Here is a 117,499-nt window from a genome sequence, read left to right as displayed (position 1 = left end):
CAATAGTTGTGGAAATCAAATCTAACGACTAATTGTTATTAACGTAGGGCCATTTTCGACTCCCAAAATACTACAAGTTGAGAGAAAAAGACCGAGAAAGGCCCGATAAAATTCAAGGCTTAGTGGAATTGGAGAGGGGCATTTCCGAGCACTGCAACCGACCGCTCATTAGTTTGGTTTGAGTAAGCAACATAAACATAAGTACTTTTGTACCTTCAAGGACACGTGGGAAGACTGCAACTTTATGACACAAGGCTTTAGGGGGTAGGCTTACTCATATACCAATCAGGCCGCGTGTCGATCACCAATCAAAAGCAGAAGTCTAGGACATGATATAAAGGTAGTCGGGCGACTACTCGAAAGAGATATCATTGACTAGTCAAGGCCACGTGGGAAGACTGCAACTTAAACATAAGTACTTTTTGACCTTCATTTTAGTCTAGTTTGAGTAAGCAACATAAACATAAGTACTTTTCGACCTTCAAGGACATGTGGGAAAACTGCAACTTTATGGCACAAGCTTTAGGAGTAGGTCTACTCAGATGCCAATCAGGTCGTGTATCAGTCACCAATCAAGAAGTCTAGGACATGATGTAAAGGTAGTCAGGCGACTACTCGGAAGAGATATCATTGACTAGTCAAGGCCGAGCAGGTCGCTCAGCACATATCGACCTAGAAGAATGCGCAATTCTGACAGATTGATTGTTGCTTCACCGTCGAATAACGGCTTATGGGCGAAAAGGTTGTCAGCACACCAGTCTACAAGTAGCTGGCACATAAAATTCCAGAAAAGAGAAAGTATGTGAGCACAAGGCTTTCTAGGTTCATTGAGGCCTATAGAAAGGGGTGGGAACTTCTTGTAAAGGGATCAGACAATTGAGAAGAAAGAGAATACTACTCTTTAGCCGAGCGCTACTTGTAACTTTCAAACTAATATATTACGAGCAACACTGTAAATCTAGTCCAATTTTGAGAGGTAAACCAATTAAATCTTGGATCTATTTATTTCATAGCTTTGATCCCATCCACCAAGGGCTTATTGTTCTTGTTTGTTAACCTGTAAATTTGAGCGTTACCAATTATATATGTAGCATTGAAGTCACACCCGATTACAACATGAAACTTCTTTCTTTTCTGATTTCTAGGTGTTAACGTGAAAAATGAAATGTCCTCGTTTTTTTTTTATTTCCTTCATCTTTTTTTTCATTTTTGTCAAGGGAAGTAGGCTAGCCATGTTTGACTGAAGCAACCTAATTGACATGAATTAAGCAGATTTAGTATGTGTTTTTTCCTTGAACATCAAGTAAGCACCTCTTCTTCTTCCTTTTTTTTTTTGTTTTTTTTTTCTGTCTTGAACATTAAGCAAATTGTTGACTTGTAGGATCAACGTCGCTTTCTATATTAATCTTCTTTATTTCAGACAGAAAAAAAAATCAAATTTTGAATTAATGTATTAACATATTGTTGGCCCTAAAAACTACAAAGCCTACGTGGCGCACAGGCCGAGTAACTAATGAGCTAACTACGTCATTCGGTTGTATGAGGGGCGTGCCAACTCGTCGGCTGAGGAGTCAAATGTGTTGATGTTGCGGGGGGTGTCAAATCCTAGGCTTATCACATCACCACATCATCACAAAAAACCTAGCTTTCCTAGGCTCTCATCATCTTTTACCAAAACTGCCGCATGCATCCTGAACTTCAAATTCATTTTTTATTATTACCATATTTTAAAGGGAACTTTAACGAAAAGCTTCCGGTATTGTTCACTTTAACGAAAAACCACATTTTTACACTAAAAAGTCAATCCTGGTACTATTCACTTTACCCTTTATTTTGTTCTTATCATTAAAACTCAAAGTTTTCAAGCCCTTTTCATTAGTTTTCCTTATTTTAAATGGATAATATCCCATCCTGGATGCTTTTTTATCTGATGTCGTGCATATCTGTCAACCAAAACTGATCCAAACCACACGTCCACATGCCAAATATCCACATCAATTTGAATTGCATCGCTTGTTTGGGGATATAATCTGCATCAAATTTATCTCATTTAAGAATATGTCAAGATAATTCATATTAAAAGATTATTATGATAAAATCATAATATTATTCTTTAACAAAAATATCTTCATTTTTTCATTTGACGGTTGAGAACTATGCTTATTCAACGACCTTGATTACACGGGCTGATGATGTAAATTTGGATCCAAACACATATATAGATAAATAATTTTCAAATTATTTTATTTATGCATGATTTCATGGTTGGTCAAGTACTTGTAAATCATCGATATATTCTTTAAAATCTTGTGCGTGTGTAGGAAGTTGCAAATTTTAAATTATGACTGGAACAAGTCGACTCAAACTTGACCTACTGCTAGGGCATATAATTATTAAATTATATACACTCAAAGTGAAATATCCAAAGCTGTTGAGTCGTTTACATAAAAGTCTATGAGGTTAGTCTAATCTAATGGGAAAGCGATCAAACGTTGCCGCCTCATATGGCTCGATTCTACCAAGAAACTTTAGACCTTAATTCAACAATTACATGGTTTTAAATTTTAGTGATTTTTTGTACATATAATCTTTGAAAGAAAACCTAAAAGATAGATAGTTTGAATTGTTGAAATACATTATGAAATGGGCTCCATAAAAACATGTCAAAAGTTTTGTAAAAAAATAGTGTCACGGATTAGTCCCTATATATATATATAAAGTATTATTGATACTCCAAAAATCTAATTGTGCACTTTTCATAAAAGTATTTTTCTTTCAAAATGTAGAAAATTTTGAATGTAAAATTATATGATAAACAGTTTTAACTGTTTATTTGTTTATTTGTATATAATATAAACAATTATATAAAACATGTTTGAATGAGAACAATTATGTAAAACATGTTTGAATGAGCAGCAAGTCACATATATACATCAAAGAAACCCTAGTATTAATCAAACAACATATTGTAGCACTTAACTAGCTCCTTAATTAACTAGAACTAATACTTGAAGTTAACTAGCCAGAGTTGTATCTGTGACAAGTCAAAATACTTAATGCATGTATGACATTTCAGGCACATATATATGGAGACGGATTTGCATGCTACTACTTTTTTTACACAATTTTGGACACACGTTTTTATGAAATCCACTTTGTAATGTATTTTAACGATCCGAATCGTCTATCTTTTAGGTTTTTTCTCAAATATCATGTCAACAAAAAATCACCAAAATCTAAAATCATATTGACCATTGGATTAAGGGTTTACGTTTTTTTTGTAGAATTGTATTCGTTCATTTTTTTCACTATAAATGAATATTTTAATAATTTTAGATATTTCTAATTTTTTTTGCAGGATGATTTGATATTCTAAATGATAGACGTTTTGGATCATTAAAATTGAAGCGAGCTCTATAGAAACTGGGTCAAAATTTGTGCAAAAAAAGTGATTGATATAGGGGCATGATGGCTAATAGAATATATTGGTCAAACCGAGAAAAACTTGGACGACTAGGTTACCGGGTACAAATATTCAAATTATACTATACCCATAGAGAAAGTCAGTCCTATTTTTCCATTTAATTTCCTCTTCAAAAGTTTGAATCTTTCTCCGTGGGTTTTGAATTTTTCTCCGTTGGTTTTCAGTTTCATCCATGTTTCCTCACATGAAACCAGTTCTCATACGCGTTTGAATGGGCACTAAAATTCAAACTAATATTTTCCTCCATTTTTTAGTCAAACAAAACAAGCTTACCATATTTCTCTTATAAATACCAAACCCTACTTCACAAATTTTTATAACTTCAAAACAAAATCATTCGACTCATTAGAACTAGTGACTCAAATATTCTCCAGAAATCATGGCCAGAGAAATCATTAGCCGCCACCGTTTCATTGTTGCCCTACTTGTGGTGAGCTTCATTTTGCTCTCTGCCGCAGTCGAAGCCCGCCCTCTTGACGTGCATGGTTCTCCCGTTCATCACCAGATTCATCATCACAGTCACAGCCACCCGGTGCACCACAATCCAAGGAAGGCCGCCGGTCAGAGCGGAGGCGGCGTTGGTAATTACTTTGCCGATGTTCTTTCCCTCTGGGGAATCAAGAATTCTGGTCCAAGCCCCGGCGAAGGCCATTAATATTCCATGCAAAACAAATGAAGGTGTGCTAGCTCCTAGTCCTAGCTAGCTACTCTAGTCTTTAGGGTTCAAATGCAGCAGAGCTAGCTGATAGTGTTATACGATATTGTGGTAGTGATAAGAAAATAAGAAATTGTTTGAAATTCCTAGTTCAGGTGCTCATGATCTAGGAGGAACAAGGAAGTCAACTATACTTGTGTAAAAAAGTTACATTCTTTAATTTATTCATCGTTCTAATAGAGAGTTACATGTGTTTGAATTTACATACTACGAGCATCTTCAATGAAAAATGTGAATTGTCTTGAAATAGTAAATTTAATACCTATGAACTAATTTTCAAGTCCAGTGGGCTGGAATTTGGGAATGATAAATATCCAACCCAACGGAAAATGGAAAGAAAAAAAAGCCGATATTTGCCTTATTTTTTTGGAAACTTTAACGAAAAGCTTATGGTACTATTCACTTTATCCTTTATTTTGTCCTTATCGTTAAAACTCAAAATTTTCAAGTCATTTTCATTAGTTTTCTTTTTCTTTTCAATCTCGTTAACTGAACCTAGCTTGACAAAAAAATTAAATGGTTATCGAATAGATGCTCCATATTTAAATTTTATTTTTGTTTTGATAAGTACGGTCTAGTGGTAGGTAAGTGAGAGATTTTAAGTTCGATTTTCTCTAAAGACGAATTTGAACCACATTATTGATCGTCTATTGTGAGACTAAGCCCATCCTCCTTCCTTTAAAATGTAGATAATATCAATTGTTCAAAAGAAAAAAAAATGTTGGGACACAAATTTATTATTTTTCATTTTAAAAAGAGAGCTTTGTTAAGAAATCTTAATACGAGATGGCCCATATGGTATAGCTAAGAATTATATTTTATGGGCCTGTTTGTCCAACAAGATTTCGTGATCCATGGCTGAAAACCACATCCGATCTAGCCACTGCGGCTTAGGTCTGCAAATCAAAACCACTTTGATTCTTTGGATCTCGACAGAGAGAAATACACACCTAATCTGAGCTATAAAACTTGCACATTTCCTTGAAGACAACTCTGGGAAAGCAAACATTTCCTTCAGAAAATAAGAAATACAACATAAAGGATGATACTCTTGTGTTTTTTGATGGGATAATCAGTAACCAGAGGAATTATAACCCACATAATTGAAACGCTGTCGAATGTTGTGGTGGTTATACCTAGAATCTCCATAGTCTACTGACTTTATCACCACTGCTTCACGGCGTCCATCATGTTCTTGAACCGCCCCAAACACAATCTCATTTGTCTCGCTGCTCTTCTCGTAGTATGTATTTGGGTTTGTTGAGTAATGCCTGTGATGCTGCTGCTGTTGCTGATGCTGCTGCATCTGCATTTGCATCTGCATATGGTGTCGTTGCTGCTGCTGCTGCTGTTGCTGATGCTGCTGCATCTGCATATGGTGTCGTTGCTGCTGCTGCAGCTGCATCTGAAGTTGTTGCTGTTGTTGTTGTTGTTGCTGATGTTCACCCTCCCATGAATTATAGTAGGCTTGACTTTGCTTCGAATGGTGAGACTTCTCTAGGTCTTTGGTCATGTAAGGATAGGTTTTATTCGGGGTTGGGGATCTGGTTTCTATTGATGGAGGCTCGTCTTCGTCTGGAATAACATAGCTGTCTTGCAAGGGCCAAGCATTTGAATGTTCATTAGCTTGATGATACTGCTGCTGTATGTGATATTGTCGGGGCTTACTTCTAAAGCCCGTAAATACTCCCCCAAAGATTTCAGCCACAGACGAGCCAGTGTTGAGAACAATCTTTCCTAGTGAACCAAAGAAGCTGTCATCTAGTTTCTCGGGTTCATCTTCATTGGGAATTAAAGGCGGCCTGGCGGATTTCGGAGTCATCTGATATGGTGCTACTGTTGCAGCCCTATGTATAGGAGTTCTTTGGTCATGTAAATAACTTGCATCATTTGACGAAAACATTGATTGCACCCTACGCTGCAGCAATGCCAACATGTAACCGAAGAATGCAGCTGCAATCAGCATTGCTATTCCTGCAATGATGGAGAACAGATTTTAAAGATCAGCATCACCTAAAAGCAAATTACAGTGTTGAAAGTCCAAACTGTTTTAGTTATATACCTAAACCGAAAGTTCCATCGTAGCGGTCATTACAGTCATCATAATGGAGTTGGATCTCCCGAATCGCCTGGTTTCCTCTGTCTATAACCAAAAGAGAGCAGCTGCTGCCTACGTATACCACATCAAAATCAGTAGAAAACTTTGCGTCTTCACTTGGACCATCAACATGACCACCTCCTCTGCTCCATTGTCCACCAGCAATAGTCGTAACCCCTATACAAAGGTGAAATAAGTGTTTTGTGCCACTACATTTGACACAACAATTACAGAAGAAAGTGGTGATTCCTTAACCTCTATGATGCCTTAAACATCCAAAGACTTACCGGCATCACTTATCTTCCTGATAGCCATATTCATTGTGTCTGCGATATAAATATTTCCTCTATCATCCACAGTCAGCCCTTTCGGGTGGTTCATTCTTGCTTCTCTTGGCCTCCCGTCCACATGCCCAGAGTACCCCTCAGGTGATCCAGAAATCAGCTTGGGTCGGCTATCTGCAAACCATCATTCATTCAGCATATGAAAGATTCTACCAAAATAAATAAAACAGATAGCAAGCAAGCATTAAACTAGGAACTGTACTGAAATTACTTCTATAACGAAAGTGATAGTTTGAAGACTATATTTGCATATTTCATTGATAATAAATAAAGTAAATCTCAAAGTTTATCGTCTCTTTCTTTAGATGGTTTTGATGATTGATTATACTCGAATGCAAATAAAGCTGAAATTACGAAAGAAAAAAGTGAAATCGCGAATCATTAACCAATAAATGACAAAGATTTTATTTTGAAGGAGCTTAAAGGTATAACATGAAGTATAACAAACCCAAGTTTCCCACGTTAAAGTACACAAAGTAGTTAAATCTGGCTTAGGTTAAAAAAAGAAGTTTAAGATGAGTAAACAAGAAGTTAAACTGGTCATTAGAGAATCCTGGTCACAAACCAAAAGAAAAAGAAAGTAAATCTCCAAAAAGATAGCACTTGATTATCCAGAAAGTAGAGTCTTCCACTAAACAAAAGCACATAAAAGCAGCAACAGTACTTTTATAAATGAATGGAATTTGGCAAGAGTAGAAGAAAAGAAAGGAACCAGAGAAACAATGCTAATGTCTTGCGCATCAACCCGAATACAAAGTTTTAACTGTTAGGGCGAACTGACGTGGGCGAAGCCACATTGCCTAGTATGCACCCGAGTTTGAATCTCCCACCCGCAGTTTAGATTAGTTTAGGGTGAACTAGAATTGAGTCCCTGGATATATGTTAACAAAACAAGCAACAAGAGCAGTGATATGATGGTATAATTCGAGAAATAAGGCAGCGAAAGCGGCTTACATCGAGACAGTGGCATTGAGATCTTGTAGATGTTACTATTTTCGGAGTCCAAAACCAGAAGCTCTCCACTTGGGGACACTTCAACTGAGTGTGGTTCAATTCCGAGCTTGCTTCCATCAAACACCGTATCCACGGTGTATCCACCCTCAAATTTCATCATCGAACGGCTGGGAACAGCTGAAAAATTGAACCCCATCAACCTCATAAACCTCACCATTTCAAAGAACACTAGCTAATTACCAAACTAACAACCAGAGAAACACTCTCTAATTACCACATCAACAACCATAACAATACGAAAAATTGGTAAATCTGAGTTGGGAAAAATACCTGAACTGGTTTTTGTGGTGGATTTCAATGACCAGAGCCATTTGACAAGAGCAGAAACCACATTGGAGACAATCCCAGTTACAATTTCTGCATATACATACACATACATATATGTGAAATTACAAGATTACCAATTGAGGCAAAGCCAAATTTGAAGCAGAATGGGGGATAAAGATGGAAACTTCACTCACTTGCAGGAGGTGAGGCAGCTACTCCTGATGAGAAATCCCCAGAGAGAAGAAGAAAAATAAGAAGCAATGCAACCCAATTCCTCACCATTGATGTTGGTTTTGTTGATCAGAGCTCTAAGAGCAGAAGAATACTCACTCACTCACAAGCTCTGAGCTTGTAGTAACCCCGCTTAAGTAGGAGACCCCACAGACAGTGTTCTGCCACTTTTTCTACAAATTACTCAGTAAGAATGAATCTTTCTAGAGAGAGAGAGAGAGAGAGGAGAGAGAAAGGAGGTAAAAGAGACAAAGTGGGTATAGTGAATTTGGAAGGTTTGGTGATACTGAACATTGAACACAATGGAGTTCAGTGTTAAGGAAAGGAAAAGGTAAAGGCAAAGGGGAGAGAGAGAGAGAGAGAGAGAGTGTGTGAGAGAGAGAGAGGTCTCACTGCTAGTGCAATGAAAGAAGAGAGGGAATCATATCCTCTGTCTTCACCTTTTTCAGTCTTAAATTTGTGCTAACCAATCCGTTGTTAATTAATTACGGTGGGTGCTCACTTCTTTAAGAGAGAAACTTATTTCCTTTTAACGGCATCTCTAGTTAATAATGCACTATCATATTCTTGAGTTTTTTTACATGGCATTGCGTGATTAGATTAGAGTACCCCCGTGCTAGCGTCTAGGGGTAATAGTGTCATTTTGTTGTAAGGGTGTGGTTGTTCTTGGGATCATCAGCTGATATTGTGCAGTGTTGGAGCATCCACAGAAATTGGAGTGACGAAACTTGTACAAGACAACAACTTACAACTCTCCAACTTCAATTATTTGTTCTTCATTTGATGCTTCTGTTTAATGTTGTCTTTTTGTTTCTTCTTCCTCATCTCACATGTGCTCAGATCTCATGTGTCATATGCTAACAAACCAAAGTAGTCGTGGGAATGTTTTTTTAACCTTCTTTGAATCTTTGTGTTTCTTTCAATGGTCAACAAAATCATATTTTTTCTCTCTTCCGTCTCTTAAGTGAAACAAACTGTCATTGCAGCGGTAACTGAAACTCGATCACGTACTATTATGCTAGTAAGTTAAAACACATAATATAACTGACTTTAAATATCTTCCTGGCATATCGGTGTAGATAAACCTCTATCATGTCCTTCTGAGGTTTCTTCTAAATTAGCAAAGACTCCCATTCCATCAGTATCACATTTATTTTTGCAAGGATAGTGTTATTTACGCACTTATTTTTACCTCTTGCACACCCTTATCATTTTTTAGCATAGATCTTCAATTCATCCGACGTCTGAAAATTGAAAGGTGTTTGTAAAAATGAGTGTGAATAACATTACCTTGTCTGCAATTCGATCTTTCTAGTATCTAATGATGAAAGTGGTTTACCACTTTAGATGAAATGATGAATTGCGGATGTGGACATAAAAAAATTAGCTAGAACAGTGCACTCTCCTCTCTATGCTTGCGAATCCTCCATAGCTTTAAATTAGAATATCACTCGAAAAAAAAAATATTGAATTTGATCTAGTGCTAAAACCTTTGCAAACAGAACCTAACTAAAAAGCCGAAAACTTGGCCCAACTCTCTTATTGATGTTGGCATATATGTACTGCTGAGAAAAGCATGCTCAGAAGTCAGTACCACCAGAAGCACTTTGCATTATTGCCTAAGAGCTCTACAAGGTTTTACAGTGCAAAGGGCAGCATAAAATATGACCACAACAGCAAAAATATCAAGAAAAATAAAACAAACCCAAAGAAAAACATTTGATTACAAAGTTGAATCGTATACACAGAATTATACGTGGTAGACCATCCCAACCTCCAGAGTAGATACATGAGGAATGCTCAGAGCATAACTCGGCCCTCGAAAATTCCTCCTCAAGAAATCGTACCCGAAATTGATCACTATTTTCTTCATAAAACTTGATCCTCTCTTCGCCTTCACGTAAGAGTGGCCTAATATAAATGCCATTCCTGCCTCCCTTGCTTCCATCAGTTCCTGCAGCTCCCCTACTGCTTCCCTGTCGATTCGTGGGGTTTCTGGAACAACGAACTTCACTCTCTTCTTTGCCTTTTCGGTAGGCCCTATCTCCTGCAACTCTGAGGTGCTTGCTATTTCGGAGGAATCCGGTTCAGCTACAGACATTCTTATGCCGTCTAAATTTGATGATGAAGTCCCAACAACTGTCATTTTCTCATCATCTTCCAATTTTACTAGACTCAGATTGCATTCTGGTCTCTCTGACCGAATGAACTCTGCAATACTACAAATCAGATCTCTTTCGAATTCCATGTCATCCTTGTGAACATCACGGTAACCATAGCGTGCTATGCATCTATATAGCCGGTATTCCTTTGGACCAACTCTTCCCACTAAGAATCTTTCCTCGGGTCTGACATGTGGGACTGGGACGGATTTGATGCAGAGGAAAACTACAACCTGATGGAAAGCAGGGAGGTTGGTAACAAAGTGAGAGAAAATAGCCGGGATCCCAGAGACGAGCTCAGTGTGTATAAGGCCAATCCCCCGGACTCGAACAATCCCTAGAGTAGGACCTAAACTGAGGAGCCAGTTGATGGAGACTTTATTTTGGACGTCAAACTCGTATTTCTTGAAGGTGCCATAGTGCCAAACATACATAACCATTAAGAAGATGAATGAAAGAGCAATCGGGACCCAAGCCCCTTCACGAAACTTCATGAGCGATGCTGAGAAGTAGAGTGCCTCAAGGGAGCCGAAGAATAATATAAAGCAAATTGCCCAGAAGAGGCTTTTGTGCCAGCACAAGACTATGACTAGAGACATAAGGCAGGTAGTTACCAGCATGACAGTTATAACGGCCAAACCTATACGAAGGTAAGACATAAATACATTATACAAAAGCTAACACGCACACGCACGAGCCAAAATATTAGGTTGAAGTGGACGGTACCTGATGCATTTCCCATGGCTTTGGTGTCTCTAAAACCAATGGTAACAGCCAAGCATAGAAACATCAAAGTCCAGTTAATCTCGGGGATGTAAATTTGACCGTGTATTTTCGAAGACGTGTGGACAATCTTGACCCTCGGAAAGCAACCCAAAGCAGAACATTGTTTGATTATCGAGAAAGTTCCAGTTATGATTGCTTGACTTCCCACCACCGCAGCAAGTATGGCTATTGCCAAGACGGGCCATCTTAATTTCTCTGAGACAAGGAGAGAATCCTAATTAGCTTAATCTCAAATTTTACAGTTACAACTGCTACAAGTATGGCTAGACACCTACCGGGAACTGATTCATAGAATCCAATTCGATAATCACTTTCTATGATATGATGCTTAGAAAGGTATGCAGCTTGTCCCATGTATGCTAGAATCAAGGACGGGTAAACCACAAAGGTGAAAGCAATCTGCAAGGTGAATGTGACAGATTACTTAGTAGAGATGAAAATCTCCATTTGGCCAATATTATTCAGTTTGGATACCTTGATTGACGTCTGTGAAAAGTGTCCAAGATCAGCAAACATAGCTTCCGAGCCTTCAAAGATAAACAAGATAATGTCAGAGAAGGTAACAATAAGCATCCATGAAAAGATGATTCACTAACATACTCTTGTACCTGTCATGCACAACAGTATACCGCCCAAGGACATCCAACCTCCCTTCCGAGTCTTCTTAAAAAATTTGTACATGTAGTATGGAGAGAGTGCCTGATAAACATGGGGATTCCAGTAAATGATGTTGTATACACCAATGGAACTGATGCACAAAAGCCATGTGATCACAACCGGTGCAAACAAGAACCCTACTCGGTGAGTCCCGTAATGTTGAAGGGCAAACAGAAATACGAGGATGACACAAGCAACAGGGACTTCAACATCTGCAGAAGCAAGATACAATAAGGAAATACAATAAGCTGATAAATGATAACCAATATGTAGGTAAACCATCTGGTTGCTAATCGAGATAGTAGGAATGTGCATAAAGCAGCATGAAGATATGAAGCAGGAAAAAGAACGAGAATAGTAAATTCTTGTTGTATTATATCTTAACATGAATAAGCTAAAAGGGAGATACAACATCAGCTTTGAGCTTTGAATTGCTGTTTCAAGCATTCCAAGCTAAGGCTACACTATTTGATTAAATGGCTACTCAAAGTCCAATTGACAATTTTCTGTTAGCAAGCACCAGAGAATTAAAGTTGGCAGGATCACCGACAAGAGGTTAAACAATGCTAATTGTTAGAAAAACACACAAATGTACAGTGTGACTAGTATAAGGTGATAATTTAACTAGAACAGTAGAGGCACTTGAAAATATAATGATAAGATGGTGACTTCATTCTGGTTAATCAAATGTTTTAGCCAGCAGCAAGTGGGTCAAGGCTCGATAACAAAGTCATAGTTATGCATGCCTGATCAGAGGACTCAGTTCATAATTTATAATCTAATCGAAAAGCCATCCTAAATTAATCACCTTTCTTCTTCATCTTATATAGCTACATTACATCCTTTTAACTTTATAAAAGACAAGACTTTTTACTCACATCAAAATTAAACTTTGTTTCCTACAAACAAGTTCAATCAAATGTTGACTGAAAAAGGAACAGACCAAACTAACCGGGTGTTGCACTAAACATTCAAATTATTTTTTATTAGCTTGATGGTGATCTGACTTTACTTAACGCAGGCTAATTTGTCTTGATTTTTGTAGGGGTCCCCGCGATAATGTTTTCATTTTTCTAAAATTTGGTATTGCCTGCTTGTCACTAACTTCGCGTCTACGCAATAGAAACCAAGAGAAAGCTTCTGAAATCTAGAGCAACCACGATTTTGGATTAGTAATGCAAATAGTAAGATTTAGATTCCAAACCATGATTTGCACATGTTAAAAGTCTCTTTGCAGATATACTCAGTACAGATGCAAAGAAATTCTGTGAACCAATAAGCCAAAGCATCTTATCACTAAGCAGCTTCACTTTTTAGAATTCTCTTAGCCGTGTTAGCGGTCCTAATCCGGATTAACTACTCAACAACATCATTTTCTAAGTTATTCTGTATCGATCATGAAGTTATGTTTCCGCTGTGCATATTTTAATATCCAACATTTCTATTAGCTGCTCCTAAATTAGAATTGGAAAGTTATATTCTATCCAGATAAGGAAAATTGCAGAGAACGTCAACCACATAACCAAAATCCCTTAAACTCAATCTTCTCCTAAAACAATGTAAATGATTTGCAGGATCAAATTAAAAGCTCCAACGACGAATAACTTACAACGATGCTGCTCTTTCGACATGGAGAGCTCCAATCCCGAAACAGCGGAAAACACTGCACCCACAAGAAGCAAATTCTCATCATTCAAATCCCAATTTCCATAACTTTAAAACCCAAAAACTAATATCATCATGTATATAACCTCAAAAGTACCAGAAATTGCTGGTGTGAGCACCCCATCACCAATAACCATACAAGTTCCAATCAAAGCCAGAACAAGCAGCACCTTTTGCAGCGCCTTATGCTTCTCCAATGTCGATTTCAAACTCGACCCGAAAGCGCTGTTCGCTGTCGGAACAACCCCATCTTTTGTGTACTCCGACAGCTCCTCATCCGCCAGCTGGCAATTGGGCAAGGAGCTCACCCGGGCGTGCCGGGAAAGCAGAGAATACAGAGCAAAAGTCCCACCTTCGCCATTGTCGTCGGCTCTAAGCACAATAAACACATATTTCACTAATGGAATCAGCGTCAGCGTCCAGAACACAAACGAGAGAACCCCAAAAATCTCCTCATTGGTTTCTGAGTGGTGAATGTCTTCTGCAAAAGTGCTTTTGTAGACATAGAGAGGAGACGTGCTTAAGTCTCCATAGACTACTCCCAGGCTCTGGTAAGCCAGAGTTAACACCGTCATCCATGAATCTTTCTGCAACAGTTAAGCAAAAGCAGAAGCACAAGAAGCGATTATCAGAAAAGCTGAGAATTTGAAATGGGGTAGTGAAATACTCACACTGCTACACTCTGCCACACGTATTACCTTGATTGGATGGCTGCGGATCACACCCTCCAGATCCATGACTGCCACTCAACTCTAGAAATTATACAAAACCCATTCTTTCCAGGAAAATAAAGAAACCCCAGGTGGATTAACACCCTCCCCACTTCACCCAAGTAGAGAAAATCCAGAAATTTGACAGACAAAATAGTAAAGATTGGATTTTTATCTGTTTTCTTGTAGAACTAGTAGTAGTTTAAAACCAACCAATGCAAACAAATAAAGAAAAAACAAACACCAAAAAACCAGAAAAAAGAAGATAGAGAATGGTAGGGTGGTTGGGAACAAGGAATTGGAGCTGCAGAATAGAAAATGGAGGTGGGAGGTTTTAGAGAGAGAAAGAGAGGAGGAGAGAGAGAAAAGGGATCCTAATTTGTGAAAACAAATGGTAGGTTTGAGTTTGGTTTTCTCTTTCAGCTAAAAAGCTGTTTGTTCTAGAGAGGTGCAGAGGTGGAACTTTCTGAGGAGATCATCGTCTCCACTTGGCCGTATCTGAGAGAGAAGCAAATACTGGGAGAGGGGGAAAAGTAGTGATCTGTAAGCAAGCATGCACTCACTGAAAAATTCTTTAGCACTTGACACTCATCTCTGAACGTATTTATAGTCTGACACAGCAATTAAACTGCAACCCATCAACTGTGAGACTGCAAGCTCCTCACTTGTCAGTGAATCATTGGTGTTTGTCTGGAACCCAAATAAGACTAGGATTTCCTTTCTTCTTCTTTTTCCTTTTTCTTTCATTCTCTTTAATTTAAACGGTCAGAATTAAATTACGTTAATATCTTATATTAATCATTTTATATATATAAAAAAATAAAATAGAAAATTTAAGAAAAGATGATGGAAAGAGATGAAAAGATGAGAGAAGAGAATTCTACTTTGGGCAAATATCTAGAGTGGCATTTTTGCAGTTTCATGGTGTTTGATGGGGAAAAGTGTAATTTAAAGAATTGAATAAGTTAAGGACTAAAAGGGCAAAATCTTTTTATTTTGTTATTCTAGTGTCCACAGGATTTTACAGAAATATAATACAGTAAACGGGGTGTGTTTTGCGTGTGATATTATATTTTGGTGTTATTAGAGGCAAATGGTGGTCAATTGACAAACTAATTAAACAATAAATTGTTTTGTTTTTGGCAACTCATGTTTGCTAACTAATTAGACAAGTAGCCTACCACCACCTACTTGGAGGAGTCTAAACCCTAGCACACGAACAAAATACATCACCTATATTTCTTTAGGATAAAAATATAATGCAGACATATTTATTCACCTCGTCGCCTCCGTGACCATAACATATGCGCTGTGTTACCCAGCGTGTAACTTATCTCTTATACCCCTCTCTCGGTTATGTCATTACCAATCGCGAATAAATCATAGGTTGGCCGCCAAACCCTTTCTGTTTATAGAGAAATAAAGAGAAAGAATTGAGTCGCCAATAGCGCATTTGTATAGATGCCAAGGAATTTGCGTGATGAGAAATATAAGAATAAAATATACTGTTACATTATTATGAGAGATAGAAGAAGAATAAATATCCTTGAGATAGCCAAGAATCTCTCCACCTACTTTTTATAAATAAGTTTGATAAGCGTGTTTAAAGAAGGCTAGCTTTTATTTATGCCTCAATCCATAATCTTTGAAAGAATAAATTCAAACGGTGTGCAGTTGAAAGACAATGAAGTTCGACTCACCATTTGCATGGAGAAAATTTTGAATGCAACCCGATTATTTCAGGTTAGGTGCTGAAGATATTATCGGTTATGCGTAAGATCTACCTACCATACACAAATTTCTCTTCAAGGGCACGATTGCATAGGTCTTGGTTTTCCTAGCCAAAATTCTGATCTTTCACTATCTAAAGTGAAGTCGCTTTAAGATACCAGAGACGAGTGGTTAGACCAGAGAAAAATATGCTTAGCAGCCCTAAAAGATTAGCAGCATCTTGAACCTAAATATGTGCCTTTTATTACTATAAAGCAAGTTGCCTTTTGTCTAAGCAATCCCGCAAGAAGAAGATACTTCCTTTGCTGAGATTCTAATACAACTTCCTGTAATGCAAGGAAACAGACAGAGAGAAGACGAGAGAAAGGATTTAGAATTTGAGTCCTGCAAGTAAATTAAACTCCAAACAATTAAATCATATTTGAGTGAGCTACTCTTTCACACAAAAATTGTGACAAAGAAAAACGTCCTTAGAGTTCAAATTCGAGTTGAGATCTTTTCTAGATTTCTGTATTCGGAGCAGTTGAACTAAAAAATTTGGATTGCTCAATTTAAATCATGTAGTCCTGATTAGTCCATCATATTAGCCCACCTCACATAGAATGAAATCTTTGAACGATTCAGATCTCTCTCTTGAACAACCCAAATTTCTGAATCTAACTACTTTAACAATTCAGAGAGAATCTCAATTCTTCGAATCCTACCAGAAAATTTGGTGAAAATGCAGCACTTATATGCATGATGCATGGATGGACCCCATTCTCCCCAATGCCCTAAATGCGTTGTTCTTGCTTACATGAAACTGAAAGTGCTCAAATTAGGTCGAGGACCCCATGGAATCCTTTATAGTGCTTACATACATATACATGCAGACAAACCTTGACCTACCTATAATTTTAAACAAGTCATTAATCATCCACATCATATATGGTAAATGGCCAACTAACTCCCAGCGTGCGTGTATGGATGCAGCCAAATTAGTTAAGGCAGTGTGTCTATACCTCAACTTAACTTCGAATCTCTCTTATCATAGTTTAAAATAAAATAAATTATCGTTCGAATTAAAAAAAAAAAGGAAACTTGGCAAATGATCGAAAATTAAATATCAACTGTTGAATGAATTATAATCAATGACATACTAAAAATATAGATCATTTGAGTAATTGAGATTTGAAGAATATCATTTCAGTCAATTTTTCAAAACAAAAAACTAAACCGTAACTAGCTTAACCAGAGCTAATCAAATTATAAAAAAAAATAAAAAAAACTATTAATTGATTGTTCCAATATCCTGAGTTGGAACAACCGAATTTGACTCAATGGAAATGGTGACCGAATGAATCGTAGAAAAAGATTATAATAATTAAGAGAGGACGATCCAAGATTAATTAGATAAGAAGATGATATGAGATAAAGATGTATGATTGGGAAGGGAGGCATTCACATCAAGCTAGCTGAATGTGGAGAGGATGAAGACAACCGTGCACGTATGATTGAAGCAGTACGTAGTAGATGCCAAGGAGGAAGGAAGGGCTAGCGAAAGCAAAAGTGCAAATCCAATTTGGTGTCACGTTAATATTAACTTTCTTTTTCGAGTGGTCACCACAACTTTTTCTTTCCTGTTGCTTAAACTTTTGGATTTTCGAATCTAAATGGGGATATTTGACATCAATTGGTTGGATCCCATTACCTTGAGTGATCGATCAATTCATTCACTTATCACTTGAGCTGCCCCAAAATAATATCCAACTGTTGTTCTCCCATTTGCTATTAAACTGCAGACAAGAGACATTTATGCTTGTGAAAATAATACTCTCTTTAAGATAGTGCTAATCATGCGCCTATTTTTGAATAAAATGAATGGATGAAGATCAATGATAAAAAATTAATAAGAATGTATGAGAGATAAAAATAGATGGATGAATATCACTTTCCTTTCTTTATATGGAACAACTAACAGATCAATTATAAATGACATATGCATGAGTAAAGAAAAAAATGGTAGTGTTATCCACATACTCCTTTATACCTTCCACACACACCACTTAATTTTTAAGCTGATCGAATGAATTTAAAATAATCAAATGACAGAAATTAACAGACGGTGTGTGGAAGTAAAAATAGGTGTGTAAATCACCACTCAAAAAAATGAGGTTTTGAGGATTTTGAAGTTAGGGCCAAGTGTTGATGATAGAGGACAGAATTTGAGTTATTTCAGATGCGAGAAATTTAAAAGAAGGAAGCGCCATTTAATTTAGAAAAGTAATTGAAGAAGTAGTAATTCACGGGTTAAAAGATTATTTGATGCTATCATATCTAAAAGTAGATGTTTTGGACCTTTCAAGTTGTTTGGATTAACATTACTTAAATTTGACATATCAATTATGGACCCGTAATATATGGATTTGAAAAAGAAAAAAAGACGAGACTCGTAATTTAGGCGAATTCGGTCGTTTAATGTGTTTAATTCATGTTTACTATTTTACTGTCTTTTTGTTATTTGTTTAATATATTTCCTATTCGGAGATAGGGTTTGTTAAGACCACTTAAACAACATTTAGGATTGTACTTTATCATCTTAACATATTATTCAATTAAAAATTGAGAGTTTCTTTCAAATTTCTGGAGTTTCAAAATTCTTCAAGGTGACGGTTCATGATCCTTTAACCTAATTATTTCTACCGTGTCAAACTTAAATTCATATTGCACCTTTCGAAGAGAATGGCAAAACGACTAGGATTTTGCACAGATGCCTTTTGGCCAAATAGTTGCATGTCTATTTACACCAGAAGAGATTATACTCGTACCAAGATCTCATTTATAAAATAAAATTTGATACGTTTTTTTCATTGTTCTTGTTTTTAGAGCTTAAACGGTCTTACTATCTTTATTATTTTCGCTGCATTACTTTTCAACATAAATTCTCACATTTCGTCATTTTCTTATCCATATGCTATTAAAATTGAATATTTAAAAAAAATACTAAGAAGACTAAGTTTTTAAATCAAATTTACAAATAATTACCAAATTGAATTTAAAAATTTGACCTCCTAAGCATTACCATTACCCTTTTTAAAATTTTATGCACTCAGATGTATATACACATTAAGCACTAATAGATAATCTAGATCCTTTACTTAAAGCTGATAGAGAAAGCATCGAATTAGAAATGTCAAACAATAGTGCAGAAGTGCAGGTCATTGTTATAGCTAGTAAATTTTTTATTTATTTCTTTGTTTTATGAAAGATTCTTGCAATATATATATACAGGTACTTTAGAGGAAGCGATTTTCATTTTTTTTTAAATGGGGATTAGTGATGAGACTCTCTCCACATCTAATTTCAATGATTCAAACTATCTATTTTATAAGTCACGATTTGTAGATCATTCTTGTAAAAATTCAATTCAATCCAAAATCATTTGCCTATTTAATTGTCATGATGAAATTTCAATATTTTCTTAGAACATAGTGTTCATCAATTTCTTTCAACTAAATTAGATGCCTCAAATATTTTCGATTTGGCTATTATTTTGTAAGGATAATCTATTAGGTATAACTTTAAAAATAAACGGTTTGGATCGTTGAAGTTTGATATGGTGTGGGCCCCACAACTAATCCTCATTTTATAAGTAAATACAAACCACCACTTGAGGTCATAAAACTCAAATATAGATCTTCTACGGATCTCACCGTCTAGAGCCTAATGACAAGGCAACCCAGATCACTCGATTGAATCTGACAGTTCTCATTAACTCATTTCACTAGCCCATGTCGCACAAATAAGCCTTGGAGAGAAAATATATCTTTGGGATAGATTCCCCACAGAAATTAAGTCTAGTTTAAATTATTCTGGACCCATTAAACTGTCATATTTCAAACATTTTTTTATTCTTTTACTTATAATTCAACGGTTGTAATCAAATGAGATCAAATTTAACAATAAAAAACAATATTTGACGGCTCAAAATTAAATCTAACTTCTAAAATAATTTAAAAAAATTATTTAAATCAAATCACTTAAAACTTTATAAATACTTATGTATTTGTATGATTTTTAATTATTTAATTATTTATCGAAATTTAAATATTTTTGAGTTAAAATGTTTATAAAAATAAATTAAGATGATCTACATAAATTTTATTTTAAAAAATTACCACATAAAAAAATTAGACTAAAATTATTATTTAATAATATCGGGTTAAAATCTTAAACCATCATTATTACAAGAAAAAAACATTTTCTAAGTTATGACTTAATATTTTCAAGCTCAAATTATTAAACTTTATTTCCAATGATTGGAGGTAGTCTCGGAGAAGATCCAAATTCATAATTTACGAGTTTTATGCCGCTCCTACATCTTATTGGTCAGCTCTCAGCTAGCTCAAGATTGCATCACCAAATCCAAATTATTATTGTTTGACAACAACAAAAATCCAAATTATTACCTTGACCAAAAACAAAACCAAATTATACATGTATTATTTTCCTTCAATTTCCAACATTAGAAGGGATTTATAACTTTCGTGAGGTTGCTGCATAATTTATGGAACAACATGGATGCGATCCAATGATTCAATTAGATCTCTTCTTCTTTGATTTATTTTTCTTAATTTTTGTTTAATTTATACTATTCACAAACTAGGAAAAGGAGTATACAGATGTCCACAAATCAGAGGGGGGAAAATCCATTTAATAGATGTCCACAAATCAGAGGGGGGGAAAATCCATTTAATAGATTTCCACAAATCAGAGGGGGGGAAAATCCATTTAATAGTCTCCACACAATTATAGTTGATGAACATGACCGGAAATGTCTAGACAATATACATGTGCCCAGGTGTTCAAAATGTTATTGATCTAAGAGATGGCAAATCAACGCATTGAGTTGTTAACGGATACTTATTAAGACCTATTTAGTTTGATTTTTTTTTTGTCAAACTATTTAGCTTGATTTCAACTTATATAATTATCACCACTATTAGTCGCACCTCTATATTATGATATCAAATTAAATGGATCTTAACGGAGAGTCATTACAACCCAATGACTTGATTTCCCACATCTAATTGTTCCCCATGTCTAAGATTCATTTGCAAATGCTTATTGTTTTCTAGGAAATGTGCAAAAGAGTAAATTACATTTTACACCCTTAGGTTTGTGTGAAATTACAACTTCATACAACATCTTTAAAACATTTCAATCTCATACCGTAGTTATTATTTAACAGTTAAAAAATATATTAAGTTAACCGTTAAGTGATGATTTGGTAATAATAGATTCTACGATTTTATTGACGTGGTTGCTAGCTTATGCCACGTGGAAAAATAATTAAAAAAAAACATTTAATTAATAAAATATCAATTTTTTGTTAATTTTTTGTAAAAAAAAAATAATAAAAAAAGGGAAAAACTAATTCTGGAACTCCTTCCTCGATTACAACATCGCCTACTTCGCCATTCTCTCCGACCCCGACCGTATTTGGGGTCCACAACACCTAATTCCGGAACTCTGTCCTCGATAACCGCGTCGCTTACTTCCTCCACCGGTCTTCTACACTACCTCGTCTTCTTCTCCAGCGACATCTTCTTAATCCTCGCTGAGAACCACACCTCGCCACACTCTTTATCTTCCTCACCTGCCGCTACGTCGCCTTGCACGGCGCATTCACCACTCTCCCTCCTGATCCTCGCCAAGGTCGCTAGCCTTTGCCAGAACGTCACTGACGGATTTATTCTGTGGTGGGTTTGGATTTCTTGGATTGAGGTGGTGATGGTTGCCATTTATGTTAGCATTTTGTGGATTTCGAATCTCTGGGAGGAATTGGAAAAGAATACTAGATAGAAAAAGAAAATCAAGAAGGAGAGGAAGAACGGTGTGGGACTGGCGAATTGGAAAAGAAAACTGGTGGAAAAAACCAAAGGGGAGGAGAGAGGATGAATGGCGCTGGACTGGGGAGGGTTCAACTTTTTTTTATTATATACTAGCATATAGACGCACACAAATTGTGTGAGAAATTTTTTATTTTTGTTTTTGAAATAGAAGGAGATAGAGGAAGAAAGTGATAAAGAATGTGGAGTGAGAAGTTCTTTTTTTTTTTTTTTTTTGTAAATTAGAGATAGGTTTGGATTACATGTAAGTGAGACTTTGAAAAAACAGCAAAATTTAATTGTGTGAAATTACATTTCTGCTCTATATTTCTTATTCATGTTCTATTTTAATTAGAGGGTTAAACTGGTAATTTCATAAGATTTTGGTTGACAATGAGTGTTTTATTAAGAGAGCTGCTAGACCCACCCCGTTGTCTTATTTCCACACCCACGTTATATTTACGCCCACTATAAAAAGTTAAAAAATTAAAATGTTATTTCCCCACCCACTATTATTCCTAAAATAACCCTTTATATATATATATAATTTTTTTTTTCAACTCAGCTTTCTATGTTGCACTTTCGTTGTTTCTCAAGTCACGTTGTTTTATTTTTCTAATTGATTCACATTTTCGTTGTTTTATCGAACTGAGTTTAGTCAAGTTAATTACAATACCATGCTTCATGTTTCTAGTTCGATTGATCACAATACACTATCCATTATTGCCAAATTGTACGGCAACGTAATACGAAATCGTAGATACAACACATTCAAATAGGAATAAATTCGATGAAGCAGCACAAATGTCAGAGAGCCTCTGACCAAGTACTGCTTTTCCTCCTCTTTCCAATATGGTAGCCCCTTTGGAACCTCCCCCTTCCATTGAATTATCTCAGATAGCTCTACCACTTCTCCCGCCTGAGATTTCATAAAAAAAAAAAGCATACATTTGCATCAATTTATGAATAACATCCTTCTGGTTGTTTGAACAAAAAGTAAAAGCTAAAAGTTTCGGACAAGCGTTGCACCAACTTCAATTTTCATCAAGCTCCACAATCTCTTTAGTTATGACTGTAAACCCTAGAATAGATTTGAATTGTTGTATATGAGCAATGTACGGAGTAGCCCATTCTAAACACCATGGTTCATAGTATCTTTCCCAATTTGTTGCTATAGGAGGAATTGAATGACCTGATTTCAAGAACATTTGCATAAAAGTACAACTTAATTAAACTAGAGTTATTCTTTTACCTTTTCGATGAAAACATAATCATCTATTTCTTCCATAAAAACGTCATCTTCTAAGTTTATTTTTTTTGCTTTTTCTGAATGAAAAGAGATGAGAAGGATGAGAGATAGGAAGGATAAGTTAGGGTTTAAGGAAGACAAATAGGCTAAAGAGTTATCAAACTCCAACTTTTCTTTTTAATTTTTTATAAAAAAATCAATAATGCAAAAGAGGGTAACTAAAGTCCTTATTAGTCATTTTACAAATGGACAAATTTGTAATTAAAAAGTCATTAAAAGGTGAGTGGGAAGATAAGACATTGAGATGAGAATAACAGCTCTCTTTATTAATTAGTAGAGATATATATTTTTATTTTTTGTATTATACAAAAATTTAACCAAAAAATTGATATTTTATTAATGATATATATTTTTATTTGTTTTGTCACGTGGCACAAGCTGGCAGCTACGTCAACAAAATTGTAGAACCCACCACTACCACGTCATCGCTTAACAGCTAATTTAACATGTTTTTTAACAGTTGTTTGATGACACACCCTGCTCCGGAGGATCCAGGTGTGCTGGCCGTCACGTGGGCGTGACGTAACCATAAGCACGACACGGAAGCGTAATAACAATAGGAAATCAAACCAAACTCAAACATAACCACATACGGACATAACCGGACGAGTTTACAAGTAAACACATAAGTTCAGAGCATAGGTTATCTGCAGTCAAGTAGGACTAAAATAAGAATACATCACCCTCAGGTGAGTCCTACATGTCCCAAATCTGTCAGGAAGCCGGAAAGGACCTCGTGAGCCAACCACCGCTAAACTAGAACCTGGAGGGGCGCAAAACAAAATGAGTGGGTCAGTAAAACAAATTAGTTTTCCAAAACATTTCATTAAAACAGTTATATCCCCTCGCCGTAAAAACCTGTATACTTTCCCAGAAATATATAACCATATAAAATCTCAAAATTTAAATCTCAAATCTTTAACATTTTCAAGAAAACATGCCATGACATAAATCAAAATATAAATCAGGTGAAATAAGGAATCAATCGGAGATCCTGCAGTTGGTCCTATACGATTGATTCAATAGCTCAAATCCCACTAAGCCGGAGTCACCACAGTGACCTATACGGCCCTACTCTGCACATCACTCGGAACTACGTAAGGTAGTCTATACGATGAAAGGTGTAAAAATACGCTCTAGTGCTTCTCTCATCATATCATCAGCGCGCATAACTAAGGTCACCCACTAGTCGGAATCACGCCTAGTGATCTGTATGACTAGCATGTCGGAACCCTCACATGGTCTGTACGACATCCACCTACTTGGATCCAAGACGAGCGTGCGGTGTGGTGAATAATATAAGCACTAACACCTAGGGTGCAGATTATGAGCTCAAATTATATCAACATCAACCAATTCAATGCATAAATGAACTCACCTGACCTACCTGTGCCTCCACAGCACCATGCAACATGTATGCATCATATATCAATCATATAACTCATATGAAATTCACATTTTCCAAATAATTCTATGCATGGCATGTTCAAAACATATTTTCATATAAAACATTTTTCTGGGAAAAACAGTAGTATATAGGTAATACGAAAACAAAACTGCCCACTCACTGATAAGTCGACGGGTCGTAACCCCCGTGGCGTCCCTGGATGCGGTCGTCCTCGTGATACGTCTCACCTATATGCGAAACAACTATAAAAACGTTAATTTTTAAACACATCACCAATTTTTCGAAATAACTTCTCATACGATGCTCAATTTTGGTATATGAATATACCACATCGACCTACTCGACGTCACGAGCGTCGGGATATTTTTAGAAAAATTTTTGGAAGCCCCACGCGCCCCCACGCGCCACACGTGGCACGGGTCCACGCGCTGGCCACGTGCAGCACGTGCAGCGCACGTGTCATCTTCCTCGCAGGGCCTCGCCGGACTGGTTCTCCGGTGGCCGGACTCCGGCCGAACTCCGGCCGATTTTCAAACTCACTATTCTCCTTCGTTTTTCACCCATTTTCTTCGTATTTTATACCAAATTGAAGCCCTAAGAGTGTACTATCACGTTGGACTAGTTTTAGGGCCTAAAAACTACGAAATCTCACCTTGCAAAACCAAGGATTTCGGCCAAACTTGAAACCTACGATCCCGACGTCCAAAACTCTCCAACGAACTTCCCCGAGCTTCCTTAGGACCTCCTAAAGCTCACCACAAGCTTGAAATCTCCTGAAACACAACATTTTACGTTCGCATGAACAGTACCTCAAAAATGGAGGTTCGGGATCTACGTGAAATCGAAGGTTTCACTTCCTAAAACTAGTACCAATGAACTCAGGACGTCAAAACGATGAAGATACATACCTTATTTGCCTCGATCCGTTGAGTTTTGAAGGGTTTTGGGTGAAGGCCGTACGTGGAGGGTGAGGGAAAGAGAGAGATCGCGAGGGAGAGGGACAGAGAGTGCTACGGGAGGGAGAGAAGACAGGGAGTGCGTGTGTGTGTGATTGTGTGGTCCAACACAATCCTCACCATCCATCCAATTCCCTAACCACAAAAATTTCCAATTCCAATATTTAAATCCCAAAACTTACAAAATTAATTCAATAATGTCACACACACACGTACCCGAATGTCCGTCAAGGGTAGTTACGTCAATTCACGCCCCCGATATAGAAATCCCAGGACGGGCTGTGACATTTGAAATTAAAATAAAATAATAATTAATGTATGAGATTGAAATGTTTTAAATATTTTGTATAAGGTTATAATTACATTTAAACCTGAGAGGATAAAATATTATATTAGTATATATTATGATTACGGTAGGCCCATGACTGTATATCCAGTCGGCCAATATATCTCGAGAAAGTTTTATTCTAAGGCACAGTTCTTGTCCTAACTTCCTATTAAATTTTTTATTTATGAAAGGGTGTTGTGCTCCATGAATAAATTTTTGTTTCTGAAAGCTTGTATTTACTCTTTGAATCTTTTTTGCTTGTTTGGACTGTTGGGATGTGTCCTTGTCACTCATTTTCATATGATAGCAACCAATCCAAATATTTTTATGCATTAGTGGATTTAGGAAAAATTATTTGGAGGATCACATGTAAAAGTTTACAAAAAAAATTCCTTAAATATATAGTAACTTTAAAAATTAAACTATAGTTCCATCATTCATAATTTTGTAGAACAAATAACAATATAAGTTATAATTGTCCAAAACGCGTTTCCATATTTTGAAAATGCTGCATTATAGCTTCATTATCAATAGAAGGAAAAACACTGCTCTTAGTATAAACCACCATGGTATCACTCAACCACTGCTCTCTATTCGATTATGCAATGGACTATCATAACAAAAAAGGCTCTTTTCATTGAAACAGTAACAACTGGTAAAATCATAACCAATATAATTAGCAAATACACATAATTAGATACTATGTTCCTCCCGTCTCCACCATTCTTTTTTTACAAGACTACCAATATCTTTCAAATAAGAACATTCACTACCTGAACACATAAGAAGAATATAATGCCCAAGTTGATAGTTAAAAATAATAATAATAATAACGACAACTCCTTTTTGAGACATTTTATCAAGCAGTTCGAGAACATATGTAAGAACAACTCCAACCTCCAAAAAGACGATATTCAAGTCATCTATGAAGATTTACTGAAATTCGGGATCAGTTGACCCTTTGCCCCTTAAATGGGTTTCGTGGCAGACAGTCCATTCCCTACTGTTTGAAGCTTATTATGTTATATTATTTATAAGTTTAGGGTGTGTTTGTTTGAGCTCCTTAGGTTTCACTGAACTAGATTGGCTTATTAGTCTGTGTTTGGTTTGATCCGGGACTATCTTTAATGGGACTAAGTCGGACTCGTTCCGACTAAAGGCTTCGCTACCTCGTTTTAGCCAGGACCCCCGAAAAGGTAGGGATTGCTAATCCCGACTCTCTAATATCTACATCGTTTGCGATTTGCAACCATGCGTTGCCAAATCTAGTCATCAAATCCTGCAGTCTTGTCGATCTCCATTATCCCCGCAAACTCATCACCAAATCTTGCTGTCTTGCCGATCTCCTTCGTCTCGTAAACCCAACCTTCTATTTGCTTCAAATTGATTTCTCTCCCTCTTATGAAACCCAACGAACCCACAACCCAGATTTCCCCTCTTTGGATTTAATCCAACACCAAGAACTGAAATTGTAATCTCAAAGAATTGAAATTTAAATATCAAAACAAATTCAGAGTTTCATATTTTGAAGAAGAGAAGAACAGAGCACAGTAATTTGAGTGAAAATGGCGAAAAAAAGAGAGTGGGGAGGGTGATAGTCGACAAAGAAAAAAGAGAGTAAAAATGGGAAAGGGCAGGAAGACCATGGGCAGAGAAAAAGAGAGGTTAAGAGAGAGGAAGAAATTATAAAAGATTAAATTAATATATTAATATATTAATATTAATAGATATTGGTTAAATAATATAATATTAAAGTTTATTAATTATCCTATTTTTTAGTATGACATTGCACCAAACGCTTCACCAAGTTAATCTAGCTTAGTCTAGTCTAAGCCAGTCCATCTTAGTTCCTAAAGCTAGTCCAGTCTGAGATAGTCCGGTACAACAAACGCACCCATACAAAATTAATTTGTTTGACGAGAAAGAAACAAAACATTGGAGAATACCCTAGAAAGTTGTGCGTCTCTTTCTCCGTCTACTATTGTTTACTCTGATAAACTCATCAAGTCCGCTAACTACTATTGTTAAGTTAATTGAACACTAATTCCCTTTGCTACTATAGATTGTTGGAGCTGTCTGGTATTTATCGTCCATAGGGCGGCAGTTCTCTTGCTGGAAATTGTAAAGAAGAGAACTCGAAAAAGATTGTTTCTTGCATCACAGGTTTTCTGGATTGTAGTAGTATAGAACTACCAGAACGGAAGTACTGGTCAACGTCATTTGCTTTCCTTGGAGGAATCTAAGCTGCATCTGTATTCCCTTCTGACCTTGTTCGATTACTGAGACGAGTTTTTTGAAATTTGTACTCTTGGAAATAGTTTGACAGCCGATTATCTCAACCAGTGCTCTATAATTGGCCTTAGAAATAAAGATACAGATCATTAGCTTATATATCGAGTTCCATTGATCTTGTTGATCATGATTAATTGCTTTACGAACACGTAGATAGAGATGTGCACACATACATGATGCATCTACACATAACTATCCACAACGCACACGCATTTGTGATCATTAGAGACATCGTTTCTCTCTTTTCGGTTTCTTGTCAAGAAAGAATCGATGAAGGTCTCATTTCTAGTGATTTATGATAGTATTGTAAGTACTCTACCATTGTTAGTTCTGATACGGTTCTTTCTCTTTGTGTTTCATACGGGCAGACTTTGAAGACGAGCACGTACCTTTGGGAAATACTGTTCTCTATTTCACTCTGTCTCAGTGGTTACATTCTGTTCTCACTATTGATTGGCAACATGCAGGTATTGTATGAGAGTTTTTTTTTTTTCACTACCATTACTATTTATGTAATTATATACAGATATTGTCAGGGTTGCAAGTATATAGTTTGAAAGGTGATTTTATTTCCGCTTTCTAGTATAACTTGTTTTGTAAGAATTTACATTGAATGCGGAGTCAAGTTCTTCGAATCTCCAACTTGTGCATTTTATACACTGTCAAAAGTGCACTGGCATAGTTTTCATAAAAAATGTTTGCAGATACTTTTGCTGTTTAACTTTTCTGACTTACCTGCAATTAATGTCGATAAAATTCGAAGAATGGAGGATTAAGCTTAAGAGATACAGAGGAGTGGACGAGGCATCGGCAGTTACCTGAGGATTTGTGCGAATGTGTTCATAGATTTATGCAATACAAACGGTTTGCCACATGAGGAGTTGATGAAGAATCACTATTGCGTTCATTGCCTTTAGATCTCTGCCATGAAATCCAGCGGCACTCATGCCTTTCCCTTGTTTGTCGTGTAAGTCTCTACATGAAACCCTAACCCTAATCAGTGGATCGTATGCTACAAAAACAGTTGAATTTTCGCCAATGGAGGTATTTCTACTTTGATAAATCCGGTTATGTTATTTTTCAGGTTCCTTTTTTTCTCACAAATGGATGACCAGCTTCTCGATGCCATTTGCGAACGTCTTGTCTCATCCTTGAGTATTGTTGATTATTGACTCAAACATGTAGTCAAAGTTCAATTCTTTGGGCTACTTTGTGGTAATGGGAGACAAACTATAATTGTGCCTAACTCTTTTGACTTGATGGTAGGCCTTTGGCCATTGATGTCTTTGAGAAGCTTTTCTTTGGCTATAAAAGAGGAGCAAGGTGCAGCTCATAAGCATTGAGAGGTGAACAACAAGGAAGAGAGAAAAATAGCAAGAAGCCATTCGGCATAGAGAAGAATTTTCTCAAATTGTTTTGCTTTGTATTTTTGGTTTTTTCTCTTCCTATTGTAAGTGTGAGAGCTTGGGTTATTCGGGTCTTTGGGAAATTGAGTGATAAACACTATTGTATGTTCTCATTGATTATAGTGGAATACTCCGTCGTCTCCAAACTGGATGTAGGCATTGCCGAACCAGTGTAAATCTTGGTGTTCTTGTTGATAGTGGTTTTATTCTGTTCTGTTTTACTTATTCACGTACAGTCGAATGTCGCTTCCGCACAACAAGTGGTACCAGAGCCCAGTTCCGTGAATAGTGTTGGCGCTACAGTTCCGTGAACAGTGAACTGCTACAGTATCGTACATGTGAACAGTGCCGTATTTGTGAATAGTGCCGAGTAGATGGCTGGAGATAAAGATGAATTTGTAAAGAGGGGGTCAGCATCGTCTTCATCTTCATCCAATAGACATCCAACCACTACTACAAGGTTAGAGGTTGATAAACTCAATGGCTCTAATAATTTTGGTATGTGGCAATGTGAAGTTATGGATGTGTTGTATCAACAAGAGTTGGATATGGTTCTGGAAGATAAACCAGAAGATATTGATGACAAGCAGTGGACGCGAATTAATCTTCATGCTTGTGCTGCTATTCGATCGTTCCTTGATAAGGAGTTGAAATACCCGTATATGAAGGAAACTTCTGCTAAGGAGTTATGGACGAAATTGGAGGAGAAGTATATGACCAAGAGCGCAGAAAATCGTCTCTTCTTGAAGAAGCGACTCTTCCGATTTCAGTATCGTCCAGGTATCTCTATGCACGAACACCTCAATGATTATAATAAAATACTTGCTGATTTAGCAAACCTTGATGTGAAAATTCCCGACGAGGACAAGGCACTATGTTTGTTAAATTCATTGCCTGATGATTATGATCATTTGACAACTACTCTGTTGTATGGAAAATCCGAGGTGAAACTTGATGAGGTGTCTGCAGCATTGGTGAATCATGTGTGTCATAAGAAGGAACTGAAGACTCATAATTCACAAACCGAGGCATTTGTTGCAAGGGGTCGAACAGAGGAAAGAAAATCTGGGAAGCGGGGAAAATCTCGTTCAAAGTCACGAGGGATGTTTCCTGCTAAAGATGAATGTGTTTTTTGTCGCCAAAAGGGTCATTGGAAGAAAGACTGCCCCAAATTGAAGAACAAAGAGAAGGAGAAAACGGGTTCTGAAGCAAATATTGCAAAATCTGGAGATGATGATGATTTCGAGTTTGCTTTGGCTAGTTCATATGCTGATGGTCACTCCAATGAGTGGATTTTGGATTCAGGTTGCACCTATCATATGTGTCCCATTCGGGAATGGTTTTCTAATTTCGAGGAGCTGGATGGTGGAGTTGTTTTGATGGGTAATAATAATGCCTGCAAAACACAAGGGATAGGCAAAATCTGTTTGAAGATGCATGATGGAACAGTCAGAGAATTAAGTGATGTTCGGTATGTACCGGATATGAAGAAAAATCTCATCTCACTGGGTGCATTGGAATCCAAGGGTCTCAAGATCACCATGGAGGGTGGAGTTCTTAAAGCTGTGTACGGGGCACTGGTGGTGATGAAAGGTACAAGACGAAATAACTTGTATTTCTTGCAGGGGAGTACAGTTATTGGTGGAGCAGCTGTCACCGAAGCTGCTGACGCAGATAGCCCAGACACCACGAGGTTATGGCATATGCGTCTTGGGTATGCTGGTGAAAAAGCGTTGCAAGGATTGGTGAAGCAAGGCTTATTGAAAGGTGCAAAGGCATGCAAAATGGAATTTTGTGAGCATTGTGTGTTGGGTAAGCAAACTAGAGTAAAATTTGGCACTGCTATTCACCACACTAAAGGCATTCTTGATTATGTTCACACTGATGTTTGGGGACCTTCCAAGAATGCATCTTGGGGAGGTAGCCATTATTTTGTCTCCTTTGTTGATGACTTCTCTAGAAGAATATGGGTGTACACCATGAAGCGTAAAGATGAAGTTTTGAAGATATTCCTGAAGTAGAAAAAGATGATTGAAACGCAAAGCGGTCGAAAGATCAAGACTCTCAGATCAGACAATGGGGGTGAATATAAGTCTGATCATTTCTTGAAAGTTTGTCAAGATGAGGGTATTGTGAGGCACTTCACGGTTAGGGAGACACCGCAACATAATGGGGTGGCGGAGCGCATGAACCGTACTTTGCTTGAGAAAGTTCGGTGTATGTTGTCTAATGCTGGATTAGGCAAGGCATTTTGGGCTGAGGCACTCACTTATGCAAGCCATCTTATTAATCGATTGCCAGCGGCTGCGAATAAGGGCAAAACGCCCATGGAGGTATGGTCTGGTAAACCTTGTACTGATTACAAGTTTTTACACATATTTGGTTGTTCTGCTTACTATTATGTCAGAGAAAGCAAGTTGGATCCAAGAGCAAAGAAAGCTCTATTTATAGGCTTTAGCACTGGCGTGAAGGGATACCGACTCTGGTGTCCAGATGAGCAGAAATTTGTTGTAAGCAGAGATGTGACTTTTGATGAGGCTGCTATGGTTAATCAGAACAAGCATGAAGGTGAAACTGAAGCGACCGAGACCATGAGTAGCTCAAAGCAGGTGGAGTTACTGAAGACTCCAGTTGTTCCAGTAAGGTCTGATGTTACAACCACTAGTCTTACAGTTAATTCTGATGATGAGGACGAGGATGATGAAGAGGAAGCATTTACCCAAGAGCCTTCACAGCAACAAGACTATATTGCAACCAGAAGATCGAGAAGGGAAATTCGAAAGCCTGCTCGATTTACTGATATTGTGGCATATGCACTTCCTGTTATTGAAGATGATATTCCATCCGCCTACAAAGAAGCTGTCATGAGTTCAGAGTGCGAGTTGTGGAAGAAATCTATGGATGAGGAGATGAAATCTCTTCATAAAAATGAGACTTGGAATCTGGTTCAGTTACCAAAGGGGAAGAAAACAATTGGTTGTAAATGGGTGTATGCCAAAAAGATGGAATCTTTGGGAAAAGACAATGTAAGATTCAAAGCCAGATTGGTAGCTAAAGGCTACGCTCAGAAGGAAGGCATTGACTACAATGAGGTATTTTCTCCTGTAGTAAAACATTATTCTATTCGTATTTTGTTGGCTTTGGTTGCAGTTTGACCTTGAGTTGGCCCAACTTGATGTCAAGACTGCGTTCTTACATGGTGATTTGGAGGAAGAGATTTATATGTCTCAACCAGAAGGTTTTAAGGTTGCTGGAAAGGAAAATTGGGTTTGCAAATTGAAAAAATCATTGTATGGCTTGAAGCAGTATCCAAGACAATGGTACAAACGATTTGATGGATTTATGATCGGGCAAAAGTACACAAGAAGTCACTATGACCATTGTGTATACTTTCGCAAACTACAAGATGGAACCTTCATTTATCTGCTTTTATATGTTGATATGCTTATAGCATGTAAGAGCAAAGTGGAGATTGAAAGGTTGAAGACTCAACTAAGTAATGAATTTGAGATGAAGGACTTGGGAGAAGCTCGGAAGATACTAGGTATGGAAATTGAAAGAGATAGAGCGAAAGGCAAGATTAGTCTGTGTCAGAAGCAGTATTTGAAGAAGGTACTACAACGTTTCAGGATGAATGAAAATTCAAAACCGGTTAGTACACCTCTTGCCTCTCATTTCAAACTTAGCGCTTCTATGTCTCCTAAAACTGTTGAAGAGAGTCAGTACATGGCTCAAATTCCTTATGCAAATGTTGTTGGTAGTTTGATGTATGCTATGGTGTGTACTAGACCTGATATTTCACAAGTTGTTAGTATTGTCAGTAGATATATGCATAATCCAGGAAAAGGGCATTGGCAAGCTGTGAAATGGATTCTACGGTATATTCTGGGTACTGTGGATGTTGGTTTATTGTTCCAGCAAGATAAAGTTACTGGTCAATGTGTTGTTGGATATGTGGATTCTGATTACGCAGGTGATTTGGACAAGAGTAGGTCCACTACTGGTTTTGTATTCACTATTGCTGGAGGTCCAGTAAGTTGGAGGTCGATTCTGCAATCTACAGTTACTTTGTCGACTATTGAGGCAGAATACATGGCTGTGACAGAAGCTATAAAGGAAGCCATCTGGCTTCAAGGGTTGCTTGATGACTTAGGAGTTCAACAAGACCATGTGGATGTTCATTGCGACAGTCAGAGTGCTATTCATTTAGCAAAGAATCAAGTTCATCATGCACGTACGAAACACATTGACGTGAGGTTCCATTTTGTTCGTGAGGTTATTGACGAGGGAGATATTCTTCTTCAGAAGATTGGGACCGCTGACAATCCTGCGGATATGTTAACAAAGCCAGTTTCATTGCACAAGTTTAAGCACTGCTTAGACTTGATTGACATTTGTAAAATTTGTTGATTGCCCCATGGGGGATTGGGAGACGACTATTAGGAGTTCTACTTAGAGGGTTTGAGCCAAGGTGGAGATTGTTGATTATTGACTCAAACATGTAGTCAAAGTTCAATTCTTTGGGCTACTTTGTGGTAATGTGAGACAAACTATAATTGTGCCTAACTCTTTTGACTTGATGGTAGGCCTTTGGCCATTGATGTCTTTGAGAAGCTTTTCTTTGACTATAAAAGGGGAGCAAGGTGCAACCCATAAGCATTGAGAGGTGAACAACAAGAAAGAGAGAAAAATAGCAAGAAGCCATTCGGCATAGAGAAGAATTTTCTCAAATTGTCTTGCTTTGTATTTTTGGTTTTTTCTCTTCCTATTGTAAGTGTGAGAGCTTGGGTTATTCGGGTCTTTGGGAAATTGAGTGATAAATGTTCTCATTGATTATAGTGGAATACTCCGTCGTCTCCAAACTGGATGTAGGCATTGCCGAACCAGTGTAAATCTTGGTGTTCTTGTTGATAGTGATTTTATTCTGTTATGTTTTACTTATTCACGTACAGTCGAATGCCGCTTCCGCACAACAAGTATTCCAGGCACATATATAGTTCAAGAGGGTGATCCAGTAAATGAGATGATGTTTATCATTCGAGGGAAACTCGAGAGTTCCACAACCAACGGAGGGAGGTCCGGGTTCTTTAACTCCATCGCTCTTGGACCTGGTGACTTCTGCAGCGAGGAACTGCTGACATGGGCCTTGATGCCAAGCTCTAGCCTCAATTTGCCTTCTTCCACTAGAACAGTGAGAGCCCTTACTGAAGTTGAAGCTTCTGCACTTCGAGCGGAGGACCTAAAATTCGTTGCTGGCCAATTCAAACGCTTTCACAGCAAGAAACTACAGCATGCCTTTAGGTACCATTCCCACCAATGGAGGACATGGGGTGGTTGCTTTATCCAAGCCGCTTGGAGAAGGTTTAGGAAACGAAAGATGGCAAGGAGCTTGGCTATGCAGGAGAGCTCCTACCATATGCAAAATCCAGGCCAAGAGGAAGATGGTTCCTACTACTATGACGAAGAACAAGCAGGTGGAAATTTTGAGGGTGATGCGAGTGGTGAGAGATCAGGGGAGAATGCAAGCAATTCGGGCCAAGGCCAACATCTTGGGGCCACATTTCTCGCTTCCAAGTTTGCTGCAAATACAAAACGAGGAATTGCACAGAAAGCTCAGGCGGTTGAAGCAGCTTCTCCCAGTTTGGACACGCCTCGGTTGTTAAAGCCAGATGAACCTGATTTCTCCGTAGATTGAGACAATATACGGTTAGTTCAAGATGAATAATCAGGGAACGGGAAAACGAACTACCGAAAGAATAGTTAGGAACAAATTTTTTGTGACAATGATGTAAATTTATACTGCAGGTAGATTTCTAGTTCTATTGTGTTAAATTATTCGCTCTTATATATCGGTATCATGACTTGTAACAGATGAATATATTAACTACTGTTCTCCAAGATTCTAGCCTTTGGTATTCGAATTTAGTAGCTAAGATTTCGTTTCCATCAAAAGCATGAAACAAGCGTGCTGTGACACTCTTGCCTTGTGGCCATTCATTCGGAAATCCATCAAGGTTGTAATACATTATGCAGAAGGTGCAAGTTAACCACAATGGGATCCTTCATGCTCGAAAGTGCAAAGCATTTGGATTTTACGAGCGCACAGGATGAGCGGCACAAGAGGACTGGGAATTTACAACTTCAGTAACTATTTGCAGGTGAAGGATGCTGCCTGCTACTCCTGAAAGAAACCGGTGAGTTCGATCGTAATTTTCTTAGTACCTCTGAATTTCCATGTCCACATTGCACACTTGAGCATGGAAATGCATGTATATCTGTAAGTTCTATGAGTTTTTACTATTTCATAATTTCAAATTGTGTCATTTTAGTTTACCAACCCCTGCATTTAGAAAGCTGGTTTAAAAAACTCACAGCACACGTCTGCACGCGAATTTGACTCAGATTCACAAATGCATTTGTATTCTGTGTGTTACCAAACGGTATTGACGTATTGTTACAAAAGTAAAATTGGACTTTGAACACTAAAAATAGTACTCATAATTTAAATAGTTAATGGTTTCTATTTCTGTTTTGTGGATTTAAACTTTCAATACGAGAAGCTGGCATCTGGTGAATCTTCAGGAGTAGAGGCCTTTGCCCGTGTTGATATGTCAAGCGCCTCTTGTAATCTCACAACAATTTGCTGCATTGATGGTCTTTGTTGTTTGAGTGCTGTGCACGACAATGCCAGCTGAAGAGTTAGATCAAACGCTTCTTCTGAGTATTCCCTGTCAAGTTTAGGATCAGCGAATTCATTGATGCTGCCACCTCGGTTGAGGACCTTTGCCTAGCAAGTAGAAAGAACAAATTGAATCAATGCCGGAAAATTTATGTAATCAATTTGAAGAAAGATTGTGGGAGGAAAGGGTTATTTTCTGACCTGTTTATTTAATGGCATTGGTGTGTTCAGATTCATGTTGATAACTTTCTTCCCCGATAGGATCTGCAGAAGTACAATTCCAAAGCTGCAGACATCTCCTGATGAATTTACGTGGTTGTTGATTCGATAGTCAGGGTCAACGTACCCGAAAGTTCCTCTCACTTCTGAACTGACATAGGTTTCTCCCAGCTCAATAATCTTGGAGAGTCCAAAGTCTGATAGCTTTGCTTCGAAATTCTCCCCAAGGAGAATGTTTGTTGGCTGCAATAGGAATAAAATCATAATCTTAAAGAGTCCAATTTTTTCATTCATTTATGGTGACATTTTTCAGTTAGTACCACAGACCTTGATATCGCGATGGACAATGCAGCCTTCTGGATACGTGTGGAGGAACGATAGACCTCGAGCGCTATCAATTGCAATCTCAAGCCTGTGGATCCAGGACAGGTTCCTATCTTTCCCTGTTGTTTATTTACCACATACATTTATTAACCTACACAAAACCTATAGTTTAAGGAGCTAAAATTTTCGTCAAGGCAAAAGAATACCAAAAATCCATTCTGAGAGGTTGCCGTTGGGACAAAGCTCATAGACAAGGAAGCACTCGTCTTCATTTACACAATAACCTATCAACATAACAAGGTTTGGGTGTCTGATGTGCGATAAGCTCATAACTTCTCTGGCAAATGTCTCCACATTTCCGTCATTGATAATGTGCTTAACCGCTACACGCTGATTGTTTGGTAGTATGCCCTTATACACCTTTCCTTTTATATTAAGAACAAAATATCAGATTATAGAATATCTAAACTCTTGTTGCATCTTCTTGTAATTAGATTCTCACCAGCAGTTCCTTCGCCGATGAAATTTGTTGGGTTTAGATTGTCTGTAGCAGAATACACTTCCTTGATATGAATTTTTGGACAGCCTGATTCCTTGAAAATCACATCCTTAAACGCTGCTGTTTACGTACAAATCAGGCTTAATTAGTATGCACCATATGCTAATTGCAGCTTAAATTTGGTGTTGCTGTATCTGTGAATGAATATTGGCAGGCATACCGTCTTTTTTTGGGGGTGGCGGAGTTGATTTGGTACGTTTCTTTGACAAAATGCAGGCGGCTAGTACTACAAAAACAAAGACACCCACGACTCCTCCTCCGATCATAATCCATAAACCTAGTTCCATCAAGTGTCGTAATTGTTAATGAAAGAACCGGATTTTCAGTTTTGAAAGTGCAAGTATTGATTCAGTGATGGAAGAAGCCTTACCTTTACTGAGTTTCCTATGACCCTTTGGTGGTTGATTATCTGCCAAGGAGAAAAACATCATTTACAAACAAATTTTAGTGAATCAATACACGCGCGCGCACACGCATCGTGAGAAGTTTCATCAGGCTACATACACTTGAAGCCTTCTTGTGATCCAAGGCAACTATAAACTGCACTAAGATGTGCTTTATCTTCAAGCTTTATGCTTGTATACGACACCAGCACCGCGAACCTGCAAACGTTAGTTTCAACCTCGAAAGATTCTGCATCCGTGGATGACGAATGCCATGGTCCTATGTCTTGCCAACTATTCACACAAGAATCGCACAGCTGCCCATCTTTTCCATCAGAAAACCGGAATCCGCAGTTCCCCTCTAAGCTTTTCAACTTGTCTCCCAATCTATTTGTAACGTCAGCAACAGTGAAGTCAGAGCAGCCACCGGCGCCACTTGTCAGCTTCTCAATCCCACAGTCTAAAACATCCTTCTGCGGATTCTTCAAGGAGGCCAAGCAAACCCCCTGCTCGGCAGAGTTGAGGTATATCGGTCCTCTTTGATTCGCATGCTGCCCCAACGCGTAAAGGTAGACATTGAACGCCGATGTGCAGCAGTCTTTGCGCAGAAACCCTCCCCAATCCCCTGCTTCGCAAGTTGAATTTGGAGACGGCGATGATCCCAAATCAAAATGAAGGCTGCAGTTGGACACAGAAAGCTGAGCAGCTGCAAAGCCGGCGGTGGTGATCAGGATGAGAATTGTGGTATAAGAAAAATCTTCCTTCGCCATTTCAAACTAGAGAGAAACGATGAGAGAGAGAGAGAGAGAGAGAGAGAGATGAGATTTAATGTGAAGACAGTTGAAAGGGTTTGGATGTATCGCTCATATGAATCAACAGGAGGAATATTTGGAACTTGTGCTGCCGGCCTAAATCCAATGCAAGCAAAGCTGAATCGAACTCGAGATGTTTGGCGGGTAGTTTAACGATCGAAAACGTTGCTGTTTGATTCATTCTATGTTTTTGGCTCTCTCTGTGTTGATGAAGTCTTCTGAAGCGTACAAGGCAGACGGAAACTGACGGCCGTTGTGACAGTGATAGTTACTGGTTGTGAAAAAAAAAAATGCTTCTCTTTGAAGACAAGGGAAAAAGCCTTTTTCGCACACCCTGTCAATGTGATTAGCAGCTTATGGTTGGATTTTAATTCCATCTTTCTCAAATCTAAAGTTTTCTCCTCTTCTATGGGGAACAGCCAACCCCGCCGACAAATAGCATTGTGGCGGATCTTAAAAGAGAATATACTAGTTGGAAGCACGTCGAGGGCACACACTGGCATACCCGATATAATCACCTTGTGAATTATGGTGCAGGTACTTGGAACTAGATTAGATGGATTGTGATGGAGGAGGAAAGGTTCCTAATACTACTCGTCTTTGTACTGAAATGAACACATTAGGTACCGTTTGGTACGCAGACGGGACGGGACGGGACGGAACATGACGGGACAGAAATGAGGTTTCGTGTTATGTTTGGTACGCGCAGGACGAAACGGGACGGTTGTTTCGTTCTGCGTTTGGTACGCGCTAGACGAAACAGAACCAAAAGATTGAATGACTAACTTACCCCCGTTCTGTCTGTTGTTTGGTACAATGTTTATGCGTGGGACGGGACGAGACAATTTTTATTTATTTTTTATTTTATTATTATTATTTTTTCCTGAACTTGTTCGTATTTGAACAAATATGCTTATCTATGATATATTTTTTTACAGTAGCACATGGTTAAAGATATGTTATGACATGATATATGTTATGCCATTTCTTGACTAAAGACATGACAGAAGTAGCAAAACGAAAAACAATAGCAGAGAATTTAGAGAAAGTGAATGACTAAAGATTGTATTCCTTGAACAATGAATGAATTACATAGAGAGGTGTTTGTTATTTATACAAGTATTCTTTGTTGTACTCATAAGCTACTAACCAACTTTTTTATATTCCTACGAATCCCAATGGACTAACAGCCTTCCTATAATCTGATGTGTAACCTTCATGCTGATGTGTCTGTAGAGCCATACTAATGTGTACATATCAATCAACAGACCCATGGCGTGAAGCAATAACTTCATGTTTCTTGAGTATTCATCTAATAAAAGGCTATTTGGGACAAGCCTGGATCTTTAAGATAATCTAATGTGCTGCAACAACATACATGGAGACCTATATGCCGACAAGCACACTTTGCCAAGCCTGCTCATTAAGAAAATTGATTTTCTAAATCATCTCTTGCAAAGATACAAAACTACTCTCTTTTCATAGTGGATTCAAGAGAATATATGTGGACTAATCCAACCAAAATGCGAACCATATAAATACTTATGGTTTTAGTTGATGAATCGACAAACTTGTCACATGTTTGTGCACACACATTGCTATTAAACCTCATGGCCGATTAAAGGTTCACCATCCTACTTATCCCATAAAGTCCGAGAGACTGGATAATGCCGGAGAGTTTATATCAACGGTTTTCGATAAAGTATTGGATGTCGTTTTGGGTTTATAATTGAACATCAAATTCCCATGTTCACCCCAAATAGTCTAGCCTAGCAATTATAAAGCGCAATTTAAATGATCGCTCGAATTTTAGTAAACGTACCAAGTTTTTGGTTTTTGCCTAGGGCTATGCAATCCTTGTACGCAGTTATGTTGGTCCGCCTTGAGGCCCATTGCCACCCAACCTATATGATGTTACAATTGGTTACTGGGTACAAACCTGACGATTTTCGTATTTACGCATTTGGGTGCGCATTCCATGTGCCGAGTTACGTCGTCGCAACGTACCACCATGGGTCCTCGAAGAAGGATGTGTATCTTTTGTCGATCATGATTCTCCTTCACACTAGCTCTATTTGAGCCATTGCACGCGATATTTTTACTGCTTATTTGCAGGTTGTCACTTTAATGAGACAGTCTTCCCGCCATTAGGGGGAGATAAAAACGTCAACGTTCCTGTAGAACGACGTAAATTTACGTAGAATTTGCCTATTATGTTTCATCTCGATCCCCATATCGCATAAGTATGATAAGCAAGTGTGATGAATTCTAGATTTCAGAATGTTGCGCCAGACGCATTCCTTTGATCTAGCTAAAGTGACGAGATCATATACCAGCTGCAAACATGTCTGCAAGGGTAGGCGTACTTAACGGACGTCGAGTCAACATCCCTGGAGGGTGTGCCGCCCCTGTTGGACGGTTTGGACACCCCTGTTAGACGGTCTGGTACACCGGCAGATAGCCAATCAATCTATCTTGGCCTAAAGCATGACATATCATTAGATTCGTAGGATTCACTTTCCTAAAAGAAGAAGACATGGCACAACAATGAATCTAAACTCGATCGCTGTCTCAAATCATTTCCATCTCATGAGATTAATCCGGATTACTCCCAAGACTTGAAGTTTTTGGTCGAGTATACTAGTTTGGATGAGCTAAATGAAACTGAAATGAGATTATCATCGATGATGTTTTCACTTATATGGTAGCTACTGACATAAATGAAAAGTGACGATATTGAACCATGTTCCTTTGATTAAGTGACAACGTAGAATTGATTGAACAATTGAAATTACAATCCAGGTCAAATTTCTTACCAAAATGTGTATTGGACCCCGTTGTTCCTACATTACCCAAGGTCGTTCCTACATTGCCCAAGGTAACCCCATTGTGTTACAAATGGGAAAGGAAACGTTATGAGATGAATGAAATAGTACGATATGATGCACGCCTTACGACGCAAGGTTTTTCTCAAACGTCATGTGATTGATAGCAACATTATGAAATGTGGTTAGTATTTTCTCCATGGGCATATAGATATGGAGATTTACATGTAAGTTCCCGAAGAATTACATGAACTGGTTTAAATAGTTCCAAAACCATGGAACACCCTCTTAACTCAGTTTGAGGTGTTCACTTATGGATTGAAAAATCTGACTGATGTGGTATACTCGTCTGCGTGATTATTTGATCAGTCAGGGATGAATTATGCCCTTGAGTGTTAAACTATGAAGTTTTATTCTGAATTGGTAGAGTTACAGTTTATGTCGTTAACACGAATCTCACTAAGACTCCGAAAGAGCTTGAGAAAACTGCCTCTCACCTAAAGATGGAATTTGAGATGAAGGATCTTAGGAAAACTCATTTATGCCTTGACCTGAAGTTCAAGCACTGTTCTGACACTACCTTGGCCTACCAGTCGAACTACATTCCGAATGTGTCACCTTTGAGTATACCTTTGATCGTCCATACGTTATATGCAAATGAGACCCTTGAAAAGGTTATGGAATCCGAAATTCCATATCTAAAGTTTAACTTTGCGCTTCATTGTACTTAGCTCATTGTATTTAGACAGGACATCTCTTTCTTTGTTGATCTTGGTAAAGATGCAGCACCGCACCTACACGCAACCACTGAATTGGTATTAAAGACGTACCCTGAAAGTACTACATGGGCAAATCCCAACGCATCTCGAGCGGATCCAACCCCTTGATCCTCGAAATGATGCTTGCCTTGTTTGTTATGCTGATGCAGGTTACTTATCAAACCCGCACAAGGCAAAGTCCCCGAATGGTTATGTCTTTACCGTTAGGGATATCGCAATATCTTGGAGGTCCACGATATGACCTTAGTTGCGAAATCATCGAATCGTTCCAAGAATCATCTCACTTCACTACGCCACAAGTGAGACATGGTTAGAAGTTCTTGTTGAGCATATTCAAAGTACTTGCTGTGTTTTCATCTATCGTTGAGTCCCAATGGCGATCCATAAAGATTATGCTGTAGCCATGATACATCAACGAAGTCAACACCAAGACATATTGCATCTACATCTATATCAGCAAAGCATCATGAGATTGAAGTCATGCAAGCCGATCCCCGACAACCTTGCTGACCTCTACACGACGTCCCTGCCGAAGTCAACCTTCCAGAAGCTTGTCCAAGGAAGTGGTATGCCTAACTATCATATGCAATGCTTGTAGTTCTCATTTGAAAGTTATGTCAAATTCAGGGGGAGTATCCAGAAGTATACTCACTTGATCTTAATGTACTATTTTTCCCTACGATTATGAGCATTTTTCCCATTGGATTTTTGCTACCTAACTAGGTTTTAACGAGGCACCCATTTTGGGTTGATCATACCCTTGTGAGATTTTCTACTTGCGTCCAAAAAGACGTATAGTTTTGACTTAATGCAACTTCTCACTTTTCTCCTTAGCCTATGGGTTTTTCTCTCATCTTGGGTTTTAGCATAGCGAGGTTTTGTGAGTTTTACTTTTCATGCATCATTCTGTTGATTTGAGACTCGCATTATCTCATTGTGCCGACGACTTCATCAACTGTACTTACTTCATCACTGAAGACCTAATGCGCCATTTACTTGAGTATTTACACACTCAAAAGGGAGTGTTGTAGTCCTATTAGATTAGGAATGTGATTGTGTAAATCCTAGTAGATATGAAAATATATCTTATATTCTTATTAAGAGTAGATTACCTATTAAATGTTGTAATCCTAAAGGGTAAAGAATTAACCTTCCATACTACTATAAATAAAGGCACAATGGGGGTGGAATAACATATACCCACAATTACACATCTCTTTCTTCCTCTCTACTATTACCGCACCCTCCCTCTCTCTCTCTGGCCTCCATAATTGTTCAGTAAATTATGCCTACAACACTTTCCACATTTTAATCACCAATTTTTCATTGGTTTAAGAAGGTTTTCTAAGGGTGGAGTTTGTTGTTTAATCCCATAAATGTTAAATTTCAAATCTTATGAAATTTTATATCAATAAAATTATTGTTTCATTTAAAAAAAAATCAAATTATCGTTTCATTTAAAAAAAAAATCTTATGGGATTTTATATCCCACAAATGTGGTAATTACTTTTATATAATTGCTTTAAATGTTCCCCAAAAAAATGCTTTAAAGGATGTCTATATTACAATATTTAATATAATGTTCAATTAAAATATAAAAGGCTTATTATATTAACACCCTGCAAATTGTTGAATAAACCTCACATACTTAATACATCCCACATTTGCTTTTTCACTTAAAAATTATCTTAATACACCTCACATACTTTTCCATAATACCCCCACACCCCACATTCTCAATATACATCTTATATTTTTTACATACACCCCACATCTTCTATACATCCCACATTTCTCAATATACACCTTATATTCCTCCACAGCAACACATCCGCAACTGCAAGATTAATGTGATTAATTACTAATCTATGATCTTTCATGTTCGATTCATCGCCATATGACTAAGGGTAATTAGCAGATCACCAATGATGAACTTAATTAGCTCTTTTCAGCGTTGCTCCCGAGCTCCGTCTTCAGCTGCATTGAGAAATCATCATTGACATCATCATCATCCCAATCATCCTTCCATTGTTGCTGTGTTGAATCTATCCCCTTGGACCTTCTCACCCACTCTGCTACCATAAACACAGCAACTAATATCAGTAACGAAGGGAGAAAACTCGTCATGTGTATCCTGTTCAGCTTAATTTTTTTTTTCCCGCAAAACACAAAGTTCATTAAATTGAAAAGGCAAAGCCTTAATACAAGAATGCATTCCATTTCCACCAAGTAACTGAAAGCATGAATTACACATCAATCTAGCTGCATATGTGTGAAGAAATTCTAAGAAAATTTCAAGACTGTCCCGTTTCCATTATATGGTCCTCAAGGGGCTCCGGCACTGGCTACATGTCTATATACAAGTATCGAGAAATTTCTTGGGTGTACCCGGAACATGTGCTCCACCCTTTGCGCCCATCTCAAAGTCACGATAGAGGCCTTAATTGTTGGTGAGTAATGCAAATATGATGTGCATACAGATACTTTAATTCAATCAGCAATGAAAACTTCAAAACCAGGCACGGGCAATGGCTCATGACTAGGAATCATATTCTTTTGTTCTTAACGTTATATCTCATAAAATAACATTAGTGAAACGAGTGTTGAAACTGAAAGCTAATGTTATTACACTCAACTGAACTGATTTGCAACTAGAGAGCAGATGGATGGATCAATGGATGAATCCATCAACACCATCACCAAATTAACATACAACACAACAGAATAACAGATGGATAGATAGATAGATTATATAACCAATCTAGATTATTAATTAGTGTAGCTTGAGCGAGCAAAGCTAGCTGTCAGTCGACTACAGCAAGAGTAGTTTGATACTTGTGTCCGGAGAGCGCAGCTTCCATGACATGTTCGGGGCCCATCTGGGCGTCATTGTCCAATAACAACTTGAGCATTCTGTCGGTGAAGTCGGTCACTAATGTCAACCCTTCAAGTCCACTTGCAATATGATTCCCCGGCTGATTATCCTCCGGGTTGATAATATTCCAAAACACTAGGTGTGGCACCACACCCCCGTACCCTTTCTCCTTGTACTTGCCCACTATTTCCTCGTGGTAGCCCCTCTTCCACAATCCGGTGAAGTGTTTGTAGTGGGTGACCACCAAAACATTCTTCACCATCTGCTCCGGCTTCAAGTTTTCCTTCACTGCCGCTTCCAGAATCACATCAAACACCTTCCTCAGATCGATCATCCATTCCTGGCAGTGCTCCATTCCCCTCATAAACGCGCACTTGGACTCGAGATCATCGCCTTGTATCAAATGCAGCTCCGGCTTCTGGCTGTAAAACATCACCTTCCCTTTCCAGGCCGGCTCTTGGTTCAGTTCAGAAGTCAAAATCCCCAGAGCCAAAGACACCCTTGCTGCGTTCATGATCATATTCTTTGGAGCGTCGCATACAGCCAAGCACTTGTTAAGCGCGCCTTGTTTTAGGGACAAATCCTCCACCATCCTCTTCCACTCACGCTCAGCCTCTGCCTTCGCCTCCGCCTCCGCCTCCGCATTTCCTCTGTAATCATGATACACAAAGTATCTTATGATGTCATGTGGAAGCATATAACCGCCGCTAGCATTCACGTCCACCACATCATCCTCGTACTTTTCAACCATGAAAGGGTGCGGATGATAGCCTCAACGGTTAGAAACAGCATCGGGTGTCGCCAAGACGTTTCTCAGAGGCGCCAAAACCTCCTTCGAGAGCCGCTCTTGGGCCTCAACACGTCCCTCACCTTCTTCCTGCTTGTTCGGCGGCAGATTGGAATCGGATGGGAAAACCTTGTTGGCAATACTTTCAAACAGTAGATCAGTGGGGCGGGCTACGGCGGAGTGGACGGTGGGGCAGTACTCAGCGGCACACGTTATCTCCATGCTGTAGTAAGCATCATCGTTCTCGTCAAGAGAATGGTGATGCTGCAATACTCCAATGTCATGCTTCAAGCAGTCGGCGAAAATATCCGAAACCAGGTCGTGCAACAACCGAAAATGGGGATCGCTCTCGTACCTCTCAGCAGCCTTGGTGGCCAGGGCGGCGCTCTTCTTTATTGTCAACAGCTTACTCGCTTTTTCTTTGGCTTCTAGCTTGGCTGCCATTTTCTTGGCTAATGCCGCCGCCACCGCCCCCTGGTGACGACGCAATAATTTTACGTTTCGCTGCGAAATCCGGCACTTGCTGTTGTACTTCTCCTCGTGATCAACTTCGTGGCGGCGGCCGTCGAGAAGCACTCGGGTGAGAAGGGGGACAAGGTCGCTAATAGAAGAAAAGTAGACCGTGATGGGGAGGAGGTTGTGGGCGAGAGTGTTGGGGTGGTTCTGGTGGAGCCAAACCATCGCCGTCAAGAAAGCTTCCTCGTCGGACTGGGCTTCTTGTAGGTTGCAGATGATCTTGAGCGTAGTCAGGGGATTGTGCGACCAGGCAGACGGGAGCAGTTGCAGCACATCTTTAGGGGAACCAAGGTCCCGGAAAAACAGACGAACACATGGGTCGACCTTTGGAGAACCAACAAGAAAAGGAGTTGTAGGCGGAGGAGGCGGAGGCGGCGTAGGATGAGCCATTCTTGTGAGTTGTGACATGCCGCCTCTGTTGATGAGGTTTTGGCACGGTTTCAAAACCGAGATGATATACACTTGCACTGCTTTCTTCATCATCTTTTCAAATTGGAACCAAAGATTTGATCGAGGAGAGGGAGGAGGAGGTGCCCTGCCTATAATATAGGGAGAGAGGAGGAGAAAATCTGCTTTTACTTGGGCACCATGTTTGGTATCGTTGTGCTTTGAAAAAAAAGTTGATGTGAGAATAAGCGGTTATGAAATAAAGCCAGTAGAGTGTTTGGTAAACTTTTTTGTGAAAGTGCTTTTGGAAAAAAAGCAGGATGATAGTGTGTCTTTTCATTAAATGAGCACTGTAGCTCCGTGTGCTTTGAAAAAACAGGTTTTTTTTCAAAGCAGCAAATAGCACCTTCAGCTTTTCCTTTGATTTTCAGCTTATTCTCACAGCTTCCAAAATAAGCTCTCTTTTTTTCAGTTTACCAAACATAAAAATAATCCTCAGCTTTTTTTCACAATGGCTTTTTTTAAAATCACCTCAATCCCAAACGGAGCCTTAAACATCTCATCACTTGACTTATTTCATACACTAGATTGCCTTTAGATTTCATTATCTCACTTTCCAGTGTCCAGAACTTTAGCATTTACTCTTCATTTATCATTTATTAATTATTTTATGGGGAAAAGTATTTGGTAGTAGATCACTTTGATTGAAAAAAAAAATTAATAATTAAAAAACCTTAAATCATGGAATTTTTTTTTTAACTTTAAAAAATATGTATAATGAATTATAGAGAAGTACGGATTACAAATGTATTTCAGAAGTACATAAAATATAAAAGTATATTGAAAAAAATATCAACGCCTGGGTTTGTAATGATTAATGAGTTTTGGAGTTGTTGTCGTTCTGCAATCCTGTGAACTCTATTTTGACAAAGTTATCAGTTGTCTCCTTTTAAAAAATAAGATTGTGATGTTTTATGTCTTGGCGTAAATTTAATTAATTTACCTAACTTAACTCTAAGTCGATTTTAGACTAAATCTTGACTTATTTTGGAATCTATTGAAAAATAGGTTTAAAATGGTTCTATATTTTCATTAATATAATCAGATATGATCAATAAAATTAAATATTATGACATGATCTTTCTACTAATCTGGCATGAACATTCTTTTATTAATATAGATATGATTGGTTGTATCCTGATCACTAATTTCTATAAGATCTTCTATGTACGTCCTTTGCGGTATCCAAAGTTTCTCTCTAGATCGATATGCCCTTCTTTAAGAGAAAAGATTCTTATTTTTCTAAGAAAAATGAGGATTAACTGTTGAATCATACTGTATCGAATTTCAATGATTTGAATCGTATATTTTATAAGTCTCGACTTATAGTCATCGTTATAAAAATTCAATCCGAAACAATTTGCCTATTTAATTATCACAATGAAATTTTATTTGTTTCTTATAGAACAAAGTGTTTGTAAATAGATTTGAACTCAACTAGATGTCTCAAATATTTATGATTTGACTAAAATTTTGCAAGGATAATTTAAGAGGTGCAACTTATAAAATAGACGTTGGATCATTAAATTTCGATGTAATGTAAGCCCCACATCTAATCCTTATTTTTTAAAATAATAAAAAATCTCTTCTTTTAAAGACTTCTTATAAAATTAGGGATGTACTATCCACACACCCCATTTTACTTCTCACACACCATTTGATAATTTCTATCCATTGATTTTCTTCAATTCATCCGATTTAACGGCCGAAAATTAAAAAGGTATGTGATAAGTAAAATGGGGTGTGTGGATATCACATCCCCAAAATTATTGCTTGAATTTTCCTTTATTTATTACTTTTGTTACCGACCAACAACTCTCTGTGATAATAAAAGTAAAATAGGGGAGGGGACTGGGGTAGTTAACTACAGCAACAAATACACATCTCTTCTTAAATAAGACCGGAATCGAGACGTGCTGGTCGTCACGTGAGAGTGACGTAGCCATGAGCGCAAAGCGGAAGCGATAAAGAGTAAGAGAAATACTAACAATTTAAAACCAAGCGACTAACAATCCCAACTAAGAAAGGATACTAGTGAGAGTTTAAGTGTATAAATACACTTTCAGAGCAATAAGAAAGTCCAGTTGCAGTCAAGTAGGACAATTATTAAGATACAACATCAGATGGTGAATCCTACTTTTTCAGGATTTGTCAGAACACCATTGAATTCCTCATGGCCACCAAACTCTACTAACTAAAACCTGGAGGGGCGAAAAACAAAGTTGAGTGGGTCAGTAAAACACATTTACATGAAAACCTTATTTTCCTTTGAATATACTAACATCTCGCTGTAAAACGAGTATAATTTTTCCCATAATTAATATATAAGAATATACATAAATATATATGTGTAATTATATCATTTCAATCATGCTTCACATAATCATAAACATATGTATGCCAATCCACGATATAATAGAGTAAGCAAATCAGGTAAAAATAATTTCATAGAAATATAACATGTTAGCCGGAACCCCTGAGGTAGTCTATACTGGCTGAATTTCATAGCTCAAAAGTCACTCTAGCCGTAGTCCCTACAATGACCTATACGGCAATATACTGCACAATAGTCGGAACCAAATGCAAAGGTCTGTACGACGATAATGGGTGTAATATAATTATGCTCAATACTCCTTACACATAATAGCCGAGCGATAAATCGCTAGTCACCTACAAGTTGGAACCATAAACAAGGTATGTACGACAAGACTGTGCACCTAAATTGGATCCAATGTGAGCATATGATGCAGGAGGTGACATAATAAACAGGCATGTACTTCATATCTCTGGCTAAATCACAATCACCATAGGTGCAGTTTTATGAGCTCAACATTATTCAATCACATATCACATCATTGACAATTCACATAATCAAAACATAACTCACTTGAGCTTACCTGGGCCTCCACAGCACCATGCGACAATATGCATAATTATGATAATGCATATACTAAAATAAAATATAGGCATTGGCATAGCATGGCATTTAAATCACATTTCCTTTAAATACGTTTTCTGGGAAAAACGTCAAGTGTGTATATATATATATATATATATACTGAAAATAACTGCCCACTCACAGATATGTCGATGGGTCGTAGCCCCCCGAGCCTCGATTGATTATGCACATCCTGAGAATAGGTCTTACCTATAGGCGTAATAACTGAATAAACGTTATTTAACGCACATAACCAACAATAGGTAATAACTTATCATATATTGCTCAATTTGGGTATATGAATATACCACAGTGGCTTACATAACCTTAGAATCATCCCCAAAATTTTAGAATATTTTTCCTAATTCCCACGCGCCGGCCAAGGCACTGCCAGACGCGCCCCCCACGCACGGCCATGTGCCAAGCACACTGACGGTGTCAACTGACACCGTCAGGTATATTTCGGAATATTCTGTTTATTCCTTAACAAAACTTAATGGCGTGACCTAACGCCGTTAGAATATTCCGTTAAACTTAACGGAATATCCTCTTGTCTTCTACCTTCAGCTCCGGCGACCGTCGCCAGAAACTGAGAAATTTTCATTTCTTTATATCTTCTTCGTTTTTAACCCAAAATTTATGAAACTTGAACCATTTTAAAGATCTCACAACAACGAACAAAACCATACCTGATTTGAGCTCTGAAACCACCGGAATCCCGCCGGAAAAAGCTTCAATAATCCGGCAAACCTTAAAACTTGTTGTTCTCATGATTCCAACGTCCAATTTCTTCAAACGAAGTACTCCGAGCTTCGTAAGGACCTCCTTAAGCTCCCTATGTCCTTTAAATTCCCTAAAAATCAACATTTTACGTGAGCATGAATAGTACCCCAAATCGGGTTTTGTGGTTCGACTTGAAATCGAAGGTAATCTTACCTGTAATTGGTACCTTTGAACTCCTGAGGACCTTAGGAACACAATGGTACCATTTTTCTTCTTCGATCTATCACATTTACAAAGAATTCTGGTTGTGTCCGTACATGAAAGGAAGAGAGGGAAAGTGTGAGTCTGAGAAAGAGAGGGCACGGGAGTGAGAGAGAGAAAGTGAGGTGTATTGTGTGGACCAAATCTCTCCAACCAATCTAAATTTAGTCTTTCTTAATTCCTAAGTGGTTCCAAAAACTTAGGAAATCATAATTAAATCCAACTTAAATACAAGTCATACACCACACAACTTAACATCCAAGGGTAAACTAGTAATTTCACGTCAACAAAAATTATTTTCCGGAACAGGCTGTCACATTTAATAAATAAGTATATTATTAATATAATATGGTGAACAAAATTTATTCCAATCTGCCGGTAAAATCCAAACTTGATTACAAGAGTTCATAATTTTAGTACATAACTATTAAAAAAAATCAAAAATTGAAATGTTTTTATATCAAAATAAATTCGGAAAAAATAAAATAAAAAATTCAGAATTCTCGGATCTAAAAATGCACTTAAATTTTCATTTTTTTTAAATTATTCGGATATGAATATTGTAATGGTAGAATCGAAAACTCCATTCTAATTTGTGTCCTTAAATTTTTCCCCTTGTAACATTATTTTTTATAAATGAAATTTTCTGAGAGTTAAGGGTGTAAATGGTACAATAATCCATGATTTATCAGCTCAAATATTTATGCAATTTTTTTTGTTTAATGCACGTAACTACCACATGTTTTTCTATAGGGTATACATTTATAGGCGTATATTTTTAACATTTTATTGGGAAAATACAAATAAAATAAATGTTACGACTGATTTAAACGTACCATTTTAAGAAATTTGTTGAATAACACGCATACATATTTTAGTGTATTATACATGTCTCGTATTTTACTATGTTAGCCAATAGCCATGCCTGAAAAAAAATTAATACTCATTACAGTACATGCACTCCTGCAACGGTGTTGGATTTATTTTACTAGTTCGTCCTTTTCTACTTTCAGAGTTTCTTTGCCCAGTTCCCATGGTAATCTTCTTTCCATCAATTGAATCCTCTAACTTTTTCCACAGTATCATGAAAACAAAATTAATTCGAACGAGATTTCCCATGGAAAAAGAGAGATGGGAATCAAAAATTAACTTCTGAGTAAAGAGTGAATGCAAAAGTTCTATGATTAGAAAGTGGACACCATAAGACAAACTAGAAGCCGCGGGAAAAGATTCAATTTTTTGGTTGCAACCAATATAGTCTCAATGTCTTTACCTCCCCCATAATTATTTTTTACATGGGAACATAATAATAGTATATTAGTCTGTAACATTTTATGGTCTCTACCATCATAAGTGCTGTTTGGGATAAAATCTGAACTTTGGGCCAAAGAGAAAGTCGGCCCAAACCCAAGGCCCAGAGGAAAACTTAGGAAGCAGGAAAGAGGCTTTCGGCTGGGCACAAGTTACAAAGGTCACCTGCTTACCTGCTCAAAGACCACAGGGGGTAGGTTATTCAGTCACTACACAGCCCAATAAAGTACTTTATTGGTGGCATTCATGTAAAAAAGCTAGTGAGTCATCACCAAACCGCATTCGGGCAACCGCTATTGCTACAGGAACCCAAGCTGAAGTCGTCTATAAAAGGAGGAAGAGAAGACAGAATTAAGGACACTCAAAACAAACAAACAAAAGCCAAAACTCTGCTCAAGCCAGATTTGCCTTCAACGAAGCTGTAGTCAGCACAAGCCTTCATCCCATTCGGGATAAACCTTCCCAAACCCCTGTAATAGCTTTGCTACCTTGTTCATGGTGGTATCGATTCATTTTGTATCCTCTTCTCCCCCGTCAACCCCTCTAAAAGCTTTCAGACCTCTGACAGGGCCACAAAGATAGATTTTGTAAGAAGTTCAGCCTTGGCCGATAAGGTTCAAACTTACCCGACTATCTTTACTCTGTCTTTGTCTTTTCTTTCTTTTAAAAGCACAATAACATGTTATATATTCCCAGTTATATACAAGTTATTTCTAGCAAAGTCATAATGAAAATGAGTCTTCAGCACTTGGATCCGATCTGAATCGTGTCAGAGTTCAAATCAGATCTAAGTCTTAAGCCCGGCGGGCGTGTAATTTAAAGATTAGTTTAAAAGTCCTTGGCCTCAAGGTATAAAAAAGAACTCTATGTGGACTCAACCCATCCACGACAATCCTTGATAAGCGAGAAGTCCGAAGTTACTTGGGGCGCAAGTAATCAACCTATTTCTCCGTTTTGTTGCTATTATATCTTGATTCATAGAAAAGGCTTAAGCAGGGAGTGAATTCTGATAGAAAGCCTCAAGGCCTACACCTAAGGCCCCACGAAGGCATCTATTTAGCTTCATTTCATGTTGTGGTCTAGTTGGTCCGAGTATAAGGATTAACTCTGATGGGAAGCCTCAAGGCCTATACCTAAGGCCCTACAAAGGCACTCATTTGGGTTCGTCCTACCTCTTGGATTCAGATAATCAAAAGTATAATAGTGATAAGACTCTGGCAACCATAAAAGACCAAATATGATACATCCAAGCGCTGGTTTAGTTTGACAGGAAGCCTCAAGGCCTATACCTAAGGTCTCACAAAGGCACCTGTTATATCTAACTTGGTTTCTCGGGCGTATACATATTCAATCAAAGCTTAACACCCATTCAACATCTGCCATACTGAAGATGGCAGTGGCACGCCTGAGCACGACAAAGTTAATCTTGATTGTGAGCCTTAAGGCCTACATCTAAGGCCCCACAAAGGCACACTTTCAAATTAACTCTGTCCTTCTCTTTTAGAACTGCCCGACGAGCCTTGCCCGAAGTGTGTCTTGCCCGACCAAGATCTGCCCGACAAAGGCTTGCCCGAGCGAGCCCGAGAAGAAAGCAGAAGTACGACAGATACCCTCAACCGACGCCATTCTCCCAGGGGAGCTGTGTGCTCGTCCGCCAGGAGATTCCTGTGACGAACATAGTTTTGGCACGCCCGGTGGGATCCACTGATCTGAAGATAAAGATAAACATGCCAGAAGATTTACAGAATACATTGTTTCAAATGCTACAGAGACTGAATGAAGCCTCCCTAGGCTCTAGAAATGAGACAGGTTTGGCTCCTCCCAAAGGAGAAAGACACAGGACTACCCAACCAGATGAGGTAGTCATAGTCAACCCTGTGTTGCCCTTTTCTGAAGCCCCGGTAAACATGCTCAACATGACCTGGGCAGAGAAAGGAAAAGGGAAAATTATAAGGGAAGAAGAAGAAGGGAAACTAGCCAAACGACCTACGGAAGGGATAGGCAAACCATCCGAGTACCCAAAAGCTGCCATAATCAAAGGGCTGGTTATGTGCAGTAAATGCCAGTGTGAATGTGAACTCGAGATTCCCCCAGCTGGAGTCCTTATTGATCACGAGTTAATTAAAAGAGAAGCCCGCGAAAGGCTTAAGCAGGCAACAAGAAAAAATACTTCCCGAAGCGTTTTTCAACGTTTAGGAGGTGATTCCCAACCCAAGGCGTTGTCAGAAGTATTTCGAAACTATGAAGTTTCTGACGAGTTTCGAAACTATGAAGTTTCTGACAAGGCAGAGGACATGGAAGCCAAACTCCAAAGAAGTACAGAGCAGCTTCAAAATGGCCAAAAGGGGAAGGAAGTCAGAAGAACTGATGGGATAGCTAATCCTGTTAAGAAAGCGACTCCTGCATATCGTGGGCGGAAATGGTATGTAGTTGGAAAAGATGGGCAGCCCACCAGACCAATGGGAGCATCCATGGTCAGAAGGGTTCAAAGGCAGCACAAAGACTACATGAATTCCCTGATGACCCCCATCACCTCTGAAGCCTCAAAAAATCAAAAGCCAGAGAGGGCAACATCTGGAAGTAGTAGTCAGCTTCGTTGGCGAAGTAAGAAGGAAGTAGAAAGGGCCAACGGCAAGACGGAGGGTATGGGGAATCATGTGCCACAAAGCCAACATCCTGGCAAGTATAGGATCTTAAGAAGGGCTCAGGAAGATCTGACTATGATGCCAACACCTGGTTGGAGGCCAGGGCCCACCCATGAGGAAACTGTTGCATCTGAGAGGAGACCAACCTTTTTGCCTTTGGATCCATTTGGTGAAGTTCCAAAGCAAGCGCTGTACGGAGACATGAATCAACCACAACATGAAGGGATACCAGAGCCCTTACTACCAGCCGATGCAATGGCCTGGTTAGACGAGTTTATGGATCACATTGGGAGCAAGAAGGAGGACTTGCTCGAACCTAGCAACTTCCACATCAACATGACGTATGTATTATCCGCCATGTTTGGCGCCAGGCCTGACCAGCCCGCTACCATGGAAGGTGATTATTTAACAACTGAGCCGATGATGGCTCACGTCAATGTGGAGGTAGTTACAGAGGAAGACTTAGGCAAGGTTGAATCCTCAAAAGTACCTAAAGGTGGTCCCCTACGGATTTACACAGATAAAATGGTGTTCAGCCGCCCAAGTATTTCGTTGGCCAACCACCTGAAGCCTATATACGTTTCAGCTCATCTGGAAGGTGTACCTTTCAAAAGAATTTTGATTGATGGAGGAGCGGCTGTTAACATATTGCCAGCCAAGCAGATGAAGAGGATGGGGAGAAGCACTGAAGATCTTATTCCCACAAACCTTACAGTCTCGAGCTTTTCAGGTGCCATCACCAGGACTCATGGGATATTACCTTTGGAGGTAGATCTGGGGTCCAAGAAAATAATGTTGGCGTTCTTTGTAGTAGACTGCACTTCCACTTACGGGGCCCTACTTGGAAGAGATTGGATTCATCAAAGTTTAGCCATACCTTCTACTCTTCATCAACAAGTGGCTGTATACCACGAGGCAAGTACTGAAGGATCAAGCTTTTGGGAGTTGGTAGAGGCCGAATCACGGCCGTTCCTCCCCTCAGCTAATGTTGCAGAAGCAAATTTCTACAATCCCAACGTGGGAATTTTGAAATGTTTAGGAGCTGATGAGAACGGCCGCCCTACCAAGGTGACGGCCCGAAAGCTTCTAGAACAAGGGATGCTCCTTACCAAGGAGGAGTGGGAGAGACCCTGTCTTATACCAAACTCTCTATACCATCAATGATCGAGCAAAAGAAGAAAGATCAGGTCATGGCAGTCAGATCCCTGATTAAAAGACTGTTGGTGTATGGAAAGGGAAGAAGACAGGAAGAAAAACTCTTGGATAAAGAAGAGCAGGAGTGGCAGGGGAAAGTTTCTACCAGCCAGCCGGAAAATGAGGAAGAATCTTGCACAGATGAGTTAGATAAGGCCATTCAAATGGCCGAATGCGTCTACGATATAGACGAGCCAGACGGTCTGCCCGAGAACCCGGAGTTAGTTGAATTTTTGTGTGCAGAACCTGATAAGCCACTTCCAGAAGTCCAGGATCCATTGGAAGTTATTGATCTAGGCACAGAAGAGGATCCGAGACCAATTCAAATCAGCGGTTTATTAAGGATTGAGGATCGGGCCAAGATTATCTCTCTTTTGCAAGAATTCAAAGATTGTTTTGCTTGGCATTACACCGAGATGCCAGGATTAGACCCAGCCTTGGTGGAACATAGAATGCCCATCAAGGAAGGATGTAAACCTGTCAAGCAGGCACCACGAAGGATGTCAAAGGAGATAGAAGAAAAAGTCAAAGAAGAAATTGAAAGGCTGGTGAAAGCTGGCTTTATTAGACCAGCCAAATATGTAGAGTGGCTAGCCAACATTGTACCCGTTTTAAAAGCTATAACAAAAGCAGTACGATGTTGTGTTGATTATAGGAATATTAATAGCGCCACACCAAAGGATGAATATCCCATGCCCATGGCTGACTTATCCATAGATGCTGTAGCAAAGCATAAAGTTTTATCGTTTATGGATGGAAATGCCGGTTACAATCAAATAAAGATGGCGCCAGAGGATATTCATAAGACAGCTTTTAGATGTCCTGGTCATGTGAGGGCATATGAATATCTGGTCATGCCATTCGGGCTCAAAAATGCAGGCGCCACGTATCAAAGGGCAATGAATGCCATTTTTCATGATTTAATTGGCCAAAGCATGGAGGTGTATATCGATGACATTGTGGTAAAATCTAAGACAGAAGAGCAGCATCTCGTGGACCTCAAGCAAGCATTGATGAGGATGCGGATCCATAAGTTGAAGATGAATCCAAAGAAATGCGCTTTTGGAGTAAGAACGGGCAATTTTTTGGGATTCTTGGTGCATCAGAGAGGTGTGGAGGTGGACAAAAATAAGTCTCGGGCAATATTAGAGTCACTTCCACCTACCAACAAAGTACAGCTTCAGAGATTGCTAGGTAAAATCAACTTCTTAAGGAGATTCATTGCCAATTTGGCGGGCAAAATCCAGCCACTAACTCCGCTACTGAGATTGAAGGATAGGGAGAATTTTGAGTGGGGGCCAACCCACCAGCAGGCATTTGATAGCATCAAGGCTTACTTAACTTCCCCACCAGTGCTGGTGCCACCTCAAAGGGGAAAGCCATTGAAACTATATATTTCTGCATCGGAAAGATCAATTGGGAGTCTACTAGCCCAGAATAATGAAGGAGGAAAAGAGCAGGCTGTGTATTACCTCAGCAGAATTCTGACCGAGGTAGAAACAAGATATTCTCCGGTGGAAAAACTGTGTTTGGCTCTATATTTTACTGCCAGCAAGCTAAGGCATTACATGCTACCTTGTCATGTGCACATTATCGCCAAAACAGATGTGATAAAGTATATGTTGTCAAGACCTATGCTAGCAGGGAGGATTGGGAAATGGATTCTAGCATTATCAGAATTCAGTTTGCAGTACATACCCCAGAGGGCAGTCAAAGGCCAGGCAATTGCTGACTTCCTGACCGAACATCAGGAGTCTCAAAGCGAGGAAATCAATATCCCGGGAAGTTTAGAAGTTGCTAATGTATGGATCCCACCAAGAAGTGATGTTTCGGGCAAAGAAGATTGGATCCAGCAAGAGATAAGGAGAGTAGCAGGTCTTTGGATTACACCTTGGAAGCTATATTTCGATGGATCCTACACTCAGAAGGCAGCAGGAGCTGGAATTGTGATTATAAACCCTCAAGGGGTTTATCATTACTATTCCTTCCTACTTGATTATCAAGAAAATACCAATAATCGGGCGGAGTATGAGGCATTGATTATCGGCCTGGAAATCCTGATGGACTTGGGGGCAACTGAAGTAGAAATCTTTGGTGATTCAGAGTTAGTGATAAATCAACTAAATGGCGAGTTCAAATGCAGACATATCACTATGGCAGGGTACTATATGGCAGCAACACAACTGCTAAGTTTGTGGGAGTCTGAGATATCAGTCAATCACATTCCTAGGGGATCTAACTTGGCAGCCAATGAAATGGCGCAACTAGCTTCAGGAGTGCCAATGCAAGAAAGGAGGTATGGTGTTGATGTTGAGATCCAAACAAGAAACCTTCCTTCTATCTTAGATCGGAGGTTCAGTCTGGATGTAATGGTTCTAGAGACCGAGGTGGAAGATTGGAGGACACCGATTACTCAGTATCTGAAAGATCCTTCTTCACCCACAAGTAAGAAGAACAGGCAGCAAGCAACCAAGTATGTCTTGTGGACAAAAGATCTGTTGAGAAAGACCCCAGATGGGTTGCTATTAAAATGTTTAGGCCTAGAGGAATCCATGAGAGTAATGGCCGAAGTACATGAGGGAATATGTGGAGCACATCAAGCGGGAACAAAGATGAGATGGCTACTCAGAAGGTATGGTTATTTCTGGCCCGACATGGAAAAAGATTGTAAGTCCTATGCCCGCGGATGTGAAGAATGTCAGAGACATGGACCTCTCCAGCACGTACCATCAGTACCTCTCAATCCAGTGGTCAAGCCTTGGCCGTTCCGAGGATGGGCAATGGACTTCATCGGGCAGATTTATCCGGCCTCTAGTAAGGGACATACTTTCATAATTGTGGCAACGGATTACTTCACCAAATGGGTAGAAGCATCGGCAGTAAAATCTATAACTTCAGCCGTGGTCAAGAATTTTATTGAGACCAAGATCCTGCACAGGTATGGGGTGCCTGAAACTATAGTAACGGATCGTGGGCCATCTTTTATTTCAAAGGAGGTTGAAGAGTTTGCAAGCAAGTACAAAATAAAGATGATCCAATCCAGTCCATACTACCCTCAGTCAAATGGGCAAGCAGAGGCTAGCAACAAGATCTTGGTCAACATTATTAAAAGGATGGTGATTGATAGTCCAGAAAGGTGGCATGAGATGCTAGGGAACACGTTGTGGGCATACCGGACTTCTAAAAGAGCGGGGACAGGCACGACTCCTTATGCCTTGACTTTCGGGCAAGATGCAGTGCTTCCTATGGAAATCAACGTCAGTTCCGTAAGAATTCAAAACCAATTTGGGTTGCATGGTGCAGAATATATCGAAGCCATGTGTCAAGGTATTGAAGATCTGGATGCAGCCCGAATTGATGCCTTGAACCAGATTCAAGAAGGAAAGATTGCTGTTGCCCGAGCTTATAACAAAAGGGTGAAGTTAAAGTATTTCAAGGAAGGAGATTTAGCGTGGAAAACGGTCATCCCGCTAGGCGCTCAGCTACGTGGCTTCGGGAAATGGAGCCCGACATGGGAATGTCCTTTTATTATTAGTCGGGTTTTGAACAAAGGAGGATATTATCTAGCAGACCTCGAAGGCAATGAGCAGAAACACCCTATTAATGCAAAATTCTTGAAGAAATATTGTCCTACATTATGGGATGTTAGGGATTGTTATATCGAAGAGGGAGCAGATTGGGACGGACCTTAGAAATTCACATACGGTATTTTGTTCATCCAAACATTTAAAGAAGGCAGAGATGCAGAAATAGATAAAAATACTTATTTCATGTCGACAAATTGATGAGATTACAAGATACCAAATCTTATGTATTACATTTGATCCTCTCTGAAAGTGTTGGTGTCTTCAACTGGTTTCCCGCTATCTTCTTGGTTGAACCCAATCAGGTGATCGGGTTGTGCGGCCAACATGAGCTTGGTAGAGGACCCTCCCACAAGATCTTCACCATGTATGATGATGAAGCCCGACTTATCACCACAAGTTGTGGGAAGATCAGTCATCAAGAGGAGACCTCCTGACCAAGGGTGTTGGAGGTAGAGGGGTGATCGACCAAAGGTGTTGGAGGTAGCAATCATCAGGTGAAAACTTTTTTTACGAAATGGGAGTTTCAGGAAACTCCACTCAAAACCTGAGGAACCCATATCTCAGTGGGGAGACGGAAGGATTCAAGGTGGATGAAGGGTGAAGACCAAAATGAAGAAGAGGTGATGATTTGAAAAGGGTTTCCAAAGCCAGAATTTATAGAGAACCAGAAGGCAGTTTAAAGGTCGCAAGAAGCTCAAAGGGCACGCATGCTGTTATTCATTTAATGTTGGCGCTTGGGATCCCAACCTTAACATCAATTGAAGGGGGCACTGTTTGGGATAAAATCTGAACTTTGGGCCAGAGAGAAAGTCGGCCCAAACCCAAGGCCCAGAGGAAAACTTAGGAAGCAGGAAAGAGGCTTTCGGCTGGGCACAAGTTACAAAGGCCACCTGCTTACCTGCTCAAAGACCACAGGGGGTAGGTTATTCAGTCACTACACAGCCCAATAAAGTACTTTATTGGTGGCATTCATGTAAAAAAGCTAGTGAGTCATCACCAAACCGCATTCGGGCAACCGCTATTGCTACAGGAACCCAAGCTGAAGTCGTCTATAAAAGGAGGAAGAGAAGACAGAATTAAGGACACTCAAAACAAACAAACAAAAGCCAAAACTCTGCTCAAGCCAGATTTGCCTTCAACGAAGCTGTAGTCAGCACAAGCCTTCATCCCATTCGGGATAAACCTTCCCAAACCCCTGTAATAGCTCTGCTACCTTGTTCATGGTGGTATCGATTCATTTTGTATCCTCTTCTCCCCCGTCAACCCCTCTAAAAGCTTTCAGACCTCTGACAGGGCCACAAAGATAGATTTTGTAAGAAGTTCAGCCTTGGCCGATAAGGTTCAAACTTACCCGACTATCTTTGCTCTGTCTTTGTCTTTTCTTTCTTTTAAAAGCACAATAACATGTTATATATTCCCAGTTATATACAAGTTATTTCTAGCAAAGTCATAATGAAAATGAGTCTTCAGCACTTGGATCCGATCTGAATCGTGTCAGAGTTCAAATCAGATCTAAGTCTTAAGCCCGGCGGGCGTGTAATTTAAAGATCAGTTTAAAAGTCCTTGGCCTCAAGGCATAAAAAAGAACTCTATGTGGACTCAACCCATCCACAACAATCCTTGATAAGCGAGAAGTCCGAAGTTACTTGGGGCGCAAGTAATCAACCTATTTCTCCGTTTTGTTGCTATTATATCTTGATTCATAGAAAAGGCTTAAGCAGGGAGTGAATTCTGATAGAAAGCCTCAAGGCCTACACCTAAGGCCCCACGAAGGCATCTATTTAGCTTCATTTCATGTTGTGGTCTAGTTGGTCCGAGTATAAGGATTAACTCTGATGGGAAGCCTCAAAGCCTATACCTAAGGCCCTACAAAGGCACTCATTTGGGTTCGTCCTACCTCTTGGATTCAGATAATCAAAAGTATAATAGTGATAAGACTCTGGCAACCATAAAAGACCAAATATGATTCATCCAAGCGCTGGTTTAGTTTGACAGGAAGCCTCAAGGCCTATACCTAAGGCCTCACAAAGGCACCTGTTATATCTAACTTGGTTTCTCGGGCGTATACATATTTAATCAAAGCTTAACACCCATTCAACATCTGCCATACTGAAGATGGCAGTGGCACGCCTGAGCACGACAAAGTTAATCTTGATTGTGAGCCTTAAGGCCTACATCTAAGGCCCCACAAAGGCACCCTTTCAAATTAACTCTGTCCTTCTCTTTCAGAACTGCCCGACGAGCCTTGCCCGAAGTGTGTCTTGCCCGACCAAGATCTGCCCGACAAAGGCTTGCCCGAGCGAGCCCGAGAAGAAAGCAGAAGTACGACAGATACCCTCAACCGACGCCATTCTCCCAGGGGAGCTGTGTGCTCGTCCGCCAGGAGATTCCTGCGACGAACAAGTGCGTTGCATCAACGAGTGGTAACAAGTGAGTCTCTATCAACTTGTAAAAGGAAAGTAAAATAAGCTAATGTGCATCATTTAAGTGGATGAAATTTGTTTCCCACTAAAAATTAATCTTGAACCCTACTATTTGAGTCCGTATATGGATGTGCTACTTCGATCGGCAGACCTTAAAATTTCTCTTACCATAGGGACTTCAACTCAGCCCTGTAGGAAGCCTGTTAGACTCTATACAGACGGACATTTGGAGATGCCTGTAGACCCTCTAGAAGCATGCCTTAAAAGGTTGGTCAGAAAATATGTAGTATGACGTCGACATAAGGGATTGCGCCGGTGTCAAATCTGTAGTAAATTGACAAACAGGGAAAAGGATTCCTGCCGAATTCTTTTCCTATGGATCATAGAGATCTTATGATCGTGAATGTTCATCATGTATTGTACGGTTAGAAATTATTTCAAAATTTAAATTTTAAAATTAAATATGAAAATACATAATAAAAACTGATCGCATGATAATCGATGAACGATTACGATTGTGAGATTCCTAGAATCCCTGAAAAAAAGATCCGGAGAGGATCCTTTTCCAACAAACACTACGCAAGCTGTCCCTAATCAGATGATGAAAGGTTCCCTAATTTTTGTGGTCGCTCTTTCTCTAAAAATTTGAAAATATCTTCCCCACGTCAGTGCAGGAGATAAGAGTAGTGGTGAAGTTTCTATCTATTGTTTCGAGAGATACAACGAAATAGGGAGGGTGAGGGCTTAAGCTACAATGAATAAGACTATGAATGCCCTAAAGGACTTAACCTGTTGGAAGAGTGACAACCTTCACCGAGTGGAGGAGCCAATGCACCCGCCGCCGAGACGCAAAGCAGCCATTTTTTTTTTTTTTCTATGTTCACAAATCTGAATCCATCATATATATATATATAGTGGTCCAATTTAAAGATGATGGCAGAAAATCCTTAGGCGCTTTGTTGCTCTCTTGGCAAACTATGACCAATTCCAGATCATAAGGGAAAATTCTCTCTAATATGAAAAATGTGCTTTGCATAAAGTCTAGTTCCTTGATCATTGGATTGGCAAAGAAAAATTTGGCTTCAAATTAAAGTCAAACAAATTCTATTTGGTATTTGTTTAAATTTTATATTCGTTTAAATTAAAAGATTATGAAACTAATTCTTATGAGAGAAGAATGATTAACATGAAGGGGAACAAAACTACATGGCCGTTCCCTATCTCATGCTCATGCTGCGATTGTGAACCCATCTTTTATGACGATCGAACTCTTGAGTAGTTACATATTTAAGGTGCGCATATATATATAGTTTGGCTTACTGTACTTAATTAAAAAGTCTGGTGAAGTTTATCAAATATAATTTCCTCCATATCGACAATTAGAAAGTGATCCAAGAATAATAACAGTTCAAAAGAAGCGATCAAACAATTTACACATAGTGCCAAACCAAGTAATTGGATGAACAAACGTTACACGTTTTAAATTGGACCACTAGCGAAACTATGGACAACAGCAGGAGAGAAATTTTCTTGTAACTAAAGATGCTATGTGGCAAATATTTATTACAGTGTTTTTTTTTTTTTTTTACTGTGTAGCAAACATCTAAGTATCTAAGTGAGGAATAACATCACTAAAACTATATTTGTGGCGTTATTCCTCACTTAGCTCAGTTAGATTATTGATAATGTTTTCCTGAAAAGGGGGAACCAAAAAGATTCTTAAGAATGGCACAAAGTGGGAATTAGGGACTGCAAATACTTCTTTTTGACCCATTGAAAAAGCGTTTAGAGTATGAATGATTTGCGATTATGTTGGAGAGGCTCTTTTACTGAATGTCGGAACATAGTAATGTGAAATTGATCCCCCTTGTGTGAGAAAAAATTGCACCAAGTTGCAGACTATCATTCGATGACTTTCTGCATCATGCGTTATTTCATTGGACTCTGACTCTGGTTTGGTTTTGTAGGCAGTTGCTATTGTGTGCAGTTTTTCAGCTTTGGGTAATTCATCAAGGGCGAGGCTAAATCATTGGGAATTGGAAACTCTGTTTCATGCGTTTGGACATGCTCTTCATTCGTTGCTTTCAAGAACGGTATCCCAGAAATTCCTTAAGATTGTGGGAAACAAGCTATATCACCCCTCCCCGACTTTATCATAAATTCATAATACGTTTGTTGTTTGTATTTTTCTGTTGCATTTTGCTGTAGGATTACCAAAACTTTTCTGGTAGCGCCTTCAACCCTTTTTGAGTGAGTTATATGCTCTGATTGTTATCCCCATCATTCTTTTAACTGATGAAAAATCTATACATCTGTGTAGGAATATATGAAAAAGAATGTGGTTGAAAATAGTTTTGACATGCTGCTTTTGTAACGTGCGTGACTTTCTGAATTCTCAGTGTATTAGAAATGGCAGTGTAAATGTTTAATGTTTGGTTGAATAATAATAACCTATGAGATAACAACTCTGGTGATATGTCTAGGTACTATTCGTTGGATTACCGAGTGTTGAGGAGATTTGCCAAACACAATTCGACTGGTGAAATCATCCCCGAGGAACTAGTAATGCAGGGTGCGAGAAAGATGTTTGCTGCAACTGATTTGCAACGACAGGTTATTATTTTATTGTCTTTGCTTTATAAATCAACAAGGATGGATATATATCACTGTAATTATTATGTCTGGAAGAGAAGAGAAGATTAACCAATATTGTTTTGCTTGCTTCTTGTTTCCTCCTAATGATCAGAACTTTTATGCTGCTGTTGGCCAAACATTCTTTGGGGAACAGCCAACCCCACCAACAAGTATCATTGTGGCGGATCTTAAAAGAGAATATACTAGTTGGAAGCACGTCGAGGGCACACACTGGCATACCCGATATAATCACCTTGTGAATTATGGTGCAGGTACGTACCTTGAGAATTAGATGATGCGTAGATATTGGATAGATTTTCGTACATGGCATTTGGCAGATAAATGTGCTTTTCTTGCTTGCGCACGCAGGTTATTATAGCTACTTGTATGCGAAATGTTTTGCGGCAACGATATGGCTGAAGCTGTGTGAGGAGGATCCATTGTCATTAGCTACAGGAAGTGCTTTAAGACTGAAGTTGTTACAGTATGGGGGAGCGAAAGAAGCAGCTGATTTGTTAAATGGTCTTGTCGGAGGTGGAGGAGGAGGAGATGGTGGGATTATTGTAAGGGATTGTGATGGAGGAGGAAAGGTTCCTCATACTACTTGTCTTTGTACTGAAATGAACACATTAAGGAACCAGTTGATGAATGTTGTATAAAAATGGAGAGATTTTATGGTTGTAAAGGATTGATTGATGAAATGACAATGTTTCATCGGTTGAATGATTGTATAACATTTAATAGCATTTAGAAAGTTTATCAGTGCTATAAGGGGGCGTTTGTTTGCCTTCTTTAGCTTTCACTGGACTGGATTGGATTAAAGATTTAGTGCAATCTGTGTTTGTTTGCTCTCGGGACTAACATTAGTGGTACTAGCGAGGACTCGCCTCGACTAACAACGACGCTAGCTGGTCTTAGCGTGTCCCCTCTGGAACCATGGGACTAGCTAAGACGCCTCACTCTGCTATCACCTCCTCTATCTACCTCTCTCGTTCTCTCATGGCTGCTCGTGTCCTAGAATCACGTCCTCTCCCTCTCTCCTCGCGTCCTCTCTTCTATCCTCTATCCTGCGAAATCACACCACCAGACCAAGCACAAACTGACCTAACCTGCCGGCGCCGGACTGGCTGAAGATGAAGATGTCAGGGCAGAAGATATGGCCGAAGGGGCCGGATCAGATGATGTCCATGGTACCGGGCTCAAGATCCATGAGGACAGCGTGGGGAACGTACCTGCCACCGGAGGCCTCATTGTAGTAGATGTTGATCCTCTCGAGCTGGAGATCGGAGCCGGCGTCTCCGTGGTGCCTTCCGGTGGGGTCAACGCCGTGCCCGTCGTAGATGACCTCCCAGAACTTGGAGCCGATCTGGTTGCCGCATTGGCCTCCCTGGATGTGCAGGTTCTCTCTCTCTCAAGGAGATGAGATTCTTGAAAATTATGGAATTTGGACGAAAAAAAGGAGAGGGAAGAGAGATTCTTAGTCCAAAATTGTGGAATTTGGACGGAAAAAAAGCTAAGGGAAGAGAGATGTTTCTTAGTCCAGAGAGAGTGTTCTGGAACAAGAAAAAGAAAAAGAAAAAAAACAGAATTAATTATTATTATTTTCATTATCCTGCTTTTTAGTCCAACACTATCAAACGCTTCACAAAAATAGTCCAACTTAGTCTAGTCTAAGCCAGTCCAGCTTAGTCCTTGAAACTAATCCAGTTCGAGATAGTCCGGTGTAACAAACGCACAAGGGGTAACATAGCATTGGAGAAAATGTTATGGAACACTTTCTATATAGCAATTTTGGGTTTGCTATAGAAAGTGGTTTGTGGTGTAGTAAGTGATCGACAACCGCGACCACGGAGAGAGCAAATTTGCTGAGTACTCAAGTAGCAAGGGCGCGGAGGACGAAGCTGCCTTCTAGTATGACCGAGTTCTAGTCAAGTCCCTTTTGTATTTGTTTGACTTATAACATATTGTCTTCTGGCTGGCAAAATGTTCGGAGATTTTCTCATTAGTGGATTTTGCTTTGTTAAATCCTATGTGACTGCATAACGTGTTTTGTTGTGAATTTATATTTCATCGCTTCTAATATGATTGCAAATATATTTGAATCTTACTATCTGATATAAATGGATGGACCGTATCTTTTGTCAAAAGAGTTCAAATCCAAACCCCAACACATGCGTCCAGAGTCCAAACTCCAAAATTAAAGGCAAATTAATCAATCCAAAGGGGATCCGATCCAAAGGCAAATCAGATCATGCAAGTGCATCAGAATGATCAATTCTTTTTTCTTTGGTTCGTTTTGAGAAGCTTGCCAAGGCCAAGGGGTTATATTTTAAATCATTAAATCATATTAGTATTATTATTGTTCTTATTATTATTGTTATTCTATTTTTTTTTTTTTGGATAATTGAAACCTTATTCCTTTTTTATTTTTGATCAATGTCCCTTGACTTTTCTTCATGTCATTATTTGAATATTAAATTATTTACAAGTCATTATATGTCAATTTAAATTGAAAATATGGGTACAAATTAAAATTCAAAATTATGAGTACAAATTAAAACTAAAAAGAATATCGGTATAAATTAAAAAATGGGTTATTTTGGTTCCAGTCCCTAATTAACCTAGTTGTTAGAATGAAACCTTATTTGTTTAAATAGCAAGGTCCCTAGAATCATTTAAGGAATTTAACTTTTAAATTTATGCATTCAATATCCTACAAATTATGAAATTTAAACAAATCCAAATAATATTGTTACAAGTATAACAATTACTTAAAAGTCAATAATAGAGTAATTTGTTCTTCACATAGTTCTAGCAAAAAAAAAATGTACCCACGTAATTATTAATATAGTGCAAGAAATAACCATTGATATATTTTAAAACATAAAATAAACACACACTCACACACACACACATATATATATATATATATATATATATATATATATATATGAGAACATAATTTATCCTTAAAATAAATATGTGACAACCCATCCTTACATTTACAATTTTATTAATTTTAAAAATATAAATTTATGAAAATGCCCTTAGATACAAGGTTGTTGACTTTCGTTGACCATCCTTTCGCGACGGGTACAAGCTACTATTTTAGTGTATTCTCGAAACACTCGACAGTACGAACACGTAGGTGCAAATGGAAAATATAACAAAGATTTTACATATCGAAACATCAAACATTTTTCGAATATTTTGTGTTTCGTCTTTAGTGACATTGTTTTGTGAGCCACTAGGGCCCACATATTTCACCTTGTACCCGTGAGTCCCCCTCTCATTTTCTGAAAATATCATGGTCTCTCTCTCTCTGAACACTCTCACTCTCTCAAACTCTCTCCCTCACTCCCGGCCCTCTCCTTCCTTCCAAAAAAACCAACCCTCCTAGAGGGTTTTCACTCAAACAGTAACACACAACAACAACCTAGACTACACCACAACCTTCCCACAAACTCAAGGAAAGTCACTGTGCAAATCTGGAATTTTCCAGGCCGTGGTCGTTTGGTCATATTTCAGGTCATTTTATGACCAACTCCGGCCACCACTCGATCCCCACTTGGTATGAATCTGTTCTCCACATTCCTGACTACATTTTGGCTTTTGAATCATTGAGTTTGGTTAAATATCGAACTAGAAATTAGCTTTCAAATTTGGAATGAAATATCTCAAATTCTGGAAAACTTAGATAGTGGCCATTTGGCCACATTCAAGCCATTTTTCCGTCCCACACCGACCTTAACTTGGCTCTATTTTGGTATGGTTTTGTTTCTTGCATTTCCTACTTCACTTAGGTCTTTGAATAATCAATTTTGGTTGAGAAACGAATGAGATATCGTTGTTTAAAGTTTGAGTTTCACCCCTTTTCAGTCGAAAATCTGCAGTGAAGGAAAATGGGGAAATCGGTGGGCTCAAGCCCAAAAGCCCGGCCCTTATTCTTTTGGTCCAAACTTTTGGGCCATTGACCCATGCCTCTTTAACCTAAGGTCCAGTTGGTTCATTAACCTAATTGGGCTCAGAATATTTTTTGGAATATTCTTGAACCCTCTTAGTTCTTAGGCTAATTTTGATGTTCCGAGTCTATTTTTAACATCCATTTAATGAAATTCTAAAGTTTTAACGTGGTTGACAACTGGGGCGTCTCAGTTGATTTTTTAGAATCGATTGTTGACTTTTTACAAAATTTGCTCGGGATTCTCATTAGCGTATTTCGACACACTGATTCCGAATCCGTCGTTTGTTATTCCAAATTCAAGCGTTTTAATTGAGTTTTACTAATGAGTCTCAATATTATGCTTAGGTGCGATTACTATCGGAGACTCCGGTTTCGTAGCTCGAACGAATGTGTCATTGTAAGTAACTTTGAGTGGGCAATTTATTTTTATACCTATACATAGTTATAGTTCCCATAAATGTGTGTTTCATTTTACGCTTATATTGCCAAGTATCGTTATTGTGATATAAATTGTGATAAATGCTGCTATATGGTTGTGATATTGTTGTCATGACATGCATACATATTTGTACATGCTCATCTTGCTGCACCTTGGTGCTAGTACTCGCCCCAGGGCAAGGGCCAGTCCTTCTCGTGTAAGTTCACATCCGCATCGTTTGCTTGCCTTGGATCCAAATTAGGTGTCAGTCCTGTCGTACAGATTGCATTAGACAATTCCGACTCGTATCTGACTGTGCTTCTGCACCAGCCTTCACGTGATCGTAGTACTAGAGTGTATTGATTATATCCAGTCCTGTTCGGGTCAGAAATTATTTGTACGAACTCGTGCGTCAGCTTAGATGGATGAGCACTTAGTTATACTTGATTATCAATAATTATATTACTGCGGCATTTGATATATCATGATTGGGTATAATTCTGGTTATATGGTTGTTGTACTTTTGTTACATACTTAGTATGTTTTACGAAAACTATACTTGTTTTACAGCAAGGGGTTACTATGTTCGAAAATAAAGGTTTTCTTACAAACGTTGTTTTGTTGACCCACTCAACTTTGTTTTTCGCCCCTCCAGGTTTAGTTGTTGTGCTTACGTGTAAACGAGGATCCTGGTAAATCTCAGGAGATGGTTATCTTTAGTGGTATAACCCTCTTCCTATTTTTTATAATGTCTTATGCTTTGACATCACATGTGAAATAAGTTCAATCTCGCTCACCCGCGCACTCTTTTGATCATGAACTTTTAGGTTTAAATTAATTAACATCATTTTCCCACTACACTACACTTTATGGCTTTGTCACCCTCCAGGTGTCGGCCAACACAACTCGATTCGGAATTCAAGTGGACATTCCAAATCGGGATGTGTCAAAATACACCAAGTATCTCTTTAGAGACTCACTTTTCAATCCACTGGAGATTCATTTTGTCCATATATTTGTTTTATACTTTTATACGATAGTTGTCTCTATTTAAGAACTTCACTGAAAAAGCTCTTAGAGAAAGTAATATATTTATATCCATATGCATGGCACCAATATGAAAGTTAATTAGGCATGGTTTGATGAGTTTTGCATGGCACCTATATAAAATCATAAGAATATCAAACCTTCTAATTAAGAAAAAACTAAACTACGAACGTTATTAAACTAGATACAAAATTAACCATGAGAATGACCAAGTTTAGCGGACATTATTAAACCAGATATAAGTTTAGTGAACGTTATTAAACCATACACAAATTTAGCGAATACATCATCTGCTATATATACTACCTTCTCACTGAAATTCATCTCCTTTTCTTTCAAACAGAAAATACATTTGACCTAATTAGATACATCAAGGATATTGCAAACAGAAAATCATCTCATTTTCTTTCAAATTCCTTTGAAAATTCAATACAAAAACAACTACTAACAGTATGCATGCCCTTGAAAGTTGACACTTTGATTTTATCTTTTATTTAGTGCATTTTTCTTGGGTATGTGTGTATATGTATTTCAGCATAATTTTAAAGGTCAGCAGACAATACTTTTGATTTTATTTTGTCATGGTAATGTCCCATGCATATTACAATACAAAAGCTAGCATCCCTAAATAACGTATACATATTCAGGGCGGGTTTGGTGATTTTTCTTTTTTTGGAAGAATTAGAGGATCCATGTCAATTAAGGGTGCATGTTCAAAAGATTGGGTAAGTAATGATCAACTACTGCAAGGGAGATTTTGCAGTTATTGGTTGCTTTATTTTGGACCTTAGCTCCTCATCAGAAATCGATGCATTGCCAGAGAAGAAGGGCAAATTGGATTAATGTGGATACGTGACTAGTCTGGTGATCGATTAATAAGGAGAGATGAGAATTAACCTTCAACGACCTATATATGTAAAGCATTCAAATAACTCTTGAAGTCTTGATCCCTAAGACTCAAACATTTCCTTCCAAAACAAATCGACTGTGCCTTCTCTCCCTGTATGACTCAACCAGTTCCTTCCAACATCAAGCAATCATGCTGAAATTTGCCATTTCACTTATGAGAAAAAATGTCCCTGCAGCTGAAGCCAATGTCCTCCTAGCTAAGATTATGGCAAAGTTGCAATTTGACAACAATGTCTTGAGAAACAACAACTGCAAATTGGAGAAGCACTTGGAAGCCAGGGTGAAAATTTTGGAAGCCATAAATGACCTACGTGATCAGGACATGGCCTACATCACTTCTGTTCAACATGCTAAGCTCCTAGATCGACTCCGAATGGGTGATAAGTTAACAGACAAAGGAAAGGGCCTGCTGAACAGCGAGGGGAAGTTGAAAACGAATCTAGAAACCAAGATGATGAGAGAGGAAGAGAGTAAGCTGGCTAAGGTGCCACTGTGGCAAGGAAAACACCATTGTCATCCTTAAGGATTTGTCCAAATGTGCAAGAAATGGCATTCATCAATTCTGCGACAAGAAAGACCTCAATGTCGAGGAGGTCAAGGTCTTGCCCACTGGTGTGAGGATCGACTAATATTGAAAGCTTTGGTGGCTTCCCGTTATCCCATTATCTATTGACCACCTATAGATAGATAAATAGATAGATAATGGAGATAATGGGGAGTCAACAAAGCTTTCAATATTAGTCGATCCTTACACCGGCGAGCAGGACATTGACCTTCTCGACATCAAGGCATTTCTTGTCGCAAATTGATGGATGGTACTTCTTGCACATTTGGACAAATCCTTGAGGATGTTAACACTGTTTCCGTGCCACAGTGGCACCTTAGGCAGCTTGCTCTCTCCCCATTTTAGCTTCTAGCTTCGTTTTTGGCTTCTTCTCGTTGTTCAACGGGCCTTTTCCTTTGTCTGTTAACTTATCACCCCTTAAGAGTCGATCTAGTTGCTTTGCATGTTGAACATAAGTGATGTAGGCCTTGTCCTGATCACGAAAGTCGTTTATGGCTTAAAAAAATTTCACCCAAGTTTTCAGGTGCTTTTCCAATTTGCAGCTGTTGTTTCTCAGGACATTGTTGCCAAATTGCAGCTTTGCCATAATCCCAGCTGGATAGACATTGGCTTCAACTGCATGAACAATTTTTCTCATAAGTGAAATGGCAAATTTCAGCATGATTGTTTGCTGTTGGAAGGAACTGGTTGAGTAATATAGGGAAAGAAGGCACAGTCGATTTGTTTTGGGAGGAAATATTTGAGTCTTAAGGATCAAGACTTAAGAGTCATCCGAATGCTTTACATATATAGACCGATGAGGCTTAGTTCTCATCTCTCCTTATTAATCAATCACTAAACTAGTCACATATCTATATTAATCCAATTTGTCCTTATACTCTGGCAATGTGTCGGTTTCCGATGAGGAGCTAGGGCCCAAATCAAGTAACCAATAACTGCAGAATTGTCACATCCTAGGCTCGTCTAGCACGATATTGCCCGCTCTGGGCTTATCATTCCCTCACGGGTTTGTCACACCCCAGGGAGTCACCCATCCTAGGACTACTCTAGCCCAAACTTGCTTAACTTCGGAGTTTCGATGGAATCTGAAGCCAGTGAGTTTCCAAAAGATCTCGTTCTATATGGAGGTGGGCATGTACATATAAGGCACATCACTCTTTTTCCGTTGGTCGATGTGGGATGTCACAATCCACCCCCTTAGGGGCCCGACGTCCTCGTCGGCACACTCGCACCACACGGCAGAGTGGCTCTGATACCATTTTATCACATCCCAGACTCCAGTGAGGTTAATCCTAGGGCACAAACTTGCTTAACTTTGGAGTTTCGATGGAATCCGAAGCCAGTGAGTTCCCAAAATGCCTCGAGTTATATGGAGGTGGACATGTACATATAAGACACATCATCCCTTCTCCGTTGGTCGATGTGGAATGTCAAGAATCTCCCTTGCAGTAGTTGATCATTACTTACCCAATCTTTTGAAGGCAATTAAATCTCTATCAAATGTAATTCGTTGGGGACAGTCTTCGCTAATGTAGGGGATTCGAAGCCGGATCTCTCAAGATTTTGCGTCAGGCTAAAAAACCTTTCAATCTAATTTGACTCCACCTAACGCAGTCACTATCTCCCCATTAAAATCCCAGTTGTCATTCTGCTCTGGCAATGCACCGGTTTCCGATAAGTAGCTAGGGCCTCTAGCCAGATCCAAAATGATAAAGCAATCAAACCATTTATCGCCCTCCTCATTTGTCGTTCTGCGTGCGTGAATTTTTCTTGCAGGCTTTCCAGAGCAAAGATTGTCCCTAACCATTTACATTTGACAAAGATTTAATTGCCTTCAAAAGATAGGTAAGTAATGATTAATTAGTGCAAGGGAGATTCTGCAGTTATTGGTTGCTTTATTTTGGGCCTTAGCTCCTCATCGAAACCAGTGCATTGCCAAAGAAAAAGGACAAATTGGATTAATGTGGAGATGTGACTAGCTTGGTGATCGATTAATAAAGAGATATGAGAATTAAGTCTCATCGGCTTATATATGTAAAGCATTCAGATGGCTCTTTAAGTCTTGATCCCTAAGACTCAAACATTTCTTCCCAAAACAAATTGACCGTGCTTTCTCTCCCTGTATTACTCAATCAGTTCCTTCCAACAACATGCAATCATGCTTAAATTTGCCATTTCACTGATGAGAAAAATTGTCCCTACAGCTGAAACCAATGTCCCCCTAGCTGGGATTATGGCAAAGCTGCAATTTGGCAACAATGTCCTGAGAAACGACAGCTGCAAATTAGAGAAACACCTGGAAGTCAGGGTCAAAATTTTGGAAGCCATAAACAACCTACGTGATCAGGATAAGGCTTACATCGCTTCTGTTCAACATGCAAAGCTCCTGGATCAACTCCAAATGAGTGATAAGTTGACAGACAAAGGAAAGGGTCTGCTGAACAGCGAGGGGAAGCCGAAAACGAAGCTAGAAGCCAAGATGAGGAAAGAGGAAGATAGCAAACTGCTTAAGGTACCACTGTGGCATGGAAAACACCATTGTCATCCTCAAGGATTTGTCCAAATGTGCAAGAAGTGGCATCTATCAATTCTGCAACAAAAAAGGCCTTAATGTCGAGAAGGTCAAGGTCATGCCTACCGATGTAAGGATCGACTGATATTGAAAGCTTTGGTGGCTCCCCATTATCTACTGACAACCCATAGATAGATAATGGGGAGCCAACAAAGCTTTTAATATCAGTCGATCCTCACACTGACGGATAAGACCTTGAACTCATCGATATCAAGGCCTTTCTTTTCGCAGAATTGATGGATGACATTTCTTGCGCATTCGGACAAATCCTTGAGGATGTCAACGATATTTCTGTGCCACAGTGGCACCTTAGGCAGCTTGTTCTCTTCCTCTCTCTTTAACTGGGCTTCTAGCTTCGTTTCCGGCTTCCCCTCGCTGTTAAACAGACTATTTCCTTTGTCTGTCAACTTATCACCCTTTCGAAGTCGATCTAGGAGCTTTGCATGTTTAACAGAAGTGATGTAGGCCCTATCTTGATCATGTAGGTCGTTTATGGCTTCCAAAATTTTCACCCAAGCTTATAGGTGCTTCTCCAATTTCCGGCTGTTGTTTCTCAAGGCATTGTTGCCAGATTGCAGTTTTGCCATAATCCCAGCTGAAAGGACATTGGCTTTAGCTGCAGGGACAATTTTTCTCAACAGTGAAATGACAAATTGCAGCATGATTGCTTGCTGTTGAACGAACTGGTTGAGTAATATAGGGAGAAAAGACACAGTCGATTTGTTTTGGTAGGAAATATTTGAGTCTTAGGGATCAAAACTTAAGAGTCATCTGAATGCTTTACATACATAGGCTTAGTTCTCATCTCTCCTTATTAATTGATTACCAAACTAGCCACATTAATCCAATTTGTCTTTCTTCTCTGGCAATGCACGGCCAAAGCAACCAATAACTGCAGAATCTCCCTTGCACTAGTTAATCATTACTTACCCAATCTTTTGAAGGCAATTAAATCTTGTCAAATGTAAATAGTTGGGGACAGTCTTCGTTCTGGAAAGCCTGTAAGAAAAATTCACGCACGCAGAACGACAAATGAGGAGGGCAATAAATGGTTTGATTGCTTTATCATTTTGGATCTGGTCAGATGCCCTAGCTACTTATCGGAAACCGGCGCATTGCCAGAGCAGAAGGACAATTGGGATTTTAATGGGGAGATAATGACTGCGTTGGGTGGAGTCAAATTAGATTGAAGGGTTTTTGAGTTGTTTTCCATAAACATATGGTACCGGAGGGGAAGAGGGCTATTCTTTTTATAAAATGAAATAAAATAAGGGGAAACTTGATATAAGTCCAATTTTTTGAGCTAATAGTAAGAATATTCCAGTTTATTAAAATAAGTCCAATTTCTTTTATTTAATTATCAAGAATTATCTCTTTAATGAAAAAATTTATTATAAAAATCAAATTTCTTCTTAATTATCTCTTTGATTATTTCTTTTTATTTATTTGTTATTTTTTGTTCTTCCTCCTACTTTAACCCATTTATAGATTTTATTTTAATTTTTATAATCAACCTATATCACAGATTAATTGTATTTATCTACCTATATGACAGATTCTTTTTCATAGTCAAACTGTCACAGATTAATGTGTCTTGCTTGTAGGTATATATATATTTTTTTTACATTTTAGTTAGGTTTCATATTTCACTTATAAGTATAATATACATTCATATATTTGCTACTTGAGTTAGGGTAGAATGTTTTACAAATAGATTTATGTTAGTATATTATTATTTTTTGTTATATGATATTAATTAGATATTTTGGAGTTGGAAAATGCATAATATCAAAAGATTTTAATTGATTTTTAATATTTTTAGAAAATATAAAATGAGCATAAAAGAATTAAAACCATATAATTAGATAACTAGATTCATTTCTAAAAACACTTTATATTTTTGGACCTAGATCTAAAAACCCCATAAAATAAAGTACAAGATCTACAATATCTTTGGCATATAGGCCATGGATTGTTACCATAAATGCGAAAATGGGGTTGTTTGAACTGCCCAATTCAATTTTGCCAGATCCAGCAGTTGGGGCTACCTTCCCTCATAACTCCCCATTAACCCCACTCTGATGTAGGGGATTCGAAGCCGGATCTCTCAAGATTTTGCGTCAGGTTCAAAAACCCTTCAATCTAATTTGACTACACCCAACGCAGTCACTATCTTCCCATTAAAATCCCAGTTGTCATTCTGCTCTGGCAATGCGCCGGTTTTCGATAAGTAGCTAGGGCCTCTGGCTATATCTTAAATGATAAAGCAATCAAACCATTTATCGTTTTGCGTGCGTGAATTTTTCTTGCAGGCTTTTCTAGAGAAAAGACTGTCCCCAACCATTTACATTTGACAGAGATTTAATTGCCTTCAAAAGATTGGGTAAGTAATGATTAACTAGTGCAAGGGAGATTCTGCAGTTATTGGTTGCTTTATTTTGGGCCCTAGCTCCTCATCGAAACTGGCGCATTGCCAGAGAAGAAGGACAAATTAGATTAATGTGGAGATGTGACTAGTTTGGTAATCGATTAATAAAGAGGGATGAGAACTAAGCCTCATCGGCCTATGTATGTAAAACATTCAGATGATTTTTAAGTCTTGATCCCTAAGACTCAAACATTTCTTCCCAAAACAAATCGACCGTGCCTTATCTCCCTGTATTACTCAACCAGTTCCTTCCAACAACATGCAATCATGCTTAAATTTGTCATTTCACTGATGAGAAAAATTGTCCCTACAGCTGAAGCCAATGTCCCCCTAGCTGGGATTATGGCAAAGCTACAATTTGGCAACAATGTCCTGAGAAACGACAGCTGCAAATTAGAGAAACACCTGGAAGTCAGGGTCAAAATTTTGGAAGCCATAAACAACCTACGTGATCAGGACAAGGCTTACATCGCTTCTGTTCAACATGCAAAGCTCCTGGATCGACTCCGAATGGGTGATAAGTTGACAGACAAAGGAAAGGGTCTGCTGAACAACGAGGGTAAGCCGAAAACGAAGCTAGAAGCCAAGATGTGGAAAGAGGAAGAGAGCAAACTGCTTAAGGTGCCACTGTGGCATAGAAAACACCATTGTCATCCTCAAGGATTTGTCCAAATGTGCAAGAAGTGGCATCCATCAATTCTGCGACGAAAAAGGCCTTCATGTCGAGAAGGTTAAGGTCATAACCACCGGTGTAAGGATCGACTGATATTGAAAGCTTTATTGGCTCCCCATTATCTACTAACAACCCATAGATAGATAATAGAGAGCTAACAGAGCTTTTAATATCAGTCGATCCTCACACCGGCGGGTAAGATCTTGAACTCATCGACATCAAGGCCTTTCTTCTCGTAGAATTGATGGACGACACTTCTTGCGCATTTGGACAAATCTTTGAGGATGTCAACAGTGTTTCCGTGACACAGTGGCACCTTAGGCAGCTTGTTCTCTTCCTCTCTCTTTAACTTGGCTTCTAGCTTTGTTTCCGGCTTCCCCTCGCTGTTCAACAGACTATTTCCTTTGTCTGTCAACTTATCACCCCTTCAGAGTCGATCTAGGAGCTTTGTATGTTGAACAGAAGTAATGTAGGCCTTATCTTGATCACGTGGATCGTTTATGGCTTCCAAAATTTTCACCCTAGCTTCCAGGTGCTTCTCCAATTTGGGCTGTTGTTTCTTAAGACATTGTTGCCATATTGCAGCTTTGCCATAATCCCAGCTGAAGGGACATTGGCTTCAGCTGCAGGGATAATTTTTCTCAACAGTGAAATGACAAATTTCAGCATGATTGCTTGCTGTTGGACGAACTGGTTGAGTAATACAGGGAGAGAAGACACGGTCGATTTGTTTTAGGAGGAAATATTTGAGTCTTAGTGATCAAAACTTAAGAGTCATCTGAATGTTTTACATATATAGGCCGATGAGGCTTAATTCTCATCTCTCCTTATTAATCGATTACCAAACTAGTCACATCTCTACATTAATCCAATTTGTCTTTCTTCTCTGGCAATGCGCGTGTTTCCGATGAGGAGCTAGGGCCCAAAATAAAGCAATCAATAACTACAGAATCTCTCTTGCACTAGTTAATTATTACTTACCCAATCTTTTGAATGCAATTAAATCTCTGTCAAATGTGAATGGTTGGGGACAGTCTTCGCTCTGGTGAAAAATTCATGCACGCAAAACGATAAATGGTTTGATTGCTTTATCATTTTTGATCTGGCCAGAGGCCCTAGCTACTTATCGGAAACCGGCGCATTGCCAAAGCAGAAGGACAACTGGAATTTTAATGGCGAGATAGTGACTGCGTTGGGTGGAGTCAAATTAGATTGAAGGTTTTTGAGTTGTTTTCCATAAACATGTGGTACCTAAGAGGAAGAGGACTATTCTTTTTATAAAATTAAAAAATGAAATAACATTAACAATGATAATCTGATTTGCAGAGTCTTCAACATTAACAACGATAATGAACACGTTACCTTGAACCCAGTTTATTTTTAACTCCCCATTTGTTAAGGGGTTTCTTTGACAGCACCGCACCTACTAGCTTCACTCCCTGCTCCATGCTAGAAATCTTCAGAGACTCGTCCAGGTGAACCACCAGCTCATCTACCTCTGATTGATCCCTCCCCTCCCAGATACCACAACAGAAGAATGAACACAGAATCAACGTGTTCCAATATCGTCTCAGAACCTCCTTCACGCCCACTTGATGAGAATAATTTTTGTATTCTATCTTTGCCATATAGGCCATGGATTGTTGCCATAAATGCGAAAATGGGGGTTGTTTGAACTACCCAATTCAATTTTGCGAGACCCAGCGGTTGGGGGTACCTTCCCTCATAACTCCCCATTAACCCCACTCTGATGCAAGAGAAACTTTTTCAGGTTCTGGTCACATACGACCCCTGGTGTTCCAACAAATGAAAATTAGACACGTGGCTTTTCCATGTTTCAATTAAATTGCATTCTGATAATTCCCTTCGTTACTGATATTGTTGTGTTTATGGTTGAAATGAGAGGGAAGAGGGATAGATTCAACACAACAACAATGGGAGGATGATGGGGATGATGATGATGTCAATGATGAGACGGAGCCCGAGAGCAACGCTGAGAAGAGCTACGTTCATAAAACTAGTATACATGCCTGTGATTCAGTGGATAACTCGTCGTAGAAACTACTAAATTGTGGCATTTACTGTTCTTGGTCAAAAGAAACTGTGGTATTTCTTATTTGTAACATTACAATGACTAATTTGATATGGTATCAGGATTTATGACGACGAGTATCATTTAATTATGATACTCTCCTTTCTCGAGTCTCAATTATATCATGGTTCATGACGATAAACAACATTTTACTATACTCTCTTGAGTCTCGATTATCATGGATGTGGCATGTTACATCATATTCTTGAGTGAAAGTTTATACATTTCAAACGAATGTTCTATAATGACAAAAAATTTCCTTTTTTTTTCATCTATAGAGCAACAGGATCCTCAAAAACTTGGAACTTGGGCAATGGGGCCAACCCTTGGGCACACAGTGCCATATTCGTAACCCATTTCAGTAGCACACAATTGTTATTGCAAGGGGTATGATTCTCTTTCCTCGTAGTTTCTTTCTCCTTACCTTATTTTCTTTCTAAATCGATTAAGTTATGTCAATGTTTTATATTAATTTTTTAATAATCATAAAAAAAATTGTAAGAGAATGAGAAAGGGACGAGAATAGAAGGGAAAAAACCTTACTCTTATTTGCAATCTATAAAGCATGTCGTCCTCTTTAAATTGGACCACTATAAATTGTGTGATGGATTCAGATTTGTGGACACCCAAAGACAAACTAAAAGCGGCGGGAAAAGATTCGATTTTTTGGTTGCAACCAATACAGTCTCAATGGCGTTACCTCCCTCATAATTATTTTTTACATGGGGAGATAATAATAGTATATTAGTATTAGTATATGTAATATTTTAGGGTCTTTACCATCGTAAGTGTTGTGTGGGACTTATGTATGACATTGCATCAGCAAATGCTAACGAGTGAGTATCTATCAATATGTAAAAGGTGAGTAAGAGAAATTGACGTGCAACATTTACATGAATGAGATTTGTTTTCCACTCAAAATCAATCTTGAACCCCAATATTTGAGTCCTTATATGGATTAGCTAGTTCGCTCGGCGGACCTTAAAATTTCTCTCTTACTATGGGGACTTCAACTCAGACCTGTAGGAAGCCTTCTAGACTCTATGCACAAGGACATTTGGAGATGCTTGTAGTCCCTCCAGAAGCATGCCTTAAAAGGTTGGTCAGAAAATGTATAGTATGACGTCGACATAAGGGATTGCGCCGGTGTCAAATCTATAGTAAATTGACAAACACTACGCTAGCTATCCCTTTATTCCTCGACCCGACTTCTATATCCTCTCAGTTCTCATACATTCTCATTCCTTTCTAATTTGTGCGGTCACGGTTAAGTTACGTCAATATTTTATATTGATTTTTTATAGAGATAATAATACAAAAAGCAATAGTGATATAAAATGTTAATGTGGTTTAACTGTGACCTCACAAATAGGAGGGGATGAGAGTGTATGGGAACTGGAAGGGCAGAGAAGCCAGGTCCTATTTCTCAGTTTGGTGAATCAGATGATGGAAGGTTCCCTAATTTTTGTGGTCGCTCTTTCTCTACAAATTTGAAAATATCTTTGCCACGTCTGTGCAAGAGAGAAGAGTAGTGGTGAAGTTTCTATCTAAGGAAAACTAATGATAAGGGTTTGAAAACTTTGAGTTTTAACGATAAAGACAAAATAAAATGTTAAGTGAATAGTATCATATTTGACTTTTTAGTATAAAAATGTGATTTTTTGTTAAAGTGAACAGTATTACGGGCTTTTCGTTAAAACTCCCTTCCATCTATTGTCTCGATAGATACAATGAGATAGGGAGGGTGAGGATTAAGCTACAATGAATAAGACTATAATTTATAACTTATAATCATGTATTAAACTTGTGATTTAAGAAGGTTCAAAATAAAAATTCGATATAAATGAAGAAAAATATCATTAAATTATAGCACCACCAACTATGGTTATTGAGAAGCGCGGTGGTGTTGTGCTAGGTTGGAACTTGGAAAGCATGGGTGGAGTTTTTATTGTTTAGTTTGTCTTGAATATACCAATTAGCTCTTACTCGAATAGTATCTCTCTTACAAGTTTCATACTTTAGCTCTTCTGGGTCCATTTGATAACTTAATTATGTTCAATTGGCAATCCAAGTTAGCAAAAAACCGTTAAGGAAAAAACCATTAGAATACAAAGTGAAATCACATGCAATTATCTAATTCGATGAAAGTTTTTTGTTTTTTGTTTTCAAGTGCCCTTCTATTATATAATGACATGTGATGTTTCATCTCGTATTATGAGCATAGTGAAAATGATCTTCAGTTGTACCAAATGATAATTATTGAAAAAGCCATACATAAGAGATTTTTTTTTTTGTGTGCATCAAGTGTCATAATCCAAGTAGTTGTATTTGCAACTACTTGTATTATAACATTTGATGTACAAACCATGTTCCAAACATTCAAAAATCTCTCCTTACAAACCCTAGCTATTTACTACTTCTCATTAGAATGAAAACGCTCGGAGCCTCACGACTGATTGTCTAAATTCTTGTTGGACAGCGTTGCCTCATCAATAAGCAACTGCAGCGTTGACCAGGACGACCCACCTTTCTTCACAGCCTTATCTGCCATGTCAGCAAACTCCTTCACTCTCTTCCTCACCTCCTCTCCCTTGTCTCCCACCATCAACTCTTTGACCGTCTTCTCCAACCCCTCTGCCTTCACAAACCCTTTCACTGAACCGTCACACGTCTCCACCCTCAGCCCCACCTTGATCTCCTCCACCACGAACCTGGCATTCAGTGGCTGCTCCGCCATTATCGGCCACGCCAGAATCGGCACTCCGGTGCATATGCTTTCCAACACCGAGTTCCATCCGCAGTGGCTCACAAAACCATGCACGGTCCCGTGCATTAAAATCCGCCTCTGGTCAACCCACTCATTAACCACCATTCCCCTCCCCTTCACTCTCTCTTCAAACCCTTTGATATCCCACGTGGCAGTCTCTGATGCGTACGATTTGCTTCTTATGACCCACATAAAGTGGACCATAGAGTTTTCCAACCCTAAAGCTATCTCTTGGAGCTGCTCAGCTGATAGCTCAGCTTGCGACCCAAACGCAACGTACAAAACTCTACGTCCCTCCTCCAGCTTTTTGTCCAGCCACTCAATCCAGATCGCCTTTTCATCACGATCGTGTGGTTCATCTTGTGCCAGCTGACAAAAGGGACCGACACACCAGGCCTTGGGCAAACACTCAGTGTTCCAGTACTCAACGAACACAGCTTCGAGCTCGTAGAAGCTGTTGACTATCATACCCAAGCTACGAACGGTTGACTCCAATATTTTCATGCTGAACTCAGAGGATGCATGTTGGACATCATCAGTAATAGTGGACTGGTTAAAGTCCTTTTTGGTAACTTTGATCCACGGAAACCGAGTTACGGTGACTAACTCCGTGTCGGAGTCGGCCCCGTCTAGGAGCCGGCTATCAGCAACGAGTTTAAACAGGGATAAGGCGTAGTTTCCCAAACCATAGAAAACAAATCTGGGGAAACCGAACTTGGCAGCGGAGTCGGCGGTCCACCAGAGGAAGCCGTCGGAGACCATGAAGCTGACGCCTGGAAGGGTTTGGAGGGCTCGCTCGAAGTCGGGTTGCATGTGGATGGTTGAGAGGGCGAAGGAGAAGAAGAGGTCCATTGAAGGGAGCTTGTCGGTGCTTTCGACGCCTGCGGGGATTCCAGGGACGATGTTTTGAGGGAAAGAGATGTGGACCACGTTAGCGGCAGCGGGAAGGGATTGGTGGATGAAGGTGCGGTTGGCGGGGGTGGTGAAGACGGTAACGGCGAGTCCCTGAGCGAGGAAGATGCGAGACAAGTTGAGGAGAGGGATGGTGTGGCCTTTCGCCATGAAGGGGAACAAAACTACGTGGCCCTTCTCAATCTCATGCTCATGCTGCGATTGTGAACCCATTTTTTATGACGATCGAATTTACAGACTCTTGAGTAGTTATGTTTTCAGGGGTGCATAATGTATATATAGGTTTTCTACAATGTTGTTAAGCGTAATTAAAAAGTGTAGTGAACTTTATCGAATATAATTTCCTCCATATGGACAACTGTAAAGTGATCCAAGAATCGTAACATTTCAAAAGAAGCGATCAAACAATTTACATAGTGCCAAACCAAGTAATTGGATGAACAAACGGTACACGCTTTAATGGACCACTAGCGAAACTACTGGCAGTGGCAGGAGAGAAATTTTCTTGTAACTAAGGATGCCATGTGGTAAATAATTATTAAACAGTGTTTATTTTTTTTGCTATGTAGCAAACATCTAAGTGAGAATAATACCACAATTAGGTCATGGTTGTAAAAAATGTTTATCTCCAGCGGCAGGCAAGCAAATTGGGTAGGCCTTAGAGGCGTGTTAGATCATAACACGTCGATGTGTGCGAGTCACTGTGGAAGCATGCAAGGACTGGCAGAAGATATAGGAGGCAGATACTCTGCCCTCCCACTTTCGTCCTCTCGTACCCTCCTGTTTGGTGTGGTCACGGTTAAGCCAAAAAGAAATAGTAATATAAAATATTAATATAAAACAAAAAAAAGTAATATAAAATATTAAATAAGACAAAAAAGAAATAGTAATATAAAATATTAACGTGGCTTAATCGTAACCACACAAACAGAAGGGTACAGGAGGACACGTGAAGTGGGAGGGCAGAGTATCTGCCTGCTATATCTTCTGCCAGTCCTTGCATGCTTCCACCGTGACTCGCACAGGAGGGTAGTAAAAAAGAAATAATAATATAAAATATTAACGTGGCTTAACCGTAACCACATAAACAGGAGGGTAGAGAATCTACCTCCAAAGATATATATTGTTTGACATGGACGTACGTGGAATGTGGCTGACCGGCGGTGCCCAAATCTGTAAGTAATTGACAGACACTACCGCTATTCCACACACACCCCTCCCCCATCTCTCTCTCTCTCTCTCTCTCTCTCTCTCTCCCCCCCCCCCCCCTTGTGTCGGTGAATCAGATGCAAATGGCAGGTACTCTTTTTTTTTCTCTCTCTCTCTTTTGCAAAGTTGAAAATATCTAGTCACTATATATGTGTGGTGAAGGTTTTCCTATTCTGAAACGACGAAATTGGGTGAGTCAGGATCTAGGCTAAAGTCACAACCAAAGGAATATCATTACAAAATGAGAGAAACATCACCAATATAACGTACGTAATATTTGTGGAGAGAGAGATGAGGGACGGATGGTTACCAGTTGGCACCACCAGTTGGTGTTTTGCTAGGTCGAGGTGGATGGCTACTGTTTTTTATGTTTGTTATTGGTCTAGCTTCTTATTTTAACTTCGTTCAAATATAACTAATCAGTTCTTAATCTAACGATAGATACATATATATATATATATATATATGTACATATGTATATTTATATATACCAGTGTTTGTTCAGACACAGTGCTGTTGGCGGATCCAGGATTTCAAGATCGGGGGGTCCCAACATAAAAGCTAAAAAAAAGAGACTAATTTGGTTCCATATCACTATTTTCTACTGAAGTTGGTTCATTAATTAAATCAAGATTAATCTCAAAGGTAATAAACCAACAAATTCTCCTCAGCAACATAATGCAATTACTGACTCTATAAAGATAAAATTTGTTAATGTAACATATATATTATTAATTGGAAGTTGGGATTAGAGTCTAGAATTAAAAAACTTATATGAATTTGGAAGAAATAAAATTAGGCAACTAAAGGTGGTGGAACGATAAATGGTGGTGGGGAATAGGGTAACTTGGGTTTAAGGTTGGAAGGTTGAGACGATTGGAGCTGGGAATTCTTAAATATAATTTGGGGATATTGGAAAAGACCGGGTTCTCGGGCTCTCTAGAGAAAACAGAGATATTTTAGTTTTTAAATTTTTTATAATTACCTGGCTCAAAAACGTTGTCGTTTGGGCTAGGTCTTTTAAAACAAAAATTAAAAACAACTTCTTCTTCTTTGTGATAAGCACTGCTGCCTGCACATTCATGGAGGCAACAAGCCTCTCCACTGAACCTGCCCAAATTGTTGTAGGGTCCCGAAGGTTGATCACAAGTGTTTCTTCGAATTTCCGAAGGGTCCCAGGACCTCCCAGGTCCCTATATGGATCCGCCATCCAATTGTCACGAAACAAAGGCTCCTCGTGGGAGCATTTCACAACTATTAGACCAGTGATTTTGCCTAATTTCTTTTTGGTATAAAGTTACTCAGAATTGAGGTATTGTTTTAAGGAAAAAAATGCACCCTTCCTTTTACAAGTAATTTTCACTTTTACTACATGTTTGGGCCCAAAATACTGGTTTGGGCCGAGTTTAGGATTGTTCTCGGCCCAGAAGCGTTGCTCAGGGGCCGGTTGTGTCCTATCAGGACGGGGCCGGTCGTGTCCTATCAGGACGAGGTCTACTGGTTATCTATCAAAGTCTCGGTCAAGAAAGACTTTCGGTCTTTATTGGCAGAGGTCATCTCATTAGCATTTTCAACGAGGTGAGGTGTTATAGTTTACTAGGGCTCGGCACATTAAACGCTGAGTTGTTTTATGATTGGATACTCACAAGTAAGCTTTAGAGTTCGGCATTCTGACGGCCGAACCACATTTACTATCAAGACATATATATGTTTTGAGTATATGTGCCCCTATACTTTGGTGTCGATTCGGCGTGCTTATACCTTTACAAATATAATCATTGTGACCGAATCCGGCGCCGACGATTTGTGAACTTCGCAAAGTTAGCAGCCTTGTCTTCAGATTCTAGAACCCAAAGGCCGAGACATGTTCATTCCTCGGCCGCAGTTGCAAGATCGAGAAGTCAGTAGCACGCCCAACGCCGCATCCACACATTTTACTCACCGGCCGAGCTCGGCCGACGAGTTGGCATGCCCCGCATCAACCGAAGGACGTAGTTAGCTCATTAGTTACTCGGTCTGCGCGCCACGTAGGCTTGGTAGTTTTTAGGGTCAACACTACCTAAAAGTTATCGTCAAATTTGTACTTTGTTACCCTTAGTTTTTTCGTCTCACTTTCATACTTAAAGTTATGATTGACTCCCAAAATCATATTTCTTTTAGTCTACCCATTGAATTTTCTGTTAAACAATGACATGGCAGGACTTTGGGCCACTAAAAATTTTAAAATCATATAAAAAAAAAAAGTTTGGATAGTGAAAAAATATTATAAGTGTGAAATAAGAGTTTTATCAAAGGCACTTTACGAGTTCATAATAAAAAATTTAAAAAAAAAAAAAAGAAAATTGGCTATGAAAATTCCGTGCCGTTAAAATTGAAAAATATTTGCCTGTACTTTTTTATTACCACTAAATCCCACCCTCCTCCTCTGCTTGCTTATGGGGAGCAGGGAGAACATATCTTCTTGGCGCTCAAGTCGCTAATATCTCCACCATTCAAATCTCAATACCTCAATTCTATGAGTATATTCGCCCCCATCACACACCCACCGAGCCAATGGTGATTTCGGACCGGCCACGACCAAATTGTTGTCACTCGGATACTCGAATTCCACCGCCAAACCAAACACGCGTTTCTAATCAATTCATACACGCTTCAGATCTGTACCCCAAACTTGGTTATACGATGTTCAAGCCAAATGGCAATGTTTCTTACAAAGCGAAGGAGACGAACTACACGAACAAGTTACCACATTGGATAAAATGCTCCTGTGATCTTATTAAACAAAATTGAGTGAATTTTGTTCTGGCCGGCCGTCACATCTACGTGTTTTGACTGACACTTATATGACATTAGGTTTTGTGCATAATTGTCGTCAATGATTTCAACGCATGAAACATGAATATGACAACGACCTTATTTAACGTTAGATCAAGGATAAATTTATCTTAGTTTTATATGTTTGCAACATTGAACTAAAGAGCCTTCCAAACCTTTTCATCTACACGGAACATTCCCCCACTAATCGTCTAGAACCTAGCTAGTATTCTTGTCGCATGTTGTCTCATCTATAAGCAACTGCAGCGTCGACCACGACGACCCGCCTTCACTCACAGCTTTCCTCACCACGACAGCAAGCTCCTTCGCCTCCCTCCTCGCCTCCTTCCCCATCTCTCCCTCCATCAACTCTTTGACCATCTTCTCCATCCCCTCCGACTTCACAAACCTCTTCGTTGAACCATCGCATGTATCCACCCTCAACCCCACCTTGACCTCCTCTACCACGAACTTTGCATTCAGCTACTGATCCACCATCATCGACCATGCCAGAATCGGCACTCCGGCTCGTATGCTTTCCATCACCGAGTTCCATCCGCAGTGGCTTACAAAACCTTGCACACTGTCATGCATTAATTTAAAATCCACTTCTGCTCAACCCACTCTTTGACCATCATTCCCCTCCCATTTACTCTCTTCTGAAACCCTTTAATGTCCCACGTGGCAGTCTCTGACGAGTACTCTTTACTTCTTATGACCCACAGAAGGTTGACCATTGAATTTTCCAACCCTAGTGCTATCTCTTGGATCTGTTCGGCTGACAGCTCAGCTTGTGACCCAACGTACAAAACCCTACTTCCTTCATCCTGTGTTTTGTCCAGCCACTCAACCCATGTGGGCTTATCACCGTGATCATCGTGTGGTTCATTTTGCACCAAGAGAAAAAGGGGGCCCACACACCAAACCTTCGTCCCACACTCATTGTTCCAATAGTCAGTAAACACAGGCTCGAGTTCGTAGAAACTATTGACTATCATGCCGTAGTTGCGAGCCGCAGCCACTACAGACATGACGTGGAACTCGGAGGCTTGAGACGCTTGTCGGTTATGATCGGCGCCTCTAAAGGCAACATCGAAGTCTTTTTTTTGTAATTTTGATCCAAGGAAACGGAGTCACGGTGATCAACTTGTCGTTAGACTTGGCTCCATGCAGGACTGGTTCTGGCCGACGAAGCTGGACACCCCGTTGAAGAAGAATCTAGGGAACTCGAACTTGGAAGCGAAATCAAAGGTCCACCGGAGGAACCCGTCGGAGACCAAGAAGGTGACACGTGGAAGTGTGGTGAGGGCACGCTTGAACTCGAACTGCATGTTGAATGTGGCGGGGATTTTTTAACTCTAATTATTTAAAAAGATTGAAATTTAAAATAAACCTGGTGTTAGATTACATATTGATTATAATCCCTTGATGTGTTCTTAATTTGAAATAATTAATATGCATTTTATTTAATCTCTCCCATTAAATATTTAAATTATTAATATACAAATTTTAATTTATTTTTTGACCAAAAAAGAGTTTTTTTAATTTATTAATTTTATTTAACATTCTTCAAACTTGAAAGACTCAATTAATGTACCTAAATGTTAGTATTGAAATGTGTATAACGAAATGTATTATATTGAACTAATGTATTTAAATGTTAGTACTGAAATGTATGTACTGAAATATATGCACCGAAATGTATTATATTAAATTAATGTACCTAAATGTGTGTATAGAAATATATGCACCAATATGTATTATATTGAATTATTGTACCTCAATATTTGTATCGAAATGCATGTACCGAAATGTGTGTAACTAAATGTATGCACCGAAATATATTATAATGAATTTAATGTACCTAAATGTCTTAACTACAAGGAAGTACTTCATAGAAATCAAGAAATATGCAGACTAAGAAAGCTTGAAGAAGAAGAAGAAACTGAAGAATCTCTCAATATATTTTTGTAACTGTTTTTGTTATACACCGACCTTACCAAATACAAGAGGAAAGTAACTATTTATACTACTCTATATGTGCACATGTTCTGCACATGTACAATGATGACCTGGCATATTATTTACTTATCCAATACCCCCCCTCAATCTTAGCTTGGATAACCAAGCTTAAGATTGAAACAATGACGAAGAAAATCGGGACCATGAAGACCTTTGGTGAGCACATCGGCAATCTGAGCTTTAGTACACACATATTCAACAGATAAGTCACCTTTGTGAACTCGTTCACGGACAAAGTGAAAATCCGTTTCCAAGTGCTTGATTCGAGAGTGTTGAACTGGATTTAAACTCAAAGCAATTGCAGATTGGTTATCACAATAGATCACTGGAGGAGAAAACAAATATTCATGTAAATCCTTAAGGATTAATCTGATCCAAGCAATGTCAGCAGTAGTATGAGCCAAAGCACGATATTCAGCCTCGGTGGAACTCCGAGAAACAGAAGATTGTTTCTTGGACTGCCACGAAATCGGATTATCTCCTAAATAAACAACATAACCAGTGATGGAACGCCGAGTATTCAAATCGGCAGCCCAATCAGAGTCACTGTAGGCTTTTAACTGCATAGAACTTCCAGAAGTGTATGTCAAACCACAATGAATTGTGCCCTGGAGAAATCTCAGAATTCTTTTCACCATTCCAAAATGTACATCAGTAGGGGCACTCATATATTGACAAACAGTATTGACAGCAAAGGCGATATCGGGACGAGTAAAGGTCAAGTACTGTAAGGCTCCAACTAAACTCCGATATAAGGTAGGATCAGGAAGCAAGTTACCTGCAGTAGTCAAGATTTGATTATGTGGTTTGCAAGGAGTTGAACACGACTTACAATCATCCATCCCAGCTTTATGGAGAAGATCTTTGACATACTTGGCTTGACTAACGAACAAATCTCCATTCGGCTTATATATGACCTGAAGACCAAGAAAATAAGCTAATCTGCCCATGTCCTTAAGATCAAAAACCTCACTGAGAGTAGTAATCACAGACTGAATCAATGAAGTACTAGAACCTGTGAGTATGATGTCATCGACATAAAGGAGTAAAATAACCACATGAACCCCATCGGTCTTCACAAACAAACTTGAATCGGATAGAGAAGCTTCAAAACCAATGGCTTGCAGAAAACTAGTAAACTTCTCATTCCAGGCTCGAGGAGCTTGTTTCAAGCCATATAAAGATTTGACCAGTTTACAAACATGTGTGGGAAACTGAGAATTAACAAAACCTTGAGGTTGTTTCATATAAACCTCCTCTTGTAACTCACCATGAAGAAAAGCATTCTTGATGTCTAATTGACGAAGATCCCACTGATGTATAGCTGCTAAAGATAAAATCAACCGGACAGTAGTATGGCGAACAACAGGACTGAAAGTCTCGGTATAATCGAGACCTTTTTCTTGGCTAAAACCTTGAGCAACAAGCCTAGCCTTATATCGAGATATGGAACCATCACTATTCCTTTTAACTTTGTATACCCATTTACTGCCTATAACATTTTTATCACAAGGAGCAAGAACAAGAACCCAGGTACCTTGAGTTTGAAGAGCATCAAACTCTTCCTGCATCGCCATTTGCCACTGTGGGATTTGAGATGCGTGTTTAAAAGTAGACGGTTCTGAAACATCCAGAATATCAGCAACAAAGGTGAAACCCCCTGAGAAGTGATCATCATCCTCAAGAGTCAAAGACTGCACTTCTGGGAATATAGCTGTTAAGGCGGAGTAGTCTTTTCTGGTTATGGTACCAGTTCGTAACCGTGTTTGAATTCCTTGTGAAATAGATGTAGTACCTGTGCGAGGAGAACTAGAAGAACGGAGAGGATGTAACTCAACTTGGATAGGCAACATAAGGCTGGAAAGAGTAGCATGCGTAGTAGAGTCCTGTGCATTTTCCAAAGAGCTCGAAGAAACATGATGCTGGAATCAAGACTAGAAGAATGATCCATGAAAGAAGGTAACTTTACAATAATAGGACTTGTATTACTACTGTGACCAGAAGACAGGGAAGAAGTAGCATCTGTAGCAGTTGAAGCAACATGTCTATAAGGAAATATAGTTTCATCATGAATGACATGACGAGAAATAAGAACTTTCCCATTGGATATACTGTAGCAGATAGCACCCTTATAACCTGGTGAATATCCCAAAAACACACATTGGGTTGATCGAGGCTGCAACTTATGAGTATTGTAGGGCCGAAGATAAGGATAAATGGCAGAACCAAAAACTTTGAGATTAGCTATGTCTGGTTTCTTGCCAAACAATTTCCCAAAAGGTGAGAGCATATTAAGACCCTTACATGGCATCCTATTAATAAAAAAGGCAGCATGATTGACTGCATAAGACCAAAACTTGTGAGGTAACTTGGCCACAGATAGCAATGTAATAGCTGTTTCAATAAGATGTCGATGCTTCCGCTCAGCTAATCCATTTTGCTGAGGTGTGTAAGGACAAGAGATAAAATGTAATATACCATGTGTTGCCAAAAATTCTTTGAAAGCATGACTAAGAAATTCTCCACCACCATCAGATTGTAACACTTTAATTCTAGTATGAAATTGATTCTCAATATATGCACAGAATTTGACAAAGGAACCAAAAACTTCTGATTTATTCATGATAGGAAAAATCCATACAAATCGAGTAGCTTCATCTATAAAAGACACATAATATCGAAACCCTTCAACTGAAACAACTGGAGAAGGGCCCCATACATCACTGTGGACTTTGTAAAAGGGAATATCTACTCTATCAATCCTATCAGAAAAAGGAAGTCTACTCATTTTCCCATCAAGACAATGAGAACAAAGTTTGACATTTTCATCAGAAGTAACAACTATATTTGATTCTCTGAGCATAGTTTTCAATATGTCATTAGAAGGATGACCACAACGCTGATGCCACAAGGAAGATGTCACACACTGTCCCAAATAAGCAGAACCCGCACCTTGATCCAGTAAATTGGGAAAAATATGCACAGGGACTCGAAACAGCTCATGATTGCTACTCTTTCTGTGGTGGAGGATCGCCCCAGTTGCCTTGTCCTGCACAAAAAACTGAATATCATCACAGATAAACCAACTATGATTGTCTTTGCACAACTTTTTAACAGACAACAGATTCACAGTCAACATTGGCACATGTAAAATGTTCTTAAGATGTAAAACATGAGAAGGAGTTTGCACAGTGCCATGACCAATATTTTGAACTTTCAAACCTTCACCATTCCCCACTATTATCTTCTCGGATCCTGCATAAGGGGTAGATTGAGCAAGTACTGTCAAATCGGGTGTCATGTGGTGAGAAGCACCAGTATCAAGAATCCAGGAATCTCCATTTGCAGTGGCAGCAGAAGATTGTGCATTCATAGCTGGAAAACCAGGTGGAGATGACATAGAATGAGAGGTAAACTGTGTAGACTGATTGTAGTGCACAAACGGAGGAGACTGACTGTTATGCACATACTGAGGAGGTTGATTGTTATTCAAAAACTGAGACTGAGAAGAAACCACTCCCATATTAGCTTGAGAAGACACAGGAAAACCTTGATATGCATAGTTAGCAGATAAGGAAGGAGGAGGTTGAGCGCCTTGATACGCATAATTGCCTCTATGCCGACAGTTTAATGCAATATGACCCCTCTTGCCACAAATTTGACACTCTTGTACAGACTGTCCACCATCATTTCTAAATCGACAGGTAACAGCAACATGACCTTTGCGAGAGCATATTTGACACTCAGGGACAAGATCAAACCTGTTAGAAGTATTGCCCGACCATGATTGCCAATTTGGACCAGATCTGGAATTATTGAACCTTGGTTTATAACCTCCATTACCTCGAGGTCTATAGGTATTCATACCAAACATGCTGCCATTCTGATTCAAGCCTGAAAAACTATTCGACTGAAATTGATTACCAGAAGGATAACTTGGCTGAGAAGAAGAACTACCAGTTGAGCTATAGCCAATATTTGGAGAAAATTGAGGTGGTAAAGGATTAGTCGAAGAACCTGAAGATCCCCTAGTATGATTATTAGAAGAATTAGCATTCACAAACATAGCAGACATCCCCTGAACCAAAGAATTCATTCTGGCTTCAATACTCTTCTCTACACCAATTAATTGAGCGCGAAATTCCTTAAGAGTAATGGGTGACTCTCGGGCAAAAATAACAGTTCTAATGGTATCATAATCAGAAGGTAGACCTGTGAGTGCAGCAATAATAAGATCATTATCAGACACTTTCTCTCCAGCAGCCTGTAATTGATCTTTTAGTGCTTTCAACCTTAGCAGATACTTATCAATAGTATCCCCCCCTTTTTGCATAGTATGTAGTTCAGCTTTTAGATGATTGACACTAGCTTTAGAAATAGACATATATCGATCATGTAAGGCAATCCAGGCCTCATGAGACGTCTTACAGCCGACCACATGCTCAATTGCATCATCACTAAGGGTAGCAATCAACAAGCTTAACAACGCCATATCCATCTTAACCCAGTCCTTATACGCAGCATTAACCTCAGTAGTAACTCCTAATTCAGGAGTGAGAACAAACTTGGGAGGACATACAGAATCACCTGTGAAATGATCAAGAAGATCATATCCACGCAAAACAGAGCCAAACTGAAAACTCCATTTAAGAAAATTATCATCATTCAGTTTGATCGTAAGCATACCCAGCAAACCTTCAATTTTCACTTGATTCACCATGATTGGAAGAACAAATTCACTGTAATATCAACAAATGTAACAAACACCAAGATAATGAAAGAACCCAAAAAAACCCAGATCAAATTTGAGTCGGTGGAAAGAACCCAGATGAAAGATGTACAAAATTAACTTCGAACACAGAATCAAGAGCAACCAATCACTATACAATTTCAAGAATCACAAACAAACTTCATCACTCGGCATCGGCCTTCAATCAATTCACTTATAGCAAGAAAACCCAAAATTCACAACAAATTGGCATCGGCCTTCAATTAAAAAAAAATTCCAGATCTAAGAAAAATTCTTGAGAATTTGTGAAACAATATCACCTTATCACCAACCAAAGCAGCGAAACCCAGAAACCAGACCCATTGCGCAAGCAAGACCGGCTCTCGATACCATCTTAACTACAAGGAAGTACTTCATAGAAATCAAGAAATATGCAGACTAAGAAAGCTTGAAGAAGAAGAAGAAGAAACTGAAGAATCTCTCAATATATTTTTGTAACTGTTTTTGTTATACACCGACCTTACCAAATACAAGAGGAAAGTAACTATTTATACTACTCTATATGTGCACATGTTCTGCACATGTACAATGATGACCTGGCATATTATTTACTTATCCAATAAAATGAAAAAGACAAAGTATATCAAAATATATTGTATAATAAAAATTAATTTATCTAAATATTTACAACAAAATATATTACAATAAATAAAATGAAAATTATAATTATAATGAAATAAAATTAATGCATTAAAATTACGAAGAAAAAGAAAAATAATTAATAAATAAGGTTATTAATGTATCTAAAAATTAAAATTAGATTTTGATCTTACTCATGATTTTAATCTAAAAGTCATATTTACCACGGATTAAAATGAAGTTTCACTTTTGTGCCGAGGGCGAAAGGGTAGAAGAGGTCGATGGAAGGAAGCTTGTCGGTGCTTTCGATGCCAGCGGGAATTTCGGGGATGTTTTGAGGGAAAGGGAGGGAGATAAATGTGGCTGAGGTGTCGGCGAGGGATTGGTCAATGAACGAGCGGTTGGCGGGGGTTCTGAAGACGGTGACGCAGAGGCGGCGGGCAAGGTGGAGGAGTGGGATGGTGTTGCCAGCATGCAGCATGCATCCATATTGAGTTTGTTGATTTCGTATTTTGACAGAAGAAATTGGTTTCGGTACTACTGCTTTGGTTTTTGACAGCATGTATTTCTAAGAGAAAATAATACTTTTTATGTTGTTTTGTTCGTACTTTAATTAGAAATTAATTATGAAAATATGCCTTGTAATTTTCATAATTGATTGATTTTCAAAATCATTTTATTTCATTTATTTTGCATGATCGCATTAGTATCATGCAAAGTTTGAAGAGAAAGTGATTGACAGCCGCGTTAGTGTCGTACCACTTCCACTAAAAGGTTGAAGAGAGATCGAGTAGCAAAGCGCGGAGACAAAACTGTCTTCTAGTTGAGTGTCTAGTTGATGAGTTTTGTAAGTCTTTCTGTATTCATTTCTCTTAATGTTTGTCCTAACTTGGGAACCCAAAGATTTTTCCAGTCTTGGGTTTTACCTCGTAAATTTTACATCCTATGTGCACATTTTATTTATCGTTTTAATTGCACATGAGTATGATAGTTTGATATGTGATGTGAATGTGGATTTAATTTGAGAATTGAAAATTGAATTAGATTTTTAAATTGGAACCTATTCACTCTCCTCTAGGTTAAACTAGTACCATCCTAGAACTTTCAAGAAGACATAGGTTTGTTTAATGTCTATTTTAATTTAGTTTCTCAAAATAAAAAATTATTCACTTTTATTTGTCATAAACTTTGAATATGGTCGATTATGTATTGGCTTTTTGTCAGATTGAAAAATCTTGCATTTTAGTTCTTTAAGTAATCTTTGATTAGTCTTTAGGCGTCAGCATGCATCCTTATTGAATTTGCTGATTTCGTATTTTGACAGAAGAAATTGGTTTCGGTACTACTGCTTTGGTTTTTGACAGCATGTATTTTTAAGAGAAAATAATATTTTTCATGTTGTTTTGTTCATGCTTTAATTAAAAATCAATTATAAAAATGTTCCTTGTAATTTTCATAATTGATTGATTTTCAAAATCATTTCATTTCATTCATTATGCATGTTCGCGTTAGTATCATGCAAAGTTCAAGGAGAAGGTGATTGACGACTACATTAGTGTCGTGTCACTTCCACTTGAACGCTGAAGAGAGATCGAGTAGCAAAGCGCGGAGACAAAATTGTCTTATAGTTGAGTGTCTAGTTGATGAGTTTTGTAAGTCTTTATGTACTCATTTCTCTTAATGTTTGTTCTGGCTTGGAAGCCCGAAGATTTTTCAAGTGGTGGATTTTGCCTCGTTAAATTCTACATCTTGTGTGCATATTTTATTTATCGTTTTAATTGCATCTGAGTATGATAGTTTGATATGTGATGTGAATGTGGATTTAATTTGAGAATTGAAAATTGAATTGGATTTTTAAATTGGAACTTATTCACTCCCTTTAGGCTAATCTATAGTACCATCCTAGAACTTTCAAGAAGACATAAGTTTCTTTAATGTCTATTTTTATTTAGTTTCTCAAAATAAAAAATTACACACTTTTATTTGTCATGAACTTTGAATATAGTCGATTATTCAATACAATCCAGTCATATAAACCACAGGAGACTTCATGGAAGATGTATTGGCGTTTTCATAAAAAATAGCATAGATCTAAATGTAATTCTTAAACGAAGAGCATCTGCTTCTAAAGGTAACTAATAATAAAAAATCATGTAAAAAAATTAAAACATATAGTAACACAGGGAGTTCGCGGTGGCGTCCAAGGGTCAGTCCATGAAGTTTAATATGGTGCTGTTCAGTGGCGGATCCAGAATTTTAACTTAGGGTGGTCCCAATATAGAAGCTTCAAAAAAAAAAAAAACTAGACGAAAATATCATAGAACAAATATATATGCTCTTCGGAACTCATCTCGAATATCTGGAGGATAATCCTTCATTGGAATTCTCTTTCCGGGGTCTCTCTCAAGATTATCCAAATCAACTTTTAACTCATTTTGTTGTGGAGTGGAATTACCCCCAATTGGATTAGAACTACTTGGAATTGGAGGGGAAATGTTCGGAATAGGATTGGAACTATCCAAGTTTGGAAATGAACTATTTGGAATATGATTGTCCGAACTAATCGATGATTGATTTTCGCTTGTAATATCATTCCATACTTCTAATTTCTACACATATCAATTAATAAAAAAATCTATATCAATTGATGAAACTAAACAAATATTATATGAAAAACGAGAAATCAGATTCATTTATAAATTTATAATTAGGTCCGTGCCTGTGGGATTCTAATATTATGATATTATGCATATAGCAAAAATGCAGACACAAAGGCAATGACTAGAGAGGTGAACGAAAACATACCTTGCACTTGTGAGAAACGCACAGATTGTAGAATATATAGTTTACGCCTTCCAAAGGCTGCAGCTTGATCAACTCACTATACGAAATAGTCCCTGCAATTCCACTACCACCTCAGGTCCTCAAGTTCATAAAACAAGCACGGAAACAATATCGAAAGAAAGCACAGATTTTTACATACCCTTTTAGCATCACAAACTAGTTGTACACTCCAATTCACAATACATATAACAGCCAACACATTACACAAAAACACAAAACGAATATCGAAAGAAAGTACCGAACTTTACCCACCCATTTAACATCAGATACTAGTTCTACTCTCCAATTCACAATATACAGCCAACACATTACATACACTACCACTTCTTTAGTTAATCTACTCTCGTTTAGACCAAAGATCAAACATTTCATAAGCATAAATTTCCTCTGCTCCTCCCCACCCCACGGTCCCCACCCACATACTTACACATTCATTATTCATATATACAATATACTAACATAATCAGATAGTGGACTGTGGATGGAAAAATTATTTAATGGACAGAGGAGAGTGCAAAGTACAAACCTCTTCGTCTTCGACCAAGAAGAAGAGGACCAGCGGGCCGCGGCTATCCTCCAGAGACCAGAGCTTTACAGATTTTCACCAGAGATGAGAGATGTCGTCTCGTCGCCCTGCCCATCGGTGCAATAGTGAACAAAAACTAGAGTGCAGCTGCAGCAGAGAGTTGATCGATGCCGACGCCGTAAAGAACATGAGCGGGCCGAAGGAGCTGATTGGTAAAGTGAAGGTTCTGAATCTGATTGCTGAAGCCTAAAGGAGCTGATTGCTTTACCGTGTGTGTGTGTGAGGTTCTCACGTGAGTGAGGTTTCAAATTTTTTTAATGACATAGCTCAAAACGACGTCGTTTTGCCCAAGTCATTTTGAAAAAAAATTTAGCTTTCTTCTTCCTCCTTCTCCTGAAATGCACAGCGTGCAGTTGCAGCAGCCATGGCTGCTGTTCTTCTCCATCACTGCCCAGACTTTGGTGGTCCTTGAAGATCCTCACAGCAATTATTTTGAGCTTCGGGTGGTCCCGGGACCACCCTGGTCCCTTAATAGATCCGCCCCTGGTGCTGTTAAAAACCGATGATCTAATAGCTGATCATGCACTTGTTTTCTATATGATATCTTCTGTAAGGTTTACCAACGTCCGTAACTTTCAGAGAAAAAGTAAAAGAAATTACAAAATTGCTAATAGTTGTTTGAACCCGATTTTACACCATCGCCCCAAGCAATCGAGGCCGTTGAGAGAGTTAGCTCCTAACCGTTGGATGAAAAATGAAGATAGTTTTGTTATTATGATCGTTATCGTAATAATTATCTTCCAATATGATTCATTTTCTTTATACGACGGGATAAGTGGGATTCTCATTACCTCCAATGAAGGAAAAACATAGTTCGAATTAACTGAGGTTATGTGATTCTATCTTGCATACAGAACCGCGTGGAGCAATTCTACAAGGATGTAATGGGATGATCAGTATGAGGAGATGTCGTGCGTGCGAAAGTCTCTCAAATATCTACTATATTATTATATATATATATAGTAGGACTGCATGCCTATGTGGCTATGCCGTGCGTACGAAAGTCTCCCAAATATCTATTATATATATATATATATATATTGGTCAGATGATGTGATAAGTCTTGATAGGTTTTTGATTTGTTTGAGAAGGCACGGCAGTCTGAGAGCAACTCCACCCTTGGAGCCCTTCCCCCAGGCAATCCACTATTCAATCCACCCTATGAACAGTAACCGCCTTTTGCATCTCCACCCTTGCACTTGAATAGCCCTGACAATAGGCAATAAAATATTATTAATAAAGAACACTATGATCCTAATCCCCCAACCCGAAACCAATCTCCCACATATCAGAACCAAAATCAAGACCTCTCACTTCCACAATTTCAATTTCCACAAGCTCTTCTCCCTCAGAACTGGCCTGCCACCAAATCTTCCTGCCATTTTTGGCAAGGTCGCTGGTGCTTGCGGACGAATCTGCGCCTTCGTTGATTTTGACGATGACCTCTCGGCGGTCAGACAAATCAACGCCCGTCATGGGCTGGGTGTGGTGGCGGTGGTTGTGATCCAGAAGAATGGGGAGCTCCTCGTGGCTGATGTCTTCTTCTCCGGCGGAGATCTTCCTCATATGCTTGGCAAAGCCATGGGATTTAAACTGTTTCTTGATGGAGAACTCCATTACACGACAACATCATGGCGTCAGCCTGACGTCACACCCCTCGGGCTGAAGGGCTGTCAATCCCTCACGGGCCTGGCCATCGGGCTCCCACCCTCACTCGAGCTGCCCAACGCTGGAGTTGAACCCACCGGCCCTCGGGCTCTTTCCTCTGGCCTGTCCCATGAGCAAGGTCCAACGGTGGACTTGCTCTGAAGGATAGCCCACTGATATGGATCAAATTTCTTTTCACAAGTTTGAGTTGCAGTTGGACTTTGCAAATATTGTCAGACCTTGCCAAGCAGAAAATATGAATACTATAAATACAAGGCTCGGTGCAACGTTGAAAGGCCTCCTCTAATTCAACACACAACTGCCTGCGTAAATTATCTCAACAACCTTGAGATTTTTTCTTTTCTCTTTTCGCCGACACACCTTCAGTTTGGATAAACAGCATTGTGAAGGCAACCGATGATATCTTCAGTTGGCATAAACAGCAATGTCGGCGTAAAATCAGCCGATCTCGCATCATCTTCAGTTAGCATAAACAGCACTGCGTTGAGGGCGACTGATTATCTATCCAAGTCTCGGTCGAGAAGGATTTCCGAATCCTTATTGGTGGAGGTCATCTCATCAGCCTTCTCGGCGAAGTAAGGTGTTACAGTTTATTAGGCTCGGCACATTGCACGCCGAGTTATTTTATGATTGGATACTCTCAAGTGGGATTTAGAGTTCAGCATTCCGACGGCCGAACCACGTTTATTGTTAAGACTTATATCCGCTTTAAGTATTTGTGCCCTTACACTTTGGTGTCGATTCGGCATGAGTTTACTCTGACGAATACCATCACTGTGACCGAATCCGACGACGACGATTTGGGAACTTCGTAAGAATAGTAGCCTTGTCTTCAGGTTCAATAACCCAAGAGGCCGAGACGTGTTCCTTCCTCAGTCGCAATCGCAAGACACAGAAGTCAGCCGCGCACCCAACGCAACATCAACACATTTTACTCCTCAGCCGACGAGTTGGTACGCCCTGCATTCAACCGAAGGACGTAGTTAGCTCATAGATTACTCGGTCTGCGCGCCAAGTAGGCTTGGTAGTTTTTAGGGTCAACAATAGTATAGGAACTGTTTTCTTAAACTTTATGGAGAGAATGAAATAAATGCCATCGAAAGTAAATACATGTACCCTAATTCATCTTGGAGGAAATAACACTACAATTGTCAATATTAATTTAGGGAATATAAAATTAAAATAATTAATTTCTAATGTGTGAAAGAAAATTTCAAGAAAATAACTTCATAAGAATACTGATTAGTCAATCATGCGTTCTACTAGACGAATAGAGATCCTTTCCATATCATATTGTTCGGAACCCAAGGATCAAGCAGCTTGCATTAGCTCATTCCGATGACTCATCTCACACAAATCAAGAGTTCTGATCTCCCTTTCACAAAAACCAATACCCGATTTCCTGGTCCTTAGACTCCTGATAGTAAGGTCCAAAGAGGATTCAAATTCCCACCAAGAGAAATGCTAAGGAGACTCTCTCAAAAGTGAGATTATCTATGAACTCTCTGACACCTCATGTTTTTGCATAATATTTTATAATGTCGGCACGGAAATTGACGTTAAACTGTAAAATAACAGAAAGTCTATGAAGAGTCCACGAAAAGTTCGTTTAGCATTTCTCTTCTCACCAAACCAATGGCTCTTCCCACCAAACCAATGGAAGCATATCTCTGGAAGCATATCTCTGGAAGCATATATCTTTCACACTTTAAAATTGGAGAATGGGTACATGTTTCTTCTTTTGTTTGGTCTGACCCGCGTGCAGTGACCATTAGGAAGACAAAATTAGGAGCTTAGTCGCTTACGAAGAATGAGGATCCCCCTTTTGGATCCTCTTAGTGAGGATTCCGGAGATCTTTTAATCATATTAGTTCATCGTATGCGTCAAAAATTATTATATAAAAATTGACCGTATGATGTATGATAAACAAACGTGATTAAAGGATCCTCATCAGCTTACGAATGGCAGATGGCCTCAATCATTCAAACCTTTTGTTTTTTCATGCTTTTTTATGTTGACAATCTTGGCTGTCGTCCTTTCCTTGCCAATCTAGTTCTAGAAGGACTTTGACATTTGACAGGCACTCGATTCAAAGTGTTCTGGAGTATTAGATATTTTAAACTTTTTAACGTCTTTGGTAAAAACTTAAAAAAATAAAATCTAATTGTTAAAAAACCTGAAATGTTCATATTCCGACTGACCTTGAAATTTTATTCGAAGTGGAAAGCAAAAGATCCTAAGTTGTGAAAAGAGGTGTGAAAATGCTATTGTTTTCTTATTTTTTGAAGTATCAACAACAATTCTCTATCAACTTTTCAGATCTCACTACAATTACAAACATATTTTTGTGCTTGCCAAAAAAGGGTATGATACTAACAAAGTCTACAAAGATACTTACAAAGAGCTAGCAGACTCTCAGCAAAGCTAAATTAATAAAAAATACGAATTAGTCACAACTAGGAATTCATCACAAATATCTATCATTCTCGCATAAATGTGTCAGATCTAGTACTTCATCCTCGAGCAAAGCGAAAGACAACTACAACTCTTGGATACAACGTCGACTACACAAATGTTACAAGCAGACTTCTAAATAAGTATATAAATGACAATAAAAACCTCACCAACGATTAGAGATATTAACAATTAAACAAACTGTACGTGAAAAAAAAAAAAGGAAGAAAAAAAAAAATCCAAGAAGAATAATCTTGAACCTTCCGTCGAAGGTGTCGATGATCATCCTAGGGCTGTTCGAGAGCGGAATTATATCCTGCCAAAGCCACTAACACTTTCAGATAACTTTGCCTTGAGGACAAACTCCTCTGCGGTGGTGCCAATGATCTCTTAGCACGCTTCAGCCCAACGCTGTAAAACAGTCCAACGGAATCCTAAATTCATGGGCAGGTTCAAGTTAGAAAAAGAAAAGAAATGGCCTTGCAGGAGCAAGGCTGGCTGTTTCTCACATCCTACATGCAACTAAAGAAAACAAAATCCATGGTTTCAATCCCTCATCATTGCCTAACTTTTTACAATTGCTAATGCAATCAAATCACGGCCATGAAGCCTTAATTAATCGTTTTACTATTCCTTTTCGGGGTCTTAAATGTCACGAAGTGGAAACAATTACCATAAGATGGAGACAAGGAACTCGACTCAAACCCAAAGCATATTTCTAGTTATTTTATCCATGTTTAATACGATTAAAATGATTTTAATCGCTGTTAACCTTTCGTATTAAGTGTAGTCTAAAATAAAGAGTATAGTTTAAAATTCCAGATTTAATAGAGACGCCAAATGTACTCAACTTTTTTTTATGTTGTGTATTTAGACTGTTTAAGGTACCTCCTAAACCCACCGAAAAAGAGCTAACAAAGTGAAGCAACTTTTAGCATAAGTCATAGAAATATCCTAGGAAATATATAGATCACAATGAAAATAAATGTTTAGGATATTCAAGAGTTAACAGAGAATTTTTGTTGTGGCCGGCCGTCACATCGACGTGTTTTGACAGTCATTCATGCGACATTAATTAGATTTTGTGCATGAATTGTCGTCAAAGTCTCCGCACACAAAACATGAATACGACAACGACCTTATTTAACGTTAGATAAACGCTTACATATCTTGGTTTTCTAAGTTTGTTTTCAACGTTAAATAAATTAAAGAGCCTTACACAGTTTATCAACTACTTTAACCCTCCCCACTAATCTTCTAGAACCTAGTGCTCTTGTTGCATGTTGTCTCGTCTATAAGCAACTGCAGCGTTGACCACGACGACCCGCCTTCACTCACAGCTTTCCTCGCCACCTCAGCAAGCTTCTTCGCCTTCCTCCTCGCCTCCTCTCCCTTCTCTCCCTCCATCAACTCTTTGACCATCTTCTCCAACCCCTCCGACTTCACAAACCCCTTCGGCGAACCATCGCATGTCTCCACCGTAAGCCCCACCTTGACCTCCTCCACCACGAACTTTGCATTGATCGGCTGATCCGCCATCATCGGCCATGCCAGAATCGGCACTCCGGCGCATATGCTCTCCATCACCGAGTTCCATCCGCAGTGGCTTACAAAACCTTGCACAATCTCATGCATTAAAATCCACTTCTGGTCAACCCACTCTTTGACCACCATTCCCCTCCTCTTCACTCTCTCCTCAAACCCTCTAATGTCCAACGTGGCAGTCTCTGATGAGTACTGTTTACTTCTTATGACCCACAAAAAGTTGACCATTGAGTTTTCCAGCCCTAATGCTATCTCTTGGATCTGTTCAGCTGACAGCTCAGCTTGTGACCCAAAAGCAACGTACAAGACCTTACTTCATTCCTCCAGTTTTTTGTCCAGCCAATCAACCCACGTGGGCTTATCACCGAGATCATCGTGCGGTTCATCTTGCGCAAGTTGGAAAAGAGGGCCCACACACCAGGCCTTGGGCCCACACTCGGTGTTCCAATAGTCAGTGAACACAGGCTCAAGTTCGTAGAAACTGTTGACTATCATGCCGTAGCTGCGAAACGCAGCCACGACAGACATGACGTGGAACTCGGAGGCTTGAGCCGCTTGTCGGTTATGATCGGCGCCTCTAAAGGCATCATCGAAGTACTTTTTTGTAATTTTGATCCAAGGAAACCGAGTCACGGTGATCAACTCGTCGTCAGACTCGGCTCCATGCAGGAGCCTGTTCTGGCTGACGAAGGTGGACACCGACAAGGCGTAGTTTCCGAAGCCGTAGAAGACGAATCTGGGGAACCCGAACTTGGCGGCGGAGTCGAGTGTCCACCAGAAGAACCCGTCGGAGACCATGAAGGTGACACGTGGAAGGGTAGTGAGGGCACGCTCGAAGTCGAACTGCATGTGGATTGTGGCGAGGGCGAAAGGGTAGAAGAGGTCGATGGAAGGGAGCTTGTCGGTGCTTTCGATGCCAGCGGGAATTTCGGGGATGTTTTGAGGGAAAGGGAGGGAGATCACGGTGGCTGAGGTGTCGGCGAGATATTGGTCTATGAACGAGCGGTTGGCGGGGGTGGTGAAGACGGTGACGCAGAGGCGGCGGGCAAGGAAGAGGTGGGCAAGGTGGAGGAGTGGGATGGTGTGGCCCTTAGACATGAAGGGAAATAAAACTACGTGGCCGTCACTGTGTTCTTGCTCCGAACTGGAACCCATAACTCTCTCTCTAATAGTTTTCGCTGAAAGTATAGTTTAGTTGGACTCTTTCTGGTTTGTTTTGTTGTTGGAGATAATAAACAAAACTAGTGTTGAGTAGTTATAGAGGCAGGGTTATGTCCATAGATATAATATATATATATATATATATATATATATATATGTTGATGCTTATACTGTATACAGATGCACTCCATGCATGAACAAAGGCACACAAACTAAAAGAATTAAAACATATAATACCATTCGGCATTAACGTCCGCAAATCCCTCACACCCTATTTTATTTCTCACATATTTCTTTTTAATTTATCTCCATTAATTTTTTTAAATTTATTCGATCTGATGATCGAAAATTAAAAGAAAATGTGAAACGTAAAATAAAGTGTGTGAATATCATATCTCTTTTCTTTATTTTGTACATGGAGCTGAGTAAAATAATTAGTACATAGAGCTGTCAGTTGAGTATCTTAAGAAGGGCAGATTGCCTCAATCATTCAAATCTTTTGTATTTTTATGTTTTGTTTATGTTGACAAATCTAAAGGCTGTCATGCTTGAACAATCTAGTTCCAGAAGGATTTTGAAATTTGACTAGCATTCAACTCTCGCTACTTACCACAATAAAAAATCAAAATGGTGGGATTTTAATTAGTGTTTCAGATATGAAATATTTCAAAAAAAAAAAAAATTAACGATTAAATTTAAATTTTTGGTGAAAAACAAAAATATTCAAATCTAACGATTAAAATATTTAAATATCTTGTACTCCTGCAGACCCTAGAAATTTTATTCAAAGTGGAGAGCGAAAGTTCAAAAGTTGTGAAAAGAGGTGCAAGAATGATATTGTTTTCTGATTTTCTTTACGTGTCAACAATAGTTCTCTATAAATTTGTCGTGTCTCACAATAATTATAGACATATTTTGGTGTTGGACAAATAATACGATACTAACAAAGATATTTGTACAACAATCAGGGACGAAGCCAAAGATCTATATGAGATCATCTTCAAAGAAGATGTTAAATTTTAAACATAAAATTTAAATTTGATAGCCTATGTGGTATTTTGACAACTTATAATATTTTGATCTCCACTCGATATGTCAAATTAAATTATTATTTTATTAAATTATATAATAATTGATTAAACAAATAAAAAATTAATGAAAGACATTTAAATAAGTATTAAATGGCACCGTTCACCTTCGTTGATTTTTTTTGTTTGAACCAAGAATAATTTCATTAAACAGGAGGGGAAACTCCAGAGAGAAACAAAGGGAGAAAGGTGTTATGTTTCGCTCATATACTTATGAGTTGGCAACAATTTTGCATGTGTAACTTTGTGAATGTTTCAAGGAAATGGCAGCAGCCATTTGTGACTTGTGTTTTGCTTTCGGTTGTGGCATGGAAGCCTTCTTTCAAGGGAACACATGGTGAGTTCCACAAGCATAGTTGGAAGCAAGTAAGGCTTGACTTTGTGTTTGCTTGCACGCAATTATCCATGTTTTATTTTCTATATATGCATTAAAAGGCAAATGGAGAAAATGTTTTACTCTATAGGCTAGGTATAGAAAAAGGGTGTTGAATATGCCATGTGAACTTAAGATTTTCTTGATCTTAGTTCTTGGCATTATTGTTGGTGCATGCCTATAAGTGAAGGCAATTGTCATGCATCGTGCGTGTATCCGGAGGAGAACACAGAGGGGAGAAAATAGAAAGTGGGAGTGTGTCACGTCCCGATCTCGACATACGTCCAGGATCGACACATGACGCCACCAAATATTTGTATGTCTAATATACCCCACCTCTGGGATATGTACAAAGCATAATTCAATATTCGAATTGTGTTGTAATTTTCGTATATTTTATGATTGCATCTAACCTTCTCGTTAAGCTGCCTACGTACCCTCAATAAAGATCAAGCCATTCGTAGTTCACCATTTGCTATACTCGAACATTCATCACATAAATCGCTATGTCTTAACAATATACCACAATTCAAGCATGTAGCACCTCAAGGAACATTCAACGAAGCACAATAATATTCTCTAGTCATCTTGCCATTCACCCACACATATACACAGGGATGAAGCCAGAGATTTGTATGACTGGAGACATTCTCAAACAACAAAGTTACAATTAAAAAGCTAAAAAAATGTTACTAAACAAACACTTATATATTAATCTATAATGTTTTTTTCATACAAAACACTTAGAATCATTGTTGGCGAAGTCAATCATATTGATACTAAGAGAAATGCTAAGGAGACTCTCTCAAAGTGGGACTCTCCACCACCTCATGTTTTTTGGCACAATGTTTAATGATGTTGGTACGGGGATTGTACTAAAAACATGAGGTGACGTAAAGTTCATGGAGAGGTCCACTTTTGGAAGAGTCTCCTTAGCACATTTCCCTTGATACCAATTAACATATAGGGTTTAATTTTTATTTTAATTAGGGTTGGTCATTGAGATGCAAAATTGTGCAATTTTTCTGCACCAAAAAAAAATTAAGTGGGGGCATCCGCCCCCTCTAGGCCTATAGTGGCTCCGTCCCTGCATATACATTCCAACACCATCCAATTATCACACCAATCAATAACACGTACAATACACTGAAATGCAGGGCTAGAGCGACATAGTTCGGCCAAAGCCTACATCTCTGAAGCTAAAAACAAATCCAAGGAACCAACAAGTCAAATGATAACTCAACGAAATCCATCAACATCGGATTCTGGACCACTCAACGGAACCAAGACATCAAAGGGATTCTGGACCATCAATAGAATTCAAACCAGGATACGATTTCAGACCATCACTCAACGGAATCGCGGAGTAAAAGGGATTTCAGACCATCACTCAACAGAATCGTGGAGTACAATGCATATAGAACCACTCAATGAAATACAAGCTGGGTACGATTCCGAACCATCGCTCAACGAAATCGCAGAATATAAGGGATTCCGGACCATCACTCAACGAAATTTGAACCAGGATACGATTCCAGAGCATCACTCAACAGAATCGTAGAGTACAATGTATAACGAACCACTCAATGAAATCCAAGGCAAGATACGATTCTGGACCATCACTTAATGGAATCGTGGAGTATAAGGGATTCCAGACCATTACTCAACGGAATCCGATCGAGCAGGGAATCAGACCTCTCAACAAAACCCCAGCGGATACCCAATTTCGGATCACTCAACGGAACCGAGTGGAAGGCCAAGAGAAATAAAAACGCTCAAAGAAACAATACAAGAACCAAGTACTCAATTTAGAAGGGCTGAACAAAACAAAAAGTGAAATAGGGAAATAAGATGCGAAACAAGTGTCGAAGCAACAAACCCCATGACCCATGACAATGGGTTAACGGTCCATTGCTAGCCCTCACATTTCATCACATCAAGCCAATCATACAAATCAAACCACACATTCCACAAGTAGTTCCATACATAAGTCAAATCACATAAAATAAACAAGCATATCACCATATAATGCCATCATTACATAAATCGAGGTGCATGTCAATCGAGGAGACACATCATCATGATGAGCCCATGAAGCTCCATAAAATCTCAATCGCACTCTAAGATCGGCAACATGCTAGTTGACTGAAAAGTCAACCATCGATCAAGGTCGAGAGTAAGGTCCACAACCCTAGAAATCTAAACCGGAAGATCTGCTTATCAGATTTCGATCCGTAACTTCTCAAGTTCACATTATGCTCATAGAACGACATACTAAATTCTCATTGCGATCCGACGGTCAGATCTCCGCCAATTGCTAGTATTAGGTGGCGGTTAACAATTAATTTTACTAACTTAAAAATCCTATTCGGGAAGATCCGTATGTTAGATTCTTGATCCGTCAGCTCTAGCTATCCTTAATATTATGTTCTATAACGCATTAAAGTTTGATAACGATCCAACGGTGGGATCGTTGATTCATATTTTGATCAAGTAACATATCATAGTGAAATTATGTTCAAACGATCAAACCACGTCATACGAATATCAAATACAAAATCAGGACATCAAATTGAACTTAGAAAGGCATCGTTGGCCCACTGGCCAAGCATTGCCACTGGTGGCGGTCGGCCGTCCCGACTCGCAGAAAAATTCAACTATTTTAAAAAAATTACCAAATTTTACAGGCAAGTAGATCTCAGTGAGGGGAGAAATTTTCATACTTGTGACCAGGGCCAATTCGGCCTGGAAAAGCCTCAATTCGCCACGGACCCGCCAAAACCCTAGAAAATGTGAGCTTCAATTAGACTTCTCCGGTGCTCCGCCGCCTCCAAATGTTGTTTGGGCTTTGTTCCTAGGTTCAAGGAGAGTCTAATGGTGGTAAAGATCAAGGGGATTTCGTTCAAAAATGACATATCGAGGTCAATGATGTCGTCGGTATTGCGCTTCTTCTTTCATGAAATTGAACCCAAAAGCCCTCAAATTTGAGCTAAGATGGTAGATAAGGGGTTGTGGAATAGGTTGTAGGTGATGGAAGGGTGAATTTCGACTGAAAAATGGTGGAAATTGGTCGGAATCAAACCGGGTCACCACCGGGTACACGGGTCTACGGGTGAGCCCGTTTCCCCCTTTCCTTCCCTCTCTCCTTTCCCTCCTCTGATTGGTCCTCCCCCACCCCCAATCATTTCCCTCGTTTCTCTCAACTCTTTTCTTTTCTTTCCATCACAGCTGTCCATCTTTATCATTTATTTTCTTTTCCTTTCATCCCAACCACACACGTGGCACATTCCTTTGCTCCAGAAAATCTGGAACCTTCTAAATGATGGCCAAATTACAAAAATATCCCTAACTTTAAATATTAATAACTATTTTGTTATAACTCCGTTTCACGAAGGGTTTGCACATTCTTGAGATCGGGCTCTATCCGAAAATATAAATTGTGACCACGAAAAGTTCACGGATTTTAAATAATTAATTTTCAAACTTCACTCTTCGTAACTAATTTAATTAAAATCTAAATTCAAATAAATTAATATAAATTCCTGAAAAATAAAAATCTCAATAATACAAATATGTAGATTATAACAATGAAATCCGGGAACGGGATTTCACAAAGTGAGAAACTCTTGGGGTAGAGTGAGGTTCTTGAGAAAATTTTGTGAGTGGGTGTACAAGGGATTTGGGTTTGGGTTATGTCGATTTAACTCAAGTGTATCTTATACTAGTTATTCTCATAGTGAAGAGCAATATCTCTTCGGACAGTAGGCAGAATTTTGCCGAACCTCATAATTCTCTCGGTGTCTTGATTTCTTGTGTTTTATTCTTTTCAAATGTGGGTTTGTATTTTGGTAAGATAATTTGAACTCGGCTTCGCACTAACCGGCCTAAGCACAACAAAAGGCACAGCCAAATCCCAAAGCAGCATAAAGAAACCAAGAAAATATAATCAAACTGAAGAAAAACCCAGTAGCTGGACAAGGACTGAAGGTGAGGATAAGGAGAGACCTTCGTTGGTTCAAAAAAAAGGGTAGGATATAAACAAATTGCACTGGTCAACAATCAACATTAATTATAGTAAATAATTAAACAAATAAAAAATTAATAAAAGACAATTAATAATTAATTAAAAACTATTTGAAGCTGCGGTCAAATTTGATAGCAACCCTGCGAACGTTCGCCTCACAAAGCACCGGGGATAAGAGATCCGTAACTTCCTAAAATTATTTTGACATCTTCTTTAGAGATGCTCTAAATGGAGACTTTCTCAAACAACAAAGTCATATATGAAAAAGATAATTTACTAAATACTTTTATATTAATTCATAAGATTTTTCATAGAACATATTACAACATATCTCCATGCATTTTCATGTTTTAAAAGCTTTGCATGACAACTTCATTGTCAATACAATCAAATACCTCTTTCCTTAAAAAATAATCATATTATCATTTATTAATCTCCAGTCCGATTTCTTAATCGATTGTTCAAAAATTTTATGGCCTGAAATGCTCTTTTAACGTTGGTAATTACAAAAGAGAATGCAAATGTCACAAGGAAGTAAATTAGTGAAACACCTTTGCTTATGTCACAAGCATGTACATTATTTTCTAACAAAAAATTTGAGTGGGGCCCCGCTGAGCCCAAGGTGGCTTCGTCCATGACAACAAGCTAACAGACCTGCAACAAAGCTGTATTAACAAAAACGAACTAGTCACAACTAACAATCGAATTCATCACAAAACATCTATCATTTTCGCATGAATGTGAGTAAGACCTAATACTTCATCCTCAAACAAAACGAAAGACAATTACAATTTTAGGATACAAGAGAAATAACAAAATTTACAACATCGTCTACCCTAATGAGTTACAAGCAGACATCTAAATACGTATGTAATTGACAATAAAAACGTCACCAACGATTAGAAAATAATCTTGAACCTTGAGTCGAAGGTGACGATGACCTAGCCTTCTAGGGCATTTCGAGAGCGGAATTATCACCTGCCAAAGCTACAAACACTTTCAGGTAACTTTCCTGTATAGGCATCGGATAGAAGCAAGCTCAACTTTTGAAGACAACATCATGCGTTACCACCTTGTTTTGCCTTGAGGACAAGCTCCTTTTGTGGTGTTGCCAATGATCTCGTTAGCACGCTTCAGCCCAACGCAGTAAAACTGTCCAAAGGAATCCTAAATTCATGGGAAGGTTCAATTTAGAAACAAACAAACAACAACAACAACAACAAAGCCTTTTCCCACTAAGTGGGGTCGGCTATATGAATCCTAGAACGCCATTGCGCTCGGTTTTGTGTCATGTCCTCCGTTAGATCCAAGTACTCTAAGTCTTTTCTTAGAGTCTCTTCCAAAGTTTTCCTAGGTCTTCCTCTACCCCTTCGGCCCTGAACCTCTGTCCCGTAGTCACATCTTCGAACCGGAGCGTCAGTCGGCCTTCTTTGCACATGTCCAAATCACCGGAGCCGATTTTCTCTCATCTTTCCTACAATTTCGGCTACTCCTACTTTACCCCGGATATCCTCATTCCCAATCTTATCATTTCTCGTGTGCCCACACATCCCACGAAGCATCCTCATCTCCGCTACACCCATTTTGTGTACGTGTTGATGCTTCACCGCCCAACATTCTGTGCCATACAACATTGCTGGCCTTATTGCCGTCCTATAAAATTTTCCCTTGAGCTTCAGTGGCCTACGACGGTCACACAACACGCCGGATGCACTCTTACACTTCATCCATCCAGCTCGTATTCCATGGTTGAGATCTCCATCTAATTCTCCGTTCTCTTGCAAGATAGATCCTAGGTAGCGAAAACGGTCGCTTTTTGTGATCTTCGCTAGATTGCTCCGGTCATTAGTGTGGATAAGTATATAAATGGATAGAGATAGGAAAGCAAACACAAGATGTACGTGGTTCACCCAGATTGGCTACGTCCACGGAATAGAAGAGTTCTCATTAATTGTGAAGGGTTTACACAAGTACATATGTTCAAGCTCTCCTTTAGTGAGTACAAGTGAATGATTTAGTACAAATGACATTAGGAAATATTGTGGGAGAATGATCTCGTAATCACGAAACTTCTAAGTATCGGAGTGTGGTGTCGTCTTAACTTGCTTTATCTGTCTCATAGGTAGATGTGGCATCTTCTCTGGAAGTACTCTTCCTCCATCCAGGGGTGGTATCTTCAACTGGTGGAGATGCACAAGGTAATGTATCAATTTCACTTGAAGCTTACTTGTAGTTTCAGGCTTGGTCAAGCGCGATACAAACCATGTAGTAGGAGTCCCCCAAGTCGCCGAGCTAAGGGGTCTGCTGAAAGAGGTGACAGACAAGGTAAGCAATCAGAGCTCCGACTGATTGTTCACCTTCTCCCCATCTTGCAGCAGCATGAAGGATAAAGAGAAGAAAAATGAGAAGAGATGATATGAGATACTTTTGCTTTTGAAGAAGTAACTTTCCACAGGCTTATTCTTGAACTGAGCTGGAGGGTTTTCTGGTTTCCTCCAGAGTATAAGGCCGACTGAAGAATTTGAGGGTCAAAACAAGTCCATCAAATCTAGAGTACGTTCCACCCTGCTGATATGGGATACTTTTTCTTTTGACAGAGTAATGGATGTATCGGCACGTGTGTTGTTACGCTTGTCTCCACATGCTTCCTTGTATCCTTCGCACTTGCCCTATCTGTTCCTCAAGCAGATGCGGAATCTTCCCTGGAAACATAAGATGTTGAAGATGAGTACTCGAGAGCAATGCCAGGTAAGTAATCAGGTAAGGGGTTCCAGGCAGTTAGTTCCTGGCTGGAAGCTTGATTCCAAGTGCTGACTGATTGCTCTCTTTCTCCTTGTCTTGCAGGTAAAAACAAGGCCAAAGGAAAAGACAGGGAAAAAGCATGATATGGGATACTCTTGCTTTTAACCCTGATGATATGAGATATTCTTGCTCTAGTATAGCTTGTTTGCAGAGGTATTATCGGGGGGAAAGAAAGCTGAATATTTCGAAAGGCTTCGTTGGGAGTGCCCTCTCAGATATGATGAAGGGTTGAGCATTTTTGCAAGTCTGCCTGTCCGTTGGGGATGGAGGTCGACATATATAGGAGTCTCCCTAACAACAAGTAGTAATGCTATTCCTTTACCCTGCTTGGTCATAGCACGGTAGTGGGAGCTGCCAGTTTCACATGTTTTAACTCTGTCAGAGCACTTTGAAAAAGTGGTCTGTGGTATCTGGCTCTCGAGATTCGGAGAACGATGCCTCTTCGATTTTTGAGAAAGCAATCATGCTGGGGGTCTGGCTCTCGAGATTCGGAGAGCAGTGTCTCTTCGATTTTTGAGGAAGTAATCATGTTGGGAGTCTGGCTCTCGAGATTCGGAGGGCGGTGCCTCTTCGATTTTGGAGCAAGCAATCCTGTTGGGAGTGTTGTCTCGAATGTGAGTAAAGGTTGGGCATGTTTGCTAGTCTACCTTGCCACGAAGCACAAAGGTTGACACACAGGGACTTTCCAATTATCCAGCAATGGTACTGTTCCTTTACCCTCTCTTCGCTTTTGAGAAAGTAGTCATGTTGTGAGTCTGGCTCTCGAGATTCGGAGGACGGTGCCTCTTCGATTTTGGAGCAAGCAATCTTGTTGGGAGTGTTTTCTCGAATGTGAGTAAAGGTTGGGCATGTTTGCTAGTCTACCTTGCCACGAAGCACAGAGGTTGACACACAGGGACTTTCCAATTATCCAGCAGTGGTACTGTTCCTTTACCCTTGTGGGTAATAATATGGTAGCTAGACCTTCAAAATTTATGTGTCTAAACTTTGTTAGTGCTGTTTCTTTGCTATTCTTTTACCTTTCTTGGTCAGAGCGATGTAGTGGGAGCTGCAAGCTTCACGTGCTCAACTTTGGCAGAGAACTTTGGCAAAGTTATCTGTGGTACCCATGAGCTATTGTTGCGTGTGGGAAGTGGGTGATTGAACAGTAAGATTCATGTGCTTTCTACTTCACCAAAAGTCTTCGACAGAATGCCCATAATTTCTGCAAAGCTGAGTGTGCGTGAGACAGGTGCTGACAAGGCTAGAAAAGTAGGTGCCTCTTCGATTTCTGAGATCGGCCCTCGTGGTCTCTGAGCAGCCCAGCTTTTGAGAAAGCGAGCCCCTCTTCGATTGATTCGGAGAATGATGCCTCATCGATTTTTGAGAAAGCAATCATGCTGGGGGTTTGGCTCTCGAAGATTCGGGGAGTAGTGTCTCTTCGATTTTTGAGAAAGTAATCATGTTGAGAGTCTGGCTCTCGAGATTCGGAGGGCGGTGCCTCTTTGATTTTGGAGCAAGCAATCTTGTTGGGAGTGTTTTCTCGAATGTGAGTAAAGGTTGGGCATGTTTGCTAGTCTACCTTGCCACGAAGCACAGAGGTTGACACACAGGGACTTTCCAATTATCCAGCAATGGTACTGTTCCTTTACCCTCTCTTCGATTTTTAAGAAAGTAGTCATGTTGGAAGTCTGGCTCTCGAGATTCGGAGGACGGTGCCTCTTCGATTTTGGAGCAAGCAATCTTATTGGGAGTGTTTTCTCGAATGTGAGTAAAGGTTGGGCATGTTTGCTAGTCTACCTTGCCACGAAGCACAGAGGTTGACACACAGGGACTTTCCAATTATCCAGCAGTGGTACTGTTCCTTTACCCTTATGGGTAATAATATGGTAGCTAGACCTTCAAAATTTATGGGTCTAAACTTTGTTAGTGCTGTTTCTTTGCTATTCTTTTACCTTTCTTGGTCAGAGCGATGTAGTGGGAGCTGCAAGCTTCACGTGCTCAACTTTGGCAGAGAACTTTGGCAAAATTATCTGTGGTACCCATGAGCTATTGTTGCGTGTGGGAAGTGGGTGATTGAACAGTAAGATTCATGTGTTTTCTACTTCCCCAGAAGTCTTCGACAGAATGCCCATAATTTCCGCAAAGCTGAGTGTGCGTGTGACAGGTGCTGACAAGGCTGGAAAAGTAGGTGCCTCTTCGATTTCTGAGATCGGCCCTCGTGGTCTCTGGGGAGCCCAGCTTTTGAGAAAGCGAGCGCCTCTTCGATTTCTGAGATCGGCCTTCGTGGTCTTTGAGCAGCCCAACTTTTGAGAAAGCAAACGCCTCTTCGATTTCTGAGCAGGCACCTCTTCGATTTCTGAAGCTCCGTCGAGTGCAGATTTTTATAGGGGCTGGCATTAAGTTCCAAAGCACACTTGAATCTCTACCAGTAGAAGCTTCATTCTTGCACTTCTAAGATCTTGATTTGTCCGACCTCTTCTCTCTTCAACACCTTTGAAAATGTCTGGCCCCTCCGACCGTCGTTTTGACTTGAACCTTGTTGAAGAGGCAGCCCCGCCTTCTCCAGACAACATATGGCGCCCATCCTTCGTCTCCCCTACTGGTCCTCTTACCGTTGGGGATTCCGTGATGAAGAATGATATGACCGCTGCGGTGGTGGCCAGGAACCTTCTCACTCCCAAAGATAACAGACTACTTTCCAAACGGTCTGATGAGTTAGCTGTTAAGGATTCGCTGGCTCTCAGTGTTCAGTGTGCAGGTTCTGTGTCTAATATGGCCCAACGCCTATTTGCTCGAACCCGCCAAGTTGAATCATTGGCGGCTGAAGTGATGAGTCTCAAACAGGAGATTAGAGGGCTCAAGCATGAGAATAAACAGTTGCACCGGCTCGCACATGACTATGCTACAAACATGAAGAGGAAGCTTGACCAAATGAAGGAAACTGATGGTCAGGTTTTACTTGATCATCAGAGATTTGTGGGTTTGTTCCAAAGGCATTTATTGCCTTCGTCTTCTGGGGCTGTACCGCGTAATGAAGCTCCGAATGATCAACCTCTGATGCCTCCTCCTTCTAGGGTTCTGTCCAGTACTGAGGCTCCAAATGATCCCCCTCCGGTGCCTTCTCTTTCTGGGGCTCTACCGACTGCTGAGACTTCTCCTAAGCAACCTTTGTGAAGGCTCCCTCTTGTGTGTTTATTGACTCATGTATATGTACATATTTGTAGCTTATCGGGGATATCAATAAATAAGCTTTCCTTCATTTCAACGTATTGTGTTAAATACACCAAAGCCTTCTTCGCTAAGGTCTTTGAATTTTCTTTTGTTGAAGCTTGTATGTTGAAGCTTTCTGAGTGGAGCATGTAGGTTGGGGTAGTGTTCCCTTAATTTCCCGAGTGAGGAAAACTTCTCGGTTGGAGACTTGGAAAATCCAAGTCACTGAGTGGGATCGGCTATATGAATCTTAGAACGCCATTGTGCTCGATCCTGTGTCATGTCCTTCGTTAGATCCAAGTACTCTAAGTCTTTTCTTAGAGTCTCTTCCAAAGTTTTCCTAGGTCTTCCTCTACCCATTCGGCCCTGAACCTCTGTCCCATAGTCGCATCTTCTAATCGGAGCGTCAGTAGGCCTTCTTTGCACATGTCCAAACCACCGTAACCGATTTTCTCTCATCTTTCCTTCAATTTCGGCTACTCCTACTTTACCCCGGATATCCTCATTCCTAATCTTATCCTTTCTCGTGTGCCCACACATCCAACGAAGCATCCTCATCTCCGCTACACTCATTTTGTGTACGTGTTGATGTTTCACCGCCCAACATTCTGTGCCATACAGCATCGCCGGCCTTATTGCCGTCCTATAAAATTTTCCCTTGAGCTTCAGTGGCATACGGCGGTCACACAACACGCCGGATGCACTCTTCCACTTCATCCATCCAGCTTGTATTCTATGGTTGAGATCTCCATCTAATTCTCCGTTCTTTTGCAAGATAGATCCTAGGTAACGAAAACGGTCGCTCTTTGGTATTTCTTGATCTCCGATCCTCACCCCTAACTCGTTTTGGCCTCCATTTGCACTGAACTTGCACTCCATATATTCTGTCTTTGATCGGCTTAGGCGAAGACCTTTAGATTCCAACACTTCTCCCCAAAGGTTAAGCTTTGCATTTACCCCTTCCTGAGTTTCATCTATCAACACTATATCGTCTGCGAAAAGCATACACCAAGGAATATCATCTTGAATATGTCTTGTTAACTCATCCATTACCAACGCAAAAAGGTAAGGACTTAAGGATGAGCCTTGATGTAATCCTACAGTTATGGGAAAGCTTTCGGTTTGTCCTTCATGAGTTCTTACGGCAGTCTTTGCTCCTTCATACATATCCTTTATAGCTTGGATATATGCTACTCGTACTCCTTTCTTCTCTAAAATCCTCCAAAGAATGTCTCTTGGGACCCTATCATACGCTTTTTCCAAATCTATAAAGACCATGTGTAAATCCTTTTTCCCATCTCTATATCTTTCCATCAATCTTCGTAAGAGATAGATTGCCTCCATGGTTGAGCGCCTTGGCATGAACCCGAATTGGTTGTCCGAAACCCGTGTCTCTTGCCTCAATCTATGCTCAATGACTCTCTCCCAAAGCTTCATTGTATGACTCATTAGCTTAATACCCCTATAGTTCATGCAATTTTGTACGTCGCCCTTATTCTTGTAGATAGGCACCAAAGTGCTCGTTCGCCACTCATTTGGCATCTTCTTCGTTTTCAAAATCCTATTGAAAAGGTCAGTGAGCCATGTTATACCTGTCTCTCCCAAAAGTTTCCACACTTCGATTGGTATATTGTCTGGGCCTATTGC

At 39.2% G+C, this 117,499-nt stretch overlaps 7 protein-coding genes, 4 long non-coding RNA genes and 2 pseudogenes across 15 annotated transcripts; 3 read left to right on the top strand and 10 right to left on the bottom strand.

The window, feature by feature from the left end:
- Positions 1-5,094: 5,094 nt before the first annotated feature.
- LOC126610607 (uncharacterized) lies at positions 5,095-8,594 on the bottom strand. Its single transcript, XM_050278705.1, has 6 exons — positions 8,117-8,594; positions 7,926-8,012; positions 7,596-7,772; positions 6,585-6,755; positions 6,262-6,474; positions 5,095-6,173 (listed from the first exon to the last, which is right to left on the bottom strand). Exons 1-6 carry the CDS (start codon positions 8,202-8,204, stop codon positions 5,272-5,274), a joined length of 1,638 nt encoding a protein of 545 aa, XP_050134662.1. The 5' UTR covers positions 8,205-8,594; the 3' UTR covers positions 5,095-5,271.
- Positions 8,595-9,744: 1,150 nt separating this feature from the next.
- On the bottom strand, positions 9,745-14,832 carry LOC126610601 (potassium transporter 8-like). The gene is made up of 8 exons (XM_050278699.1): positions 14,122-14,832; positions 13,521-14,010; positions 13,368-13,421; positions 11,710-11,970; positions 11,576-11,628; positions 11,377-11,500; positions 11,042-11,296; positions 9,745-10,955 (listed from the first exon to the last, which is right to left on the bottom strand). Exons 1-8 carry the CDS (start codon positions 14,158-14,160, stop codon positions 9,904-9,906), a joined length of 2,328 nt encoding a protein of 775 aa, XP_050134656.1. The 5' UTR covers positions 14,161-14,832; the 3' UTR covers positions 9,745-9,903.
- Positions 14,833-27,358: 12,526 nt separating this feature from the next.
- LOC126610417 (cyclic nucleotide-gated ion channel 18-like) lies at positions 27,359-35,411 on the top strand (annotated as a pseudogene).
- A 414-nt stretch (positions 35,412-35,825) lies between these two features.
- LOC126610603 (probable LRR receptor-like serine/threonine-protein kinase At1g07650) lies at positions 35,826-39,455 on the bottom strand. 2 transcript variants are annotated; one of them, XM_050278702.1, is made up of 8 exons: positions 37,719-39,455; positions 37,585-37,623; positions 37,375-37,491; positions 37,158-37,271; positions 36,862-37,080; positions 36,659-36,774; positions 36,314-36,574; positions 35,826-36,220 (listed from the first exon to the last, which is right to left on the bottom strand). In XM_050278702.1, exons 1-8 carry the CDS (start codon positions 38,365-38,367, stop codon positions 35,981-35,983), a joined length of 1,755 nt encoding a protein of 584 aa, XP_050134659.1. In that variant the 5' UTR covers positions 38,368-39,455; the 3' UTR covers positions 35,826-35,980. The 2 variants fall into 2 exon arrangements, with proteins under 2 accessions (XP_050134659.1, XP_050134658.1); XM_050278701.1 differs by having other exon boundaries at positions 37,158-37,274; positions 37,719-39,454.
- A 5,362-nt stretch (positions 39,456-44,817) lies between these two features.
- Positions 44,818-45,639, bottom strand: LOC126610416 (uncharacterized). Its single transcript, XM_050278465.1, has one exon. It carries the CDS (start codon positions 45,637-45,639, stop codon positions 44,818-44,820), a length of 822 nt encoding a protein of 273 aa, XP_050134422.1.
- A 21-nt stretch (positions 45,640-45,660) lies between these two features.
- LOC126610415 (uncharacterized) lies at positions 45,661-46,581 on the bottom strand. The gene has a single exon (XM_050278463.1). It carries the CDS (start codon positions 46,579-46,581, stop codon positions 45,661-45,663), a length of 921 nt encoding a protein of 306 aa, XP_050134420.1.
- A 13,489-nt stretch (positions 46,582-60,070) lies between these two features.
- LOC126610599 (uncharacterized) lies at positions 60,071-60,367 on the bottom strand. The gene is made up of 2 exons (XR_007618588.1): positions 60,295-60,367; positions 60,071-60,195 (listed from the first exon to the last, which is right to left on the bottom strand). It is a non-coding gene; the product is annotated as an uncharacterized LOC126610599 (long non-coding RNA).
- A 3,235-nt stretch (positions 60,368-63,602) lies between these two features.
- Positions 63,603-65,077, top strand: LOC126610594 (mitochondrial intermediate peptidase, mitochondrial-like). The gene is made up of 5 exons (XM_050278696.1): positions 63,603-63,813; positions 63,929-63,970; positions 64,204-64,333; positions 64,467-64,626; positions 64,724-65,077. Exons 1-5 carry the CDS (start codon positions 63,773-63,775, stop codon positions 65,011-65,013), a joined length of 663 nt encoding a protein of 220 aa, XP_050134653.1. The 5' UTR covers positions 63,603-63,772; the 3' UTR covers positions 65,014-65,077.
- Positions 65,078-67,815: 2,738 nt separating this feature from the next.
- Positions 67,816-79,139, top strand: LOC126610596 (uncharacterized). 2 transcript variants are annotated; one of them, XR_007618583.1, is made up of 4 exons: positions 67,816-67,925; positions 68,664-68,715; positions 69,392-73,769; positions 76,879-79,139. It is a non-coding gene; the product is annotated as an uncharacterized LOC126610596 (long non-coding RNA). The 2 variants fall into 2 exon arrangements; XR_007618582.1 differs by having other exon boundaries at positions 68,664-73,769.
- LOC126610595 (uncharacterized) lies at positions 75,677-78,728 on the bottom strand. Its single transcript, XR_007618581.1, has 2 exons — positions 78,293-78,728; positions 75,677-78,181 (listed from the first exon to the last, which is right to left on the bottom strand). It is a non-coding gene; the product is annotated as an uncharacterized LOC126610595 (long non-coding RNA).
- Positions 79,140-80,961: 1,822 nt separating the features above from the next.
- Positions 80,962-82,934, bottom strand: LOC126610591 (UDP-glycosyltransferase 90A1-like). Its single transcript, XM_050278695.1, has one exon. It carries the CDS (start codon positions 82,912-82,914, stop codon positions 81,469-81,471), a length of 1,446 nt encoding a protein of 481 aa, XP_050134652.1. The 5' UTR covers positions 82,915-82,934; the 3' UTR covers positions 80,962-81,468.
- A 3,987-nt stretch (positions 82,935-86,921) lies between these two features.
- On the bottom strand, positions 86,922-104,468 carry LOC126610592 (UDP-glycosyltransferase 90A1-like; annotated as a pseudogene).
- Positions 87,057-97,762, bottom strand: LOC126610598 (uncharacterized). Of its 3 annotated transcripts, none has more exons than XR_007618586.1 (3): positions 97,485-97,762; positions 96,920-97,011; positions 87,057-88,049 (listed from the first exon to the last, which is right to left on the bottom strand). It is a non-coding gene; the product is annotated as an uncharacterized LOC126610598 (long non-coding RNA). The 3 variants fall into 3 exon arrangements; XR_007618585.1 differs by lacking the exon at positions 87,057-88,049 and adding an exon at positions 91,477-91,795; XR_007618587.1 differs by lacking the exon at positions 87,057-88,049 and adding an exon at positions 94,568-96,723.
- Positions 104,469-117,499: the final 13,031 nt, after the last annotated feature.

This window comes from Malus sylvestris, chromosome 17 (assembly GCF_916048215.2).
Source record: "Malus sylvestris chromosome 17, drMalSylv7.2, whole genome shotgun sequence".
Taxonomy (NCBI): Eukaryota; Viridiplantae; Streptophyta; class Magnoliopsida; order Rosales; family Rosaceae; genus Malus; species Malus sylvestris.
The sequence above is the reverse complement of the archived record's forward strand: the minus strand, read 5'-3'. Positions and strand labels throughout refer to the sequence as shown.

Excerpts from the sequence above, each read along its gene's own strand:
- LOC126610603 (XM_050278701.1), bottom strand. The coding sequence starts at position 38,367 with ATGGCGAAGGAAGATTTTTCTTATACCACAATTCTCATCCTGATCACC. Across the intron at positions 37,624-37,718 it reads ATCACAAGAAGGCTTCAAGT|ATAATCAACCACCAAAGGGT; the intron begins GTATGTAGCCTG and ends TCTCCTTGGCAG. Across the intron at positions 36,575-36,658 it reads TTGTCCATCGCGATATCAAG|CCAACAAACATTCTCCTTGG; the intron begins GTCTGTGGTACT and ends TTCCTATTGCAG.
- LOC126610591 (XM_050278695.1), bottom strand. The coding sequence starts at position 82,914 with ATGGGTTCACAATCGCAGCATGAGCATGAGATTGAGAAGGGCCACGTA.
- LOC126610594 (XM_050278696.1), top strand. The coding sequence starts at position 63,773 with ATGCGTTTGGACATGCTCTTCATTCGTTGCTTTCAAGAACG. Across the intron at positions 63,971-64,203 it reads GCGCCTTCAACCCTTTTTGA|GTACTATTCGTTGGATTACC; the intron begins GTGAGTTATATG and ends TGATATGTCTAG. Across the intron at positions 64,334-64,466 it reads CAACTGATTTGCAACGACAG|AACTTTTATGCTGCTGTTGG; the intron begins GTTATTATTTTA and ends CCTAATGATCAG.
- LOC126610601 (XM_050278699.1), bottom strand. The coding sequence starts at position 14,160 with ATGGATCTGGAGGGTGTGATCCGCAGCCATCCAATCAAG. Across the intron at positions 14,011-14,121 it reads TCCGCAGCCATCCAATCAAG|AAAGATTCATGGATGACGGT; the intron begins GTAATACGTGTG and ends TAACTGTTGCAG. Across the intron at positions 13,422-13,520 it reads GCTCACACCAGCAATTTCTG|TGTTTTCCGCTGTTTCGGGA; the intron begins GTACTTTTGAGG and ends TTGTGGGTGCAG.
- LOC126610416 (XM_050278465.1), bottom strand. The coding sequence starts at position 45,639 with ATGGTTGAAAAGTACGAGGATGATGTGGTGGACGTGAATGCTAGCGGC.
- LOC126610607 (XM_050278705.1), bottom strand. The coding sequence starts at position 8,204 with ATGGTGAGGAATTGGGTTGCATTGCTTCTTATTTTTCTTCTTCTCTCT. Across the intron at positions 7,773-7,925 it reads CACCACAAAAACCAGTTCAG|CTGTTCCCAGCCGTTCGATG; the intron begins GTATTTTTCCCA and ends TCAATTTTTCAG. Across the intron at positions 6,756-7,595 it reads CTCAATGCCACTGTCTCGAT|ATAGCCGACCCAAGCTGATT; the intron begins GTAAGCCGCTTT and ends GATGGTTTGCAG.
- LOC126610415 (XM_050278463.1), bottom strand. The coding sequence starts at position 46,581 with ATGGCTCATCCTACGCCGCCTCCGCCTCCTCCGCCTACAACTCCTTTT.